The sequence below is a fragment of the Pongo pygmaeus genome, chromosome 7 (assembly GCF_028885625.2).
Source record: "Pongo pygmaeus isolate AG05252 chromosome 7, NHGRI_mPonPyg2-v2.0_pri, whole genome shotgun sequence".
NCBI lineage: Eukaryota > Metazoa > Chordata > Mammalia > Primates > Hominidae > Pongo > Pongo pygmaeus.
The window spans coordinates 60636978-60781156 of NC_072380.2; the positions used below are offsets into that span (position 1 = coordinate 60636978).

The window sequence follows — 144179 nt, forward strand, 5'->3', positions numbered from 1 at the left end:
TGTAATTGAATCGGCAAAGCTCTATGTCTGTTTTCATTCACTAAATGACATGTCTTTTCACATTTGTGGTTCCAACATGAGCACTATCTAATGGATTGGTGATCATTTTTTATGACACAGCTTCCGAGTATAATTTAATGAGAAAGTATCAAAAAATATTTTTCCCTCTGTTTTTTTTCTCTTAACAATTTGGACAAATCACTTAACTGCTCCAGCATTTGATTCCTCACTGGAATACACAAATGTTGAAATACTTGGACTGCACAATCTCTTGCAAATCTGTATAATTTATTCCAGGTTATCTTGTGTATTCTCATTAACGGCTGGCCTAGAAAACAAAGAAATCACATAGCATACCACTCTTTCATAGCTACTTACACTTGTATTCTTTGCTGAAGTTGTTCTTTCTTGGTCCAAAGGGCATTAATATTAAAATGAAGGTCTTTATCTAACAATTGTGCTGAGAAACATTAATAAAAATAATTAACATGTTTCCCCCTTTGCAGTTTAATGTGAAATACTTCCTTGACTCAGCCAAGCCTGTATTAGGGGAAATGGTAATAAGAAACGTGTTAGGATTTTCTAAACTCTAGTTCGAGACAAATGTGACTTTAGAGCTATGAGTTTTTCAAGTTTTTTTTCCCACTTATTTAAAAATTTTATTATATGTTGTATATTTCCCTATTTTAATGAACCAAATTGAAATGATAAAATTTTACACTCCCTTTGTTGCTCTTATAGTAATTTACTTCTTCCTACATTGCAGTCCTTAAGTTGTATTTTTAAAATTTAAAATTTATTGAACAATTGTAGATTCACATGCAGTTGTATGAAATAATACAGAGCAATTACCTATACAGTGTGCCCATCTTCCCCAACGGTAAAATTTTACAAAACTATATAAACAATTCTGAGGTCAATGTATTATGCTTGTTCCAAAGGCAAGAGGGCTCTCCTCTTTCCAGATTCTCTCTTGCCAACTAGCTGGCCTAACGTCTATACCTCATCTTAATTAAATTCATAAAGTCACTCCCTGTTACCTTATATTATAATCTCCGCTGTTCTTGTGGGCACCCTTAGTCTTGAGCTTCTCCATATTCTGTTGCAAATGAAGTGAGTTCCACTGGGAAAAGATGAGGAGATATCTGTTTTATGGCTTGCTTCTCCTTCCAGACAAAACATTGAATCAGAGATCTGTAGCTGGGAGCAGGGACAATGGCAAGCTTCTCTCAGAGTAACACCATCACTACAGGAAATGAACACTCAGTCAAGGATGTTGCAGAAGCCTTAGGTCCTCTCAGTTTGCATCTCCTGACATGAAACCAGAATGTCACAAGCCAGGGCAAGGTCATTCAGGGATCCAGTATCCTCAGTATACCGCAATCAGGGTAACACCTCTGTTCCCCATGTGAGAGCTGAGTAGAAGAACACAGCCTCTACCTTTGACTTCACTCACCCAGGAGTACTCAACAGGCAGCTAGAGGCAGAGCAGAATGCGGAAATGCTGAAATCCTGCTCTTACCTGGGAGTTAGTCTTCTGTCCAGGACCAGGGGAAAGAGGGAGCCCTGTGTTCTTGGCTGCAGCAGTCTCGAGTGGTCTCTGCCTTGCTGAGCCAAAAGAAGGAGGGAAAGAGCAATCTTGGTTCAAGTGCCACACATTTCTAGCTTTCTTAACCAGCTTTCATAGATTTTCTTGAATATATGTTTGTTTGTTTTTGTCATTTGCTCTTTTCCCTTGGACAGAGGCATTAAATGGTTATTTTAAATTATTTTTCTCCACTTTCACTGAGGAGCACGTCAGTGGAGCTCTTGATGCTGCCAGGCTGTATCTCCCCCTTAATGTGTTTTATAAAAATATTTTATTGATCAAATATAAATTCAGCCTTAGAATACTGGGAGAAAAGAAATGTATGGTACAGATATTGGGGCAGAAAGTCAGGAAAAGTCAATGCTGTGTGATTGAAAAATAATGTGTTAAGTTTTTTTTTTTTTTTAACCCTTCCTTAACTTCTAACAGATTTTTGCACATTTAATCATTTAAAATATTTCTAGAAAGCATAATAACAAATCTGGAAGTTTTCCAAAGTTATAAACAGGAGAACAGAATAGCAAGATGGCACAGAGTCCATCTACAATTAAAATGTACTTAAGTCTACTTAACTGCATTCTCCACAAGCTATTCTTTCTGAAATAGTAAGTCAAACTACAGAGGCATCAGGAGCTTCTTAGCCATATTGGAGCCATTTTTTATAAAGGACTCAATCTTTATTATTATTGTTCATAGCCAGGGAAGTGACTATGGGGTACACACTTTTTATGCCTCCATGAAATAAAGGTGTGAGGGCCAAGAGGTCCCAGGAAGGGTTGGAAAGAAAGAGTAATGAAAGGACACTACAGGTCACCATTTTAGAATGGAGCCTGGAACGCTGCTGGGATGAAGTAGCCTGGAGCTCCTTCCTCCCAGAGATCTGCATTTTTGCCTCTGTCTGCATTTTTAACTCTGCAGTTCATGTGCTCATTGCTAAAATATAGATATACATTTGATTTTTATACATTTATCTAGTATTCTGCCATTAAGTATAACATTAGCTATAGGGTTTTTGGTTTTCTTTTTTTTTTAAGATTCCTCTTATAAAGTTAGGATGATCGCCTCTATTCCTACTTTATGGGAGTTTTTTTAAACATGAATGGTGTTAAATTTGATAAAATATTTTCTCATCATCAATTAATTTGATTATGATGTTTCTTCTTAGTTGTTGGTATCTTGGATTACATTGATTAATTTTAAATTATAGAACCAGCCTTGTATAATTAGAATAAACCCTTTTGTTCATTGGTATATAATTATTTTTTATATATTGATAAATCAAACTTGTCGATATTTTGTTGAGATTTTGTATTTCAGTTTGTGAGGAACATTTGCTTTCTTTTTCCACACTGTTTTGCCTGATTTGGTATCTGGGTAACACAAACTTTAAGAAACAAATTGAGAAATGTTTTCCCCTCCTCTATTTTCTGCAAGAGATTGTGTAGAGTTTGTGTCAATTCTTCTTTAATGTTTGGTTGAAATCTCCAGGTAAAATATCTGGAAATGGCAGTTTCCTCTTTAGAAGCTGTTAATTTATGAATTAAATTTCTTTAATAGGTTTAGAGCTAGTCAAATTACCTATTTCATATTGGGTGAGTTGTGGCAGTTTGTATTTTTCTGGAAATCAATGTATTCCATTTCAGTTATTAAATTTATCTGTGTAGAGTTCTGTGTTGTATTTCCTTATTATACTTTAGATATCTGCAATGTCTGTTGTGATATTCCCTCCTTCATTGCTGATGTTGGTAATTCATATATTCTGTCTTTTCTTTTTTGTTAGTCTTGTTAAAGGTTGATCTATTTTACAGATTTTTTTTCAAAAAGAGCTTTTTGTTTCATTTGCTTTTTAAATAGATCTATCCATTTCAATTTAATTAATTGTTGCTCTTATTTTTATTATCTCTTTTCTTTTCTGCTTTGAGTTTGTTTTGCTTTTCCTTTTCTATGTTCTTGAAGTGAGAGCTTAAATTATTGATTTGAGACTTTTCTACTTATGTAAACGTTTTGTGCTATATATATATATATATATATATATATATATATATATATATTTTTTTTTTTTTGTATTTTGAGACACAGTCTTGCTCTGTGGCCCAGGCTGGCATGCAATGGTGCGATCTTGGCTCACTGCAACCTCCGCCTCCCAGGTTCAAGCAATTCTCCCACCTCAGACTCCTGAGTAGCTGGGATTCCAGGCACCCGCCTTCATGCCTGGTTAAGTTTTGTATTTTTTTAGAGATGAGGTTTCACCATGTTAACCAGGCTGGTCTTGAACTCCTGACCTCTGGTGATCTACCCACCTAAGCCTCCCAAAGAGCTGGGATTACAGGCGTAAGCCACCGTGGCCAGCCAGTGATATACATTTTTATCTCTTCCAATCTTTTGCTATTTTCTACAGAATTTGATGTACTGTATTTTCTTTCTTTTTTTTTTTTAAATTATACATTAAGTTCTGGAATACATGTGCAGAACGTGCAGGTTTGTTACATAGGCATACATATGCCATGGTGGCTGGTGGTTTGCTGCACCCATCAACCCGTCATCTACGTTGGGTATTTCTCCTAATGCTATCCTTCCCCTTCCCCCTCAACCCCTGACAGGCCCCAGTGGGTGTTGTTCCCTTCCCTGTGTCCATGTGTTCTCATTGTTCAACTTCCACTTATGAGTGAGAACATGCGGTGTTTGGTTTTCTGTTCCTGTGTTAGTTTGCTGAGAATGACAGTTTCCAGCTTCATCCATGTCCCTGCAAAGGACATGAACTCTTCCTTTTTTATGCCTGCATGGTAATCCATGGTGTATATGTGCCACATTTTTTTATCCAGTCTATTATTGATGGACATTTGGGCTGGTTCCAAGTCTTTGCTATTGTGAATAGTGCTTCAATAAACATACATGTGCATGTGTCTTTATAGTAGAATGATTTATAATCCTTTGGGTATATACCCAGTAATGGGATTGCTGGGTCAAATGGTATTTCTGGTTCTAGATCCTTGAGGAATCGCCACAGTGTCTTCCACAATGGTTGAACTAATTTACATTCCCAACAACAGTGTAAAAGCGTTGCTATTTCTCCACATCCTCTCCAGCATACGTTATTTCCTGACTTTTTAATGACTGCCATTCTAACTGGTGTGACAATGGTATCTCATTCTGATTTTGATTTGCATTTCTTGGATGACCAGTGATGATGATCTTTTTTTCATGTGTTTGTTGGCCGCATAATGTCTTCTTTTGAGAAGTGTCTATTCATATCCTTCACCCACTTTTTGATGGGGTTGTTTCTTTTCTTGTAAATTTGCTTAAGTTCCTTGTAGATTCTGGATATTAGCCCTTTGCCAGATGGATAGATTGCAAAAATTTTCTCCATTCTGTAGGTTGCCTGTTCACTCTGATGATAGTGATGATAGTTTCTTTTATTATTATTATTATTATACTTTAAGTTTCAGGGTACATGGGCACAACGTGCAGGTTTGTTACATATGTATACATGTGCCATGTTGGTGTGCTGCACCCATTAACTCGCCATTTAGCATTAGGTATATCTCCTAATGCTATCCCTCCCCCCTCCCCCCACCCCACAACAGTCCCTGGTGTGTGATGTTCCCCCTCCTGTGTCCATGTGTTCTCATTGTTCAATTCCCACCTATGAGTGAGAACATGCGGTGTTTGGTATTTTGTCCTTGCGATAGTTTGCTGAGAATGATGGTTTCCAGCTTCATCCATGTCCCTACACAGGACATGAATTCATCCTTTTTTATGTTTGCATAGTATTCCATGGTGTATATGTGCAACATTTTCTTAATCCAGTCTATCATTGTTGGACATTTGGGTTGGTTCCAAGTCTTTGCTATTGTGAATAGTGCCGCAATAAACATACGTGTGCATGTGTCTTTATAGCAGCATGATTTATAATCCTTTGGGTATATACCCAGTAATGGGATGGCTGGGTCAAATGGTATTTCTAGTTCTAGATGCCTGAGGAATCGCCACACTGACTTCCACAATGGTTGAACTAGTTTACAGTCCCACCAACAGTGTAAAAGTGTTCCTATTTCTCCACATCCTCTCCAGCACCTGTTGTTTCCTGACTTTTTAATGACTGCCATTCTAATTGGTGTAGATGGTATCTCATTGTGGTCTTGATTTGCATTTCTCTGATGGCCAGTGATGATGAGCATTGTTTCATGTGTTTTTTGGCTGCATAAATGTCTTCTTTTGAGAAGTGTCTGTTCATATCCTTCACCCACTTTTTGATGGGGTTGTTTGTTTTTTTCTTGTAAATTTGTTTGAGTTCATTAGGATTCTGGATATTAGCCCTTTGTCAGATGAGTAGGTTGCAAAAATTTTCTCCCATTCTGTAGGTTGCCTGTTCACTCTGATGGTGGTTTCTTTTGCTGTGCAGAAGTTCTTTAGTTTAATTAGATCTCATTTGTCAATTTTGGCTTTTGTGGTCATTGCTTTTGGTGTTTTAAACATGAAAACCTTGCCCATGCCTATGTCCTGAATAGTATTGCCTAGGTTTTCTTCTAGGGTTTTTATGGTTTTAGGTCTAACATGTAAGTCTTTAATCCATCTTGAATTAATTTTTGTATGAGGTGTAAGGAAGGGATCCAGTTTCAGCTTTCTACATATGGCTAGCCAGTTTTCCCAGCACCATTTATTAAATAGGGAATCCTTTCCCCATTCCTTGTTTTTGTCAAGTTTGTCAAAGATCAGATAGTTGTAGATATGCAGCATTATTTCTGAGGGCTCTGTTCTGTTCCATTGGTCGATAATCTCTGTTTTGGTACCAGTACCATGCTGTTTTGGTTACTGTAGCCTTGTAGTATAGTTTGAAGTCAGGTAGCATGATGCCTCCAGCTTTGTTCTTTTGGCTTAGGATTGACTTGGCAATGCAGGCTCTTTTTTGGCTCCATATGAAATTTAGAGTAGTTTTTTTTCCAATTCTGTGAAGAAAGTCATTGGTAGCTTGATGGGGATGGCATTGAATCTATAAATTACCTTGGGCAGTATGGCCATTTTCACGATATTGATTCTTCCTACCCATGAGCATGGAATGTTCTTCCATTTGTTTGTATCCTCTTTTATTTCATTGAGCAGTGGTTTGTAGTCCTCCTTGAAGAGGTCCTTCACATCCCTTGTAAGTTGGATTCCTAGGTATTTTATTCTCTTTGTAGCAATTGTGAATGGGAGTTCACTCATGATTTGGCTCTCTGTTTGTCTGTTATTGGTGTATAAGAATGCTTGTGATTTTTGCACATTGATTTTGTATCCTGAGACTTTGCTGAAGTTGCTTATCAGCTCAAGGAGATTTTGGGCTGAGACAATGGGGTTTTCTAGATATACAATCATGTCATCTGCAAATAGGGATAATTTGACTTCCTCTTTTCCTAACTGAATGCCTTTTATTTCCTTCTCCTGCATGATTGCCCTGGCCAGAACCTCCAACACTATGTCGAATAGGAGTGGTGAGAGAGGGCATCCCTGTCTTGTGCCAGTTTTCAAAGGGAATGCTTACAGTTTTTGTCCATTCAGTATCATATTGGCTGTGGGTTTGTTATAGATAGCTCTTATTATTTTGAGATATGTCCCATCAATACCTAATTTATTGAGAGTTTTTAGCATGAAGGTGGTTGAATTTTGTCAAAGGCCTTTTCTGCATCTATTGAGATAATCATGTGGTTTGTGTCTTTGGTTCTGTTTATATGCTGGATTACATTTATTGATTTGCGTATGTTGAACCGGCCTTTCATCCCAGGGATGAAGCCCACTTGATCATGGTGGATAATCTTTTTGATGTGCTGCTGGATTCAGTTTGCCAGTATTTTATTGAGGATTTTTGCATCAATGTTCATCAAGAATATTGGTCTAAAATTCTCTTTTTTTTGTTGTGCCTCTGCCAGGCTTTGGTATCAGGATGATGCTGGCCTCATAAATAAAATGAATTAGGGAGGATTCCCTCTTTTTCTGTTGATTGGAATAGTTTCAGAAGGAATGGTACCAACTCCTCCTTGTACCTCTGGTAGAATTCGGCTGTGAATCCATCTGGTCCTGGACTCTTTTTGGTTGGTAAGCTATTAATTATTGCCTCAATTTCAGCTCCTGTTATTGGTCTATTCAGAGATTCAACTTCTTCCTGGTTTAGTCTTGGGAGGATGTATGTGTTGAGGAATTTGTCCATTTCTTCTAGATTTTCTAGTTTATTTGCATAGAAGTGTTTATAGTATTCTCTGATGGTAGTTTGTATTTCTGTGGGATTGGTGGTGATATCCCCTTTATCATTTTTTATTGCATCTATTTGATTCTTCTCTCTTTTCTTCTTTATTAGTCTTGCTAGTGGTCTATCAATTTTGTTGATCTTTTCAAAAAACCAGCTCCTGGATTCATTGATTTTTTGAAGGTTTTTTTGTGTCTCTATTTCCTTCAGTTCTGCTCTGATCTTAGTTATTACTTGCCTTCTGCTAGCTTTTGAATGTGTTTGCTCTTGCTTCTCTAGTTCTTTTAATTGTGATGTTAGGGTCTTTCCTGCTTTCTCTTGTGAGCATTTAGTGCTATAAATTTCCCTCTACACACTGCTTTGAATATGTGCCAGAGATTCTGGTATGTTGTGTGTTTGTTCTCATTGGTTTGAAAGAACATCTTTATTTCTGCCTTCATTTTATTACATACCCAGTAGTCATTCAGGAGCAGGTTGTTCAGTTTCCATGTAGTTGAGTGGTTTTGAGTGAGTTTCTTAATCCTGAGTTCTAGTTTGATTGCACTGTAGTCTGAGAGACAGTTTGTTATAATTTCTGTTCTTTTACATTTGCTGAGGAATGCTTTACTTCCAACTGTGTGGTTGATTTTGGAATAGGTGTGGTGTGGTGCTGAAAAGAATGTATATTCTGTTGATATGGAGTGGAGAGTTCTGTAGATGTCTGTTAGGTCCACTTGGTGCAGAGCTGAGTTCAATTCCTGGATATCCTTGTTAACTTTCTGTCTCGTTGATCTGTCTAATGTTTACAGTGGAGTGTGAAAGTCTCCCATTATTATTGTGTGGAGTCTAAGTCTCTTTGTAGGTCACTAAGGACTTGCTTTATGAATCTGGGTGCTCCTGTATTGGGTGGATATATATTTAGGATAGTTAGTTCTTCTTGTTGAATTGATCCCTTTACCATTATGAAGATGGCTGAATAGGAACAGCTCCAGTCTACAGCTCCCAGCGTGAGTGAAGCAGAAGATGGGTGATTTCTGCATTTCCAACTGAGGTACCAGGTTCATCTCACTGGGGAGTGCCAGACAGTGGGAGAAGGACAGTGGGTACAGTGCACCGTGTGTGAGCCAAAGCAGGGCAAGGCATCACCTCACCTGGGAAGTACAAGGGGTCAGGGAATTCCCTTTCCTAGTCAAAGAAAAGGGTGACAGATGGCACTTGGAAAATTGGGTCACTCCCACCCTAATACTGTGCTTTTCCAACAGGCTTAACAAATGGCACGCCAAGAGATTATATCCCGCACCTGGCTTGGACAGTCCTATGCCCACGGAGCCTTGCTCATTGCTAGCACAGCAGTCTGAGATCAAACTACAAGGTAGCAGCAAGGATGGGGGAGGGGCACCCACCATTGCTCAGGCTTGAGTAGGTAAACAAAGCGGCTGGGAAGCTTGAACTGGGTAGAGCCCACCGCAGCTCAAGGAGGCCTGCCTGCCTCTTTAGGCTCCACCTCTGGGGGCAGGGCACAGACAAACAAAAGACAGCAATAACCTCTGCAGACTTAAATGTCCCCATCTGACAGCTTTGAAGAAAGTAGTGGTTCTCCCAGCACAGGGCTGGAGATCTGAGAACAGGCAGACTGCCTCCTCAAGTGGGTCCCTGACCTCTGAGTAGCCTAACTGGGAGGCACCCCCCAGTAGGGGTGGACTGACACCTCACACGGCCAGGTACTCCTCTGAGACAAAACTTCCAGAGGAGCAATCAGGAAGCAACATTTGCAGTTCACCAATATCCGCTGTTCTGCAGCCACTGCTGCTGATACCCAGGCAAACAGGGTCTGTAGTGTACCTCCAGTAAACTCCAACAGACCTGCAGCTGAGGGTCCTGACTGTTAGAAGGAAAACTAACAAACAGAAAGGACATCCACACCAAAACGCCATCTGTACGTCATCAACATCAAAGACCAAAAGTAGATAAAACCACAAAGGTGGTGAAAAAACAGAACTGAAAAACTGAAAATTGTAAAAATCAGAGCACCTCTCCTCCTCCAAAGGAACACAGCTCCTCACCAACAATGGAACAAAGCTGGTCAGAGAACGACTTTGACGAGTTGAGAGGAGAAGGCGTCAGATGATCAAACGTCTCAGAGCTAAAGGAAGAAGTTCAAAACCATTGCAAAGAAGTTAAAAACCTTGAAAAAAGATTAGACAAATGGCTAATTAGAATAACCAATGTAGAGAAGGCCTTAAATGACCTGATGGAGCTGAAAACCATGGCAGAAGAACTACGTGACAAATACACAAGCTTAAGTAGCCGATTCGATCAGCTGGAAGAAAGGATATCAGAGATTGAAGATCAAATGAATGAAATGAAGTGAGAAGTTTAGAGAAAAAGGAATAAAAAGAAATGAGCAAACCCTCCAAGGAATATAGGACTATGTGAAAAGACCAAATCTACGTCTAATTGGTGTACCTGAAAGTGACAGGGAGAATGGAACCAAGTTGGAAAACACTCTGCAGGATATTATCCAGGAGAACTTCCCCAATCTAGCAAGGCAGGCCAACATTCAAATTCAGGAAATACAGAGAACGTCACAAAGATACTCGTCAAGAAGAGCAACTCCAAGACACATAATTGTCAGATTCACCAAAGTTGAAATGATGGAAAAAATGTTAAGGGCAGCCAGAGAGAAAGATCAGGTTACCCACAAGGGGAAGCCCATCAGTCTGACAGCTGATCTCTCAGCAGAAACTCTACAAGCCAGAAGAGAATGGGGCCAATATTCAACATTTCTTAAAGAAAAGAATTTTCAACCCAGAATTTCATATCCAGCCAAACTAAGCTTCATAAGTGAAGGAGAAATAAAATCCTTTACAGACAACCAAATGCTGAGAGATTTTGTCACCACCAGGCTTGCCCTAAAAGAGCCCCTGAGGGAAGCACTAAACATGGAAAGGAACAACCAGTAGCAGCCACTGCAAAAACATGCCAAATTGTAAAGACCATCAAGGCTAGGAAGAAACTGCATCAACTAATGAGCAAAATAACCAGCTAACATCATAATGACAGGATCAAATTCACACATAACAATACTAACCTTAAATGTAAATGGGCTAAATGCCCCAATTAAAAGGCACAGACTGGCAAATTGGATAAAGAGTCAAGATCCATCAGTGTGCTGTATTCAGGAAACCCATCTCACATGCAGAAACACACATAGGCTCAAAATAAAGGGATGGAGGAAGATCTACCAAGCAAATGGAAAACAAAAAAAGGCAGGGGTTGCAATCCTAGTCTCTGATAAAACAGACTTTAAACCAACAAAGATCAAAAGAGACAAAGAAGGCCATTACATAATGATAGTTTCTTTTGCTGTGCAGAGCTCTTTAATTAGATCCTTATTTGTCAATTTTGGGTTTTGTTGCAATTGCTTTTGGTGTTTTAGTCATAAAGTCTTTGCCCATGCCTATGTCCTGAATGGTATATTGCCTAGGTTTTCTTCTAGGGTTTTTATGGTTTTAGGTTTTACGTTTAAGTCTTTAATCCATCTTGAGTTAATTTTTGTATAAGGTGTCAGGAAGGGGTCCGGTTTCAGTTTTCTCAATATGTCCAGCCAGTTTCCCAGCACCATTTATTAAATAGGGAATCCTTTCCCCATTGTTTGTTTTTGTCAGGTTTGTCAAAGATCAGATGGATGTAGATGTGTGGTGTTATTTCTGAGGCCTCTGTTGTCTTCCATTGATCTGTATATCTGTTTTGGTACCAGTAGCATTCTGTTTTGGTTACTGTAGCCTTGTAGTATAGTTTGAAGTCAGGTAGCATGATGCCTCCAGCTTTGTTCTTTTTGCTTAAGATTGTCTTGGGTATACAGGCTCTTTTTTGGTTCTATGTGAAATTTAAAGTAGTTTTCTTCTATCTCTGTGAAGAAAGTCAATGGTAGCTTGATGGAGATAGCACTGAATCTTTAAATTACATTGGGCAGTATGGCCATTTTCATGATATTGATTCTTCCTATCTATGAGCATGGAATGTTTTTCCATTTGTTTGTGTCCTCTCTTATTTCCTTGAACAGTGGTTCATAGTTCTCCTCGAAGAGGTCCTTCGCATCCCTTGTAAATTGTATTCCTAGATATTTTATTCTTTTTGTAGCCATTGTGAATGGGAGTTCACTCATGATTAGGCTATCTTGTCTATTATTGGTGCATAGGAATGCTTGTGATTTTTGCACATTGATTTTGTATCTTGAGACTTTGCTGAAGTTGCTTATCAGCTTAAGGAGATTTTAGGCTGAGATGATGGGGTTTTCCAAATATACAATCATGTCATCTGCAAACAGAGACAATTTGACTTTCTCTCTCCCTATTTGAATACCCTTTATTTCTTTCTCTTGCCTGATTAACCTGGCCAGAACTTTCAATACTATGTTGAATAGGAGTGGCAAAAGAGGGCATCCTTGTCTTGTGCTGCTTTTCAAAGAGAATGCTTCCAGCTTTTGCCCATTCAGTATGATATTGGCTATGGATTTGTCATAAATAGCCCTTATTACTTTGAGATATGTTCCATCAATACCTAGTTTATTGAGACGTTTTAGCATGAAGGGGTGTTTAATTTTATCAAAGGCCTTTTCTTCATTTATTGAGATAACGTGTGTTTTTTGTCATTGGTTCTGTTTATGGAATCAATTATCTTTATTGATTTGCATATGTTGAACTAGCCTTGCATCCCAGGTATGAAACTGACTTGATCATGATGGATAAGCTTTTTAACATGCTGCTGGACTCAGTTTTCCAGTATTTTGTTGAGGATTTTTGCATGGATGTTCATCAGGAATATTGGCCTGAAATTTTCTTTTTTTGTTGTGTCTCTGCCATGCTTTGGTATCAGGATGATGCTGGCCTCATAAAATGAGTTAGGGAGGATTCCTAACTATTCCTTTTTCTATTGTTTTGAATAGTTTCAGAAAGAATGGTACCAGCTCTTCTTTGTACCTCTGGTAGAATTTTGCTGTGAATCCACCTGGTCCTGGCCTTTTTTTGGTTGGTAGACTATTAATTACTGCCCCAATTTCAGAACTTGTTATTGAACTACTCAGGGATTTGATTTCTTCCTGGTTTAGTCTTGGGAGGGTGTATGTATCCAGGAATTTATCCATTTCTTCTAAATTTTGTAGTTTGTTTGCCTAGAGGTGTTTATAGTATTCTCTGGTGATAGTTTGTGTTTCTGTGGGATCAGTGGTGATATCCCCTTTATCATTTTTTATTGTGTCTATTTGATTCTTCTTTCTTTTCTTCTTTATTTGTCTGGTTAGTGGTCTATGTATTTTGTTAATCTTTTCAAAATGCCAGCCTGTGGATTCACTGATTTTTTTGAAGGGTTTTTTATGTCTCTATCTCCTTCAGTTCTGCTCTGATCTTAGTTTATTTCTTGTCTTCTGCTAGTTTTTGAATATGTTTGCTCTTGCTTCTCTAGTTCTTTTAATTGTGATGTTAGGGTGTTGATTTTAGATCTTTTCCACTTTCTCGTGTTGGCATTTAGTGCTATAAGTTTTCCTCTAAACACTGCTTTAGCTGTGTCTGAGAGATTCTGGTACATTGTATCTTTGTTCTCATTGGCTTCAAATAACTTCTTGATTTCTGCCTTAATTTCATTATTTACCCAGTAATCATTCAGGAGCAAGTTGTTTAGTTTCCATGTAGTTGTGCAGTTTTGAGTGAATTTCTCAATCCTGCATTCTAATTTGATTGCACTGTGGTCTGACAGACTGTTTGTTATGATTCCATTCTTTTGCGTTTGCTGAGGAGTGTTTTACTTCCAATTATGTGGTCAATTTTAGAATAAGTGTGGTGTGGTGCTAAGAATAATGTATATGCTGTTGATTTGGGGTGGAGAGTTTTGTATATGTCTATTAGGTCCGCTTGTTCCAGAGCTGAGTTCAAGTCCTGGATATCCTTGTTAATTTTCTATCTTGTTGATCTGTCTAATATTGACAGTGGGGTGCTAAAGTCTCCTGGTATTATTGTGTGGAAGACCTCTTTGTAGGTCTCTAAGAACTTGCTTTATGAATCTGGGTGCTCCTGTATTGGGTGCATATATATTTAGGATAGTTAGCTCTTCTTATTGAATTGATCCCTTCACCATTATGTAATGGCCTTCTTTGTCTCTTTTAATCTTTGTTGGTTTAAAGTCTGTTTTATCAGAGGCTAGGATTGCAACACCTGCTTTTATTTTTTTGCTTTCCATTTGCTTGGTAGATCTTCCTCCATCCCTTTATTTTGAGCCTATGTTTGTCTCTGCACATGAGATGGATCTCCCAAATATAGCACACTGATGGGTATTGACTCTTTATCCAATTTGCCAGTCTGTGTCTTTTAATTGGGGCATTTAGCCCACTTACGTTTAAGGTTAATATTGTTATGTGTGAATTTTATCTTGTCATTATGATGTTAGCTGGTTATTTTGCCCGTTAGTTGATGCAGTTTCTTCATAGGTCTTTATAATCTGGTATGTTTTTGCAGTGGATGGTACCTATTTTTCCTTTTCTTGTTTAGTGTTTCCTTTGGGTGCTCTCATAAGGCAGACCTGGTGGTGAGAAAATCTCTCAGCATATGCAGCATAGGCTTGTCTGTAAAGGATTTTATTTCTCCTTCGCTTATGAAGCTTAGTTTGGCTGGATATGAAATTCTGGATTGAAAATTATTTTCTTTAATAATGTTGAATATTAACCCCCAATCTCTTCTTGCTTGTAGGGTTTCTGCAGAGAGATCTGTTCTTTGTCTGATGGGCTTCCTTTTGTGGGTAACCCAACCTTTCTCTCTGGCTGCACTTTACATTTTTTCCTGCCTTTCAACCATGATGAATCTGACAATTACGTGTCTTGTGGTTGCTCTTCTCAAGGAGTATCTTTGTGGTGTTCCCTGTATTTCCTGAATTTGAATGTTGGCCTGTCTTGCTAGGTTGGGGAGATTCTCCTGGATAATATCCTGAAGAGTGTTTTCCAACTTGGTTCTATATACTGTATTTTCATTTTCTTCACTTTAACTCATTTTTAGTTTTGCCTGAGACCTTGCTTAGATTATTTAGAAGTGTATTGGTTAGTTTCCATCTTGTTGGGGACTTTCCTGTTATGTTTCTTTTATTAACTTCTAGTCATTTTTATTCACTAAATAAGAGAGTGTACTCTGTGTTATTAAGTTGTTTTAAATTTGCTGAGGATTATTCTTTATAGTTTCTGTAAATTACTGAGAGATTTTTGAAATAATTTGACTTTTGTTTATTTCTCCTTTGAGTTTATCAATTTTTGTTTCACATATTTTGCAGCTCTGTTGTTTGGTTCACACACATTTAGGATTGCAATGTATTTTTCGTGGATTGCCCCTCTCTCTGTCTTTGATAATTTTTCTGGCTTTGCAGTCTATGTGATTTGACATAACCACTCCTGCTTTCTTTTGACTGCAGTTTACAGGTGTACATTTTCATAATTTTACTTTTAACAACTGTATTGATATATTTGAAGTAAATTTTGTGTAGACAGTTTATGTTTGTTCATATGTTTTAAGATGCTGTGCCTCTCTGTAATTTAGTTGGTGTATTAAGACCATTTACTTTTATTGTAATTATGGCTATGTGGTATCTTAAGACTACTCTTTATTTCTTGTTTTCTCTTTGTTCTATTTTTTGTTTTCGTTTCATTTTTTCTACCTTGCTATGGGTTACTTGAACATTTATTATAATTCAATTTCAATTCACCCATAGTTTTTTTGGGTGTATCTCTTTTTATAGCTTTTTAGTGTTTACTATAGAAATTATATTACATTTATATAACTTATTGAAGTCTACTGTTGTCAGCATTTTCAAAGTTTGAATTAAGTATAGAAATGACACCTATCTATCCCTTTACATGCCCCCATTTAAAATATAATTGTTTTACATATTTCTTCTAAGAACATTTAGAAACACTTCACAGTGTTACAGATTTTTTCAACTTTCTACCATAATTTTGGGAACTCAGTAAGAGAAGGGGGGAATGCATTGTATTTATCCATTTGATTACAATTTTCAGTTTTCTTTCTTCCTTCCTGATATTCCAATATTCCCTCTTTATTATTACCTTTTGTTTAAAGAACTTCTTCAGCAATTTTTAAGGGTGTGTCCCCTGGTGACACGTTCTGTCATCTGAGAACGTCTTCATTTCCCCTTCACTCCTGAAAAAAGATATTAATATATTGCTCAAAGAATTCTGGGTGGATAGTTCATTTCTTTTAGCACTTAAAAATGCACCACTTCCTTTTGGTCTCTATCATTTATAATAAGAAATCTGTTGTCATTAGAATTGCTTTCTTTTTTCAGTAAGATGTTTCTGTAGCTATTTTCAAGATATTTTCTGTTAATTAATGTGTCTTGGTCAGGCATCATGGCTCATTCCTGTAATCCCAGCACTTTGGGAGGCCTAGGTGGGTGGATCACCAGAGGTCAGGAGTTTCAGACTAGCCTGGCCAATATGGTGAAAGCCCATCTCTATTCAACATACAAAAATTAGCCAGGTGTGGTGGCATGTGCCTTGTAATCCCAACTACTCGGGAGGCTGAGGCAGGATAATTGCTTGAATCCAGGAGACAGAGGTTGCAGTGAGCTGAGATGGCACCACTGCACTCCAGCCTGGGCAACAGAGTGAGACTCTGTCTCAAAAATAAAAATAAAATAAAACAAAATAAAATAAAATAAAATAAAAAAGTATCTTGATGTGAATACTTCATTTGAGATTTGTTTGAAAATCTTGTTTGGGATTTGTTCAGCTTTTTGAATCTATTCATGTCTTTTGACAAATTTGGGAAGTTTTAGCTATTATTTATTAGAGTACTTTTCCAGTCCTGCTCTCTTTCTCTTCATCTTTTTAACTTCAATGATTGATGTCAAATATTAGAATTTTTGTTGTTTTCCACAGGTCTCTGAGAGTTCCTTTTTTTTTTCAGGCTATTTTCTCACTCTTGCTTATATTGGATAATTTCTGCTCTATCTCCAAATTCACTGGTTCTCTCCTCCTTTGCTTTCATTTGCTGTTTTTGAGAATTTTGGTCATTGTAAATTTTAGTTCTAGAATTTCAATTTAGCCCTTCAAAATATCTTCTATCTTTTCTGAAACTTTCTCCTGTTTTTTTGCTAAGCCTTTCTATTTTTTTTTATTTTCAACTGTGTTTGCAATTGCTCATCAAATAATTTTTATCATGATACTTTAAAATCCTTGTCAGATAATCCTAACATCTCTGTTATCTCAGTACTGGTGTTACCAGAAAGGGGTCTGGATCCAGACTCCAAGAGAGGGTTCTTGGACCTCATGCAAAAAGAATTTGGGATGAGTCCATAGAGTAAAGTGAAAGCAAATTTATTAAGAAAGTAAAGGAATAAAGAATGGCTGGCTACTCCACTGACAGAACAGCAGCATGGGATGTTTGACTGAATATACTTATAGTTATTTCTTGATTATATGGTTAACAAGGGGTGGATTATTCATGAGTTTTCCAGGAAAGGGGTGGGCGCTTCCTGGAACTGAGGGTTCCTTCCCTTTTTAGACCATACAGGGTAACTTCCTGACATTGTTGTGGCATTCATTAACTGTCAGGGCACTGGTGGCAGTGTCTTTTAGCATGCTAATGCTTTATAATTAGCGTATAGTGAGCAGTGAGGATGACCAGAGGTCACTTTCATCACCATCTTGGTTTTGGCTTCTTTACCACGTCCTTTTTTTATCAGCAAGGTCTTTGTGGCCTGTATCTTGACCTGTATCTTGTGCTGACCTCCTATCTTATCCTATGACTAAGAATGCCTAACATCTTGGGAATGCAGCCCAGTAGGTCTCAGCCTCATTTTACTCAGTCCTTATTCAAGATGGAGTTGCTCTGGTTCAAATGCCTCTGACACTGGCATGTATTAATTTTCTTTTTCTATTCTGGTTGAAATTTTCCTGGTTCTTGATATGATGAGTGATTTTCAACTGAAACTTGGAAATTTGGGTACTACGCATCTTATGTAAATCTTGTCTTTTACCTAGCTTTCTCTGAGAGATATCTCTGGTAAGGGAGGGGGCTGCTGTCCCATTACTGTCAGGTGGGTGTAGATTTCCAAGTTTTCCACTTAACCTTCATTGACATTCAATATAGGGGTCTCCTTATTTCTGCTCTTTGGAGGGAGTTTTGGCAGCCCATGAAGCTTCTACTGATACTACCCTGGCTGGGAGAAGCAGGAGTATCTATTACTCCTCTCCATGTGCCTTCCACAGACACCACAGGGAGTGTGTGTTACCCCTGGGCAGTGATTAAAATCTTCACTCTCACATAGATCTCTTCTGATAGCACTCAACCAGATGGGAGAGGAACACCCTTGCTGTTGGATGTGGATAGGTTAATACTTTTTCTATGGTATCTGGATGAAGTAGAGTGGTTACTGTCTAAAACTCTTCTGTCTGGCTCTTGTTGTTTGACATGAGGAGAAGGCTTTCCTTGGGTTTAGAAAAAAATCTGATTTTCTGGCTTCTTCCACTCCGATTCTGAAATATATGAGGCAAAAGAAAAACCTAAAAACTCACCATCATGTTTTTCCCTTTATTGGGACTTAATGAAAAGTTGGGTTGCTTCCTTAATGGCCAGGGCATGAAAAAGAAATGTATGGTTAAATAAGATTATAGGAACCATTGATATGCTTATTGCTCAATCTTCAGGTTTATTTTCCAGATGATAGACTCAGCTAATTCCTCAATTTGGCCACAGTGGTCTTTTCCAGCAGATTTGTGATCAAAGCACTACATATTTTTTTCTAGACTCTGTAAGCTACCCTACGAATAGTCCTGTTTGCATGGGATGAGCAATGCACAAGGGTCGGGGGGTGGTGCCAACTACTCTAAAGACCCTCAAAACCCTTGTCTTGTCCCTATATCTAATAATCTTTTCAAACTTTCCTATTCTCATATTACACACCCAGAAGCATTTCCCGCATCTCTTTCCCCTTCAATCATTCATTTTTATATTCAACAAAGCTGAATAGAATATTTACTACATGGGAGGCATATAACAACTGGAAAAACACCAGTAAAGAAGACACAGGAAGTTCACATTCTGAGTCTAGTGTAATTGTTTCAGAGAGCTTTACAATGCAGTGCTGCCTTTTCTTTCCTGCAGGAGGTATTGAGAACAAGCAGGTGAAGTTGTTTTTTTTTTTTTTTTGAGATGGAGTCTCGCTCTGTCACCCAGGCTGGAGTAAAGTGGTGTGATCTCGGCTTCACTGTAACCTCCACCTCTCGGGTTCAAGTGATTCTCCTGCCTCAGCACCCCAAGCAACTGGGATTACAGGCGTGTTCCACCATGCCCGGCTAATTTTTGTGTTTTTAGTAGAGATGGGGTTTCATCATGTTGGCTAGGTTGGTCTTGAACTCCTGACTTCAAGTGATACACCCACCCAGGCTTCTCAAAGTGCTAAGATTACAGGCATGAGCCACCATGCCCGGCCTGAAGAATTTGTTTTTCTTAACGCTCATTTGATGAAATATGGCACTGATACCATTACATGTACTTGGTCTCATTTGTGCCTTAAGTCTCCATTCCTCCCCCTTTTCACCTTAGAAATCAAAGCACACATTAAAACTAACAGATAGGAGTACAAAAAAAATCCCTAGGCTTGACGTCATCCCATCCAATTTCACAGTAGGCAGTAAAAGAAATGGTAAAATTGGAAAACTCTGATTCAGTAAATTTCTGCAATTTCTTTCAGCATTTTAGACAGACTGGAGATCAAGGGGCCAAAGATATATGCAAAGATACATTCTGGTAATGTAGCAGAGCTGCTGGCCTCTGGAAACATGAACATTCTGGGAAAATCAGCGTAAAAGAGAATTACATTTTAACTTGCTATTTTTATTTACATAAATGTAGATTCACATGCAGCTATAAGAAATAATAGGAAGATTTATCAAATTTCCCTAGTGGTAACATGTTACAAAACTATGGCATACTGTCACAAACAGAATATTGACATTGATACAATTGAACAACTTTATTAAAATTTCTCACTTTACTTGTATTTGTTTGTATGTGTGTGTAGAAGCAATACAATTTTATCACATACATAATTTCTGTGTTCACCACCCTAATCAAGATGCTAAGCTATTGTTCGGTGTCAAGGTAATGCCAAGTAATACTGAATAATATTCAGTTATACCAGGGTATTAACATCAAATCACCAGAGCTAACCATACCCTATAATTTTATCATTTCAAAATATTATATAAGTGGAATTGTAGAGTATACACGTTTTGGGATTAGATTTTTTCACTCTGGATAATTTCCTGGAGATTTGTCCAAGTTGTTTAGTGTATCAGAATTCAGTCCTTTTAATATTGTTCAGTAGTATTCAACAGTATGAGTGTACGATAGTGACTGTTGGTACTCAGGTAATGCCATATTTGTGATTAGATTTCACATTCATATATTATTGGCTGCCCTAAAACAGACTGTATGTCATTTGATTCTTGCAGCAATGTTTCAAGGTGTGTGCTGTCATCTGATGGTTGCAGACACTGAGGATCAGTGGGTTGAAATGTCTGGTGGGGATCGCACAGCTGAATTGGGTCTGAGCTGCGGCTCACACTCTCAGGTTTAGAATCCATGTGGCCTCCTTTAGTACACTACAGAACAGAGTTGGAAATCCAAGGGTGACATTCAGGGTGCTGTGCTTCCTCAACTAGGTAGGGCCCCACATCTCATGATAGCAGGGGTGTGTGTGTGTGTGTGACAGAGAGAGAGAGAGAGAGAGAGAGAGACAGAGAGACAGAGAGGGAGAGGGAGAGAGAAAAAATGAGAGAGAGAGAGAGAAAATGAGAGAGATAGAGAGAGAGATATAGAGAAAGAGACAGAGACAGAGGAACAGAGACAAAGAAAAGCAGTTAGAGACTCTGATTTTCAATGTCCTCAGCATATAATATTTGCTATGCACTTTTTAACTTTAGTCTTCAATGAAAATCTCATATCTAGTATTTTCTACAAATATGGACACCAGTAATTTGATACACACTCAGGCAGATATCTCTAGGTAATTTGTTTATCCAAATGATGCCTAATTTCATGACACTCATTTCTCAACTATATTGCTATGCCACATTTAATTGACTGCCCTGCCATTCACATATGAAATTTAAAGTAAAATTAATGTGCGTGACATATTTATGTTCCAGTATGGCAGCATAGGTATGCAGGAAATTTGTAGGCACTGAGAAATTGATATGTGACCTGGAGACCTTATAAATCAAAAATAGCATTAATCACTTATCAAGCTTTGACATAACGAAGACAGACACCTTCCTATCATTAGGTAGGAAGAAGGAAGGGGCTGTCTAGGTCACTAAGGGATGTGAGTTGCATCCTTATTATCTGCAGGAGACCTCTGTGTTACCATTAGAATCACATCATTGTTATCAGTAGGACACCATCTTTGTTATCTGTGGGATCCCATCCTTACTATCTGTGGGATCATATCCTCGCTATCTGTGGGATCCTATCTTCACCATCTGTGAGATCACAACCTTGTAATCTATCTGTAGGATCATGCTACTGTTATCTGAAGATCACATCCTTGTTATCTGTAGGATTACGTCTTTGTATCTGTAGCATCAGATCTTTATCTTTGGGATCACATTGTTGTTATCTTTAGGGTCACATCTTCATTATCAGTAGGATAACATCATCTTTGTTATCTGTAGGATCACATTCTTGGAGACATTATTTTATGCTAGCACCAGAGCCATTGGAACAAGTGCATATTAAATTACCTCTATTGACAATGAATCAGGAATTTATAAGCAATTTTTTTCTTTTAGTTTGTGAACTTGGAGGGAAGGAGAAAGGCAGAATGGTAATTGAGAAAGAAAAGTGGGGTTGAGAGGAAGCTTGCCTTTTGGAGCAGAACAGTGGTCATTTCAGACCTGAACACCAGACTGGGAGACATGACCTGATTCTCCCGCACCTCTGGGCAGTTTTTGATACAGTTGATGGCTCTTCTGTTTTGAATTGTAATGCTACCTTTTACTTTGCTTTCTAATATATTCTCTATAAAGAGTTTACCCTAACAGAAACGATGGAGTTAGCGAAGTGTGAATTCCTCTTCCATTTCTTGGAAAAAGGTTCCACCTCGGGTGAAGTCTCCACCCCTTTCCAGCCTCCTGCCCCTTTCCTCACCTGGATTCTGGGCCCTGCTCCACAAGGCTGCAGCCAGGTGACTGGCTTGTTAAATGAATAAGCCACACACTGAAAGTATATACATAGACAATTATGGTTAAATGTGTTCAACTTTTCAAATAACTTGTTGCTACTTTAAATAATTGATTAGTAATGATTGATCAAAACATGTTAGGGAGATAGCTGGTTTAGGTCGTAATGTGAATAAACAAAATCCCGAATGCTATCCTGAGTGTTGAAATCCCGGAAGATTAATATCCCTAAATATCAAAATCCTTAGTCTAAATACATGAAGTCTAAAATCTCAAAAATCATAACAATAGGATAGTTGCATCGTGTTAGGTGTAACTATTACCATGTTATTGTCTTTATGCAAAAGAAAATGGATTTCAGTGGAATCTCCAAACCATAATGACAAATTTGGAATGAGGTGTGATCAAGTCTTCCAAAATTGAATTTCAAGGTGTTATCAATAAATTTTTTTTCTGCTTAGCCCAATTCATTTGGCAAAAAAATTCAGATGAGAAGGCTGGCTATGTGATATGGCAATGATAAAAAACTTCTGTCTAAAATGCATAATTTTGGCCAGGCTCAGTGGCTCACACCTGTTATCCTGTTATCCCAGCACTTTAGAAGGCCAAGGTGGGAGGATCGCTTGAGGCTAGGAATTTGAGGCTGCAGTAAGCCATGATCACGCCACTGCACTCTAGCTTGGGTGACAGAGTGAGACCCTGTCTCAATTAAAAAAATAAAAGTGTCATTTGCCTGCATTGGCATTCCCTCTAGCTGATGACATTCCAGAAGGTTTTAATGAATTAAAGCTGCATCTGCCTGAAGAAACCAGTGAGGAACATTACTGACTGGCTTGGAAATAATTATATACTCAGTAGTAGGATAACAAGACACTTAGGCAACAGTGTTGTTGTTTGATCACCAGTTTGCTTCCACCAAATCTTTGGTCTGTATGTGAATGCACACAGAAGGGATTTCTGTGTACCCAAATCAACATAGAAGTATGGCAGAGAAGAAGGGAGAATTTAATAGGAAATCATGTTTGCATATATCAAATCAAAGAAATTCAAAAAGAGCAGCACCATGTATATAGTGAATGCAAACATATCCTCCAAGGAAAACCATGTCCTAAAAGAAAAAAAGCACCTCCCCATTGTGATGCAAGACTTCAACATAGAGTTGATAATTGTAAAAGTCAGTCAACTCTTATGGACTCTCTTTGTACAATGGCCCATAATCTATCCTTGTAATACACTTTTTCACATGTTGAAACTTTTTATTTAAAGTATTTTTAGTGTTTTTCTTCTGTTTCTTAGTTTTTTTCATTGTTTTTCATTATCAGAATTATTTTTTACAATTTGCTATGATACGTATTTCATCCTCATATCACTTCCAACACTGGAGGTACAAATTATATAAAGACTTAGAGAGTTCTAATTTGTTTTATGGATTTTGTTTTGCAAACTGGACTCCATGAAAGGGCATTATCACAATGTTGCTTTTGTGTGTAAGCATTTTGTGTGCATGCACATAAAAATGTGAAGACTTTTTCAATAAAGAATGTCCTTTGTGTCCCTCTGCATTTGTGAAAGAAAATTTCTTGAGATCACGGCTCTTTAGGGGGACAAACTTCATATGTGGTGGTAACCCATCTCTGTTTTTTTTTTTTGTTGTTGTTGTTGTTTGTTTTTCTTTTTGTTTTGTTTTACCTATTTTATTGACAAATTATAATTGTATATATTTATGGTTTACAAGGTAGACATACATGGATTTGAATTCTAACCTCATTGCCATCTTGGACAAAATGCCTCAGTTATCATCAAGCCTCAGTTTTTAATATATAAGATGGAGATGCCAATATCTACTTCATAGGATTGAAAATGAAATACTGCAGCATGAATTGGGTGCTTCTCAAATATTAAAGGCCATGTGAATTATTGGAGGGTCTTGTAAAATGAAGAATCTGATTCAGCAGGTGTGGGGTAGGGCTGGAGTGGGAGATCCTGCAGCTGTGGCTGGACCTAGGGTGGCACGGTGGGTGGGCAGCATGGGGTGAAGTTGCCCAGGGCCTGTCTAGGGTAGGCACCCAGGACATGCTTGCCACCATGTTACCTGCCATGGAGAGCTCCCTACCTGCTCCAGAGTGATCTGGGGCAAAGTGCATCACCTCTGGAGTCTTAGATAGACTACTCATTTGTAGGATGAGAGCCAGCATTTATTAATTACATACATCTTCATGATGGTGGTTCACTGCACTTATCAACTCATCATCTAGGTTTTAAACCCCACATGCATTAGCTATTTGTCGTAATGCTCTCCCTCCCCTTGCCCCTCACTCCCTAACTGGCCCCAGTGTGTGTTGTTCCCCTCCCTGTGTCCATGTGTTCAACTCCCACTTATGAGTGAGAACATGTGGTGTTTGGTTTTCTGTTCCTATGTTAGTTTACTGAGAATGATGGCTTCCAGATTCATCCATGTTCCTGCAAAGGACATGATCTCATTCCGTTTTATAGTTGCATAGTATTCCATGGTGTATATGAGCCACATTTCCTTTATCCAGTCTATCGTTGATGGGCATTTGGGTTGGTTCTATGTCTTTTTCTATTGTAAATAGTGCTGCAATAAACATACATGTGCATGTGTCTTTAGAGTAGAATGATTTATATTCTTTTGGGTATATTCCCAGTAAGGCAATTGCTGGGTCAAATGGTATTTCTAGTTCTAGATCTTTGAGGAATTGCCACACTGTCTTTCACAATGGTTGAACTAATTTACATTCCCACCAACAGTGTAAAAGCATTCCTATTTCTCCGCAGCCTCGTCAGCATCCATTGTTTCTTGACTTTTTAATAATCACCATTCTGATTGGTATGAGTTGGTACCTCATTGTGGTTTTCATTTGCACTTCTCTAATAATCAATGATGTTGAGCCTTTTTTCATATGATTGTTGGCTATATAAATGTCTTCTTTTGAGAAATGTCTGTTCATATCCTTTGCCCACTTATTGATAGGGTTGTTAGTTTTTTTCTTGTAAATTTGTTTAAGTTCCTTGTAGATTCTGGATATTAGACTTTTGTCAGACGGGTAGATTGCAAAAATTTTCTCCCATTCTGTAGGTTGCCTGTTCACTCTGATGATAGTTTCTTTTGCTGTGCAGAAGCTCTTTGGTTTAATCAGATCCCTTCAGTCAATTTTGGCTTTTGTTGCCATTGCTTTTGGCATTTTCATCATGAAGTCTTTGCCCATGCCTGTGTACTGAATGGTATTGCTTAGGTTTTCTTCCAGGGTTTTTATGGTTTTGGGTTTTACATTTAAGTCTTTAATCTATCTTGAGTTAATTTTTGTAAAAGGTGTAAGGAAGGGGTCCAGTTTCAGTTTTCTGAATGTGGTTAGTCAGTTTTCCCAGCACTGTTTATTAAATTAAATAGGGAATCCTTTCCCCGTTGCTTGTTTTTGTCAGGTTTGTCGAAGATCAGATGGATGTAGATGTGTGGTGTTATTTCTGAGGCCTCTGTTCTGTTCCATTGGTCTATATGTCTATTTTGATACCAGTACCATGCTGTTTTGGTCACTGCAGACTTGTAGCATAGCTTGAAGTCAGGCAGTGTGATGCCTCCAGCCATGTTCTTTTTGCTTAGGATTGTCTTGGCTATATGGACTGTTTTTTGGTTCCATATGAAGTTTAAAGTAGTTTTTTTTTTCTAATTCTGTGAAGAATGTCAATGGCACTTTGATGGGAATAGCATTGAATCTTTAAATTACATTGGGCAGTATGGCCATTTTCATGATATTGATTCTTCCTATCCATAAGCATGGAATGTTTTTCCCTTTGTTTGTGTCCTCTCTTATTTCCTTGAGCAGTGGTTTGTAGTTCCCTTTGAAGAGGTCCTTCACATCCCTTGTTAGCTGTATTTCTAGGTATTCATTGTCTTTGTAGCAATCGTGAATGGGAGTTCATTCATGATTTGGCTCTCTGCTTGTCTATTGGTGTATAGGAATGCTTGTGATTTTTGCACATTGATTTTGTATCTTGAGACTTTGCTAAAGTTGCTTATCAGCTTAAGGAATTTTTGGGCTGAGACAATGGGGTTTTCTAAATACAGAATAATGTCACCTGCAAACAGAGACAATTTGACTTCCTCTCTTCCTGTTTGAATACCCTTTATTTCTTTCTCTTGCCTGATCTCCCTGGCCAGAACTTCCAATACTATGTTGAATAGGAGAGGTGAGAGATGGCATCCTTGTCTTGTGCTGGTTTTCAAGGGGAATGTTTCTAGCTTTTGCCCATTCAGTATGACATTGGCTGCAGGTTTGTTATAAATGGCCCCTATTGTTTTGAGATATGTTCCATTAATATCTAGTTTATTGAGAGTTTTTTTTAACATGATGATACGTTGAATTTTATCTAAAGCCTTTCTGCATCAATTGAGTTGATCATGTGGTTTTTGCCATTTGTTCTTTTTATGTCATGGATGATGTTATTGATTTGCATATGTTGAACCAGCCTTGCATCCCAGGGATGAAGCCTACTTCATCATGGTGGGTAAGTTTTTGATGTGCTGCTGGATTTGGTTTGCCAGTATTTTATTGAGGACTTTTGCATGGATGTTCGTCAGGGTTAATGGTCTGAAATTTTCTTTTTCTGTGTGTCCCTGCCAGGTTTTGGTATCAGGATGATGCTGGCTTCATAAAACAAGTTAGGGAGGAGTCTGTCCTTTTCAATTACTTGGAATAGTTTCAGAAGGAATTGTACAAGCTCCTCTTTGTATCTCTGGTATAATTCAGCTATGAATCCATCTGGTCCTGGGCTTTTTTTGGTTGGTAGGCCATTAATTACTGCCTCAATTTCAGAACTTATTGGTCTATTCAGGGATTTGACTTCTACCTGGTTTAGTCTTGGGAGGGTGTATGTGTCCAGGAATTTATCCATTTCTTCTAAATTTTCTAGTTTATTTGTGTAGAAGTCTTTATAGTATTTTCTGATGGTAGTTTGTATTTCTGTGGAGTCAGTGGTGATATCCCTTTTATCATTTTTTATTGTGTCTATTTGATTCTTCTCTCTTTTCTTCCTTATTAGTCTAGCTAGTGGTCTATCTATTTTGTTAATTTTCTTAAAAAAAACCAGCTCCTGGATTCATTAATTATTTTGGAGGGTTTTCCATGTCTCTATCTCCATCAATTCTGCTCTAATCTTAATTACTTCTTGTCTTCTGCTAAATTTTGGATTAGTTCACTTTTGCTTCTCTCACTCTTTTAATTGCGATGTTAGGGCATCAATTTGAGATCTTCCTAGCTTTCTGATGTGGGCATTTAGCACTATACATTTCCCTCTTGACACTGCTTTAGCTGTGTCCCAGAGATTCTGGTACATTGTCTCTTTGTTCTCATTGGTTTCAAATAAGTTCTTGATTTCTGCCTTAATTTCATTATTTACCCAGGAATCATTCAGGAGTAGGTTGTTCAATTTCCATGTAGTTGTGCAGTTTTTCAGTGAGTTTCTTAATGCTGAGTTGTAATTTGATTGCACTGTGGTCTGAGAGACTGTTTGTTATGACTTCAGTTCTTTTGCACTTGCTGAGGATTGTTTTACTTCCAATTATGTGGTGTACTTTAGAATAAGTGCCATGCAGCCCTGAGAAGAATGTATATTCTGTTGATTTGGGGTGGAGAGTTCTGTAGATGTCAATTAGGTCCACCTGATTCAGAGCTGAGTTCAAGTTCTGAATATCCTTGTTAATTTTCTGTCTCATTAATCTTTCTAATATAGGCAATGGGGTGTTAAAGTCTCCCAGTATTATTGTGTGGAAGTCTAAGTCTCTTTGTAGGTCTCTGACAACTTGCTTTATGAATCTGGGTGCTCCTGTATTGGGTGCATATATATTTAGGATAGTTAACTTTTCTTGTTGCATTGATCCCTTTACCATTACGTAATGCCCTTCTTTGATCTTTGTTGGTTTAAAGTCTGTTTTGTTAGAGACTAGTATTACAACCTCTGGTTTGCTTTTTTTTTTTTTTTTGCTTTCTAATTGCTTGTTAAATTTCCTCTATCCCTTTATTTTGAGCCTATGTGTGTCTTTGCATGTGAGATGTATCTCCTGAATACAGCACACTGATGGGTTTTGACTCTATCCAGTTTGCCAGTCTGTGTCTTTATTTTATTTTATTTTATTTTATTTTGAGACAGAGTCTTGCTCTTGTTGCTTAGGCGGGAGGCAGTCTACATCATTTGATTGTGACATTTAGCCCATTTACATTTAAGGTATATGAATTTGATCCATCATCATGATGCTAGCTGGTTATTTTGCACAATTGTTGAACAGTTTCTTCACAATGTTTTTTGCCTTTATATTTTTGTGTGTTTTTGCAGTGGCTGGTACTGGTTTTTCCTTTCCATATTTAGTGCTTCCTTCAGGAGCTCTTGCAAGGGAGGCCTGGTGGTGATGAAATCTCTCAGCATTTGCTTGTCTGGAAACTATTTTATTTCCCTTTGCTTCTGATTCTTAGTTTGCCTGGATATGAAATTCTAGGTTGAAAATTCTTTTCTGTAAGAATATTGAATATAAGTCCCCATTCTCTTCTTGCTTGTAGGGTTTCTGCTGAGAGATCGACTGTTAGTGTGATGGGCTTCCCTCTGTAGGTAATCTGGCCTTTTTTCTGGCTGCCCTTAATATTTTTTCCTTCATTTTGACCTTGGAGAATCTGATGATTATGTGTCTTGGGGTTGTCTTCTTGTGGAATATGTTAGTGGTGTTCTCTGTATTTCCTAAATTTGAATGTTGACCTATCTTGCTAGATTGGGGATGTTGTCCTGGATAATATCCTAAAGTGTGTTTTCTAACTTGGTTCCATTCGCCTGGTACTCCAATAAATCGTATGTTTAGTCTTTTTACATATTCCCATATTTCTCAGAGGTTTTGTTCATTCCTTTTTAATTCTTTTTTTCTCTAATTTTGCCTGAATGCCTTATTTCAGCAAGATGGCCTTCAAACTCTGATATACTTTCTTCTGCTTGATCTATGTGGCTATTGATACTTCTGTGTGCTTCACGATGTTCTCGTGCTGTATTTCCCAGCTCCATCAGATTAGTTATGTTCCTCTCTAAATTGGTTATTCTAGTTAGCACCTCCTATAACCTTTTATCAAGGTTCTTAGCTTCTTTGCATTGGGTTAGAACATGCTGCTTTAACTTAGCAGAGTTTGTTATTACCCACCTTCTGAAGCCTACCTCTGTCAATTCATCCATTTCATCCTCCGTCCATTTTTGTGCCCTTGCTGGAGAGGTGTAGAAATCACTTGGTGGAGAAGAGGCACTCTGGTCTTTTAGGTTTTCAGCGTTTGTTGTTGTTGTTGTTGTTGTTGATTCTTTCTCATCTTCATGAGTTGGTCTAGTATTGATCTTTGAGGATACTGACCCTTGGATGGGCTTTGCAGGGACTTTTTTTTGTTGATGCTGTTGTTGTTGCTTTCTGTTTGTTTTTGTTGCAATTGTCAGGTCCCTCTTCTGTAGGGCTGCTGCAGTTTGCTGGGGGTTCATTTCAGGCCCTATTTATCTGGTTAGGTCCTGTGCCTGGAGATGTCACTTGAGGATGCTGGAAAACAGCAAATATGGGTGCCTGCTCCTTCCTCTGGGATCTCTGACCTCGAGGGGCACTGACCTGATGCCAGTAGGAACGGTCCTGTATAGGGTGTCTGACAACCCCTGTTGGAGGGTTTCACCCAGTTGGGTGGCACAGGGAGCAGGACCTGTTTAACAAAGCACTTTGTCCCTTGGTGGAGGCGGATGTGCTTTGCTGGGGGGAAACATACTTGTCTGCACTGCCCAGATTCCTCAGACCTAGCAGGAGTAAAGACTAAGTGTGCTGATTCATAGAGACTGTGGCCATCCCTCTCCCTAAGGGCTCAGGTCCAGGGAGATCAGAATTCTGTCCCTGAGCCCCTGGCTGGAGTTCTTGGAGTTCTTGCAGGGAGGCCCCACCCAGTGAGGAGGGATGGGGTCAAGGTTAGGCCTGAAGAGACACTCTGTCTGCAGTCTGACACAGCCGGTGTGTTGAGCTGTGGGGGATAACTCTTGGAACCAAGCCGTCCAGCCTGCCCGGCTCCAGCAAGGGAAAAGCACAGCCTGGAGCTATAGAGATGGCTGCCACTCTATCCCTGCCCTGGGAGCTTAGTGTGTTACTCAACCATCAGTCCCATTTTTGGCTGTTGCCCCTCCCCTAAGGAGCTCAAACAACTTAGACTACAGGCAGCTGCAGCTGTGGTGTTGGTCACCCCTCCTTCTGGGAGCTGGGTAGGCTTAAGGAGATTCTAGCTTAGTGGCTGTTGAGGATCTGTGCAGCTCCGGGGTTGGGACCCTAGGCCCTGGTGGCATGGGCGCACCAGTTGGATCTTCTGATCCGTGGGTTGCAATTTCATGAAAAAATCATGTTTACCAAGGCTGGGTAGCACGCTTACTCAGCACCTCTCTTGGCTGGGGGTGGGCACTTGCCTGCCCCGTGTGGTTCTCAGGTGGTCCCCAGCACCACACTGCTCTTCCTTTCTCTCCATGGGTCATGCCAGCTGCCTAGTCAGTTCTGATGACAGAACCTGTATTCCTCAGTTGCCGGTGCAGGATTCACATGCTGTTATGGTTCTTTTTGATGGGAGCCTGCAATTACCACTTATTTTAGTTGGCCATCTCCGCCCCAGCCCCATCTCTGTTTTTGATTGATCTTGTCAAAAGACTTAGGTTGTCCATTAAGGTATTTCTAATGACTTCAGTTATACAGCTGAGTGCACGCAATTACCCACCATAGTGCTATGTGTTTATACATTTCACTTTTGACTGATTTCTTTATGACCACAGTTCATCTGATTATAACTGTTACACCCATGTGACTGTCATTAGTATTCTTGAGTGTTTAAGTTTGCAAAAATATGTATATTATTGCCTATTTTTTGTGTAAAGTGGCCTATGAAGTGTTCTCTCATTTTTATGTGTGTCAAGCAAATCTCCTTTTACAAATGCGATTAAATATTTTTATAGGATTTTTAAAATTATTTTTTCCAGAATTATATTTTTGGGATTTCAACACTCAGGATTATGGCATTGGAGATTTTGTCTTTTGGGATTATGATCAGCTCCCATTCCGTAAAGATTCTGCTCATATGTGTAGAGCATTCATTAGAAACTTATCTCTAGAAAGAATTATAGGTATTGTCTAATTAATTTGTGCCATTAGTCTGCTCAGGCTGTGTGTTAGGCTGTTCTCATGTTGCTGTAAAGAAATACCTGAAGCTGGATAACTTATAAAGAAAACAGTTTTAATTGGCTCATGGTTCTGCAGGCTACACAGGAAGTGTGGTAGCAGCATCTGCTTCTGGTGAGGCCTCAGAGAGGTTACAGTAATGGAGGAAGGTGCAAGGGGAGCTGGCATCTCATGTGGTGAGAGAGGGGGCAAGGGGCAGGGAGGTGCCACACACTTTAAAAAACCAGATCTCGGAGAACTCACTATGGCAAAGACAGCACCAAGCCATGAGGGATCTGCCCCCACAATCCAATCACCTCCCGCCACGCTCCACCTCCAACATTGGGGATCACAATTCAACATGACATTTGGAGGGAACAAATATCTAAGCCATATCAGGATGCCATAACAGAATACCACAGATTAGGTGACTTAAACAACAACAAAATATTTTCTCACTGTTCTGGAGGCAGGAAGTCCAAGACCAAGGTGCTGGCAGGACACGTTTCCTCGGGGGCCTCACTCATTGGCTTGAGGACAGCTGCCCCTGCTGCCTCTACACAAATTGTCCCTCCGCCCCAGTGGCTGATCTCCTTCCGTGGCTCCTCCCCACCTTCTTAATCCATAAGCTTTGCATTGCCTTTGCGCTTTGTCCTTGCTTGGTTCTCCCCTGTATTGCATCTATACCTACTCCAAAAGAGACACATCCAGTCTCATTGCTTGAAATGCCCCCTACCTTACATTTTTATCTCCACCCTGAAGCTCTCCCCTGATTTCTGGATTGCTTTATACAGTTGTATTATTGATATTTGCATTGAATATTCTTCAGACATTGAGAACTTAACTGGCCTGTCCACACCTGATTACCTGACACTGTTCCTCAAGCCTCCCTTTCCCATGCTTTTCTCCATCCCAATTCAAGCAACTATCTGTGTTGATTGGGATTATTGCAACTGTCCTCTAACTGCCCTTGCTTCCTCCAGCCAGAGTAGTCCTAGTAAAATGGTATATATATGTATATATGTGTGTATATATATATATATTTAGGGTATTAACTCACATGATCACAAGGTCCCACAATAGGCCGTCCACAAGCTGAGGAGCAAGGAAGCCAGTCTGAGTCCCAAACCTGAAAAACCTGGAGTCCGATGTTTGAGGGCAGGAAGCATCCAGCACAGGAGAAAGATGTAGGCTGGGAGGCTAAGCCCATCTAGTCTTTTTACTTTCTTCATCCTGCTTTTTATTCTGGCTGCACTGGCAGCTGATTAGATTGTGCCCACCCAGATTAAGGGGGGCTGTCTGTCTTTTTCCCAGTCCACTGACTCATATGTGAATCTCCTTTGGCAACACCCTTACAGACATACCCAGGAACAGTACTTTGCATCCTTCAATCCAATCAAGTTGACACTCAGTATTTTTTTTTTTTAATTTATGAAGTATTTATTGATGATTCTTGGGTGTTTCTCGGAGAGGGGATATGGCAGGGTCATAGGATAATAGTGGAGAGAAGGTCAGGAGATAAACACATGAACAAAGGTCTCTGGTTTTCCTAGGCAGAGGTCCCTGCGGCCTTCTGCAGTGTTTGTGCCCCTGGGTACTTGAGATTAGGGAATGGTGATGACTCTTAAAGAGCATGCTGCCTTCAAGCATCTGTTTATCAAAGCACATCTTGCACCGCCCTTAATCCATTTAACCCTGAGTTGACACAGCATATGTTTCAGAGAGCATGGGGCTGGGGGAAAGGCCATAGATCAACAGCATCCCAAGGCAGAAGAATTTCTCCTAGTCAGAACAAAATGGAGTCTCCTATGCCCACCTCTTTCTACACAGACACAGCAACAATCTGATCTCTCCTTCCTTTCCCCACACTTCCCCCCTCTTCTTTTCAACAAAACCACCATCGTCCTCATGGCCCGCTCCCGATGGTCGCTGTCTCTTCGGAGCTGTTGGGTACACCTCCCAGACAGGGCAGCCGGGCAGAGGCGCTCCTCACCTCCCAGACAGGGCGGCCGGGCAGAGGCGCTCCTCGCTTCCCAGACGGGGCCGCCCGGGCAGAGGCACTCCTCGCTTCCCAGACGGGGCCGCCCGGGCAGAGGCGCTCCTCACTTCCCAGGCGGGGCCGCCCAGGCAGAGGCGCTCCTCACTTCCTCCCAGACCAGGTGGCAGCCAGGCAGAGGCGCTCCTCACCTCCCAGATGGGGCGGCCGGGCAGAGGCGCTCCTCACTTCCCAGACGGGGCGGCCGAGCAGAGGCACTCCTCACTTCCCAGAGGGGGCGGCCGGGCAGAGGTGCTCCTCACTTCCCAGACCGGGCGGCCAGGCAGAGGTGCTCCTCACTTCCCAGATGGGGCAGCCGGGCAGAGACGCTCCTCACTTCCTCCCAGACGGGGTGGCGGCCAGGCAGAGGCGCTCCTCACCTCCCAGACAGGGCGGCCGGGCAGAGGCGCTCCTCATTTCCCAGACTGGGCGGCCGGGCAGAGGCGCTCCTCACTTCCCAGACTGGGCGGCCGGGCAGAGGCGCTCCTCACCTCCTAGACGGGGTGGCCAGGCAGAGGCGCTCCTCACTTCCCAGACGGTGTGGCGGCTGGGCAGAGGCGCTCCTCCCTTCCCAGATGGGGCAGCCAGGCAGAGGCGCTCCTCACTTCCTCCCAGACGGGGTGGCGGCCAGGCAGAGGTGCTCCTCACTTCCCAGAGGGGGCAGCCAGGCAGAGGTGCTCCTCATCTCCCAGATGGGGCAGCCGGGCAGAGGTGCTCCTCACTTCCCATACGGGGTGGCAGCCGGGCAGAGGTGCTCCTCACCTCCCAGACGGGGCGGCCGGGCAGAGGCGCTCCTCACCTCCTAGATGGAGTGGCCAGGCAGAGGCGCTCCTCACTTCCCATATGGGGTGGCGGCCAGGCAGAGGCGCTCCTCACTTCCCAGATGGGGCAGCCGGGCAGAGGCGCTCCTCACTTCCTCCCAGACGGGGCGGCCAGGCAGAGGTGCTCCTCATCTCCCAGACTGGGTGGCCGGACAGAGGTGCTCCTCATCTCCCAGACAGGGCAGCCGGGCAGAGGTGCTCCTCACTTCCTCCCAGATGGAGTGACAGCCGGGCAGAGGCACTCCTCACCTCCCAGACGGAGTGGTCAGGCAGAGGCGCTCCTCACTTCCCATATGGGTTGGCAGCCGAGCAGAGGCGCTCCTCACTTCCCAGATGGGGCAGCCGGGCAGAGGCGCTCCTCACTTCCTCCCAGACGGGGTGGCGGCCAGGCAGAGGCACTCCTCACCTCCCAGACGGGGCGGCCGGGCAGAGGTGCTCCTCATCTCCCAGATGGGGCAGCCGGGCATAGGTGCTCCTCACTTCCTCCCAGATGGGGTGGCAGCCGGGCAGAGGTGCTCCTCACTTCCCAGACGGGGCGGCCGGGCAGAGGCGCTCCTCACTTCCCATACAGGGTGGCGGCCGGGCAGAGGCGCTCCTCACTTCCTCCCAGACGGGGTGGCGGCCAGGCAGAGGCGCTCCTCACTTCCCAGATGGGGTGGCCAGGCAGAGGCGCTCCTCACTTCCCAGACGGGGTGGCCAGGCATAGGCACTCCTCACCTCCCAGACGGGGCGGCCGGGCAGAGGCGCTCCTCACTTCCCATACGGGGTGGCAGCCGGGCAGAGGCGCTCCTCACTTCCCAGATGGGGCAGCCGGGCAGAGGCGCTCCTCACTTCCTCCCAGACGGGGTGGCGGCCGGGCAGAGGCGCTCCTCACTTCCCAGACGGGGCGGCCAGGCAGAGGTGCTCCTCACTTCCTCCCAGACGGGGTGGCGGCCGGGCAGAGGCTCTCCTCACCTCCCAGACGGGGTGGCCGGGCAGAGGCGCTCCTCCCTTCCCAGACGGAGTGGCCAGGCAGAGGCTCTCCTCACCTCCCAGAGTGGGCGGCCAGGCAGAGGCGCTCCTCACTTCCCAGAGTGGGCGGCCAGGCCGAGGCGCTCCTCACTTCCCATAGGGGGTGGCAGCCGGGTAGAGGCGCTCCTCACTTCCCAGATGGGGCAACCGGGCAGAGGCGCTCCTCACTTCCTCCCAGACAGGGTGGCGGCCAGGCAGAGGTGCTCCTCACCTCCCAGACGGGGCGGCCGGGCAGAGGTGCTCCTCATCTCCCAGACAGGGCAGCCGGGCAGAGGGGCTCCTCACTTCCTCCCAGACGGGGTGGCAGCCGGGTAGAGGCGCTCCTCACTTCCCAGATGGGGCAACCGGGCAGAGGCGCTCCTCACTTCCTCCCAGACAGGGTGGCGGCCAGGCAGAGGTGCTCCTCACCTCCCAGACGGGGCGGCCGGGCAGAGGTGCTCCTCATCTCCCAGACGGGGCAGCCGGGCAGAGGCGCTCCTCACTTCCTCCCAGACGGGGTGGCAGCCGGGCAGAGGAGCTCCTCACATCCCAGACGATGGGCGGCCGGGCAGAGGCGCTCCTCACTTCCCAGATAGGGCGGCCGGGCAAAGGGGATCCTCACATCCCAGATGATGGGCGGCCAGGCAGAGATGCTCCTCACTTCCTAGACGGGGTGGCGGCAGGGCAGAGGCTGTAATCTTAGCACTTTAAGATGCCAAGGCAGGAGGCTGGTAGGTGGAGGTTGCAGCAAGCCGAGATCACACCACTGCACTCCAGCCTGAGCACCATTGAGCATTGAGTTAGCGAGACTCCGTCTGCAATCCCAGCACCTCGGGAGGCCGAGGCAGGCAGATCACTCGAGGCCAGGAGCTGGAGACCAGCCCGGTCAACACGGTGAAACCCCGTCTCCACCAAAAACACAAAAACCATTCAGGCGTGGCGGCGCGCGCCTGCAATCCCAGGCACTCGGCAGGCCAAGGCAGGAGAGTCACAGGAGCCCGAGGCAGGGAGGTTGCAGCGAGCCGAGATCATGGCACTACAGTCCAGCTTCGATAACAGCGGGAGACCGAAAAAAGAAGGAGAGGGAGACCGAAGAAAGGGGAGGGAGAGGGAGAGGGAGAGGGAGAGGGAGAGCGACACTCAGTATTAACCATCACAAACACCCATGCACTTCTGTGAGCAGCAGGACCCCCTGCCATGTGCCCGAACCTGTTCTCCAAGCCTCCCCACACTTCCCTGTCTTTCCTCTCTGCACGCTCTGCTCCACTCACTGACCTGCTGTTCCTCTAGCCTCAGGGCTCTTGCACAAGCTATTCCTTCTGGGAATGTCTAGGAATTCTCTTCCCTTCCCATGTGCACACAGCTGGTCCACACAGACGAGTTTTTGCCTTCTGATCTCTTTGGTTGTGTGCCTCTCCCTAAGAACTTCTTTGGCCCTTCAAGGACATGACTTCTGCTTCTTAATTTCCCCTCAGCATTTGTCCACACATTCCTATCATGCATACCATATAATAACCCACCAACTTTATGCATTTCTTCACATTTCGACAGCTCTGGAATCAGAATGCTCTAATAATCCATAGCATTTTAGCTAATGTGTTATTATTTAATGTTTTTCTTTCTTTGTTGCACCTTAAAAGATAACATCTTAGCTTTAATGAAACAGAGGATTTGTGTATCTTGGTATCAGTCTTTGTCTTTGAGAGAGAAGGATTATTGTCATTTTGTCTTCTGTTTTATTCCTAACAGTCAATGTAAGGCTTGATAATCAATGAATCAGTACTAATCATAGAAGATGGGTTTTTGAGCAATGGTCCTCTCATCTTAGGAAGCTTTATCAAGGGGAGAGAGAACTGAATTACAGTGACAACCAGAAGGCTTTTCAGTGTTCTAGGTGAAAACTTATTAAGGCTCATGTCCTCCAACTTATGTGGAAGAAATGATAAAAGGGAGGGGACACAAATTTGAAAAAGTAGAATCAACTGTACCTTGCTCCTCCAGGTGCCAAGGAAATGAGGCAATGCAAGATCCCAAAGATGGCTGAGATTTAAGCTGGGGGAAGATGACGGCTTTCCTTCAGGAGCCGGGGGATTGTAGAAGGAGAATATTTTTTGAGAAGAAAGACAAATATGTTGATTTTAGTTAAAACTGATTTAATTTCCTAGCTAAATACTGTATTTAAGACAGTAATACTCAAAGGATGGAATGTAAGCTTTGTAATAAAAATACACATGGGGAAAATCAGGCTGTAGTTGGCAATTTACAGCAAAGTGTCAAAAATGAAAAAGTGATACTACCATCTTAGTCAGGGATGTGTGGGTTGCAAAGAATGGAAATGCATCTGAGCTAGTCTGGGTGGAAAAGAAATTTGTTAAAGGACAGAAGGATGCCCAATAGAAAAGAAAGACCATCAAAGCTTTTGGAAAGGAAATCAGTGGAGTGGCACTAAAGACTGTGGATTTAGAAACCAGAATGCCCCTGTCCAGCTGCCTGTACTGCCTGGCTCCTGCCTCCTGCCTCCTGCTTCTCTCAATTCATGTCAGTTCCACCCCATGCACTCCCTACCACATTTCTCTCTCTCCGTGAGCTGTTTTCAACAAATTGCACTCTGCATCTTGGGTTAAGTAACAATTTAACACACCCCAGTTGCTCCCTTTTACTCTCAATTATACATTTGTTGGAGAGAGAATTGAGTTGGGCCATGGGTAATCAGGTGTTCATCTTGGCCATCAGCTTCAGCAGCAAGAGTGGGTTCAAAGAGTGCATCACAATGGGGGAGGTAGGCCCTTCTCCCAGAGTGCATGCACCACCACACCCTAGGAACCCATATTGGTGTGTGTGCATCGCAGCCACACATGCTTGATAGTAAAATTCAAACACTGCTTTTGATGTGAGTCCCTTCCATGCCTGGCCCTCCGTCCACTTAGGGAGACAGAGCCCAGGCCCTGGTTCCTGTGCTCACACCTTGCACTGTGTACAGAGGGACACCTGGTTCTGCACTTTGAGACTAATCTCTCTACAGTTTTTGGAAATATGTTCATAGCAGTAGATATAGTACCCACAGAACTTCCCTTTTTCATAGCTGCATAGAATTCAGTTTTCTGTCGTTTTCACTATTTATTGATTTATTTTGCTGCACGCATGTGATTACATTAGTCCTGTAATTTTCTGGACTTAGAACTGCTGTAGAAAAGAGGCTATGCATTTAAGTATTCTGTGGTTATCATGCTACCCTCCTAAGGGAATGTGCACGAGATAATGTATTCTGTCTACCTTGTTGTTAATATTCTGTAATATCAAACTTTTAGAGCTTTGCTAATACAGATTTTAAAAAATGATTTAAAAGATTTCAATGTTTTTAATGAGAAATGAGCTTACTTTATTTTTAAACACTGCTATCCTTTTGTTAGTAATGATTGAATGAACTGATATTTCCTTAGCATATAGAATATAATAAGTCATAAATATTATAAATATAAACACATAGTAAGTTAGCTAAAATTGTTTGTAATTGGTATTCTTTATGTGATACAGAAATTTATTTTTACAGTTGTGTTCAATTTATCAAAATTTTATTTTATGACCTCTGGATTTTATGTTTTTCTTAGAAAAGACTACAATATAATCAATGCTTTTATTTAAATTATTTAATATTATAATTGTTTAAAGTGTTATAGCCTATATGCATTAATATTTAAATTACCTGTTACTAAAAGTTTCCACCCAATAAAATATTTAATTCTTTTGAAATATAAATTTGAATTAACATTAGTAGCCTAGCTATAGGAAACTAGTTAATTAAGTACAAAAAAACCTCCCAAATTGTTCACCTTCTCAAAAGTTTGATGAAATATTTAATTATTTCAAAGGTCTTAGTCTCTTTAAATATTTTTTTAAGACTGTGGGATCTAATACTCGCCCCTCCCATCTCCTCTCTCCTATTCTCCCTCCTTCCTTCCTTCATCTTTATCTTTGCTAGGCATAGACATAAAAAACATATTTTTATTGATAATATTCTTATCAATAAGGATAAGAAAAGGATAAGGATAATGAAAAGGAAAAGGCTATTTATTCATTTTCATCTTTATTTTCTCACACTCATTTCTCCTCAATTTAATAAAATCTTCAAGTAGTGACTTGTTTTTAATTGAGCATTTCAAAGAATATATCTGGAAAATTTAAATGTTGGCAATGGAACACAGAGACTTAAACATATTTTATAAAATGTGTGCTATTCAAATTAAGTAGCTTATAGTGAAATTCAACATATTATAATATGCCACAAATTGCTAAAATCAAGCAATCATTCATTTCACAATTAACTGGGAATGCCATAATTTAACATAAGCTGGTTTAAACACACACAGAGTCCCTTTAGGATGATTTAAGTATATATAATATCTCCCAGGGAGCATTAAATCTTTTTACTTAAGATTTGAATAGCTTTTTGTCTCTTCTGTGTCAGATAAATGCTTTTCAGTTGAAAGTTTTTTTAAATTTAGATATAAGCTTTGTTTAATAAATCACTTTCAGTTTTCAGGAAATAAAACCAAGAAAAATAAATGTTTTTATTGTTAGTTACAAAGGCTATCATGTAACTATTTTTTGTTTAAAGGTTCCACTGAAGTTTTGTGTATTTATTTACTTATTCTAACAAAAAGATTATAGGTACCTAATGTTTGAAGTATTTTGGGGGAGGAAATTCTTTTGCATTTTTTTCTTCTTGCAGCAATGAGAGGTGAAGCCACTGGGCTTCTGGGTCGGGTGGTGGGGACTTGGAGAACTTTTCTGTCTAGCTAAAGGATTGTAAACACACCAATCAGCATGCAGTAAAAATGCACCAATCAGTACTCTTTAAAGTGGACCAATCAGAGCTCTGTAAAATGGACCAATCAGCAGGATGTGGGTGGGGCCAAGTAAGGGAATAAAAGCTTGCCCCGGGAGCACATAGCGGGAACCCAGTCAGGTCGCCTTCCCTGGCCTGGGAGATTTGTTTTTTTGCTTTTCATAATGAATCTTGCTGCTGTTTACTCTTTGGGTCTGCACTACCTTTGTGAGCTGTAACACTCACTGCGAGGGTCTGCGGCTTCACTCCTGAAATCAGCGAGATCACAAACCAACTGGGAGGAACAGGCAACTGGACCGCGTGCCACCTTTAAGAGCTGTAACACTCACTGCCGGGGTCTGCGGCTTCATTCATGAAATCAGCGAGACCACGAACCCACAGGGAAGAACAAACAACTCTGGAGCACCACCTTTAAGGGGTGAACACTCCCTGGGAAGGTCTGCTGCTTCACTCCTGAAATCAGTCAGACCACGAATCCACCGGAAGGAAGAAACTCCGGACACATCTGAACATCTTAAGGAACAATCTCTGCACACACGGTCTTTAAGAACTGTAACTCACTGCGAGTGTCCGAGGCTTTATTCTTGAAGTCGGCGAGACCAAGAATCCACCGGAAGGAACCAATTCCAGACACAGCAAGAAATTTGAGTTATTTAATTCTTCAGAGAAATGATTATGACCACCAACGAAAAGTGAGTGGAGACTCAGCCAAACATAGTGTGTAATAAATCACCTAGGCTCTAAACTACTTCTCACAGCGTAAGTCAGTATCCCCCCACATCCCCCGCTCCACTGGATGTTAAAATACATTTTCACAGCTTCTTTTTAATACGCACCCAGAATCTTACCATAGAGGTGGAGAGGGTGCATTTTGCATAAGCACACACTTGCTGTGAAGCACGTTGGGGTTTGAGAGCCAGCGTTTCAGATTCATGCTCTCTGGAACGTCACATTCACATGGAGGGCACCTGGAAAGTGGCCCACTGCATGCAGAAAGGAAGGATCGGTTTCTACATTTATGTCCATTTTTACATTATTATTCTTAAGGTTTTGGTTTTGCATGCATTTAATAATACATACAACAGACTTGAGCAAGTACATTTATGAAGAATTTGATATATATTTGGAGTGTGCACTCAACACATTTTCAGAGTTCACTTTAGAGATCACTGAAGATTAATTTTAGTGTGATCCCAGCTTAAATTATTGGAGGTTTAGATTGGAAGTAACTGGATAATTACCTTACAGTAATAGCTCATTTTGCATACACAGTCTAAATAAAAGCAGTAAACATTGAATTCTGTTTCATCCTGGGGTTAAAGTAGTAAGATCACTCACTATATTACCTCTGGGTAACTTCAATTTTCTTTGAAGTTTTAGTACAATGTTATAACTACTGGATCCAAAGAGCAAAATTTTTAAAGATACTGTACCTCCTTTTCAATGGAACCTGAATATCTCTGCATGACAGCTTTGTAACTTGGATACAGTCATCTCCAGGGGTTATTGGTGATAACTTGGGTTTCTGATTTAGAAATTATCAATGACACTGTTATCAACCTGCTCTCCTTTCATGAAGGAATCTAAAAATATAAAGCAGCCACAGAAATTACAATATACTTGGAAACCTTGTGCAACTAGGAAACTCTCACAATGCTATAAAATTTAGGGGTAGACAAACTTAACTGCTGCTTGATCAGATGTCAGCAACCGGCTATTTGTCGAACAATGACTTTTAAACCAGAATGACAGAAATTCCCTTTCATTCCATCCTTAGGGGCGTTCTGTCAGCTCCAGAGCTTCCCGTTTTGCATACACGGGGAGCCTTTCTCTAGCTTCTGTCCTTCCTGTTTTGTGATTTGTACATGGATAAAGATCTCTCTCGATCATGCTCTGGCAAAGCATCCTTACCTTGTTAAGAGTGTATGTAGAATCCCTTTCATAGTTTAAATGGGATTTCTGCAGCAATAGGCAGCCTGGCTCAGCAGAGAGCCTGGAGAGATTGGAGTTATGAGGTATTCATTTAAGTCTCATCTATACTATGCTGATGTCTGTTATTTGTTGTGATAGGTCATTGCAGTGTGACCAGCTTTCAGAAAATGATGCACTCTTGCTAAAAGGCACCTTTGAGCAACATTGTTGAGCTGGATATTTGTGCAACCCTAGTGGGAGGTAATCTGGCAATATATATCACAATTGTAAATACATATTCCTTTTATCTTAGGAGTAATGTTTGCTGGTTCTGTGGTGTACATACGCCCACCAGAGATGGCTTCAGGCTTCCCACAGGACAACATTGATGGCGGAGCTGGGAGGAGATGGTTCAAAGGACACATCTCACTCTGGGTCTTTGAGCTCAGCTCCCCTTTCTGGAAATGACAACGTTAGGGTAAGGTGATTCCCCAGTTTCTTTTTACCATCAGCACGTCTCCCCAAGCTTAGGAATAATATTCAAAATATTTGGCAACTCTTGTGGCACAGGTATTGGCCAATCAGAATGGTCCCTGGTTATAAATCCCTGGGCTCCTTGTGGAGGGCCCTGCTGAAGGTCAGCCCCACCAGCCCCTATGGAAGGCCCACTGCACTGTGGTCGGTGTCTCAGGTCTTTCCTGGAATAGTTTGGGGCATATACTAATACTAAAATACTAACATATTATTTTCCTTCGATTGTTTCAACAGATGATGGCATATTACACACCCTCTACAAGATCTTGGTTTTTATCTACTTAATATATTTTGCCTGCCATTCTATTGTTCCACATGAGTGCCAACATATGTTCCTTTCTTGTCTTACCTTTATTTATTTACAGTTACACAGTATTTTCAGTATTCTCTGGCTTGATCGTAATTTATTTAAATAGTGCTGTATTGATGAACACAAGTAGATTTCAATTTGCTACTTATTTGAAGTGCTGAAGTGAAGACATTTGGACATATATTGATTCATATTTGTGATGAATAATCTAAAAGTGTATGTGGGTTAAATACCCAGAAGTAGGATTACTGGGGCAAAAGGAATATTCATTTGCAATTAGGATATATATTGCCAGACTTTCTTCCACAAGGGTTACAAAAATATCCAGCCCACCAATGATGATCAAAGATGCGTCTTACCAACAGAGTACATCATCAGACTTCAGACTGCAAATTTGGTGAATCAGAGACAGTATTTCAGTGTGTCATTAGCTAGAAATATACTAGTTGAGATTGAAACTTCTTTTGTTTAAGACACATTTGCGTTTCCTGCTCTCTGAACTCTGTTTTCATCTCCCTTTTTTTTAAAAAAAATTCTTCCCACTGAATTCTTGATCGTTTTCTAACTAAACTGCTGTATATTGAGGATGTTAGTATTTTGTGATTGAATTGCAAATATATTTTTCCTAGCTTGTCGTGTGCCTTTTGTCATGTGCCTTTTTTTTTTTTTTTTTTTTTTTTGATGGAGTCTCACTCTATAGCCCAAGCTGGAGTGCAGTGGCGCAAAGTGTGTGTGTGTGTGTTTTTTTTTTTGAGACAGGGTTTTGTTCTATCACCGGGGCTGGAGTGCAGTTGCGTGATCTCAGGTAACTACAGCTTTGACCTGCCTGGGCTCAAGTGATCTTCCCACCTCAGCCTCCTGAGGAGCTGGGACTACAGATGTGAGCCACTGTGCCTGACATCTTTTGTTTGTCTTTGGTGTTTTATGCTGTGCAAAGTTACGATTTGATTTAATACAGTTTTCAATGTTTTTCCTTTTATGGCTTTGCATTTTGAGGCAGCGTTAGAAAGACCTTTCCCACTCTGGGGTTATAAATAATTCTCTTTCTTTATTGAAAGATATTGAAAGATGATTATTGTCCCAGGACTATATATTTCTCTCCAGGTCTGTGAGACTGGCTGGACATTTATATCTATTGTATGGCATTGTCATTTGTGAAAGCCTGGGAGAAGAGGAGGCTGCAAATCATGAGTTCAAATTACAAATACGGTAAGTAGAATGAATGTATGTGGCAGTAGATAATGGTAATGTTAGTAATAACCCCAAGACTAAAAGTCAAAAAATTATGTGCGTGGTTGTTCTTATTCTATGCCAGATAATGCCCTGAACACTTTACATGGCTTATCTAATTAAATTCTCAAGTAGCCTCATTGTTATTACTCTTTACAAATAAGAACACTGAGGATTAGACAGGCTAAGTCTAAGATCACATCGCTGTTAAGTGTTGACCGAGTAAGATCCAGGTCTGCCTGGCTTCAGCGGCATTACTCCTGGCCGGGCTCCCACAGTCTCACGTAACAGTGAAGCTTCTTCCTTATCTGACTGGTCCTGTGAGGTCTGGGGATTCCCAGGAGAGGCAGAATGTGCAGTAGGCAGGGCTGGTTGTAGGGAGTGGGGTGAAGGTGCAAGATGCTACCCGTTGTAGAGAGAAAGAGAAAATTGGGAGATTGTGGAAGTTTGGCGGGACACTTGATCTCTGGACAATGTGTAGACTAGCTTCTGCATTTTGGAGATAGCACACTGATACTGGAGATAGGAGAAAGTGTTTTAGGTTTATGTCAACTAGCTTTGGGAACATGGAATGAGAGTTCTAAATTTTTCTTTCTCCCCTCCCTCCCTCCCTCCCTTCCTTCTTTCCTTCCTTCCTTTCTTCCTTCCTTCCTTTCTAAATGGTATCCTATGAATATATTTTATTCCCAGAGACAATTCAACAACACTGGATAAAACATCAATTCCAATTGAGAATTCTAAAAAATTAAGTAAAGATCAAAAATAGAGAGGGAGAGCGAGAGCGAGCCTATTTGCACATAAAAGTGCCAAGTGCAAGTTGCTTATTTGCAATCACAACCGCAAAGGCCCCATAAGCCAAGAGCTAATTATATCAATTATTAAGATGAGCCAAGGTCTTGTAAAGAATCAAGTTAGGAATAGGGGTGCTCCCCTCTGACTATGAGGCTGATCTGTATGGAGTGCTATTGTTCACCTTTATAAGGTATCCAAAGCTCAATCCCTATCAAAACAGTTTCTTTAAGAGTGGTAGAGTATATAGACAAGATATTCAACATTGTTAAATACATGAAAACCACAGATGTTCCTCAACTTACAATGGGGAGCCAAAAATTTCTGTGTCTCAGTTGAGACCATCTACATGTAGCTACAATAGTGCAAGATTGATGGACATTCAACAGAAACTGTACTACAAGTATGCATTATTTGAATGTATAAGAACCATTCTATTTTTCACTTTAAGTACAGTATTCAATAAGTTACATGAGATATTCAGCACTTTATTATAAAATAGGTTTGTATTAGATAATTTTGCCCACCTGTAGGCTAATGTAAGTGTTTTGAGCACGTTTAAAATAGGTGAGGCTAAGCTATGATGTTCAGTAGGTTAGATGTATTAAATCAGTTTTGACTTACGATATTTTCCATTTATAATGGTCTTGTTAGGATGTACTGCCATTATAAGTTGAGAAACATCTGTACGTGTTTCTATCCTGCTATGTATGTAACTGAATCAATCAGGAATAAATATTAATGATAAGGAACAAGAATTCAGTTACATGTTTTTGTTCATTCTAAAGAGCATTACAATGCCAAATTTCCATATATGATGATGGATATGTGTAAATTCATGTCCAACATTCTCAATTGTAAATAAAAGTATATTTTATGTTTAAAATCTTTGATAGAGAGTTATTTCTTAATTATGAAAATTGAGGAGAAATATCAAAGAAAAAAATAGACCCTAAGTGACAGCATATGTTAAAGAAAAAAGCAAAACCGTGGGATCAGATGCAGTCATTGATTATACTAATACACCATTTTAGTTTAATGCCCTAAGGTCTTCTGAAAATTAACCAACTCTGTCCATTTTAGTGATAACTATATCTCTTTAAGTATGACATAGAGCAGGGTGGTAAACAGAAAGGAAGTATAAGGAAGGTTCAAGATGAAGGCAGCCTATGAAAACCTAGGTACAATTAATACGTTTAAAAACCTCGTTCTCAACATCTCTTTAACTCCCCCTTCCTTGTAGTTAAACCCTTACTTTTAAAATAATATTATAAAGGTCTCAACTCAGTTGAAGTTGGTTGAAATACACTGAAACAACACTGGATTTTTTCTGTACTGTTTAGTGAGTTCAGTAAAATCTAACTCTGTAACTGACTGCAAAGGAACATTTTATCCCTGGAAAATAAATTATTAAAACATTGACAAAGTTGATTTGGAATAAAAACTATCAAAGGAAACTCAGCCCTGAATAGCTTTTCCTAAAGTTCCATGGATTTTTATGAACCCTAAAGGCGAAGTACTCAATGGTAGTTTTTTTTTTTAAGCAGTTAACTATAAAAGGCCTTTACCCTTTTTATCTAAACATTGTATGCACATGTGACTCTTTTTAGATTGAGAATACGATATCTGCCAAATAACATTGATTTATGATTATTTTTATGTGCTTATACTTTTTAATCATGTGAGAAATAAAAAGTATATTTACAAACCAAAAAATGCAATAATGCTGCCTTTTATGTTTACCTATGCAGTTCATTTTACCAGAAATCTTTATATCTTTGTTCTTGGGGTCACTGTCAATTGTTTTTATATTTCTGAAGGACTCACTTTAGCATTTCTTGTAGGAAAGGTCTATTGGCAAATAAATCACTCAGCTTTTGTTTATCTGGGGTTGTCTTAATTTTACCTCTATTTTTGAAGGATAGTTTCATGAGATAAAGAATTCACGATTGACAGTTTCTTCTTTTGGCACTCTTAACATGTCGTCTTACTTCCTTCTAGCTGCCATGGTTTGTGTTGAGAAATTTGTTGTTGATCTTACTGGGAATACTTTGTACATGAAGGACTGCTTTTCTCTTGCTGCTTTCAAAATTCTTTTTGTCTTTGGCTCTTTACAGCTTGATTACAATGTGTCTTAACTTTATTTTCTGAATTATATATTGTGAATATATTATAGTGTGACTCTCTTGGTTTTATAATAGTTGGAGTTTGTTGAGTTTATGTTTTTCACGAAATTTGTGAGGAACTGGTTATTATTTCCTCAAATATTTTTTCTGTTCTTTTCTTTCTTATTCTTCTAAGACTCCAATAATGCATATGTCAATTTGCTTGATAATGTCCCTCAGATCACTTAGGCTGTGTTCACTTTTCTTTATTCTTTATGCTCTTTACACTGGATAATTTCAATTGTTCTATATTCAATTGCTTATTCTTTCTTCTGTTTGCTCAATTCTGTGGTTGAAGCCCTCTAGTAATTTTAAAATTTTAGTTATTGCATACTTCAGCTCCAGGTTCCCTTTACTAATTTCTGCCTCTTTACTGATAGACTTCTTTTGACCATAAATTATTTTCTTGATTCTCTTTAGCTCTTTGAGAATATTTAAGGAAATCAATTTGTAGTCTTTGCCTAGTAAGTCTGATATCTGTGCTTCCTCAATGATAGTTTCCATCAATTTATTTATTTATTGGAAATTGGCCAAAATTTCCTGTTTCTTGAATGCCTTCTGATCTTTTATTGATATCCAGAGATTTGAATATTATAATGTGGTAACTGATAATTATATTTTCCCTTTTCTCCAGTGTTTCTGTTTTTTTATTGTAGATTTCTATGGTTGTCTATTTGTTTAATCACTTTCTCCAAACTATTTTTTCAAAAACTGTATTCCTTGTCATGTGTGGTTACATAAAGTCTCTGTTTCTTAGCTTGCTTTTAGCTAGTGTTTTGACAAAAATTTTTATTCTTGAGTTCCTTTTTTATTATACTTTTTTTTAGTTGCCATTAAAGTTTGACTATTATCCAGAGCTCTGACAAAGTTGTTTTGGCAATTCCTGCTTTTAAAAAAAGGTTCTATGATGGATGTGAATTTGAAGTTGCATATTTTGCCATTTTGCTCTAGTAAAGTATCTTAATCAAAGAGGAACTGACCTTAAGTCAGAAGAAGGCACTGGAGAATAATGTTTCTCAGAACTTTAATAAATCTGGCCATTGGTCTCTGATATGGTTTGGCTATGTCCCCACCCAAATCTCATCTTGAATTTTAACTCCTACAATTCCCACATGCTGTGGGAGGAACCCAGTAGGAGGTGATTGAATTATGGGGATGGGCCTTTCCTGCACTGTTCTTGTGCTAGTAATGAGTCTTACAAGATCTGATAGTTTTAAAAACAGGTGTTTCCCTACACAAGCTCTCTCTCTCTCTTTTTGCCTGCCGCTATCTATGTAAGATGTGACTTGCACCTCCTTGCCTTCCACCGTGATTGTGAGGCCTCCCCAGCCATATGGAACTGTAAGTCCATTAAACCTCTTTTTTTCCCAGTCTTAGGTGTGGTATGTCTTTACCAGCAGCATGAAAATGGATTAATACAGTCTGTTACAATTTGGAACCCTAAGGTACATTCTTAAGAGAGCATGCTTCTAAAATTCACCAGTCAGAATGCTCCAGGATCATTTAGAAGATTTGGCATGAGGTGTAGTATAGTTAAGAAAGCAGCAGATAGACAGTAACTGGACCTCTGCTTGTGTCACCCTGCGCATGTTACTTCTCTAGGCCTTGGTATTCTCATCTGTAAATAAGAAATTAAGACAATAGGAGAATTCATTTAGATCTTTTAATCTATGATTATATTTCTGGGTTCCAGAATCTAATTTAATATACAACTTTTCAGCCTGCCTTAAAATGGACCTGAAGTCACTTGTTAGTTAGTTATTTAGATATCGATAAATGACAATTTACTGAATAGCATATAATACACAGTTTGTTCTTATTATGTATGTTAGCTATGATCTGTTAAGTCACCAAAAATACTGAATTACCAAATAGTGAATCATCATTTCTAGGGGAAATACCCTCTAAACCATTGTTTTGGAGGGTCAGGCTCCTCTCAGCCTCTGGCCATAATTTCATCAACTGATCAATACATAAAATTGTTTTATTTGTGTTTTGGTTGAAAGATGCGGTATTTAATGTATATTGTTAATTCATTGACATTGAACTAACAGCCAGCAGCACTATAACTCGTGACTGAATGAAGCCTATCTAGCATACATATTTTTCCCAGAAGTCACATCACCACCTTCTTGTATTTAAGAACACTAGCCAGCACTTCAGCATTATGGTTGGTGTCATTTTAAACAGGAAAATTACCAAAATAAAAACCAAAAATGCAAAAGCAAGAACAAAACAATCTAAAGCATGGCACTTATTAGAATATAGACAGGACACTTTCACTAACCACTGCAACTATTGACTGGGGGGGTTACAAATAAATTTTAGTGAACAAGTTCATTCATGAATATGAAATTCATGAATAACCAACTTCAATATTCCACTGACAGCAGTAGACTGATCATCGAGACAGAGAATGAACAAAGCAGTTCTGGACTTGAATTTGACACTTGATTAATTGGAGCTAACAGACATCTACAGAATACTGTACCCAACAACCACAAAATATACTTTCTTCTCATCTGCATGTGAAACATGCTCTAAGATTGACCACCTGCTTGGTCTTAAAACAGGTCTTAAAATACAAAAAAAAAAAATGAAAATTATACCAAGCATCTTCTTAGATCACAGTGGAATGAAAATAGAAAGCATTAACAAGAGGAACTCTCAAAACCACATGAGTACATGGAAACTAAACAACTTGCATCTGAATGAATTTTGAGTAAATAACAAAATTAAGGCAGAAATAAAAAATTATTTGGAACAAGTGAAAATAAAGGCATAACATACCAAAATCTCTGGGATGTGGTAAAAGCAGTGTTAAGAGGAAAGTTTATAGTGCTAAACACCTACATCAAGACAATAGAAAGACATAAAATTAACAACCTAATGCTGTACCTGAATGAACTAGAAAATCAAGAACAAATCAAAGCCAAAGCTAGCAGAAGAAAAGAAATAACTAAAATGGGAGCACAATTAAATGAAATTGAGACCAAAACAACCACACAAAGGATCAATGAAACATCAACTTGTTCTTTGAAAGGATAAACAAGAGTAGATCCAAGTAAGCACAATAAAACATGGCAAAGGTGACATTACAACCAACTCCCCAGAAACAAAGATCCTCAGAGTCTATGAACGCCTCTCTGCATACAAACTAGAATATCTAGAGAAAACTGAAAAATTCCTAGAAGCACACAGCCTCTTGAGATTGAATCAGAAAGGAACAGGAATCTTGAACAAATCAATAACAAATAAGGAAACTGAATCAGTAATAAAAAACCTGCCAACAACCCCGAAAAGCCCTGAATCAGATGGTTTCGCAGCTGAATTGTACCAGACATGTAAAGAAGAGCTGGTACCAATCCTACGGAAACAATTCCAAAAAATTGACAAGGAGGGGCTCCTTCCTAACTCATTCTAAGAGTACAGTATCATCCTGATACTAAAATCTGGCAAAGACACAACAAGAAAAAAACTACAGACCAATATCTCTGATGTACATAGATGCAAAAATCCTCAACATAATTCTCAACAAAAACTAGTAAACTGAATCCAGCAGCACATCAAAAAGTGAATTAACCACAATCATTTGGGCTTTATTCCTGGGATGAAGGATGGTTCAACATATGCAAATCAATAAAAGTGATTACATATACAGAATTAAAAACAAACAAATGATATGATCATCTCAATAGACACAGGAAAAGCATAAAAACCAACATTCCTTTATGAGAAAAAACCTCAACAAACTAGGCACTGAAGGAAGATAACTCAAAATAAGAGGCAGCTATGACAGTCCCACAGCAAACATCATACTGAATGGGTTAAAGCTGGAAGCATTCCTCCTAAGAACTGAAAGAAGACAAGAATGTTCACTCACGCCGTGCCTATTCAACATAGCACTGGAAGTCTTAGCCAGAACAATCAGTCAAAGAAAAAAATAGACATCCAAATCGGAAAAGAGGAAGTCAAATTATCTCTCTTCACTGAAGATATGATTTTATACCTAGAAACCCTAAAGATTCTGCCGAATCTCGGGATACAAAGATTAGCTTACAAAAGTTAGTAGCATTTCCATACACCAATAACTAAGGTGAGAACCAAATCAAGAATGCAATCCCATGTATAATACACACACACACACACACACACACACACAAACAAAAACACAAAAACAAAAACAAAAACAAAAATTCAGTACCTAGAAATACATCTTACCAAGGGGTGAAAGATCTCTATGAGGAGAACTACAAAATTTCTGAAAGAAATTATGGATGACACAAAACATTCCATGCTCATGGTTTGGAAGACTCAGTATCATTAAAATGTCTATACTGTGCAAATAAATCTGTAGATTCAATGATATTCCTATAAAATTATCAATGTCATTTTGCACAGAATTAGAAAAATGTATTCTAAAATTTATTTGGAACCAAAGAATAGCCACAACAGCCAAGACAACCCTAAGCAAAAAGAAAAAAATCAGAGGCGTCACATTACCCTACTTCAAACTATATTACAAGGCTACAGTAACCAAAACAGCATGGTACTGACACAAAAATAGACACATAGACCAATGGAACAGGATAGAGATCCTTGAAATAATGCTGCACACCTACACCCAACTGATTTTCAGCAAAACTGAAAAAAACAAACCATAGGAAAAGGATACTCTATTTAATAAATGGTGCTGGAAAAACTGGCTAGCCATATGCAGAAAAATGAAACGACCCTTATGTATCTCTATATACAAAAATTCACTCAAGATGGATTAAAGATTTGAACATAAGATCTCAAACTATAAAAATCCTGGATGAGGCTGGGCGTGGTGGCTCACATCTGTAATCCCAGCACTTTAAGAGGGTAGTCAAGGTTCTTAGATGCAAATAACAGAAACCAACTAAGGTTGACTTTAACAATTAGCTTTTACTGTGTAACAAACCACTTCAAAAGATAATGCCACAAAACAAGAACCAGTGATGTAGTTCATGACTCAGTGGGCTGGAAATTTCTGCTGGACTCATTTTATTGTTGTTTTTAATCTGTGAGACAGCAGTCAGCTATCATATGTAGAATGCCTCAGCTGGGATTTCTTACCTCTGGATGACAAGGTTGTTCACTGTCCAACAGAGTTGCCAAGGCGCATTCATGTTGTGGCTGAAAAGATTTCCAAGATACTTAGTGGAGAGCTTGTAAGTCTTCTTGTGACTCTGTCTTGGGAGTAGAAATTACTAAATTCCTGACACTTTCTTTTGGTCTAAGCAAATCAGAAGGATAAGATTTAAGGGATAGGGAAATAGATTCCACTTCATGCTGGGAAAAGCTACATATTCACATAGCAAGGACATAGATGCACTGAGGTGAATAATCGATCACATGGGCTAAGCAAAAGAAAGGTAGGTCACAACATGACTCAGTAGTTTAGAGAATGAATTAGAGATTTGACAGGATATAAGGTGGGTTGAGTAGCCAAAATTACAACTAAAAGCACACCACAGAATTAGTCCAGTGCCATCATCACTGCTGGTGACCCCTGGATGCTGCAGCCACCTACCTCTACTGATGCTGTGGGTCAATGTCAAGTGCCACCCATGAAACAGGATATTACTGTTACCCTGATGCCACAACCCCTTGGAATGGATGCTTCACTGGTTTTGCCCTGGTGATGCACTTTTGCTAAATAGGCCATTTGCCTATGCCCAAGGTGCAAGGGGAGTGGGGAAAATGATTCTCTGGCCCTTTGGGCTTCCGGATGAGGAAAAGTTGCTACATCCCAAGGAGACCATAAGGTGGGGAAGTTGCCAAAAATATTAAAAAGCTTAAGGTTCTGGATGAAAGAAAAAAAAATGTGAAATAGCCAACACGTGTTATCTCAGGACAAGTAGAAAGGGACTGAAGAGTCTAGAACTTAAAATGTCCTGTCCAAAAACTTGTTTGTTTTCTCCTTGGAGCACAGCTGGGTGTCATCAGGGCTCACAGTGTATTTTAGGGATGACAATTTGAAATCCAGTTAGGCATAGTGGAGTGAAATCCCAGCATTGGAGTTTCCTAGCCAAACCAAGTTTCACCATGTGGTCACACAATTGAGCCCCCTGGTTTGCAGGATGGTTCTTTGTGAGGTCTCCCTGTTACTCTGCACCTTATACAGGCAGATGAAGAAGTCGCACAACACAAGGCAGACAATGAAGAATGTGTGTGTTCGCTGTGGCAGGAGCTCAGTGTGGGTGTGGCGTGTGAGCACACAAAGCAGGCACATTGGAGTTCAGGTCATCTACAGGTTGCGAGGCCGAGGGACTCACCACTTCCTGCCTCTGTGTCCCATAAAATGGTGACAGCTAGAAGGCACCTACCTACTAGCTTTAAAGCTCATAACTTGTGAGCATTAAAAATATGTGAGCTGTGCTTATACAGTAGCAATCAGTGAATGTTCATATTAGTCCTGTTATCCCTGGAGAATCACTTATTTATGTGGGTAAAGACATCAGAGAAGAAATCACAAGTCCAGGGGGCATATAAAACTTCAGCTAAGGCTACTTCTAAACTAATGAGGAAAGTGCATGCTTTTATTATTATATGAAGAATGTTATTTTCTTTGTGAAGGTATTACATTTCTTTGTAGAAAAGAAAGCTTTTAATGGTGTTTACATTTCTATGGCAACAGTAGCATCAAGGGAGTGGGCCGGTTTTCCAATTCTATCCCACCTTCATAAGTGATTTTTCTTCGTTCCATATGGTTATCACCACAGTAGTTCTCCTTATCTGAGGTTTCACTTTCCAAGGTTTTAGTTATCTGTGGCCAATTGTGTTCCAAAAATATAAAATAGGAACTTCCAGAAATAAACAATTTATAAGTTTTAAATTGTGAGCCATTCTGACTAGTGCAAAGAAAACTCGAGCCATCTTACTCCATCCCACCTGGATGTGAATCCTCCCCTTGTTCAGTGTCTCCACACTGTCTATGACACCCGCTGTGACTCACTTCATAGTGGTCTTGGTTATCAGATCAACTGTTGCGGAATCACAGTGCTTGTGTTCAAGTCACCCTTTTTTACTCAATGGCCCCAATGCTCAAGAGTAGTGATTTCAGTAGCAATTTGAGTAGCTCAAGCATAGCAATTTGGATATGCCAAAGAGAAGCCATAAAGTGCTTCCATTTAGTGAAAAGGTGAAAGTTCTTGACATAAGAATTTTTTTTTAAAGTATATTGAGGATGCTAAGATCCAGGGTAAGAATGAATTTTCAATCTATAAAATTGTGAAGAAGGAAAAAAATTCATGCATAGTACTGTATAGAGAGGGCTCAGTGCTATTCATGATTACAGGCATCACCGGGGATCTTGGGACATATCCTGCTTGGATAAGGGGGACACTGTAACTGTGCTCTCACTGTGAGCCAGGAAGCAGGTCAGACTCTTTACATGAAGCACATTATTGTCCTTATTATTGATCTCTCCAGCTTGGTGATCTGAGAACTGAAGTGCAGAAGGTTAATAACTTGCCTAATATTAAACAGCTAAGTGGCGGACCCAGGATTCAAACCCAGAGTCTGACTGCAGAGACTCAGTTTTTGGCTGCCCTCACTCTTGAAGCCAGAGTCTCATCTCAGAGCCCAAGATCACCCCAGAGGACCCTGGCCCTAAACTGCTGTTGGCCAACAGCATGTACCCCAGCCCATCTACACAGAGTCTGAGGGAGTCCAGTGCAGGCCAGTGTCTGTCCTAATTGCAGTGTTAGAATATCTAGGTCAACTGCTCTCAAAATAGATGTGTCATTGGGCTGCCCCTTTGTCTGCTGTTTACTTCTTCTAAGCACATTCTTCCTGGAAGTCGGTTGCTGTGGAAAATGGGCATAGTGCTTTCTACCTTGGATCCTCAGCTAAGTGGCTAAAAACAGAGGTTGTTTGCAGAAACCCAATACTCTGTTAATGCAAGGACTTCAGAGGGGTGAGCTTGGTTATATGTTCAATCAAGGGAAGAGCATTTGTTTGTTTTAAGTAGATTAGTAAAGGGAAGTTATTCTAGCCTAAATCTTGTGGAATAAGTTGTTAGGTTCCAGAAACACTGTAATTAGGCCCAAGGTCACACTTAAGTCCCTGTCCACTCTTCCCAACTAAGGAAGCTGATGAGCACAAAAGACAAGCACCTCATGATCTCCAAAAAAATCTAAAATCTAAAAATATCAAGCTCATAGTAGCAGAGAGTAGAATGGTGGTTGCCAGAAGCCAGGGGGTGGGGGAATGGGGAGATGTTGGTCAAAGGATACAAAATTTCAGCTGGACAGGAGGAATAATTTCGGATCTATTGTACAACATGGTGACCATAATCATGATGTATTGTGTACTTGAAAATTGCTAAGCAAGTAGATTTTGTGTTCTCATCACAAAAAAGGATAAGTATGTTAATTAGCCTGATTTAGCCATTCCACAATGTACACATATTTCAAAACATCATGCTGTACACCATAAATATATAGAATTTTGGTAAATTTAATAAATAAATTTTTTAAATGAAGCTGATGATTACAGCTGGTCTTTGCTCAAAGCATCGGCATATTAAAATTTTAATCACAAAATTACTTTAAAAATGTGTGTGTGTGTGTGTGTGTGTGTGAAAAATAACCTAAGTGGACAGATTATTTGTGTCATTTTAAATACTCAGTCTTGTTGAGAACTAATGTTGAACCAATCTTAGGTAGTTTTAAAATCACTCATCACTGATTTGGAAACGGAGTAGTAGCCCTTTCAGGAGCCCCTGTGTTCTGTTAAAGGATTTAAGAACGAGGCATCAGAAGCACCCATCACTTGAACACAGTGAAGTCAGTGCAGTGCTCAGCTTTCAGGCTGTGCTGGGGATTCCCAGGGGGTTTTAATTTTTTAATTTTTTTTTTTGAATTTAACATGTTTTTTATTTTTTAATGTGGCTACTAGAAAATTTTAAGTTACTATGTGGCTCATGTTATATTTCTGTTTTTTTTAAATTTTTTAATTTTTTCTCTTTTTTTGTTATTATACTTTAAGTTTTAGGGTACATGTGCACAATATGCAGGTTAGTTACATATGTATACATGTGCCATGCTGGTGTGCTGCACCCATTAACTCGCCATTTAGCCTTAGGTATATCTCCTAATGCTATCCCTCCCCCCTCCCCCCACCCCACAACAGTCCCCAGGGTGTGATGTTCCCCTTCCTGTGTCCATGTGTTCTCATTGTTCAATTTCCATCTATGAGTGAGAACATGCGGTGTTTGGTTTTTTGTCCTTGCGATAGTTTACTGAGAATGATGATTTCCAATTTCATCCATGTCCCTACAAAGGACATTAACTCATCATTTTTTATGGCTGCATAGTATTCCATGGTATATATGTGCCACATTTTCTTAATCCAGTCTATCATTGTTGGACATTTGGGTTGGTTCCAAGTCTTTGCTATTGTGAATAGTGCCGCAATAAACATACGTGTGCATGTGTTTTTATAGCAGCATGATTTATAGTCCTTTGGGTATATACCCAGTAATGGGATGGCTGGGTCAAATGGTATTTCTAGTTCTAGATCCCTGAGGAATCGCCACACATAACTTCCACAATGGTTGAACTAATTTACAGTCCCACCAACAGTGTAAAAGTGTTCCTATTTCTCCACATCCTCTCCAGCACCTGTTGTTTCCTGACTTTTTAATGAATGCCATTCTAACTGGTATGAGATGGTATCTCATTGTGGTTTTGATTTGCATTTCTCTGATGGCCAGTGATGATGAGCATTTTTTCATGTGTCTTTTGGCTGCATAAATGTCCCAGGGGGCTTTTAACCCAGCAGGCCAGTTGGGGAGGTGCCTGCCTGGGGGAGATGAGCTTTAGTAGTTAGGCAGGAGTGATCAGGCAGGATCATGTGATGGGCCATTTTTTGTAGGTCAAAAATCAACAGTTTTGCATAGTTCAACCTAATCATTAACATAGTAATATCTGGACAGAGGACAGAATAGGAGCAGGCAAATGTCTTATTGTCCCTTTCCCATGGTCTGAGCTCAGGATGTGCTTCAGGGTCCTTGGGCTCCACAGAAGCTCACTCCTCTGTCCCCCACAGCCTGTGACTAAAGATGTGGGGTGACTCCTCCTCTGCAAGGGACAGGCTTTTGTTCCTTGTTGAGCTACAATAGCAGTGAGTCTTTCTTCCCTTGTCACAGGTGTGGGCCCCGTGTGGCAATAGTAGGAAGAGGAAAGGGAAAACCCCATTAAACGATGGTTGGGAACTCATCCAATGTCAAGAGCAGATGCTGGTGAACTCACGCGGTAGGCATTGCATAATGTGTCTACACACACGAACTGTAAGCCTGAGGAGGAGGGCTTCTCACAGGAGGCTAACAGATCTCAGACCTTGTTGGCGGTATGATTATGGCTTTAGGTTGCCATTGATATTTGAATAATTTTAATTTCCAGCTTTTACATAGTAACTGCCCCCACGACTGATTGCTTTGTATTTTGTGAACTCGATTCATGTGTTATCTCTCCCAAAGACCTGCAACTTCCCGAGAGCTTGGGGACTGTTATATTTCCTTGCACCCCCAGCACCTACAGAAGGAGAAGGGAAATGAGGGAAATGACAATCCAGTGCTAGCACCAGCTATACAGTCTATAAACATTGCTCTCTGTTTAAGTCCTTATGTAGATCCTTGGGAGTGGGTAATGTTATGATCTTAGATAAATGGGATTCAGAGATGGGGGAACTGTGCCTAACATCACAGGTGATAGAGTCCGGATTCAAATCCAGGTCTGCCTGGCTCCAGAGCAGCTGCTGGTTCTCTATCCCATGCTGCCTCCGGTGCAACGACTGCTGTGCAGAAGATGCTTATGAAATGTTTGTTGGTCATGTGACTCAAACTTTCCTTGGAACTGCTTCCAGTTGCACCTGCACAATGATATTTGATACTTGTCATGTGCACACAATATCTTGAGTGTAAATATATTGCAAAATGTGCCATCTTTTTACAGTTAGTTCATGGTAAACATTAGGATAAGATGCATAGTCAAGTTAATGAACACTGTGCTGGCCCAGATGGAAAGAAAAGGGGATATTTGAGCTCTGAAAACTGCATTGTCAAAAGCTTTTCTTAGCTTATTAATTTTTCAAATCTGATGAAGTATTCTTAGTGCATCTGGATACAACAAAGGCCACTGATGTTACTGATGGGAAGTATGATTTGTCAACAGCTCTTCCAGTAGCTGTGCTATGATGGGGACCTCTTCTGGGGGATGTTTGTGAGGAGGAGGTGGGTTTCATTCAGAATCACCAGCCAACCATGTCCTTTTGACAGGTTAAGCCTGTCTTCCTTCTGAGACTGATGGAACAGATGTCACCCTCTTATGTGAGATCCCCGCTTGCACTCAGAGGGGAGTGACTCCCTCACACTCCCTGAAGGGTCAGGCCTAGGAAAACCCAGGTGAAAGGCTCAAGGCTGACCAGTGGGAAGAGCTGGCTGCCCATTGAAAGCCAGCCTTCAAAACCATCACTGTCACTCTGCACAAAAGACCTTTGCATTTGACAGTCATCTCTACTGACCACTGTATTTCCTAGATTCAAAGGCAAATAAAACCAACTCTGGCCTTCCTTCTGCACTCAAAAGGAAGTCCTGAAGGGGAATCTAAGGCAGCCAGGACAATGAGAATGGGTGCCCTCCTGCCATGCAGCTCTCTCTGCAGGGCATGGGAGAGGGATGCAGTGCAGTGGGTACAGAGATGAGAGCAGCTTCCAGCCATGGGCAGAGAGTCTTTCTTGGGCCCACAGGCACATAGCTGACAACAGAGATCTATGCATACACAGTATTTTAAGGTTGAACTTACTTGGAACATTTCTTTTTTATGCTTCCACGTCTGTGTTAATAATTATATCTTTTTATTTTCAGGTTTATTTTCTTTAGTATGCTGAAACATAGTTTCACTATTAGGTAGATTTTATTGCCCTGGGCAATACAAATATTTTTAACTAAAAGTTTCTTGATATTTTCAGAACCATTTCTGGTTGGAATCTTTCCTTGGTCTCCCAACATCTCTGAATTTGGAACTATACTGTGAATTTCCAAATACATCTCCATGTCCATCTCATTTGCATGGGTATGAATAAGTGAGGCTACTTGGAAAGAGAACTAGACATTTGGGGATAAAAAGGCCACCTTTCGACTATGTTTTCCAATTTGATCATGATGGATGAGCCATTCATCTGTCTCAGTGTCTGGCTAAATTTGGATCGTGGTCAAGGGAAAAGCATTACAGCCATCATCCTCCCTTGGCTTAGATAAAGCCACCTGGAAATGCAACGTGACTGAATGCGGAGAGCTCTCTAGGGTTCTCTGTGTCTACGTGTGTGTGTGCATGCATGTGTCTTAATGTAAGTAACAGGAATATTAAGAAAACAATACCTTTCTCTCTACAATATTTTTGTTATATACATCTTTCTAATATCTTTCAGATAATAAAATGGCCATGCAGCAGAAAAACAATAAACAGTTGGTGTTAAATGAAGTTGCAGCTTGATCACTAACTACACTTCGTTTTCTAGAAAGTTGTCAATTTAAGTTGCATTTAATTCATTTTACTGAAGTGTAAAACTGCCTAACTAAAGCATTCAATGGCTTAGCGACTAAGCAACATCATGCAAACATTTAGAATGATCAGCAAGGCACAGGCACATGTAAGAAACAGAGAAAAGCATTAATATCCTAGAATCTACATCTTCGTGTAACATAATATTCAGAAATGATCAGCTTCATGTCTTCTAGTCATGTATTTGAAGTGAAGCCTATCGACCAGTGGGTGCATCATTCCATGAATTGGGATTTTTAAATGACTTCCATTAATAGAATGTGGTCCACCCGACAGTGGTTGTAAAATGTGTAACCATGTTGCCCCAAGCTACTGCCTTTGGGAGAACTGCAGTTACACGAGATGATAAGCACCAAGGCAAACATTTTCAAACTGGACCCTATGCAAGAGGTGGTCAATATGGAGAAAGGGATGGAGGTGTTGGCCTACAGGCTCCTGTGCTGTTGGTCATGGATAGCCCGCTACCCATACAAACATACACTATCCTGGCAGCCCTTGGTTCTCTCAGCCTGTGCATGGGCCGGAGTGGGCTCCACTACCACCCCTCACAGTGAGAGATGCATGCCGGAGCTGAGGTGGAGTGCTGTCAGTCAGCTCCTGGCCTGAGGGAGGGGTGCTAGTGGCCTCTAGGGCATGGAGGCCAGGGCTGCTACTGAACATCCTACAATGGGCAGGGCCTCCCCACGTCACAGCTGTAGTGCTCAGGTGGAGACCCCTGGGAATGCATTTGTTAGAGTGGGTCACCAGAACCACGCTGGAGGCAAGAGTGTGTAGGGAGACCAGGTGTCAGCACAAGGAGGCATCCATTAGAAAGTCCACACACACACCACACTGTGGACGCATGGCCGAGAGCGTGGATCCTGGCAGAAAACAGCCCCTTTTCAGAAAAGGGTTTGAAGAAGGCTGCATCCCTCGTTGGTATTATAGATATACTGAAATGAAAGGTAACATTTAGGTATGAGAGACTGGGAAGCCCAGCGAGGATCGAAGGGCTGAAAGGAAGAATGGTGTCCCAATAAGAGTGTACGAGCTGGGAGGGGCCGCAGCAGCCCCTCCCCAGACGCCAACGACTCTCCGGCCAGGCAGGAACATTCCATCAGATACACTGGGTGGGGCTGATTTTGGAGGAGGAACGGAAGTTCTACCAGGAGTCGCTGTACTGTATTCACGGCTCTTGTATATGATTTATGCTGGCATTATCTAAACTGAGAAGCGGACAATCCTTCATTCAAAGGCGAGCTCCCTCTATTTTGTGTTGCCGTGCATGGAGTCCTAAGGCCGTGTCTACATGTGCACCCCACAGGTGCTGCCAGTAGAGTCCCAACGGAGGTGAGCGGCTCATTTCAGCTAGGGTGAGTTCCACGTTATTTGACTGTGCCAACCGATGAGCTCATCTCCCAGTTTTAAGGAATTACTTGAAGAGAGCAGTTGAGATCTTTTAAAAGGTGAAGCACAATTATTTCAAACTCACAGTGTTTCTCGAACCATAATTTTACTGGCCATTTTCTATTCAAATTAGAACAACAAATCCTTTGAGTTGCACATGAAGTGATTTCACAATAGCACCTTCTCTGTGGGGTCTAGTCTTCCTCATTAAAAAGCTAAGGTTAGAGGAGTTCCTCCTGCAGATCTTTTTTCCCTGCAAAGTTCTCATGTCTTTACCCCTCTTGTCCACCACAAATGAGGCTTCTGTGGGTGGAGATGGGGCAGTATTTCTAGGACTGTGCTTCCTCCCACAATTGAAGCATTGAGGGAGGGACTGTCTGGAACAGTCGCAGAGGCCTGGAGAGGTCTCCTCTGCAAGGAAGCCCCTGGGCGGGGCTCCTCCTGGCAGGAGTTTGAGGTGCACAGAACTGCCTGCCTCCTGGGCAGATGTGGTTCCCCAAAGGTGGTGTATGCTAGAGTCGAAGCTTTTCAGACTCTTTCGGAGGGCTGCAGAGTGTGGAGAATGTGGAACAGGTGGCTGAGAGAACCGCCCACAGCCAGAGCCAAAAGAGCATCTCCTCTGGAACTGGAAAAGCAGAGGGCTTCAGAGAGACTGCTGTTAGCAGCTGGGGATTAGAATCAGGGAAGAAAGCCAGAGGAAAGATGGTTGAGTGGCAGGTGTACGGATGAGGGACTTTGACGTTTCTGTGTTCCCAGAGGAGTGTACGGTGCCAGCCTGTTTTTCTCCAAGCCCCCAAGACATACTAATGCGACCATCACGCCTCAAGTACCTGGGGTGCTGGTGACATTGTTCCTCTGGTGACCCTTCCACATGTGTTAACAAAGAGATTTCTAGGACATCTGAGTCTAAGGAAAACAAAAGAAAGAACCTGCCGATATGGGTTAGGGCAGTGATAAGAGCAGAGCTAAGTGTTGGCTCTGAGTACAGCATGCATTTCTGCTTGAGTTTCCCCAAGCCAAGTGCCTAGAGAACCAGGCTGTGCTTCAGGATGGGAAAGCCATATTTTAAAAAGTACCTAAAAGCTCAAACTGTGGTTTTGCTGCAGTTGTTCGAGGTGACTGGCCATCAGCAGCAGAGGTGATCCTGGCTTGGCAGCGGTAGACAGAGGCAGTGTCCTGGGTGTCTGACGCTAGGATGCGCCGTGTGCACCGCTCCTGCACACTGCTTGGCAGGGAGGGTGAGGAGGCCTGGACAGGACAGATTTTCTTTTGTATCAGTAGCAACAGAAGCTGCCACCTCAGTTCACCAAATTAGGAAAAACAGACATTTGGCAGGGATGGTATAGTCCAGAGAAGCAGGTGCAGCACTCCTGGGGACTCCAGAATATTTAGGAAGAATATGAAAGGATGTGGATTTCCAGCAGCATCAGCCACTGCCAGCTGAATTGGGTCTTATTTTACCCACAGGCCATGGGGCTGGTTTGGGGGCCCAGCACCCCCGTATCGTCACAGCTCTCCTCAGTTTCCCAGTATGGGTGCAGCATTGATGGCAAGCAACAGCAAGTAGGGGGTTTAACTCTGGACCCAGGTCTGCAAGTGAATGGCAGGAAGGTGCAGAGGGGATATTTACAGATCATCAGCACCAAGTTACAATATATAAGATCAGGTAGACAGCAGGGAAGAGCCATTGGTTTAGTAGTGTATGTGAAGACTGATATAAAATTGGTACTTGTTTGCTTAACTATAAAATTGACACATTTTATAAACTATAACTTCAGGAAGCATAATGCAAAATGACAAATGTCAGACCACTTAAATTGGTCATTGTCTTTAATTTATAGAAATAGTATTTTTTTATTATGGAGTGATGAAATGGACTTCCTCTCACTTTTCAACTTTAGAAATCATTATCTTCTGAAAGGATAATATAGAAATAATCTGAGGTCCTGGATGTGTTTTCACCATAGCACAAAATAACGAGAAATGGTTTGTGAATTACTTTATGTAATTCAGATTATAAAGTTATGTTTCCCCTGAAATCTGTGATTGAATCTGTATTTCCTCAGACATTGTAAGTATATTCTAAAGGGGTAACTCTTAAAAACACAATACATTTACTAATTACTAATCACTGACAATATTTATGTAGATCTAAAAAATTCACACTTTTTAATATTGTTGTTATAATTTTTGATGTTGCTAAAGGTTTTTAAGGAGTATTAATGTGAAACACACGTCTCTTTCTTTTTTAACTTTAGGAATACAAAGTGCAGCATATCTATTTTAATTTTAATCTTAATTCTAGATTCAGGAGGTACATGTGCAGTTTTGTTACAAGGGCATATTGCGTGATGCTGAGGTTTGGGCTTCTTTCCATCACCCAGATGGTGAACATAGAACCTAATAGATAAGTTTCCAGCCCTTGCCCCCTTTTTCCCTCCCACTTCTGGTAGTCCCCAATGTCTATTGTTCCCATCTTTGTGTCTATGTGTACCCTATATTTAGCTCCCACTTGTAAATGAGAACATGTGGTATTTCATTTTCTGTTCGTTTGTTAATCCACTTAGGATAATGGGCTACAGCTGCATCCATATTGCTACAAAGGACCTGATTTCATTCTTTTTTATGGCTGCATGGTATTCCATGGTGTAGGTGTACCACATTTTCTCTACCCAATATACCATTGATTGGTATTTAGGTTGATTCCATGTCTTTGCTACTGTGAATAGTTCTGTGATAATATATGAATGCAGGTTTCTTGTTGGTAGAATGATTTCTTTTCCTTTGGGTATATACTCAGTAATGAGATTGCTGGGTCGACTGGAGTTCAATTTTTAATTCTTGAGGAATCTCCAAATTGCTTTCCACAGTGGTTGAACTAATTTGTATTCTCACTAACAGTGTGTAAGCATTCCCTTCAACATAGCCTTGCCAACAGCTATTATTATTGTCTTGTTAATAATAGCCATTCTGACTGGTATGAGATGGTATCTCATTGTGGTTTTGATTTGCATTTCTCTGATGATGAGTGATGTTGAGCACTTTTTCATATGTTTGTTGGATAGTTGTTTGACTTCTTTTGAGAAGTGTATGTTCATGCCCTTTGCCCACTTTTTAATGGGGTTATTTTTCTCTTGTTGATTTGTTTAGGTTTACTATAGACTCTGGATATTAGTCCTTTGTTGGATGCATAGTTTGCAAATATTTTGTCCTATTCTGTAGATTTTCTGTTTAGTCTGTTGATAGTTTCTTTTGCTGTGCAGAAGCTCTTTAGTTTAATTAGACCCCAGTTGTCAATTTTTGTTTTTGATGCAATTGCTTTTTAGGAATTCGTCATAAATTCTTCCTCACAGCCAATGTCCAGAATGATATTTCTTGGATTTTCTTCCAGGATTTTTATAGTTTGAAGTCCTGCATTTACACTGTTAATACATCTTGAGTAAATTTTTGTATCTGGGTGAGAGATAAGGGTCCAGTTTCATTTTTCTGCGTATGGTTAGCCAGTTTTCTCAGCACCATTTATTGAATTGGGAGTTGTTTCCCCATTGTTTATTTTTGTCAACTGTGTTAAAGATCAGTTGGTTGCAGGTGTATGGGTTTATTTCTGAGTTCTCTATTCTGTTCAATGGTTCTATGTTTCTGCTTTTGTTACCAGTACCATGTTGTTTTTATTAGTATAGCCTTTTAGTATAGTTTGAAATTGGATAATACAATACCTTCAGCTTTATTCTTTTTGCTTAGGATTGCTTTGGCTATTCAGGCTCTTTTTTGGTTCCATATGAAGTTTAGTTTTTTCTGATTCTGTGAAAAATGATGTGGTAGTTTAACAGAAATAGCATTGAACCTGCAGATTGCTTTGGGCAGTATGGACATTTTAATGATATTGATTTTTCTAATCCATGAGCATGAAGCTTTTCCACTTCTTTGTGTCACTATGATTTCTTTCAGCAGTGTTTTGCAGTTCTCCTTATAGAGATCCTTCACCTCTTTGGTTAGATGTATTCCTATGTATTTTATTTTTTGTTGCCATTATAAATGGGGTTACTTTCTTGATTTGCCTCTCTGTTTGAAACTTTTTGGTGAATAGAAATGACGCTGATTGTTGTACATTGATTTTATATCCCGAAACTTCACTGAAGTTGTTCATCAGTTCTGGGAGCCTCTTGGCAGAATCTTTAGGATTTTCTAGGTATAAAATCACACATCAATAAAGAGGGATAATTTGATTTCCTCTTTTCTAATTTGGATCTTTTTTACTTCTTCCCTTTTTCTGATTCCTCTGGCTAGGACTTCTAATACTATATTGAATAGGAGTGGTGAGAGTGGACATCCTTGTCTTGCTCCGGTTTCTGAAAGGAATGCTTCAAGCATTTGACCATTCAGTATGATGCTGGCTGTGGGTTTGTCACAGATGGCTCTTATTATTTTGAAGTATGTTCCTTCAATGTCTAGTTTGTGTGAGAGTTTTTATCATGAAGATTTGTTTGGATTTTATCAAAAGCCTTTTTTGGCATGTATTGAGATGATCATTTGGTTTTTGTTTTTAATTCTGTTAATGTAGTGAATCACATTTATTGATTTGTGTAGGCTGAACGAACTTTGCATCCCAAGAGTAAAGACTACTTGAGCGTGGTGAATTAACTTTTATGTGCTCCTGACTTTGGTTTGCTAGTATTTTGTTGAGGATATTTTTGTCTATGTTTCTCAGGGATATTGCCCTGTTGTTATCATGTGTCTTTGCCAGATTTTTGTATCAGGATGATACTGCTTTCATAGAATGAGGTAGGGAGGAATCTCTCCTTGTCGATTTTTTAGAATAGTTTCAGCAGGATTGATACCAGCTCTTCCTTTGTATATCTAGTAGAATTTGGTTATGAATCCATCTGGCCTTGGGCATCTTTTTGGTTATTGGTAGGTTTTTAAATTACTGATTCAATTTCCTTATTTGTTATTGGTCCATTTAGAGTTTCTGTTTCTTTATGGTTCAATCTTGGGAGGTTGTATGTTTCTAGGAATTTATCCATTTCCTCTAGATTTTCTAGTTTGTGCACACAGAGATGTTTGTAAAAGCCTCTGAAGATCTTCTATATTTCTGTGGGATCTACTGTAATGTCACCTTTATCTTCTTCATTGTGCTTATTTGGATCATCTCTCTTTTTTCTTTGTTAATCTATCTAGTGGTTCAGCAATCTTGTTTATTCTTTCAAGGAAGCAACTTTTTGTTTCACTGATCCTTTGTATGTTTTGGGGGGGTCTCAATTCATTCAGCATGGCTCTGATTTTAGTTATTTCTTTTCTTCTGATAGCTTTGGGATTAGTTTGTTTTTGTTTTTCTAGTTCCTTTAGGTGGATGTTAGATTGTTTATTCGAGATCTTTCTATCTTCTTGATGTAGGAATTTAGTGCTGAACTTTTGTTTTAACATTGCCTTTGCTGCATTCCATAGATTTTGGTATGTTGTGTCTCAGTTTGTATGTTTCTAAGAGTTTTTATTTCTTCCTAAATTTTATTATTCATCCAAACATCTTTCTGGAGCAAATAGTTTAATTTTCATGTATTTGTGTGGTTTTGATAGTTCCTCTTGGTATTGATTTCTGTTTTTATTCCAGAAAGTGCAATATTTCTTAGTTGAATCACACTTCGGCTAGCTTACAAGGCAACTAATCAATGAGGTAGGATTAGAAATGTGTTTGCTCAAAAGGGAGATTATATTACAAACCTAACATTTGAACGCTTCATCATAAACCTCATCTCATCACGTGATAAAACATTTGAAAGTGTAGTCACTGAAAAAATTCTAGAATACATCATAATACATAAAAGTACATGTTAAAAATTAATGTTTATGATAAAAATAATTTTTGATGGATTATACATCTAAACATGAATTTAAAGCTTTAAAATCTCTAGATGAAAAGGGAAGAAAATGTCTTTGCAACTGTGAAGTATGCAATGATTTCTTAGCAAGAACACAAAAGCACTAGATTTAAAATTTAAATAAGATTATTAATTGGTCTCTATCAAAATTAAAAATCTCAGCTCATCAGAAACATCATTAAGAAAATGAAAAGACTATGCACAGATGGAAGAAATTTATTCATATGGTAGAGAGGACATGTATTCAAAAATGAAGCCTCCTACAAAGCAATAAAGACAAACAACCTAGTAAAAAATGGGCAAAAAGCGTGAATAGACAATTCATAAAATATGGGAATGGGCAATAAGCACATGAAAAGATGCTCACCATTATCAGGATATATGAGGGAACTTCTTGGTGTGATGAAAATACTCTATATCTTGATTGGAATGGTGGTTACACAGGTATATATATATTTATCAAAACTCATCCAACTATACATGTAAGTTCTGTGCATTTCACTGTATATAAATTTCAACTCAATAAAAAGTAATGACATTTCTAAACAACAAAAACTATTGATATGCATTATTTCAACTTTTCCCAAGTATATCTATTAAACTATGAAAAAGGTTGAAAACACAATTGGTATATTCTTGAGCTCAGGTTTTATTGAAATAGGAGGTGTCTAAAATACCCTCAGGAGGGACTGGAAGAAGACTGTATTAGTTCGTTTTCATGCTGCTGATAAAGACATACCCGAAACTGGGACCAAAAAGAGGTTTAATTGGACTTACAGTTCCACATGTCTGGGGAGGCCTCAGAATCATGGCGGGAGGCGAAGGCACTTCTTACATGGTGGCAGCAAGAGAAAAATGAGGAAGAAGCAAAAGCGGAACCCCCTGATAAAACCGTCAGATCTCATGAGACTTATTCACTATCATGAGAATAGCATGGGAAAGATCAGCTCCCATGATTCAGTTACCTCTACCTGGGTCCCTTCCACAACATGTGGGAATTCTTGGAGATATAATTCAATTTGAGATCTGGTGGGGACACAACAAAACCATATCAAAGACTAACACCCGTTAAGCGTCTATGCACCAAGCACTGTGGTAGAAATTTTACAAACATTGTTATATGTAGTATCTACAACAACCTAGTGGAGTTTGTTTAATTATCCTCCCTCTGTAGATAAGAAATCTGAGTTATGGAGATGAAGTAAATTGCTAAAGGCTACACAGTGAAAAAGAGGGAGAAGCAGAATTCAACCTCAGATTGGCCTGCTTCAGAATCTCTCTTCTTTCTACTATCATGCCCCAACTCATCAATATTTGCAGAAAGTCTGTGTCCCAGAAGAAACTGGTTTATGTAGGAAAAAAGTATATGTATACATATATGCATGTGTGTGTATGTGTGTGTGTATATACACACACACACATACATATGTGGATTTACTTCTGCCTCTGCCACCCCTGAAACAGCATGACTAATCCTCCTCTTCCTTTTTCTCCTCAGTCTACTCAATGTGAAGAAGATGAAGACCTTTATGATGATTCACTTCTGCTTAAGGCTTAGTAAATATATTTTCTCTTCCTTATGATTTCCTAATAATATTTGCTTTTTTCTAGCTTATTTTATTGTAAGAATACAAGATACAATACATATAATGTACAAAAATATTTGTTAATTGATTATTTATGTTATTGGTAGACCTTCTGTTCAACAGTAAGATATTAGTAGTTAAATTTTGGGGGAGTCAAAGTTGTATGTGGATTTTCGGTTGCTCAGGGGCTGATATTTCACATTGTTAACCTTCACATTGTTCAAGGGTGAACTATATGTGTGTGAATGTGTGTGTGTGTTTGTGCATGTGTGTGTGTGTATACTCTTACAGGGCTTTCTTTTCTTTCTTCTTGATCACAGTGGGAGGAAATTAAAGATATATCCATCTGTTTTTAATGCACAAATTTGAAGCCAGGTTTAAAAAGTCTGGGAAAGATTAAGACAAGAAAATTTGAAACAGCATTATTACTCAAAGGCATACTTCACATATGTGTCAATATGTTCTCTTAGTTGTCTCCCTTCTAATTTTCTAGGGCAGGCTCACTTTGCCCAATATGTTCTTTAAATTTTTTGTTGGTGCTCTTCAAAGCTCTATTTTCTCTGTGTGCTTTTAATTCTGGCTGAGGCCAGTCTCCAGTCGCTGTTGAGCTCCATGATGCTTCAGAAACCTCAAGCTCAATATGTTTGAAACTGAACTCATAGAGTTTTCCTAAAATGTGCACATTTCTTTGTATTTTCTACTAAGAGAATGACACTATTGTTTCATCCTTGGCTGTGGATCAGTTGGTTTCTGGGCTCTATGATTTTACTTTGTTAAGTAGTGTTCATTTTATATTTTCCTCCTGCTCTTCTCCCTTGCTACAGTCTTATTGAAAGCCATCACCATGCCTTTCCTAGACTCCCCATCAGAGTCAACAACGGTGCCTTCCCTACTGTACATCAAAGGTTTCTGCACTGAGGCAGTCGCAAGGTCCTCCTTCTTGCCCCCTTTGTCTCACTTTGCACCTTGGACACCACACTTACAATAATTTCTGCTACTGCACTACCTGCTCAGGCCGCATTTCCTGCGCTGGCTCTCATTCTTCTGCCTGACTTCTAATGTTAGGTTGATATGCCCTGGTCTCAGCCTTCTGTGTTCTTTGCTGATCTCTATGTACTATACCATCAGGTAATCCCATTTAGACTTTCAGTTTTAAATATGATATTACATTGGTAATTTCCAGGACTTATATCTATGAATAATGAAGTAATATCTGTGAATAATAAATGCAGGTCTTGCATGTCCATCTACAGCTCTGGCCTCTGTACTGAGCCTCAGGTGACTGTTTCATCTCCATTTGATTGTTTAATAAGGCATTTCAGATTTGACTGTCCAAAGTAAAACCCTTGGTCTAGATCCCATGGCATACAAGAAAGACACTAGATGCAATTTGTTGTCAGTCTCTCCTTTATCAGTTGCCTAGGTGGAAAATCTAGTAGCCACTCTTGTTTTTTAAACATACTTTCTTCCCAATGCTAAAAATGGTATTTTGTCAGTTCTGTAGCCAAGTTACAAAATTTGATCCCTACCACTACATTTGTTCAATCTTTTGTTATCGCTCTCATGGAGAACTGCAATAACTTCCTAATTCTACTTGCTTGCACTTTTGATAACTTCAGAGTCCTTATTCCACAGAACAGCTAGAAACATCTTTTAACCATGAAAACCAGATTGTCATGATTCTGTTGAAAACTCATGCATAGCTTCCCCTCATGCTCAAAATAAAACCCAATCCGTATCCCTACTGCCTCTACAAGTAGGAGTTGTTCTCTACTCACCTCTCTGAGCACATTTTCTATCAGCCTCCTCCCTCTCCCTGTCTCACTTGCTCAGCTGAATTAATGGCATTTTCTTCTGTTTCCAAGCATTTAGAGCATCCTTCCTTGCTGTTCTTGTTGTTTGGAACTTTCCTCACATTGATATTATGTTTGAATTTGGTCCTTCTTACAGGCTCTGCCCAAATGGGCCCTCCTCAGAGATGCTGTTTCTTAGGACTCTATCTAAAGTAGCAGTCTTCCAACACTCTTTCTCCTTGGTTTATTTTATTTGTAGCATATTTCTTTACTGGAAGTTATATTATAATTTGTTAGTTTACTTGAGTTCAATTAGATAAAAAACTTTGTCTTGTTAACCTTCTGTATTCACATCATAATAAGCCCTGGTGTGTAGTATACACACACAAAAAGTCTTTGAATGAATCAATGGATTGATGAGTTACTACTATCTGTGCAGTGAGCCTGCCAGATATCCAACGGGCATTGAGAATTTACAGAGTGTATTGGCTTTCACCCTGCTGATAGAGCAATATCCATAAAAACTAATATCTGTAAATGATAAACACCAGATATATATTCAAAAACGCACTAATCATTTCAATCCCTAACTTTCCATTTTGTGATAGATAGAAATATGACAATCAGTTATCCTTTGGTATTTTTTAAGTCCACAAAATTCTTGGAAATAAAAATAGCAGTAGTGTGTGCCATACAGTTACCACTCATATAAATAGCTGTTACTTTGAACCATACCTTGCAAAATTTTTCACCTTAGTGTGTCATTTGATGATGCACAGATACCCCATTTCTAGATTAGAAAATAAACTCCCCAGTTTTGTTGCTGGACTTGAAATCACTTGGTGATTATTGTTGCAAACTTGATATTCAAACTTTGTGTTCTTTCCTTAATTTTTTGAAAGCTTGTGACGTACGTGCAAGTTATGGAGCCCTTAGTATTGTACTCTAAAATGACAGGCTAAAAAAGGCTTGCCAATATATGCATTGTTTTAGCGAATGCAAATTACTGTGGCTCTTGAAACAATTACAAAGTGTTTCATTTTATGATTTCAGTTTTTGATGAAATATTTATCAACATTTTTATTAGTCTGAATGAAGGGTCGTGAATTTTGGACAATGAGCTAACCCTTTCTCTTCCTCCTGATAAACCATAAGCACTTTATCTCTTGTATGAAAAATTCAATTAATTAAATGTTAAAACAAACTATTTCAGCATATTCTCATTAGATATGAAGGAGCGAAATTTTTTATATTTACTTTTTAAATGAATTAAAGATTATATTTTGCAAAATAATATGAATGAGTTTGCGGCCTCTGTATGCATTGATAGCATAAAGCACTGCAAAAAGGGTGTGCTATTTCCATGAGCAATTCTACATAAAATCTCAGATCAAAGATATTTTAGTGATAACTTCAATGATACTTCACAAAAGGCCTACACTTACCAAAAATGCTGCTACAAAGTCAAACTGTATTTTAATGGTCAAGGGAAGTTAGTTTTAATGAAGTTCACTGAAAGAAGCCCTTCAAGTCCCCTAATATGATTACATACACTGATGACTCAACTCCAATAGACATGTCTCCATAGGGTTTTGCTAAAAATGGCTGAACACAGTTCCTTATCTTTCACAGATGTCTAATGTACAATCAGAGATTAACTGAAAAGTAAAGGAGAACAGTAATTGGGTTAAATTGGTAACAAGTGGTATAATGCATAAAATAATTTACAGCTTCCTACATATAACATTTTGAAGAGCACTTAAATTTTAATAGCACTATTATTATAAGAAAAAATAAAGGCATAGTGGAGACAAATGCTGTTTTCCTTACCCCAGCACATTTAGACAAAATCCAGACTTGAAGGAACACCTCCTGCATTTTATTAGCCCTCATCAACAAAAGTAAGTGAAAATTATCCATTGTGGAATTAAGCACAAGGAAATTTGTCTTGGTTTATGTGAGTAGCTCAAAGCAAAGTTAGACCTATAACCTCTGATTCCCAACTTTCAATCCTAATCTCGAGGTTACATTTCTTCCCCATTCTATGAAATAAAAGTCTTACTAAAAAGATTAACAGTTTATAATTAAATGGTATAATATGCACCATATATTACAATATGCAGTTCTGGAATTTGTTGTTCCATTTCTGTGTTTAGGCATTCTGCTGCTACTGGAGGGCCCTCTGTTGGAATATGTGAGGGATGGAGACAGTGAAAGAATCCCAAGCGGGAAACTGAATCAATGCATGTGCCGTTTTGGAAACCAAAAATTAAAAGATCAGCTTGCTGGAGGTATTAATCAATCTTGCTGTGCATATTAAATGTGCATTCAAAGAAAAATGTGTTTTAATTACAGTTTAAATGCATTCTGAATGTTAATATGACAAGGATTGAAGCACTTTATTTTGCTTAGCTCAATATTTTACAGTTAGCACATTGCTTGCAATGCAGTATTTAAAAAGTTACTTCAGCTAAAAGTTTTATAATTTCATCAAGAAAGGAGGAGCCAGATAAGAAAGACAACTGGTTTCTTTATTTAATAAAGAGCCTTAAAGAAGTCTTAACCTCAAAAGTCTCCATTTTCTAGAAATTTGCTTAATTTGCTTGATGCTTGGCTGTCATTGTGCATCTCCTCAGAGTGCTGAGCGCCACCTCCACCCACTTTGATGCCGTGCTAAGGTTCTTCTTTCTGGCTGCCTGTTAATAAAATTATCTCCACCCACTGGATTATAAATATCCTAATGGCAGGGATATGTGCATCCCCACTAGTGCTTGGAATAGCATATTGCACAGTCGGAGTGGTCTGTAACTGTTGACTGAACAACTTCTGTTCTGGCTGGCTTTCTTAGAAATGGACACGTTCCCTGAGAACAGTGTCTGTGGCACCCCACTTTAGTTTGAATGGAAACAGTGCAGACAGCAGAGGCTTTATATTCTGTCTCAGCTCTTTGATTCTAACACCTGCTCTGTAATGTTAAATGCTATCCTATTTCCAGACCCACCAAGGTCCACATACATTCTGTGTGATGTGGTGTGGTGTGGTGTGGTATGGGGTTGGGTGTGGAGGGTAGCATGTAACAGCGGTAAAGCACAATACTTAAGGCCTTAAATTAAGGAGAGATAACGCTAGAGTGATCTTGGTCATGGTAGGGAATGAGGTAGCCAGGGGAGCAAGGCTTAGTCTAGAAATACTAAAACCTCAAAATGCTTATACACATTCACCAATAATTAGAAATGAGTGTGGATTCATGGAAGAACACTAAATCGTACATTTCAGTTCAGTGTTATAGATGCAAAGGTAGAAGACTGACTCATTTTGAGGCAATTCTGTTTTTGGCAAATATTTTAGCAATATTTTCTCTAGATGGCAAGCAAAACTATTGTTCTGCAAACACTTACTTTGTAATTACCTAAAATTCCATACCTCTTTGCATGTTTTTGTGATTGAGTGTATATGCGTGAATATATATAGTAATAATACTTTAGAAAATTGTCTATAATTAACATAACATTAATTGATTGTGTCTTTCTGGACTTAACTATACAGAAATTACCTTCAACTACTGATCTTGTTACATAACACTATCTTATTATGTTATAATATGTTTGTAATACCAGAGAGTTTTCTGTAGTTTCTGGCAACAGCTTGAGAAAATTTAGCCAAGGTAATGTTTTATTTTGTTGTCTTTTTTTTCTTTCATGTGATGAAACTTATAAAGATATTTTTCCCTCCCTGGAGTGAAGTTCAAAATCCATTTTGGGCTTTGGACCATCTGATAAAAGTTAATACTGCACTTCAACTGAAAGTTTAGTAGTGTTTATTTCCATAAGAGGGAAGAAATAGAAGGGAAATGAAAGAACACTGTAGTTGAACATTATATCTTCAATTAGGCATAGAGTGAAGAGTACAGTAAAATAAATACTACTGCTAAAACTATTCTTTTTTGTATGTGTAGGTCTCAGATTTCAAAATTTTATTTTAAATAAATAATATATAATTTAATGCTTTCAACATGTTAGGTGGATTTGGGCTCTTTGATAATTATCCCTATGTTATTAAAAATTCATCTCCTGTCTCTACCTCTGAAGCTTATTGCATCTCTATTTTTTGTTTGTTTGTTTGTTTATTTTTGAGACACAGTTTCGGTCTTGTTGCCCAGGCTGGAGTGTAATGGCGCGATCTCAGCTCACCTCAACCTCCACCTCCTGGGTTTAAGTGATTCTCCTGCCTCAGCCTCCCGAGTAGCTGGGATTACAGGCATGCGGTACCACACCTGGCTAATGTTGTATTTTTAGTAGAGACAGGGTTTGTCCATGTTGGTTAGGCTGGTCTCGAACTCCTGACCTCAGGTGATCTGCCCACCTTGGCCTCCCAACGTGCTGGGATTACAGCTGTGAGCCACCGCGCCCAGCCCATCTCTGTTTTTAATTCTGACTAGGAAATTGTTTTATATAAGTTTAGTTAAAGGATCAGCAGAAAAAAATGACTGTGTGAAATTTTATATCAGAAAATATGGATATTACCTTCAAAAATTGCAATGCATCCATTCATGGGTAAATAAAAATGAATCAAAACTGATGTAATGGAAGATATTTTATAAAATGGGTAATTCATGTTCAAAAATAAACTTTTTTTCCCTTAGCATACATTTTGTGTTTGAAATCTTACTTATAACTGGTAAATTGTCTAAGTGATATTATGATGTAATTGATGAAGAAAGGTGATTTGAACAGGTGATGCTCGAGGACTGTCTCCCTCGTGGCTCAGTAAACTCCCCCTACATAGACCTCAGGGAGCCCAGCAAGAGGCAGAAACTCTCCTAGCAGTAGGGCTGGGCTGTTGGAGCTGATCCCCTTCAGTTGGCTGGCAGTGTGGACCCTGTCATGGGTGACAGGTGGGGACCCATAGTCTTTGGCAAGCTCAAGCAGGATGGCATGGGCTATACCGTGTCCCTCAAAACTCAGATGTTGATGTCTTAACCTTATAATAGGACTGGATTTGAAGATAGGGTTTTAAAGAGGTAATTACATTGAAATGAGCTTATTAGGGTGGGCCCTAATTCAATACAACTGGGGTCCTCATAAGAAGAGGGAATTTGGACACAGATACCCACAGAGAGAAGACTATGAGCCACGGAGAGAGGCTGTAGAAGAAACCAACCCTGTGGACACCTTCATCTAGGACTTCTCCTTCCAGAACTGTAGGAAATAAATGTCTCTTGTTTAAGTCACCCGCAGTTGGCCATATTTTATTACAGTGGCCTTAGCAAATGAACACACAGGGCAATTGTCCAAATGCCCACAGATGGTAACTAGAATGGTGCGATGGTGGAATAGGCTGCTCTAGTGTTTGCACCATCTCTGGAGTTTGAGAGTGTCTGGGGAAACAGCAATTAGAGGGCTGTGGGACGAGCTGACTGGTGCTGGGTGTTGCCAGTTCATTGGAGAAGATCTGCCAGAGGAGAGTGGGGAATATTGATGTAAGGAGAAAGTCAGATGGGTCCTTGGCAGCAGGTAAAGGGACTTGTGGCTAAATGGTAAAAAAGCTGAGGGGTGAGCTTAATTATGAGAAGCTCAGAGTCTGCTTAATTATGAGAAGCTCAGAGTCTGCTTCTCCAAGGGGAGGGCCCCTCCAGGAAGAAACCAGACACTGAGATTTGTGACGGGGACATTTCAGTCAATGCACTAAAATTTTTTGAATCACAAGATTGTCCCAAACCTTCTACAACTACAGAAATGGCCAACTCCTTCCTTTTAAAATCAGGGATCTTTCCTTGCTTAAAATGATGCACCGTATGTCCTTGCTGGATCTACACCTATGTTCTAACCTGACCATTGGACAAATAACCTGCATGAGTTACAACATTAGCTAACTAAGGAGTGCTGGCCTGCTAAGGTAGGAAAGGGCCTCTACCCTAAAGGAGCAGCAGGGCTCAGCTAACATGCACACGGGCAAATGCAAACAGAACTGGTTCCTTATGGAGCTGGCTCAAGGAGTGTCAGACATAAAGTTGGTTAAGGGAGAATTTTTTGATAAGGTTGATTTTTCCACCATATAGCATCTAACATCCTGGCAAGGGCACCATGTGAAACCGATATGTTGTGAGGATAATTCTTGGAAGTAACAATAGCCCATACAAAGTGAAATAGAAATTCCTGAATTACTACAGAAGGTGGTTGAAGAAAGGGTAAAAAAACAGAACCTCAGAGTAATGTGCATGCTGGAGTGGGTGTCCTACTTAAGCTGGCTGAGTTTCACAGGGAACACTGTTTTCCTAAAATGAAAAGGAGCACATTGGAGAGAGGAGCACCAGTTTCACTGAGAAAATCAGTGAGGCCATTTTCTATTTTTCAGGACTTAGGTGCTGTTATAGAGTAGGAACCCCTACTTACAACGGGAATGACAAGATCCCCCAAGAGGGGTCAGGCGGTAGTACTTAATCATCAGAAGCTGGTGAGTGCAATTGTCATGAGTGATAAGGTCAGAATAGCAGCACAGGATGCCCTGCACACAGGGAGATGACTTAGAGACATGGTGTTCCCAGGGCCAAGACCTACCAGCGGTCTCAAGAGCATTGCTTCATTTGTACAATAAAAATACAGCCAAGGATTTTGAGGGAAGCTGGATCAATAAATATTCATGATCTCTGGCCTGGTTTCTGGATCTTATTAGACACTTCTCAGACCCAGAACTTACGGAGTGAAGGAGGGCTGGGTTTCCATGAGTAGGGATCCTGTAACACCATGGGAAGTGCATCTGAAAATCATTACCCTAGTTCTTCCATGAAGGGATCTAAGGGATGTTCATGCACTGTGTAATTGAAGTACATGACATTTTGAGGACTTCTCAAACAAAAGAACTATGTTGAAATAGATTCTCAGGGGTCAGAAATGTCATCATGACATGCTTGTTAGGGCAGTATGTATAGGAGCCCTGACCCAGGTCTGGTTTACTCTTACTCTATCCACTGGTCGTAATGGCCAGTTCCCTGGTCTGCAAATGTAAAATTCACATGGGCACAATCCGTGGCTGGCAGAACAATCATTTTGGTCACTGCCCTGTGATGCAGGAGTGATGTAGTAGGCAAGGCTTGGTGCCAGCTTCCAGAACTTCTCCCTGTCCTTCCACCTGCCCCATGTCATAGCCAAGATAGTAAATGTTTTAAAAATTGCATCCTGGGAGAAATGGCTGATACTGATGCTACTTTTAAAGATACAAAGAATGAGCTGGGCGTGGTGTCTCATGCCTGTAGTCCCAGCACTTTGGGAGGCTGTGGCAGGTGGATCTCCTGAGCCCAGGATTTCGAGACCAGCCTGGGCAACATGTTAAAACCCTGTCTCTACAAAAAAATACAAAAATTAGCTAGGCATGGTGGTGTGCACCTGTAGTCCCCTACTTGTGGGGCTGAGGCAAGAAGATCACTTGAGCCCAGGAGGTGGAGGTTGCAGTGAGCAGAAATGGCACCAGTGGACTCCAGCCTAGGTGTCAGAGTGAGACCCTGAAAAAGAAAAAGTATATATAAAAAATGCATGAGTGGTGGCCGCCGTTTAATTTAACTACCAGGCCCCTACAAAAACCAGCTGGATCCAGTAGATAATGGTAGACTTCCAAAGATTCCCTGGTTGGGGGGAGGTCCGGAGAAAACCAGGTGCCACAAGCTTCTAGGTTTTCCTTCCCAGTGGTGTCACATAGGACACACTGAATTCTTCCAGTGAAGATGTGTGACATGTACAAAATGCTACCCATTAGGAAAGTGCACCTGAGCCTCAGAGCCTAAGGTTTTTATGGAGGGTCGGTCATGCAGGCATAGGGCACTTGCCTGACTTTCTTCTGTTACTGAAGCGCTAGATCTCCATAGAACACATATTGCTCTGAACTATCCAGACAATTGGTACCATGTGGCTCAACACCTCAGGAATGCAAAAAACATTCCAGAGGCTCATTCCCCGGTACAGCCAAGGGTGAGCCATATGAACAGGACTTTCTTGGAACTGCACCTTTCCCACACATGCACCCACAGCTTACAAAAGATGTGTGACCAGTGGTACAGAAAGTTCAAAGATGAAGATATGGTTCAGTCCTCTGGGTAAACCATTTGTCTCAGAAGAGGTGCTGGTCAGGAAACACAGGCTGGAGAGGGTGGGAGTCACTGTGACCTCAAGTCCTCTGCAGTGACAGGAATTAAACTTCATCCCACTTACCTTCCTTGTATAAGTTTTCCCACAAAAAGAACCGATCTGAGCCCCGGAGGAGATGCTCCTCAGGGATGAACTTACTATTCAAAGCCAGTGGATTCAAGCAATGCAAAGGCAGGATGTGGGGCCTGGCAGTGCCGCCCAGGTTCCCCTCCAGGACAAGCCCACCGAGGCCCACTCACTGCAGTCCAGCGTCTCTCACTGCTCAGCCCTGCTTTCCTTACTCTCTTTCAGCATTTTCCCAATAAAAGTCTTTAATAAAACTGTGGGCAAATTTGTCTGTCTTCCAGGGAACAGAGCCTGAGTTCCTACAGTCAGATAATCAGATGCATTCTGCATTTCATAGACGAGGATCTGAGGCATATCAAAATAAGCAGCTTCCTCATATTGAGAATGAGGATTTGTGGGGAAATGGGAGTAATATAGATTGGGGGAAAATGGTGTTTAAATTTCGATCTGACATGAAAAGCAATCAAAATTTTAAAAAAAGAATTTGATAATTCTTTGCTCTTACTGATACTATGGAATGTCTGCTAGACAATAAAGTGTGTTCATGTTCCCAAACTGTTTCATAGGCTTCCAAATTATCAGTATATTGACCATTACACAGAGTAATTATCCAGCTCACTGGGTGTAGGATTTGCAAGCCAGAAACACAGACATGGCTTGAGCCAGTTATGTTCATTTAGATACCTTACCACAGGAAGGAGGAAGTGTGACAGTATTGAAAAACAAAACAACAACAACAACAAAAAAAACCAGTGCAGCTCAGAGAATCCTAAAGGGAGAACACACTGAGAAAAGGTCTTTGCATCAGGAAGGGGAACTCACCTCCCCGCAGTGTGTGAGTTAACACTGAGGCTGAGGTGGAAAGATCTTGTTGCTACTAGTAGATTCAACTACCGGAGACATCACTCAGCTGCTCTATGGCTTTCTAGATGGTGTCAAGGATGCCTATGGAGGAAACCTCAAGAATCCAGACCAGTGCTTGGTAATAATTGATCAAAAAGTGTTTTTATAGTAAGATTACTATTTGGCAGCCAGGCAGGAGGGATGCAGGGCAGAGGAGAGAAGACGAAAACTGAGATTAATTTGGTTTTTAGTGTTTGCATATTTGCATGATGGGCAACTGACTCATTATTCCATCCAATAGTAATACAGATATGAATCAGGAAATCATTTAACTTAATTTTCTTATGCTTTAAGGGACTCAGGAAAAAGGGCAAAAGAGAAATACTTGTAAGTTGCGTAAACAATGTAAGTTAGGGCATGTGGTGGGAATGAGGCTGCCACATTCAATGGAAGGAAATGACTGGGACTGCTTAGCAGAGCAAAAGATTTGTGTTAGGATCAGGGACAATAAAACATTCAGGTGACGTCAGCCTTTGCTCCTTGGCAGCCCAGCATCTGAATACCTATTCTATTTTGGGGGAACCTAACACTCTGTGCCACTGACGTCCGAGTTGATTTTAATGGTCAGAGTGCAAGCTAATCTCTTATAACAATAAGAACATGATACGGCCTAGAAAGAGAATTTTATTTCATTCTCTGGTACTAGCCCTGAGGTGGGAAAGCTATTCTCAAAATGTGGCTTCTTCCAAGATGGTTTCAGTTAGTAACATTTTCCAACCAGTAAGCCAAAAAGAAGTCCACACCAAGTGGCTTGGTCTCTAAGGAGATGATCTTGAAGATAAACAACACACTTCTCACAGTTCACTGGCCCAGACATATTCCCTGTTGCAAGGGAGGCTGAGAAGTTGGTTGCCTAGTTGGGTGGATGATGCCCAATAAATGTTAAAAATGAAAGAAGAGAATAGATACTGAAAGACAGCAGTTTTTGCTACAAGGATACATATTTTCTCCATATCCATGAAGCTAGAGGAAATTGCCTGGCCTAGGGTTAGCCACTAAGTTCAGCCCGCTGGGGGCTCTGTGTTGGTGGCTTCATCATAGGTGACAGCAGGACCCTCGCCATTTTCTGCCTGTGGTGTGACTTGGGCAAGTGCTTCTCTGCTTAAATGTACTTGGTTCTTGTCATTTTCTAAGCCTGGTTTTTTCCTGAGTGACTCCCAGAAGTGCAATAGCTCTCAGGACAGAGTTTACAATATCACGTAATATGGGTTGAAAAACAGGATTTATTGGGAAAGCATATGAGCCAGGGGTCAGTAAGAGAGGGCACTCTGAGCCCCAGTCTCTCATCCCCCAAGAAGAAGGAGGGCAATAATTTTCTGGAGAACATACTGTAATATTATATTGTTTTGTGCTGCCTTCTTCTAGATAAGAACAACTTTCTCAGCGGATCACTAAACAGCCAGGGTGTAAGGAGGCAGATTTGGGGTGCCCACTGGATTTAGGATGCTACTTTTTAGAGGCTGTCTAGAAGATCCAGCAGCCCGGCCCTTGAGATGTGTGGCTGTGGCAACTTTAGCTCCAGTGCCATGGGAAGCGGTTTGGGTGCACCTCCTCCCGTGTCCTGGCTCCGGCAATTCATGTACCTGATGACCCCGTATAAGCTCCCAGGATCTTTTCTGGAGAATCCTGCTCGTGAGAGCACACTACTCTCTGCTTCCTAATGATTTTATGAACTGACCACCAATCTCCCACTACATTGTTTCCTGATTCTAGATGAGACTGGTTTCTGTTGTGTAAAATCATGACAATTAACGGATAGACTACAGACAATTCAGAGAAATATAAAATTTAAACAAACAATTGAATTATATGTATTGAAACTGAAATGAATTTCAAATGAAGTTTGATATTATTATTTCCTTTTTCATGTATCACTTGTGGAGGCCCAGAGATAGTCAATAACTAGTTTTTGGCAACCTTTTCCACAACAATTATGAAATGAAACAGTGTTTTAATGCAGATTGCCATGTGTTTATAGAGTACGTGCTACACATATTCATTTGCAGCATTAGTTATTAGGAGTGACTATGCTGTGCTTAATATAGCACATTTATTGGCCTGAATATCATGACACACTTAAAATTCTTGACATCTTATATGGACAATCAGATATTTTATAACCGCAGATTGGAATAAGATCTGGACACTTTAAGTCGTCCAAGACAGTCAGATATTGATCCTCTCATACTGCACACATGGCCAGTGGTCTGTGACAACACAGGGTCATGGTGAATTATCAGCAAGTTTTAGTCATTGTTCTTGCCATGGATTTCCACGCTCCAGAAAACAGCAATCTGATATCTATTTACTACTGCATCCAATGTCAATAAATTTAGAAAGGGTAATAGCATCTTACATGTGATAAACAGATCATCTCTCAGAAGGGTTGCAGTTGACTAATTAGAATTTAATCTTTCTGAATCCTTTTTCAACCATTTAAGAGGCTGATATCTCAGTAGGGCACATCTTACAACTTGTCTGAACAGGAGTGTGCAGAGGACAGCTCCATTTTCCTTGCTGGTTTTCAGCATGTCATTGGAATTAGACAGCCACTCTCTTCTTGTCATTATCAAATAAAAATGTTACCACCCTCAACTCTAGGACAAAAGACTCGCTGAGCATGTGATTGTGATTAATTTTAGTACTTGGATATTTAAAAAAAAACTTGAATCAGCAATCAGGTAAAAATTACTCTAATTATGTCAGTTATAGCATTTAAATCTAAGCTCTGTTGTGACATTTTAATTATTAACCAAGGATGTAATCCTTATTACCAGGCAAAGAAGGGATGCATTGGTTTTATTACATTTTTAGAACCTAAACTACCATATCTGTCAGGTTTTGTGCTGGGCATTGCTGAAGCTGAAATGAATAGAGGTACTTCCATCTTTGACCTGCTCACAATTTAATATGTGAGAGAAGTAAATAACTTAACAAAATGTGAGTAGTGTTATGATTCAAAGACACAAAAACTAGGGTCAGGTGAGAGTGGTACCTGAACACCGTGATGCCACTAGCCAGGAGAGGTGGGATGGCCTAGTGGGTGGGAGAGTACAGAGGACAGAGAGAACACTCGAAATGAGCCTGCAAACTGAGAGCCAAAACTTCTGAAGAAATCTCCTGCTAAGAAAGCCAGCCAACAGAGTCACAACTGTGACAGCATGCACGTGGAATGATGCTAATTTCATAGAGGGTTTCAACCAAGACTTCACAGTAACCATGTTAAAGATGGTCAGAGAAACAAATGAAAGAATTATGAAAAACAGGACAGAAATAAAGCAACAAAATTTAAATAGGTAAATACATATACATACATATGTATGTGTTTGTGTGTGTGTATATATACACACAAGCTAAATTTTAGGTGGGACATAGTTAAAAAGAGAAGTAGTAAATTGGAAGAAACACTGTGGTACTCACTCAAAATGCAGTACAGACAATAAAGGATGAATTAACTAAATTTACATTTATATTAAGGTTTTAAAAGTATACACATGCATATATGTGGCTGAGACATAAAAATTATGTAGGAAGATCTCAACCTCTAAAGTTCAAATTGTGAGTAATTCCAATACATATTAGTGGGCTAAACTCAAATATTTCAAAAAACAGATATCATTAGGAAAAAATACAGTTAAAGGATACTTATAAGTGATTGTTGAAACAAAGAGAACAGCAAGTTGAAAATTAAGGGATACAAAAAGATATACTTTATGATTACTCAGAGAAAAAGCTGGTACTACAATATTAATATTAGACTAATTAAACAAACAGCACAAAGGTAAAACGTTAGTAATGATGAAAGACAAAGGCAGATATCCACTCAGACAATATTATAATCGTGATTATTGTGTGCCCCTATCCCAAAACTTCAAAATTCATGAAACAAACATCGATATAATTAGATGATGTACTCATACAGGAAACTGGTAGATCAAGCAGTAACACTTTGGTAAGTATAAGAATTATTTACTTAAAACTTTAAGTAAGGCAATCTAGCAGACACATGTAAAATAATGGCAGTATACAGCAAATAAATAATGTTTATTATTCTCAAGTGCATAGAAAGCCACTTCCACAGACTACTTCAAAAATGAGTAAAAATCAGAAATTATCTCATGACAAGGCAGAAGATTTAGAAATCATCAATTGAAAGATAGCACTTAGTCAGAAAATAATAGCTGCTGGCGCGGTTGCCGGGAAAAAGGAACGCTTATACGCTGTTGGTGGGAGTGTAAATTAGTTCAATCATCGTGGAAAACAGTGTGACAATTCCTTAAAGACCTAAAAACAGAATGATCATTTGACTCAGCAACCCCATTACTGGATATATGCCCAAAGGAATATAAATTGTATCATAAAGACGCCTGTAATCCTAGCACTTTGGGAGGCCGAGGCGAGCAGATCACAAGGTCAGGAGATGGAGACCATCCTGGCTAACACGGTGAAACCCCATCTCTACTAAAAATACAAAAATTAGCCAGGGGTGGTAGCGCGTGCCTGTAGTCCCAGCTACTCGGGAGGCTGAGGCAGGAGAATGGCGTGAACCTGGGAGGCGGAGCTTGCAGTGAGCCCAGATCGCGCCACTACACTCCAGCCTGGGCGACAGAGTGAGACTCCGTCTCAGGAAAAAAAAAAAAAAAAAGGAAAAAAAAAGGGCAAAGCAATCTATCTGAGATATGTTACTAAAATCAGATTAAAACTTAGCTTTTGTATCAGTAAATGGTATTGATACAATGTCATAAATATCCTCTTATTACCCATGATTTCCATTTGTCTCTTGTCATTCCTGCTAGAATTTCTAACTCACTGTCCATCTGTCCATCAAGTCCCACTGACTCTGTCCCACTTCCAGGAAGACTTCAATGTCCCTTAGAGTGCTTTCTTGCTCCGCTTTGACCGTGGGACTCTGCCTTGCCTCACTGAAACTGTGGGCAGGTATGTTCAGTCTCCCCAGCCAGATAGCAGGCTGCTTGTGCATCCCACACGTGCCCAGCGTGGTGCTGCAGGTGGAGTGTGTGATTGTATCTAAGGCTGAGGAGACACTTGTGTATCGCCTCCCTCTCTGTAGTCACCAGCAGTTGTGATATTAAAGAGACTGAGTCCAAAAGAGCATTGGGCCAAGTCCTTCCCTGCTGACTGCAGGCGAACTTGGCAGGCTGCTGTGTTCTGAGGACCATTGGCCGGCTGGCGGGCAGACGTGCAGAGAGTCCTTGTTTGCCGCCTCTGACTGGCTGTGTGCCCACCTCACTCCGAGTCACCCACAGCTCAGGTTCCAGCCAGCCTGGGGCTTCTAAATATAAGGTGTGCTCAGGGGCCCCCCATCACGGACCTACCTCTGGCCCTGCGTGGGTGGTGCAGCCTCTCTTCAATCACTAAGAACTGGTTCTTTCAAAGCATGTATTTTCTGAAGAAACTTTAGAACCACGTTTATTTTAAAAGAACGAATTGGAGAAAACAAATAGGTGAGTGACTACCTCATGGCTGAGTTAACACTTCTCTGACCTTTAGGTCTGTTTTAGACGGAGTAAGTTCTGTGCATTGTGTATAGTTGGATGTATAGTTTTTCTTTCTTTTTCACCTAAATGTACTACTTAATTGCATCTTTTTATTGCAGTATATTTGGTTGAACTTTTGTGTAAACATTTAAATTCCTTTTATCATATATTTACTACATGGTAAATGATAATACTTTGTAACAGTCACGTGGAAAAAAGAAAAGGAAACTCCCTGTTATTCATATCAATGTCTCTTTTCTCTGTCTCTGTTTCAGATTGATGCTCACAGCTTCTTGAGTGCTTTCGCACGGGTAAAGCCATGGCATCCGTACCTTCCATTGGTTGCCTTCTAGCCAGAAATCAGTATTATCGAAGTAAGTTGCATCATCATAGAGACATCCCTAGATAATATGATTTGAGGTGATGTTTGTGGGATATTGTTAACACAGGTATCATGTTACCTTCAGAACTTAAGGGAGAAAAGTAACTATTGGTGACAATGAAGAAAGCAGGAGGCCTCAGGGACTTCTCTGATTCAGTGCTGACAGGCACTTCTTTGTTCTAGCTATGCTGTATCGATGAAGCCATTGACACTTAAAAATCAGTGAACATCGGCTTATGTTTCATTATTACATTTTAATTTTATGTACCTTGCATTCTGTAAGATTCACTAAAAACTGATGATTTTACATAAATAAAGTATTATTCAGCTCCTTAGAAAAGAAAAGATAGCATGACTTTTCTTCAAAAATTTTCTAATTTCCATCTTCTGCTATGGATAATAGGCTAACTTCTATCTGGCCAGTTTTATTTTTATTAATCTATCCATCTGTTCATATTCATAGCCAAATAGAAAATTGTAGCTTCTTAGAGAAGATTGAGAAATTTCATAAAATAAAATAAGCATTTCAGAACCAAATTAGTAGTTATTAAAAGTATCTATGGCAACAACACATAGAAAACTCTTCTTTCAAGGGTTGTTTGTAGTATAAGTGTTAGAGACAACTACTGATTTATTCATTTTACAAAAGTTTATGCTCATTTACTTGGTGTTATTTATCCACAGGAGTTGCTTTTATATTCTGATCTTATAAGAGACATAGGTTTTAAATACAAGCCTAATAAGACAAAATGTTTGTTCTTTCAAAATAATTCCTTAATTTCTAGATTTGATGACTTCTGTAGAACTTTAAATATATACATATGTAATATTTCTAATGTAGTACAACAATATTTATTCTTGGTCTTGTTCTTTCTTAGTTTTTGAAACTGAAAACATTTATAATATATTTTAAATTCAACATTCATATCCAAGGAGAGGGTGAGTTTCCTGCCTTGGAAATGAGTATATCTTATCAGTAGAACATAGTATTTTTTAATATAGCAGCTTTCTATTGATTGGTAATTTGATCAGTTTTTCAATTCATGAATTCACAAGCCAGGAATAAATGATTTCAAACCATGCTACTTGACAGTTCGTATATAATTGATGAGAATTTGCTTGTCTGGTTGCCAGTTATTTATTTGTTTAATATCATTTGTTTCCTACAGAGTCCAGTGTTTCTTCAGTTAGTTCTTTAACTGGCTCTGATTCTGTTAACTTCATAGATGATGACAAACCACAGCAAGGTACTTAGTTATTTCTTTCAGTGTCATCCTTATTATTTCTTTTTATTTTTAATCTCAAATTTGTTTGATAAGGAGTAACATGAATTTTATTTGATAGGGTTGCCTGAAGTGGCAGAATCCACCTGGTGGTTTAAATCCTTTTTCCATTCTGAACCTGTGCTTTCAAATGTGAGAATAAAAGATCTGTCTGCTACTGGGTGAGTTTTAGCCTTCTCTGGTAAGGGCAGTTCTTACTTAGTGAATGAAATAATGCATGTGGTATGTGTTATGCTACTCACTTAGGGTACACAGTTGTCTCTTGAGAGCAGTGAGCCTTGCCTATGAAGCGCACCTGAGGGATGAGGGTGGCACTAACACAGCTCCCTCCTTGCAGGTCGCTGTCAGGAAGATCATAGCACCCTTTCCAGTTCAATCACTCAAGAGTGGCGGAGAAGTCATATGCCAAACTGTGTCATTGTTTGGCAGGAGATGGACTGAGAATCAGAGGAAAGGGTCTAAATTTGTTTTGCTCATACCTTCAGGAAAAGAATAACCATTGTCTAGTTGTTGTCTTAGATAACCTTAGGATAACACTGCTGATTTTGATTAGCTTCTGTGTGGTGCAAATTACTAGACAGGTTGAATTGGGAGTTTGTGTGCAGTTGTTTTCAGACATTTTGAACTCAAACACACGGACTAGCACAGTTGTTATTTAATATATTTAAACTACTTATTTTGGATTTTAGACATTTGAATACCTAGTAACTAAATGGAATAGAAAGAATCTATAATAAAGGGATTCATAGATGCCAATGTTGACATATAGTGATTTTGATGAATTTTCCATCTAAGACAAATTTAGAATCATTATTTAAAATTAGAATCATTATTTAAAATATTTTAAAAAGCCAATGCAAGCTAATTGTTGGAAAGATGTTTTCTTGACACTCTCTATCAAGTTTATTCATTTGAATTATCTGGAGAGTGTTTCATTTATTTATCCCCTCCTCTCTGACTACTATAAAGTCAACCCAGATTACAGATGAGCACTTTGTAGCTGATCATCTTTGCACTGCCATTTGATGAACATGTTGGTAACGGTTGCCTGCCTTATGTAGCATGAACAGTTGATTCTGACAATCAAGATCCTCTACCTGCTGCAGTGGTCCGTATATGAACGACTCCCCTTCAGCGCCCCAGCTATTCCAGGACTCTTCTCCATTGTAAGAAGACAAAAATGTGTCTGAGATCTAATTTATGAGGCAAGATCACAGCAGCCACTGATATAACAAAAGTTTAGGCATTTTTCTCAACACAAAGACTATTGCTGCAAGTGGTACTTGCTACCTGGTGCATCTTTGAAAAGTGTGCCTTTAGAAACAAGACACCCTTTTAAAGTAATGTGTCTTCAAATGTTGTGATTTACATAAAGTAGCTCTTTCATTACTTATATCATTTTTATTAAAAAAACTTAAGTTAGACTCTTTTTATGTCTGTTGAGTGATTTATTTATTATGCCTTAAAACTGATGTGTCAATGTTTCACATAATAGTTTAAGGGGCATTGAATTCAGAATTTTAGAAAAGAATTGTAAAAATTCAATTTTTTTAAAATAATGAAGGTTGGAAATAGCATATGTATTGTTAAGTACATTACCTGCTAAATAGATTACCATAGAGCTAATCAATTGGTCATTGTACAGACTTTAAAATTCTTAACTTTAAATAATATTTAATAACATGGAAAATTATATTATGGCATTAAAAATTAGCATAATACACCATATATGGTACAATCGTAGTTGTATTAAAAAGTTACATATGCATAAAGATAGACTGGAAGGAACTATACCGAAATGCTGACAGGGCTATTTCTGGAGATGGGATTATGGGCGTTTTTCATTCTCTTTTTAATATATTTTTCTGTATCTGCAAATTTTTCCAATATGACAAGTATTGTGTATAATTAAAAAATAATAAATGTTAATATAAAAAGGCACTGAAATTTTCTGCATAAGTATATTCCCTACATTGAGTAGAACAGCTCTCTCTTCTTTGAATATTGGGTAGATAATACTTAATAAGTTTTAATCGATAAGTTTCTGTATATTGCTTGCAAGTAGTTTTCAGTGTAAGATGTAAGGCTTAGATATCAGGGATGCTCACTCACTTAGAGGTAGACATCACTACAGTCATGGGGCCAATGCTGACTTAAAAATCCAGTGGAGCACACATAACCCTTAGTAGGATGGTCTTCCTACCCAACTACATAACCATGACAGAGCATCCAGGCTGGCCACTGGCAGTGACAGACATTGCAGACAGATCATTTACCTGTTCCGAATGGGAAAGGCATTTCTTCAAGCTTGCGTCCCCTTATCACGTAGCTGTTAATGAAAGGACTCAAACATCCCTTTGATCCACATCACTGTCTACATGTGATGGTTTTCCTGGTGGCTGCCAGCATGAACACATTTTCTCTATTTCTAGAAGTGGATTAAATTTTAGGAGTGTATATATATTTACTTGATTTTGGTCCAAATTAAATCATAGTAATTAAAAATGGAGTTTTTTAAGTGAGAGAAAAATATTATGAAACAAAATGGTAAACTGTGGAAAGGTTCTGTTTCTACTTTAATATCATCAGCAAATTCTTTTTTTCTTAACTACTTGATATATGTATGAACAGATTGCTTGTTTAGGTTACTTGATGAATTTTGCAAAATAGGTTAGCAAGTTGGCATTTATTTTGTTTACTCAGAAAAATACCATTTGTTAAATTACGTTATTTGGGAGGGCTTATGTATTTGTAAAAATTACAGCTTTTATATTAGTTTAGACTAGTGTTGCTCTTTCTGAAAGTTATTCCTATTTAAAGTAATGGAATTTTACATAAAATTTTAAGTCAAACAAAACTATGAACATATATAGTAATTAAATATTTTAGAGTGGTTACACACACATATGTGAAGATAGATAGATGAAATAGATAGGTAGATAAATATGTTAAAAAAATAGAAGAAATCTTTCCAGAAAGTAACATTAAATTGAACTCACAAAATGATTTAAAAATGGAAAGAATTTCTGCATACTATCCCAGAGTTTCTACAAAATTAAAATAATAGAAATAAATAAAAGGAACAAAATATCTTCTGGTTAATTCTAGATAATCTAGAATTCTCAATGTATCAGAAGACATTTTTGCACTGCCTTTAAAAAGTATGTCACAAATAGATCTCAGCATAATTGTGCTTTATTTTAGAGAAAATATCTCCTGTCTGGCTCTGTTGCTTGTTGGGTAGACAATCAATAGTGAAGGCCAAGTGTGTTGGGGAGGTGACATCAATCCAGATGACTTGCAATGTGCTGTGAGCATTCTAATCTGATATTATGAAATGTTATTTGACTGGACTTGGATGTCTGTATTAAATGCAGTAAGATTTTGATAATTTAGGCTCAGGTTCTATAAACTGTGTGTTGGTATTCTGCTATTTTTTTTGATATATGGTTTTGATCTCAGGTTTCAAGTTACTGATTTTATATTCTTTACAGATAAAACCACCAACAGCCCATCCCTCAATTCTCACTACCGTAAAAGTTCTTGAGTTGGTGTTTAGGCCTTCTTGGTGCTTCACACAATATGTAGAATTTAAAGTTGTAGAAAACAAAACTGCAGGCTTCCATTTAGCTATTAAAGAAGGATGATAAACAAAATTATTTTAAAGAGTGAAAGTAATTGGCCAGGTTGAATTGAATAGGGCTAAAACTCTAACTCACAGAAATTCAAGAAGTGTAGCAAGTCATAATTTATTCAAGCTCCCTATAAAATCTTCTAACCTAACATGTCAAAGCGAAGTTCATGATCTCTATACCCCACCATATCTCCTTGTAGTATCTTTGCTTTCAGATAATGATGGCAGTATTAATCAACTCAAGTAGCAAGTTGTCCTGTTTTCTTTCGTATCCAACCTAACATCAAGTCCTTTCAATTTTATGTCTTTAATGTTTCTGGGGTCTACCTACTTACTTTCTTTCCCAAGTGCACTACCTGAATTCAAATGTCCATCGTTTGTCCCTGGGGTACTGCCATGACCTCCTAAGTGGTCCACTTACACTATTTTTATCTCTCTCCAGTCAACTGTCCTCTACAGAATAACCATAACCATCTTTAGAATTTACAACCTGATTATACTCCCTTGTGAACATTCACACACAGACACACACACACACCCTCCCACATTTGCACACACAGAAGACTCAATCGCTCCTAATAAATTAGGGGTAAAGTCACAGCTCACCAATCCCAGCTCTGGTCCAGCCCCTGGTGACCCCTATGATCCATCCCTGCAGCCTGCTCCCCACAGCTTCCTGTGCTTCAGCTGCATCTGCCTTCCTGCAGTCCCTTATGTACATCATTTTCCCTGTTGCCTCAGGGTCTTTTCATTTCCCTCAGCTTAGAATCTCCTCACTTAATGTCTACTTATCTTTGAAACCTTAGCTCTAAAGTTACTTCCACTGAGAAACTTTCCGACTTCCCTGACTCAATTAGATTTTCCATTATCCACTCAGCTAGTGCATGTCGCTCTCCTTCCCAGCACTGATCACAGATATAATTTTACAATTGTTTGTGTAGTTATTTGATTAATATAGGTTTCATCCATTACACTATAAACTACAAGAAGTTAAGATCAAGGGTCATGTCTGCTTTCCTGAACATTGTGTACCCAGCCTCTGACAGGCAATAAGTATTTGCAGAGGAATGGCAATAGTTCTTTAGCCAGGATTGGTCACAACCTCAAGAAGCATTACTTTTCAGTGGGAAGGAGGAAACACTAAATCAATAAAGAAATGAAGAAAATGTTTTCTAATAGTGATACGTGCTGTAAAGGAAATGAAGTGTTTTGTGGGAGAGTGACGAGATAGGGTGGAGGTAGAGGGAGGGCAACTTTGATTGGTGAAGTTAGGAAAGGACTCAGTGAGAAGCTGGCTTTGGGGTGGAGTCCTGAAGAAGGAGAAGTGACCAGTTTTGTGAGAAGTACTCTGGGCAGAGAAAATAGCCAGTGGGGCTTGCTACGCTCTGCATTGTGTATATAGTCTCTTGTTACACTGCTGTCAAGAGGCAATGGCTTTGGAAGAACTTTGCATTTTCCATGTGGAGGTCAAATTGTCAACAGCTTTTGTTTCCAACTACACCCACACTGAGAAATGGCAGGGTATGGGGACTATGCCCTTTCTTCTTCAAGTCTCTCAGGGTGATCTATAAATTGTCCCCAATAACACTGCACCGTAGCATGCATAAAAGTAATCCAACTCCAGTGGGGCATGCCCTCAGGTGTCTCCAGTCCTTGAAATAATTCTCTAAACTAACAAGGTAAGTTCTACCCTATCACTTCCTTTCTACCCCTCACACCAAGTGGGTAAGTGCATTGCTATTAAAGATTTGCCTCTAGTTTCTTTTGACAAACTATATTTCTAGAAAAATTTTATATCAAAGGACTAGAAAAAAGGGAGAGCTACACTGTCACCTTCCTTACACAATAATGTAGAAAGAATGTATTTCAGTTCCGGGGTCTGAAAAGTTTTCTCCATTATAGTCAAATCACTTGGTTCTCAAAAGGCTAAGAAAAAAGCTTATGATGTGTTTCTAATACATCTTCAAACAACTTTTACTCAACTTTTAAATACCTTTTAATTAAATTCATTATAACCAAATATTTATTTCATTTATTCAGAAAAAAACATTTCTGTTATAGTTTTATCTGACTAAGAGGGTTAGACCATACAAGTTTTGCTTCATTATTTTTAGTTAGGTGTATTGGAGTTTGCTTGCCTCCAAATTATAAACCCCAAATATATTGAATCCTTTGCATTCTAGTAATTATTTGATTAACAGCCAACTGAAATTTAAGCTTAATGAATATTTTATCCTTTTCTCATGCTTAGCAGAGGTTTCTGAATTAATGAAAGAAGTTATTGGAGCGATGATTTGTATGTCAATACACTACAAAGGTTAGTGTTTTAAAATTCTTTTTCAGGGAAGAATGACTAACATTTTATTTTCAAATAAACTACCTTTGAAAATATTTGTTCAATCTTAAGAAGCATATTTAGAGAGCTGTTTATCTTCAGATTTCAAGCTAAATTTCACCATGAAAAAGGAAGACAGATAAAACTCGTAAACTCATCATTTTACTTTGTTCTTTTTTATCCTAGATGGATTTCACATATCCACTTATCTTCTGTTAACTGCTGATACAGCTTAATATTCTGGAAGAAGACTGTATTGTTTTCTCTCTATTGTGCAAAAGACATCCTTTTACCTTGATATGTTTGACTGGTGTTCATGGCAATCCCTGAGTTAGGAGCATATTTGAGTCTGTTTGATGGTGAATGTAAGATCTCAATTGGTCCTCAATTCTGGACTCTACAGGAGTAAGGGTTTTGAATTGAAAGTGAGTTAGGCCTCATTTAAAGGAGCAGTGTAGGACTGGAATAAGAAATGGGATCTGTGGAGGTGAATTAATTACTCTTACACATATTTAAAAGTTTAACAAATCTGTAACTGGCCTATTAATTCCAAATCAATGAACAAGTATTTTCTTTCTGGAAACATTTTTTAAACACTATTCCATACGCTTTCCTTTTCCAAAATTCTAGAACATGTTAAATTTCAGAGAGTCAAATCACTCTCCAGCTAATCATTCTAATTAGTTATTCATAGCATTTGGGTGAAGCATACCTCATATTTCTTCAAATAGCAATAATGACTTCTCTAATGTTAAATAGTTAAAACATGGTAAGGCAGCGAGAAAGGTTAGAAGTGTGTTACAACAGTGTAAAACTCCATAAGCACCTTGTTTTCTCTCCAAACAAGCAGCAATTTATTTTGGCAAATCTGCAGCCTTTAAATTCTCACAATTTGATGTGTCTAAGACTCGTGTGGGGAGTTTGAGAAAGTGCAGATGGCAGGGCTCCCTCTCCAGAAATCCCGCACCCATAGTCCTGACCTGAGGGCTAGGAATCTCATTCTTCAATAAGGGCTTCTGGAGATTTGTTTCTGGTACAGAGAGTAACATTTCTTTACACTGCCTATGGGCAAAACTGCCACTGTCCCTCTGCCCAAAGTCTGGGAACAAGCTGCTTCTGTTAAGCTATGGTGGTAATTTTGGTGTGAAAAAACCACAATGACCTGGGAGAGCAAGTGAGTGATTCTGGAAACAAAAATCATGTAAAATAGTGAGGTTATTTCAAATCAGGAAGGGTTAGAAGTTAAATATACATAAGCAATCAAGTTCAAAAATTGTAGGAAAAGTTGGAGTTCAGAAAGATTATCAAGTTTTGTAGGTAGTTTTCTTTCACATCCTTAAATGTTAATAATTACAGATAGCTGCTAATTTTAAATTAAAATGTCCTTTTTATTTTTTTAGGTCATAATTCATTCATGACTTCCATTAGAGATAAATGCAATCTTAAAAATGATATTTTTTTCAATTTATCTCCATTCATATAAAATGTATATTGTGTTTCTGCTTACCTGATAATAACATATATTTTCTTCTGTCATTCCGTAGTGTTATCATGGCTTTGAAAATGAACACAGAAGGCCTAGGAAACACATTCAAAAATAGAATAATATGGGCCATCACGTGTCTCACACTTATAATCCCAGTATGCTGGGAGGTGGAGGTGGGAGGATCACTGTAGCTGAGGAGTTTGAGATGAGACCAGCCTGGGCAACATAGAGAAACGTCATCTCTGTAAAAAATACAAAAAAGAAATTAGCCAGGTTTGGTGGCACCTGTGGTCCCAACTACTTGGGAGGGTGAGGCCAGGTGTAGAGGCTGCAGTGAGCTAGATAACACCACTGCACTTTAGTTCAGCCTGGCTGACAAAGCAAGACCCTATCTCGAAAGAAGGAAGGGAAGGGAAGGGGAGGGGAGGGGAGGGGAGAAGAAAGAAAGAAAGAAAAAGAAAGAAAGGAAGGAAGGAAGGGAGGGAAAAGAAAAGAAAGAAAAAGAGAGAGAAGGAAGGGAGGAAAGGGAAGCATTACATGATTGGAGAAAGATGTGTGTTGATGTCCCAGGGGGCTGTCTGTTTTATTTATGCAATGATGATTTCTTGCCTATCTCCCATGTGCCAGATTCTCAGCTGGATTCCAGTCTCATCATACTCTCATTTCACAGGAGTGTCAGGAGAGAACATTCCACCTGGGACTCCAGGGAAGTCAGGTAATCTCACTTGTTCTCCTGTAAAGAAAGAGGCAGCGGAGGAGGCGGGGGGTACAAGGGGGCGGTGGTGGTGGTGAAAGTCTACTAAATGCCTGCTAAAGAAGTTTGCGTGTTATAGAAAGGTAGAAGGGAAGAACTAGTATGCTGAAGTTAACAATTGCTGCTGTGGCTTTAAACTTTAAGAAAATTCAACAGCAGAAATATTTAAAGCAGCCTTAAAGAATGAATAAGGAAAAGCTTATATATTTGTGATCTTTATTACTGCACATATCGTCCTAATACATTTTATATTTTAAGAACAAACAATCTTTTTTATAAAGAATTTGGATTGTTTTGCATTCCTCCAGATAGTAAAATGTCTAAATCACACACACCAAACTCATCTAAGGGCTTCTAAAAATGGAATCAGCTTTAGCAGCAGTTTTGGGAAGTGATCTGTAAAACATTTGCTTTTTATTTTGGAAAGTGTTCACAAAAAGCTCACACAAATTAATAACAATCACCATTATTTACTTTGTTATTTCAATGAGTAATTGTTGCAGTGTACTCTAGTCCACACTATATTATAATCACAAGCTCCATTCAGTCTTATTTTTAATAAAAGTTTTTAAATTATCGAAAACTATAATGTTTGTAGAATTTCAAAGTGACTCATTCATACTAAGCATTCTACACATGAAAGATCCTGTTTTTATTAGTCAAGTTAAGATTATGTGCTGGGCCAGGCGTAGTGGCTCACGTCTGTAATCCTAGCACTTTGGGAGGCTGAAGCGGGTGGATCACTTGAGGTCAGGAGTTCAAGACCAGCCTGGCCAATATGGTGAAACCCCATCTCTACTAAAAATACAAAAATTAGCCAGGTGTAGTGGCATGCGCTTGTAATACCAGTTACTCAGGAGGCTGATGGAGGAGAATCGCTTGAACCCAGGAGGCAGAGGTTGCAGTAAGCTGAGATTGCACACCACTGCACTGCAGCCTAGGTGTCTCAAAAAAAAAAAAAAAAAAAAAAAAAAAAAAAGAAAAGAAAAGATTCTGTGTTGGCCTGGAATCCCCTGACTGCTTGTGAGGAATTAGAAGGTCCCTTCACTGGGTCAGGGATGAGAAGGATAAGAGTGTGTGTGTCTCTAGGTGAGCAATGACAACACGTGATATTAGAATGAAGTTTCCTCCTAACTGGAACGCATGATCAAGGACTGACTGGTTATTCTTAAATGTGTACAAGTATACTACAATACTAAGTGTATAACACTGTTCTAGGCACCTAGGATACATCAGGGGATGAAACAGGATTCTTGCCTGTCAGGAGCTTCTAAGAATTCGAAAGTGTGGCACACTTTATAAAGCAGTCACAGCTTTTTGTAAAATAATAATTTATGTAGAATAAGTACTATGTGCATATAGTATACATTTCAACTGAAACAAAAAAGAATAGTTTAAAAAGCATGTCTCTCCTTCTGTTTTAACTCCCCAAATCCAGTTCCTAGTCTCTGAAGCAACAATTGTTTTAAGATTTTCATGTGTACTTGAAAGAATATTTTAGACACTTTACAAAATTATTTGGTTGGTGCACAAGTCATTGCAGTTTTTGCCATTAAAAGTAATGACTTGTGCGCCAACATAATACAAAAGATAGTCACTGGGAGGATATGGAGAAACTGGGTCACTGGTTTATTGCTGGTCAGAGTGTAAAATTTTACAGACACTTTGGAAAATGGTTTGTCAGTTTCCTATAAAACTAAACATGCAATTACCTTAAGACTCAGCAACTGCAATGGAGCATCTATTCTAGAAAAATGAAAAGTCAGGTTCACACAAAAAAACACATACACCAATGCTCTTAGCAGGTTTATTCATAATAGCCTAGTTGGAAATATATCGTTCAATGAGTAAATGATTAGATAAACTGGGATACATATAGTCTGATGGAATGCTACTCAGCAATAGGAAGGAATGAACTATTGATACATACGACAACATGGATGAATGCCCAGGAAATCACAAGTGAAAAACCCAATCGCAAAAGGTTACATAATGTATGACTCCATTTGTATGTAATTCTCAAAATGACAAATTATAGAGATGGAATCAGATTAGTGGTCACCGGTGGCTGGGGTGCTAGGTGAGGGTTGTGGGTGTGACTATGGGGGTGGCTGGAAGCAGGTCTTTGTGGAGATGGAATAGTCTTGTGTTCCTGATGGTGAAGGCTGGTTAGTGAATCTACACATGCTGTAAATGACAGAGCTATAAACACGCATTTCACCAATATCAGATCCCTTCCTTTGATATTGATCTACAATTATGTAAGATGTAACCATTAAGGGAAACCGAGTGAAGGATGTGTAGAGCTCCTCCACATGATCTTTATAACTTTGTGTTGAAGCCATATCTATTTCAAAGGAGAAGTCGCCAACATGTCATTTCGTGGCCATTCCACCTTTAGAGACTTCCCCTTTCAGCAATTTAGGGCTACAGAAAGAAACAGCCATGGCATCTGCACATAACAAAGAGGTTAATTCAAACCCAACTTAAGGCCAGGCTTCAACCCTGTAAAGCAACCAGTGCCACAATGAATGCCCTAACCCTGAAAACACTCATTTGAGGCTCTCTGGAGAAAACAGAAATAGGGTAGGGTAGAGAGGGACTACCCTGAAGTACCCTCCAAAAAAGGAGGGAAGGAAGGAAGGAAGAAAAAAAAAATCCTGAGTACAGGAAGGGAAACAAAAATTGAAACAGAGGCCCACAGTTTGATCCAATTGGAAAACTAAAATTTATCTACATTTTAGCGTAATGTTTTAAGCAAAAATTCTGATACAAGGTCTCGTATTGACTCCTGCACCTCTCTCTAGGATAGGTTCTGAATTCCTGGTGATCCTACTAAATTTAAACAAAGTACCCCCTATAATTTTAGGGGAGCTCTTGAACATAAAGAGATTACAAACAGATATGCCTCACCTTAAGTATTGAAATTTCCCGATGCTCAAAACACCCATTTCCTTAAAATATCCCATAGTGGGCATGGGTGCTCTCATACAATGAGTAATAAATTAAAATTAAATGAAGTCTTTGCCACTTACAAATTATCATTAAAAAAAAGAGACTCCATGGACCTTACTCCCAGTAACACCCTTATTCCCAGGGACTTCAAGGATTAAAACCCATGACACAAGATGTATCAAATGAGAGGGTGATTATTCTTATGGCTTCTCCATTTAATAGCTCAATTTGGTCTGCTCTTAATCCTGGAAAGAATAAATGGTGCCTGATTACTGCACTCTTAATTCTGTGGTTCCACCCACTAAGCACCACCTCCATACACAAAATATTATTGAAATAGAGAAGTTGGTTAATATTTTGCTATGCTGGATTTGGTCATTATCTTCTGCTCAGTGCCTCTTTTGTCAGCCTTTCAGCTGCAGTTTGCCTTCACCTCTAAAGGGACATGATAACCTTTGCTACATAATGCATGGGGTACTCCAGCAGCCTTGTCACCACACACAGCCTTTGCAGGTCAATCCTATTTGCATCTACCTTTCTCCAGAAGCACAGGTATGACACTATATTATAACATCCCCGTCTAAGGAGATTCATATGACACACTCATTCAGAGCACACAAATACAAAGGAGCTCATAAAAAGGGTGGGTCATTGCCCCACACATAGTGCAAGACCCTCCCCCCCATCTTGGATACATTCTCGAAAATTATTTGGTAAGCCAAGGGCTGCTCAATCCCTGACACTGTCAAGAAACAGCTGCATCAATAAACTCTCAGCACCCCCAATCTCTTTTAGGCATTTGGGTTCTGGAGGGAACATATTCCTCATTCACAAATTTTACATAAGCCCATGTATGCTGTCACTTGCAAATCAGCCCACATTAAATGGAGCCTCCTCCAACAAAAGATTCTAGAATCTGTCCAAATTGGAATCCAACAGGCCCTTCTATTCATGCCCCTTACCTCTGAAACTCCTTCACAGTAGGGGACTTAGCAACCTCCTCCCATGCCTGTCTGCTTTCCTATTACAGAGGCAGTGCCTCTCTCTGATTTCTGCCTTCTCTGTCCTATAAACGTGATTTTAATGAGTTATCCTAATTAGGTCAGGCCCACCTGAGATAATCTCTCTTGATTAACTTGAAGTCAACTGATTAGGGACCTTTATTACATTGACAGAATACCTCCACTTTTGCCATATAAGGTAAGATAACCACAGGAGTGATAACCCATAATCTTTGTCTTATTTTATTGTTTAGAAGCAAATTACATATGTCTTCCACACTTAAGGGGGTGGTATTATACAGTGGTGTGGGTCATTGGGGTCTTCTTTATATTTTACTTTCTATACATCTATGAATTGGATTTACTCAATTATTAATTATTTTTGGCTTTCTCTAAGCTTTTATTTTTAATTAGTTTTATCTGCCACAAATTAGGAGGTGAATTACAGTCTCCTACAACTAATATTTTCTGTTTTTCCTTATTTTCCATGTAGTTATTGCTGTTAGAATATTGATTCTATGCTCTTCTCACATAAATAATCACAACTGTTAAATCTGTGTTGTGGATTATAATGTTTATTATTGTAAAGTGCCCTTCTCTGTAACAGGTGTTCATTTATTTATTTATAATCCTGAATTCAATAATTTGCCTTATTAAGGTTATGATATCCATATTTTTGTTTGTGTTTTCATTTGCCTGGAATGTTTTCTGTGCAAACTTTTTGAATTACTTTATTTACATGAATATTGCTTGTCTGCAACCTTATATTCAATTTTATTTTCAATTCCAATTTTTCATTTTTTCTTTTAATATACAAAGTTAGTTCATTTATCTTTATGTAATGAATAGTAGATATGTCTGGTACTATTTCCTCTCTCATATGTTCTGTTGTGAATTTTATTTTTAGACCTTTCAAATATATTTTACATACATCTGGCTTTCTGGATTTCCTTCTCAAAAAAATGTTCATATACTACTACTTGCTCTAATGGTTATCTAAGATAACATTAACTTTAAAAAATATCTTTAAGCCTCTTTAGATAATATCTATATATTGTCTATGCTATACAATTATGGAATTACAAATATTCCTTAGCCCAAATCCTGTTCTGAAATAAAATTATTTAGGATTTTCCAAAACAACAGTGCTTACACTATGTATTACGCATCAACATGGAATTAACCACACTGATATTACTATAGCAAAAGGCATGGTTATTCACACAGTGCAAAAAGATGTACTTCTCCTTTGTACAATGCTTTCTTCTTTAATCTCTACCAACATATTAACTGATTGTATTACTTTACTTTTTAAATTTTTACACCTTGAAATATATTTCCTCCATATAGCTAACAACTTCTAATTATATTTGTCAACCAGATTTTTTTTAAAAAATTGAGAAAATCAGAGATGGAGATGTACATAAACTCCCACATTTTTCCCCATCCCCTTCCAACTTTAGAAAATTTATATTATTTTTACATCATCAGGGTTTACAGTTTTTTACATTTTTTTCTGTAAACAAAATCTCATATTTATTTTAAACTTTAGTCATTTCATGTACTCAATGCCCAGTGCTGAAATTTTGCTGCAATAATTTTGTTTACTAATTGGTTTACTGAGATTCATCCTCTAATAGTTTCCTAAAGAATCACTTACAAAGACAGTGCTCCCTGGACACCCACATGCCTATTTGTTCTTTAATGTTGAGTTTGTGCCAGCGTTATTGTTTGGGTAGAAATTCTTGGGCCATTCTGACCCTCCCTGACGACTTAGTGGGCCCAAGGTAGTCTGGAATTGCGTGATATATAAATTGCTGAATCCTGCTTATTAATAGGGAATTTTATATTTTATACAACTGTTCAAGTTATTATTTTTTCCATACATTTATTAGAATATCTTAGAATTATTTACTTTGTGTCATTTTCCCCTCTCTCATATTCGGTGTTTCTTTGAAATGTAAAGATTGAAAAACTCTTTTTGTCTGAAAGTTTTTCTTTACTGGCTTATGCAAATGATATTTTTCTGTTTCATTGTTCTGATTGTTTCCTTGCACACACTGATTATGCGTATGGTTGAGTTCCATTTTTTCTGCATATTTTTAAATTTTTTCATAATCCTATTAAACATTGAAATATGATTTGTATACCATAAAGGAGACTTTTTTAAACTATACAAGAAATCAGTTATTTTTAATATATTCACAAGTAGTGTAACCATCACTGCTAATTCAATTCTAATTAATTCCAATTTATTACCCCCAAAAGAAATCCCATTCTCATTAGAACTTGCCCTTCAGGCGGGGCACAGTGGCTCACGCCTGTAATCCCAGCACTTTGAGAAGCTGAGGTGGGCTGATCACGAGGTCAAGAGACCGAGACCATCCTGGCCAACATGGTGAAACCCCATCTCTACTGAAAATACAAAAATTAGCCAGGCGTGGTGGTGATTGCCTGCAGTCCTAGCTACTGGGGAGGCTGAGGCAGGAGAATCGCTTGAACCCGGTTGGCAGAGGTTGCAGTGAGCCAAGATCGCGTCACTGCACTACAGCCTGGAGACGGAGTGAGACTCTGTATCAAGAAAAAAAAAGAACTTGCCTTTCATTACACTCTCTTCCCAGACCCTGGCAACCACAAATTTACTTTCTGTCTCTATGTATTTGTTCATTCTGTATATTTCATATGCGTTGAATTCTACTTTATATGGTCTTTTGTGCCTTGCTTCTTTTACTTGCATTTTTATAAAGGTTCATCCATGTTGTCAGACGTATCAATAATTTAATCCTCTTTATGGCTGAATATTATTCTATTTATTGATTTACTACAATTGTTTCATTCATCAGTTAATGAACATGAGTTTTTTCCTACCTTTTGGCTATTGAGAATAAAACTGCTTCAAACATATATGTATAAGTATTTGTGTGAGCTCAGAGTGAAATTACTGGGTCATATAGTAACTCTCCTATTTAACTTTTTAAAAACTGACAAAATGTTTTCCAAAGAACTGCTTCATTTACAATCCCACAGGAAATGTGAGTCTTTCAATGTTTTTCCACCTCCTTGCCAACACTTGTTATTGTCCATCTTTTTTTTATAGCCATCCTAGTGAATGTAAGGTGGCATCAAATTGTAGTTTGGATTTACGTTTCCCTAGTGATTAATGTAGAGCATTTTTTAAAGATGCTTATTAGACATTTGTATATTATTTTTGCAGAAATGTCTATTTAGATTCTTTTTCTTTTATAATTGGGTTATTTGTTTTTTTATTTTCTAGCTTTAAGTATCTTATATGTATTCTGGTTACTAAACCCTTATCAGAGATATGATTTGCAAATATATTTTCTCATTTGGTGTGTTGTCTTTTTACTTTGTTAATAACCTCCTTTGAAGCATAAAATGTTTTATTTCAATAAAGCCCAACTTATCCTTTTTTTTTGGTCGCTTGTGCTTATGGTGTCATACCTAAGAAACCATTGCCTAATGAACATATATACCTGTGGTTCTTTTAAAAGTTTAGTGCTTCTGTGGCAGAAGGGTGGTGATGACCACTGTATAAGGTCATTGCCAACACACCATAACAAAAAAACAGGCTAACAAGAGAAAAACAAATGCATTATGTGCATATGTGTTCATGGCAGTCATGCAAAACAAGAAGTCAAAGAGGAGCCAAGATGATTGAGGCTTAAATGACCTCTCCATAGGGGAGAGGAAAATGGGAGAATGAATAGGTCAGACAATGGTCAGTAAATAATTCTCCCAGCTTATTATGTAGTTAAAGTTCCCCAGGTAATCTCCGAGAACCTCCCTCAAAAGAATAAATGAAGTCTGTCTGGTATGATGAGGACTCCCAGTGTCTTCTCTTCTGGGGTTAGTCTTTCTTGGTTATTTGATGAGATTCCTAGAGAAGGAGTCTTAAGACAATTGCATTTCTTTTGGAATTAAGCTTTCTTACATAAGGAAATTCCAGAGAGTTCCTCCTGGTGCTTTGGAAAAGAGGATCAGAGACACAGGGAAGCAGGCAAAAGGTTAGAGACAGACCTCGCTTCTGAGACTTATTTCTGAGGCCTTTTCATATTCAAAGCATGCAACATGCCAAAGCATCATATTTTGGGGAATCGGTTTCTGCAGCCCCAACATTGTCTTCTAAAGTCTAAACTCTGTATATGCATGTGGTATTCCCAATTTTATATATATCAAACTTATCAAAACTTTCCAGAGCCTCTATTGACCTCTTTTTTTCCACCAGCTTTCCTTTTCAGGGTTTCCCTATTGTTTCTTGGGTGGCCACGATATTAGACAATTCCATGTAATATTTTTTCTTTTTTTAATGAAATACCTACAAAGAAATGACTGTTTATACTGGGTGAGCTTCCTCTGGGCAAGCTCTGTGTCAGATCAAATAAAAATAGCCTTGAGAGTCAGGTGCTCCAGAGAACCACCCAACAATTTGAATAATGGCAATTTTTTTAGAAATTGAGCTTTGTGGCCTCAGTGGCTCATGCCTGTTAATCCCAGCACTTTAGGAGGCCGAAGCAGGCAGATCACGAGGTCAGGAGATCGAGGCCATCCTGGCTAACATGGTGAAAACCCGTCTCTACTAAAAATACAAAAAATTAGCTGGGCATGGTGGTGGGCGCCTGTAGTCCCAGCTACTCAAGAGGCTGAGGCAGGAGAATGGCGTGAACCCGGGAGGCGGAGCTTGCAGTGAGCTGAGATGGTGCCACTGCACTCCAGCCTGGGCAACAGAGCAAGACTCCATCTCAAAAAAAAAAAAAGAAAGAAATTGAGCTTTGTAGGAGTTCAAACCCTGTTCTGTCATCTCCAGTGACAGCCAGGCCACTAGTTTTCACCATGATGGTAAACTGACTGTTTTCAAGGCCACTGTGGAACTAAAGAGAGGACTATGAGAATGGAAGTTAATATGCCACACAACTCAATGTTCTTACCAGTATTCAATCATTTTTTTAAATAAATATTCTGGATTGTTGTAAAACTTTGATTAATTTCTGAAGTTCTGAAGAATTTATTCTGACAGTTTTTGCAGTATTCTCATTGCTTCTATGAAGGAGAGTATTTTTGGAGGTCTTTAATCTGTCATTTACACTAACACCATGGAGGAGATCAAAATATGCCACCCCAAAATATACCTCTTTGGCATAAGGACTATTTTGAGCTGATTATTTTGAGAAACTGCTGACACCGGAGAAACTCTGAAAATAGAGTAGAAGTTACCCTTTTGTCAAGGAAATGTAAATCCATGAAGGAAATTTTTGTTCGTAAGTGTGCTCCCTCTCTGTAAGAGGGAGAGAAGAATGGCTGTAAATCACCAGCACTTACCAGGAGAGAAGGCACTGACTTAACTCTGCAAGCACTAAGCTTTTCCTGGCATCTCTGCATGGGTAGTGCTCCCCACAGGCTTCTCTCTTTGTTTCTGTGGATGATGGCATATAAGCCATCTCACAACCACCTCTTTCAGAACCACTAACTTCCTGGGTATTTCCCATGAAGAAAGAACATGCAATATCCATGTTAATAAACTTCTATTTGTTTTTCTCTTGCTAACTTACCTTTTGTTACAGGGGCCTGTTCCAACTAATAATTCAGAATGTGAAAATAAAAATTTGTTTTGCCTTCCCTACAATCACTTCCCCGGAATGGAAAGAAACATATTCATTTTCATTTCATTTTTCTTGTTTTTCTCATTCCTCCATTCCATGTTTCTTGCTGTTTTCATGATTTTACTCTCCTTTAAGCTGTAACTACTGGTCTTGATTATCATAATTATTTTAATTTTTCTTTCTCTTGTGTTGATGTTTCATCTCTTTTGTTAAATATTTATAGCACATTCAGTTCTTTTATTTGTGCTTTTTGATTCTGTTTTATGGGGGTCATATTTTCTCTTTAAAAAAATCATTGTCAATATATTTGGTAAAATTTCCATCTGCTCTTTGGTAATTTTGTAATTTTGTTGTTTGCATACTCTTGGCCTGCAGTTTGTTCATCAAAGCTCCTTCTTAGAGAATATTTCAAATAGTCTATGCTTGCTCTTTTTAATATTCTTAATCAATTTTAAATAAAGTTATTTCTAAATAAGCTTCTTTTTCCAAAGAGTCTTGCATGAGTGAGCTGGAGTTGTGTGTTCTGGGTGACCAGGGTTCTTCATTAGCCAGGTGTAGTGTATGCATGTGTGTTTTTTAAGCCGTATTATCCCAGTGCAACTCAAAATCGTCACTGCAGAGTTGTTTGCAGGATGAAGTATCTATTCTCTACCTATGTTTTACAAACATGTTGTTCCTTAAAAATATGGCTTTTCTGTGTGTTTTTAAAACTTTTTTGTCTTCTCTACTTTTTGCAGCTCTATGTTAAATGGGAACCAGGGAAGTGCTCCTAACCAGCCTCGCATCTGTTACTACTATTTGTAACCCAAAAACAAATTTCAACCTCCCCCGTACCCACCCCCACCCCCCGCTGCTCCCTGTGCCCCACAACCATCTGAATGGATTCCCTTCTTGGCCAGGGCACTCTAAAATTTAACCTGAAAGACTGGTTCAGGCCATGACAGGAAACCTCATTATTCCCCTCCAGCATTAACATTAACACAGACTTTAAATCTGATAGGAAACATTTACAATCTATTTTCTTGGAAGCCTGCTACCTGGAGGCTTCATCTGCATGACAAAACCTTGGTCACAACCACTTACCTTAACGCAGACATTCCTTTCTGCTGATAACAACTCTTTCAACCAATTGCCAATCAGAATATGTTTAAATCTACCTATGACCTGGAAGCTCCCCAGCTTCGAGTTGTCCCACCATTCCAGATGGAACCAGTGTAAATCTTACATGTATTGATTGATGTCTTATGTCTCCCTAAAATGTATGAAAGCCAGCTGTACCCTGACCACCTTGGGCACATGTCATCAGGACCTCCTGAGGCTGTGTCTTGGGTGGGTCCTTAACCTTGGCAAAATAAACTTTCAAAATTGACTGAGTCTTGTTTCAGATATTTTCAGTTCACATATTAAAGGAAAGAATGATAACTTTAAGCCTCATTTCCTATGCTTTGGGGTGACCTACTCACTTTATCTGAAACCCACAACTATACATATCTTCTCTGAAGGTTTTCATACACTTTTATTTTGTCTTCAGTGTTTTTTTCCCTTGTCTGTCTTCCCTCATTTTTTGTGGCCCTTGTTTTAAAAATTATTTTAATTTCAATGGAGATTGATTATTCAGTTCTGTTTTATATTCTATGGGTTATCTTAGATTAATTCTAGGAAAAGTAATGTTAAGTTGTGACTTTATATTGCCATATAAAAACTGGCACATCGAGTTTTTGCATGTATTAACTTCATATAAAACTAAAGAAGGAATAATTAATTTCAGTTTTTGCAATAAACATACACAATATTATCATACTAGAATGTGTGCTTTCTATTTTATTCATCACAGGATTAATTTAAATTATTTGCTTAAAATATATTTCTAGGTCCCTGGGGACCAATAATAATTATTTAAATATCATCTTTTCTGGGCTAGAGCTTAAGCCTGTAACTGAACATCAGGTCACTTACATGAAGATGAAACATACATGTAAGCCTAGGCTGCAATTTGGCTTTGGAGCTATAAAGTTAGATTGCATGGGTTGAAATCTTACCTTTAACACTATCTCAGTGACTTTTAGCAATTTACTAAACTTTAAATATCACTTTTCTAATCTTTAAGATAAGAATAGTTTTTTTTTAAAAAGTATGCCTTGGGTTTATTTCAATGATGTAATAGAGTATGTCCATAAAGCTTTAACACATAGAACATGGCATGCAATATAATAGATGCTTAATGCCTATTAGCTGTTGTTAATTAGCACTTTAATATATGCAGAACATACATAAGAGTGCATGCTTAAGAAGTGAATTTAACTAGCCAAGGAGACTTTTAGCTATGGAGGTTTCCACTTAAAAAAAATGCTGGTCAAAGGGTAAAGTTTCAGTTAGACAGGAGGAATACATTATTGAGATCTATTGCATAGTACAATGACTATAGTTCATAATAATGTATTGTTCAACTAAAAATTTCTGAGAGTAAATTTCAAAAGTTCTCACCATAAATATTGATAAGTATGTCAGGTGGGGGATGTTAATTAGCTTGATTTCTGTAGAAAGTAGAAAATTTCCTCTTCAAAGTGCATCTTTGTTTAAAATTAAATTGATAGACACCAGGAATAATAGCTCCTTACTCCAAAGCCTCCTATCAACTTAGTTCTTACACTTTAGCCCAGTTAGTTGCTTTGGCTTAGTCAGGCATGTCTGGACAGGCACAGGAAAGTCTTAGCTCATAGCTTATGCCCCTTCCTTATTTGGAAATGTTATTGCTTCCTTAAACCTTTCATAAGCAACTTTATTTTCTTCTTTGTTCTCCCTTGCACTTACCTATTTAGGAAAGTTTTAGGTTATTATCAAATCGAGTATCAGTTTAAGACTGTGAGGTCCAGCTCCAGCCAATGGATCCAGGATACAGCAGTAAGGATGACCCAAATGCATAAGGGATAAATATGTCTGCTTTTCCTTTGTTCAGGTGTGCTCTTGCCATTGTTCCATCTGTGAGGGTCACCCTTTCTGCAGAAAGTAAAGATTGCCTTGCTGAGAGATCCTTTGTCTCTGTGCTGACTTTTCTTCGCAGAACTGATGATCTGTTTCTAACAAATTTTGGTGGCAATCCAAACAGGGATACATTCTCCTCTGGGGGTGGTCTCTAGTCCTCTCTCATGAGGAGGTGCCCTGCTGCCTCTTGCGGTGGCCTCAGAGGTAAGGAATTGAGTCCTACCCAGTGTGACAAATAAACCCTGACTCTCAGCAACACGGAAAGAAACTAGCCTGCAACCTGGAGTAAAGGATCTTCACATACTGCGGCAACGACTCTGTGCACAGACCAAGGAAGGAGAAGCCGCGGCAGCCAGTAAAGTACTTCCATGGTGGTCAGATCCTGGAGGGCTGAATGTGTGTGTGCATGAATGATCACAGACAACCCTGCTTGCGGTATTGTTTTGTGGATGGTGACAAGTCCTACTGCTGGATGGAGTGAGTGGGTCCTCTCTGTGATTCTGTAGCTACCTCATATGGCTTAGGGCGGATCTTGCTGTGGGATTTATACTGGCATGCCAATGCTGACAGGGGCCTACTTCTCCCTTGGGGGGGCAGCCAAAGAGGACAACACGTGTGGGAAGTGTGCAAGGGACCTTCAGAGGGGGAAAGGGAGGAAACAGGTCAACCTCCTGGGACAGGCAAAGCAAGACATTCCTGGTTTAAGGGGTTGAGCCTTCCAGGGCAGGCAAGCAAGACATCCCTGGTTTGTGAGGTTCAACCTTCCACAAATTTCAGGAGATTGAACCTTCTGCAAATTTCAGGAGATTGAACCTGACCAGTACCCAATATGGGAAACGTTTCTAGTAAAACAAGGACAGGGAGTAAAGTTGACTCAGGGAGAGGTGAAGGTGATCAGATTCCTTCTGATAGTCCTTTAGGGTGTATGTTAACATATTGGAAGGATAATGAAAGGACTAAGCATAAGAAAAAGCAACAAATGATAAAATATTGTTGTTTCACTTGGACCAGGAACTGATCCTCAAGCCTGCAGTTGTCTGGCCAAAATTTGGGTCGGATAAGGATTGGGTCTGTCAACTCTTAACAATGTATGTCAACAACAAAAACCCTGTCTCCCAAGAAGAAATAAATTATGCTCTCTGTTGGCAACAGGGGCCAGTTCTCCTTTACCCATTAAGAGAAGGAGGAAAACAATCAGAGATCAGAATAAAGTCAGGAGCAGTCTCACCTGATGAGAGTGAAGTTTTTATCCACAAGCAACCCCCATGCAAGTGGGACCACTTGGACCATCTTCCCTCATTTCTGTCGCCACCCGTGAAGCTCCTAGCTCCTGCCGGCACTGAGCCTGCTCCTGCTGCCCTTGCCCCTACTGTTCCTGCAGCACAGCCCCCATCCCTCCCTCCCCCTTCCCAAGTGGTGGCCCTGGAACCTGACCCAGATTTTCCTAGCCTCCTGTATAATCCAGGTTCTTGGGAGTTAGCACCTCAAAAGCCTGATCATTGCCAGCCTGAAAGTTCCTCTTCAAATAAAGGGCTCCAGCAGCAGGTAGAACAATGTAAAAAGGATATTCAAAATTTTCCATTCCCCTCCTCTAAGGAATCAGCTTCAGCTTCAAAGCTTTTTCCTCTAAAGGAGCTGCTTCAGGGAGGAGGCGCAATTGGCTTCCTAAATGCTCCTTTAACTGCTTCCGAGGTCCGTAGCCTAAAGACAGAACTTAAGCCATTATTAGACAACCCTGATGGGATAGCAGAACAGATTGATTAGTTTTTAAGCCCTCAGTTATACACTTGGACCTAGTTAGTGTCCATTGTAGGTATTCTTTTTTCAATGGAAGAATGGAACATGATCTGCAGAGCTACGATGGCAGCCTGGGAGCATGACCATCCTCCAGGCCAGGATGCCCCAGTGGCTGATACTAAGTTTCCAGCTCAAGACCTGCAGTGGGACAATAATATTGCAGCCCACCCAAATAACATGAGAGATGTAAAGGAAATGATTGTTCACGGAATTTGAGAGTCAGCACCCCAACCTCAAAATCTCTCTAAAGCTTTTGATAAACAACAGGAAAAGATGAGGGGCCCATGAAGTTTCTAAATAGATTAAGAGATCAAATGAGAAAATATGCAGATTTAGATCCAGAAAGCCCCTTGGGCAAGGGATGTTAAAGCTGCACTTTGTTATCGATAGCTTGCCAGATACTGCAAGGAAGTTGCAAAAGCTAGAAAACTGGAAGAACCTGTCAATAGAAGAGCTTTTAGGAGAAGCCCAGAAAGTATATGTAGGGAGGGCTGAAGAAAGGCAAAGGCAGAAAGCAAAATCTTTTGGCAAATTTCACTGGGGCAAATGATGCCAGGGGGCGAATTTAGACCCGTGCCAGCACAGTTTTCCAAAGGCAGTGAGAGAGGAAGGCCCCGGAATTCTGGAATGCAAAAGGAGAGGAGGCAGGGTCAGTATTTCAAAGGAGAAAGTCAAAGGAAGTGGAAAAGTTGTGAATGTGAGAGGAAGGAAGACAGACAGAGACAAACAGGTCCTGGGCTAAGGAGAGGAGAGCAGGATAGATGTTACAAATGTGGAAAAACAGGCCATTTCAAGAGAGAATGTCCTGAATTGAGGAGTGCAGAGGAAGATTTTCCACTCATGCCTACTTTTGAAGAAGAATAGGGAGGATCAGGGGCTCTCTTTTCTATTTCGAGTCCCACCAGGAGCCCTTGATATATTTAGAGGTGGGACCCAACCATGAGTTAATCACCTTTTGAATTGACTCCAGAGCTGCATATTTGTCTATTTGTTTTACCCCAGCTGATTTAACTTGTTCTCCAAAATAATTGCTAGTCTTTGGGGTGAAAGGAGGAGGATTTAAAGTAAAGATTTTAGAAAACACAGAGGTGAATTATAAAGATTGGTCAACTTGTATTCAATTTTTATTAATTCCTGAAGCAGAAACAAATTTATTAGGGAGAGATTTAATGCAAAAATTAGGCATAGAGTCTGCAATTTGGCCCAACAAGTTTCCAACTTCTCTAAATTTGCTGACTATGGCAGATGAAAAGTACATTCATCCTGATGTTTGGTCCAAGGAGGGAAATTGAGGGAAGTTACAAATTCCCCCAATACAAATCAAATTAAAGATTCCAGGGGAGATAATAAGGAGGAAGCAGTACCCTATCTCTTTAGAAGGACGGGTGGGGTTGAAACCTGTGATTGGAGGGCTTATCAAGGATGGGCTTCTCAAACCCTGTATATCTCCATATAGCACTCTCATTTTACCAGTCAAGAAATCAGATGGGTCATATTGATTAGTACAAGACCTTAGAGCTATTAATGAAATAATCCAAGCCACTTATCCTATTATGCCTAACCCATACACTATTCTTAGTAAGATTCACTACAGTCATCAGTGGTTCACCATCATAGTTTTAAAAGATACTTTCTGGGCATGACCTTTGGCAAAGACAGCCGTGACATATTTGCTTTTGAATGGGAAGGTCCTCATATAGGACAGAAACAACAATATAGATGGACAGTTTTGCCCTAGGGATTTACAGACTCACTAAATCTTTTTAGTCATGCTTTAGAGAAAATAGAGAAGGCTGCTGTTCCAAAGCAACTGAGTCTACTTCAATACGTGGATAATATTCTTATATCTGGGGAAGACACAGAAAAAAGTAACTGAATTTTCTAGATACATTCTAAATCACTTACATTCTGAGAGGTTGTGAGTTTCAAAAGGAAAACTTCAATTTGTAGAACCTGAAGTTAGATACTTAAGTCACTTAATCAGTGCAGGCAAAAGAAGAATAGAACCCGAATGGGTTGAAGGAATTGTGTTTTTGCCATTGTCTTGGACAAACAAGAACTTAGAAAATTTCTAGGGTTAATTGGATACTGTCATCTATGGATTGATTCATATGCATTGAGGAGTAAGTTGTTATATGAAAAATTAACTAAAAGAGTGCCCGATCTACTTATATGGTCCTCTGAATAGGTTGATCAAGTTAATGAGTTAAAAGAGAGACTAATGTCTGCTCCATCTTAGCTTTACCTTCCTTAGAAAAACCATTCCATCTTTTTGTTAATGTAAACAATGGAGTAGTTTTAGGAGTGCTTACTCAGGAATGTGGTGGTTACCGGCAGCCAATGGCCTTCGTGTCTAAAGTTTTAGATCCTGTCACCTGTGGATGGCTTCAGTGCATTCAATCCATTGCAGCCATAGCAATATTAGTAGAAGAAAGCAGGAAGCTAACCTTTGGAGGATAACTGACAGTCAGTACACCTCATCAAGTCAGAGCCATCCTGAACCAGAAAGCAGGAAGATTGCTCACTGACTCTAGAATTTTAAAATATGAAGCTATACTATTAGGAAAAGATGATTTAACCATAACCACAGATAATTCACTTAACCCAGCAGATTTCTTGACAGGAAACCCATTGCTAAAAATGGAACACCTATGTCTGGATTTAATTGACTATCATACAAAGGTACAGCCAGACTTAGTAGAAACTCCCTTTAAAATGGGGAGACATTTATTTACAGGTGGATCCTCCTGGGTATTTGATGGAACATGACATAATAGGTATGCAGTAATTTAGGGGGAAACTCTCGAAGAAATAGAATCAGGAAGATTACCTAATAGTTGGTCTGCTCAGGCTTGTGAATTATGTGCTCTTGGTCAGTCTTTGAAATATTTAGGAACCAAATAGGAACCATCTATACTGACTCTACGTATGCCTTTGGAGTATCCCATACATTTGGGAAACTTCAGCTGAACGAGGCCTCATTAACAATAGAGGTCAGGATCTTGTTCATGAAACATTGATAACCTGCATTCTAAATAATCTCCAATTGCCAGAGGAAATAGCTATTGTCCATGCTCCTGGACATCAACATGATTTCTCGTTTGAAAGCTGAGGGAATAATCTTGCAGATCAAGTAGCCAAGAAGGCTGCAGTCTCTAAGACACCCATTTTCCATTTGAATCCTTATCTTCCTCCTTCCACTATAGTTCCTATTTTCTCTCAGGCTGAGAAAGAAAAATTAGTGGAAATTGGAGCTCAGGAGAATTCAGAAGGAAGATGGATACTCCAAGATCAAAGGGAAATGTTATCCAAGCCCCTTATGAGGGAGGTCTTATCTTATCTGCATTAAGGGACTCATTGGGGCCCCCAAGCTCTGTGTGATGCGGTTTTCAGAGTTTATAGGTGCATTGGAATTTATACCTTAGCTAAACAAGTCACAGATAGTTGTTTGATATGGAAGAAAACAAATAAACAGGCCCTAAGAAAATTACCTCTTGAAGGAAGGACTCCAGGGCCAAGACCATTCCAAAGTGTCCAAATAGATTACACTGAAATGCCCCCAATTGGCCGTCTAAAATATTTATTAGTAATAGTAGATCATTTCACACACTGGGTAGAAGCTCTTCCTCTCTCAAAGGCAACTGTTAGTAATGTGGTAAAGGCATTAATTGAGCATATTATACCTAGATTTGGAATAATAGAAAATATTGTTTCAGGCAACAGGACCGATTTCACTGCACATATTATTAAGAAATTAGCCGAAGTGTTAGACATAAAATGGGACTTTCATATTCCCTGGCACCCCTCCTCCTCTGGAAGAGTAGAAAAGATGAACCAAACTCTTAAAAACCTTTTAACTAAATTATTTTGGAAACATGGTTGCCATGGACCAAATGTCTTTCCATTGAGTTATTAAGGATTAGGACTGCTCCCTGGAAAGATATTGGCTTATCCCCATATGAAATGTTGTATGGATTACCTTACCTGCATTCCTCAGCTAATGTTCACACATTTGAAACCAAGGATCAATTTCTTAGAAATTATATATTTGGTCTCTTTTTCACCTTCTCTTCCCTTAAAACAAAAGGTCTTTTAGCACAGGCGCTGCCCTTGGAGTTCCCAGTACATCAGCAACAGCCTGGAGATCACATTCTCATCAAAGGGTGGAAAGAAGGGAAACTCGAGCCACCCTGGGAAGAACCTACCTTGTGCTGCTAACCACTGAGACTGCTGTTTGCACAGTGGAAAGGGGATGGACACATCACACCAAGTCAAGCAAGCGCCATTATCATGAGAATCATGGGCCATTATTCCCGGATCAAGTCCTACCAAATTAAAGCTAAAAAAAGATTAGTCTATCTATCTTTTTCTTTTCTTTCCTTCCTTCTAACTACCCCCATCTTGTCATCAATGTAACCAAATCAGATTCACCACAGGTTATAACATTTGACGCTTGCCTTTTTATACCTTGTGGAGGTTTGCAAAGCCAGAGACAACTCTCTACTTCGGGAAAATACCTCTGCCCCTCCACGGAGGCCACTGCCACCCCTGCAGCTTGCTTCTGGTGGGGGTACCAAGATACCCCAAATTGGAATTTATATGGTCAGTGGGCAGATGTCATCTGGACTACTAGAGATTGAGGCTGGACCTCTGAGGAGAGATGTGCTGACTTAAAGCCATCTCCACCTTACTGAAGAGATTGCCTCCCTACCCCAAAATTGTCAATTTCACCAGTGTAACCCAGTGCTTATATCCATTACCATTCCTACCACTAGCAACTCCAACCCCACTTAAGAGCATTTCTGTGGTTTAGGAACAGAGGCCACTGGAAATGATCCTATAGGCTTACTTAAGATGCACTTTGTTCTCCCTCTTCCACCTCCTACAAGCACCCCTTTCCCAAACCTACAAAATCAGACTCTGAGTCACCTCATGACAAATGACAAAACCAAAGTCTCAGCAGAAGAAAAAGGAAACTGAAGGCAAACCATAGCCATTGAAACTGGGTATAAAGATATAAATGCCTGATTACAGTGAATTAAATATTCCATTTGCAATTTAAACAAAAATGACTGTTAAGCTTGTGCACATGGTAAGTCAGAGGCCCAAGTTGTCCCCTTTGCACTAGGATGATCCTCAAATCAAGCAGACATGGAATGCATGGTAGCTCTTTTTCAAGATTCCACTGCCTGGAATAACAAATTGCATCAAGCTCTTTCTCTGCTATTTCCTGAGGTTCAACACCCTGCGGGTCAGCCCCTGAGGGCCATCCAGCCTCCATCTTCCAAGACCAATTTTACCTCATGTCACCAACGACAAGGTGAATAAGTTGGCATTTCTTGGAGACTTAACAGGATGCAGTGAAGTCAGGCACTTCCAACAGCTGAGCCATCAGTCTGCACTTATTCATCCCCGAGTGTATGTGTGGTGGTATTGTGTCCGGAATTGGTGGGTTCTTGGTCTCACTGACTTCAAGAATGAAGCCGCGGACACTCGCAGTGAGTGTTACAGCTCATAAAGGTGGTGTGTCCAGAGTTTGTTCCTTCTGATGTTTGGGTGTGTTCTCAGTTTCTTCATTCTGGTGGGTTCGTTGTCTCGCTGATTGAGAAATGAAGCTGCAGACCTTTGTGGTGAGTGTTACAGCTCATAAAAGCAGTGTGGACCCAAAGAGTGAGCAGCAGTCAGAGTTACTGCAAAGAGCGAAAGAACAAATCCTCCACAGTGTAGAACGGGACCCGAGTGGGTTGCCACTGCTGGCTCAGTCAGCCTGCTTTTATTCTGTTATCTGGCCCCACCCACATCCTGCTGATTGGTCCATTTTACAGAGAGCTGATTGGTCTGTTTTACAGAGAGCTGATTGGTCCGTTTTGACAGGGTGCTGATTGGTGTGTTTACAATCCCTGAGCTAGACACAAAAGTTCTCCACCTCCCCACTAGATTAGCTAGATACCTAGTGTAGATTGGTGTATTTACAAACCCTGAGCTAGACACAGAGTGCTGATTGGTGCATTCACAATCCCTTAGATAGACATAAAGATTCTCCAAGTCCTCACCAGATTAGCTAGATACAGAGTGTTGATTGATGCATCCACAAATCCTGAGCTAGATGCAGGGTGCTGATTGATGTGTTTACAATCCCTTAGCTAGACATAAAGGTTCTCCAAGTCCCCACTAGACTCAGGAGCCCAGCCGGCTTCACCCAGTGGATCTCACACCAGGGCCGCAGGCGGAGCTGCATGTGAGATCCAGTCTCATGCCGTGCACCTGCACTCCTCAGCCCTTGGGCAGTAGATGGGACTGGGCGCCATGGAGCAGGAGGCGTCACTCGTCAGGGAGGCTCAGGCCATGCAGGAGCCCATGGCCTGGGGTTGCGGGAGGCTCAGGCATGGGGCGCTGCAGGTCCCGAGCCCTGCCCCACGGGGAGGCAGCTAAGGCCCCGTGAGAAATCGAGTGCAGTGCCGGTGGACTGGCACTGCTGGGGGACCTGGTGCACCCTCTGCAGCTGCTGGCATGGGTGCTAAGCCCCTCACTGCCCTGGGCCGGCGGGGCCGGCTGGCCGCTCTGAGTGCGAGGCCCGCCAAGCCCATGCCCACCTGGAACTCTAGCTGGCCTGCAAGCGCCATGTGCAGCCCTGGTTCCTGCCCGTGCCTCTCCCTCTACACCTCCCCGCAGGCTGAGGGAGCCGGCTCTGGCCTCTGCCATCCCAGGAAAGGGCTCCCACAGTGCAGCGGCAGGTTGAAGTGCTCCTCAAGCATGGCCAGAGTGGGCACCGAGGCTGAGGAGGTGCCGAGAGCGAGTGAGGGCTGTGAGGGCTGCCAGCAGGCTGTCGCCTCTCAGTATTATGGAGGACCTTTACTGGACATTCTTCCAAATAATTAAAGCAGTACTTATGCTGTAGTTCAATCGGCTATCCCTTTTAACCTGGCATTTCATCAACCAGAAAAAGAAAAAAAAAAACTAGCCTCAATTCTTACCTCTTTAACAATTATAATAAGTATACTACTTCTTCTTAGGTGTTATGTAGTACCATAAATCCAGGAGTTAACAAAAACAACTAAATCAAGACATGTTAAGCAAGTTTGAAGAGGAACTATAAAGTAAAAGAGGAGGGAACTGTAGAGCATAGAAAAGTTCCTCTTCAAAGCTAGTCTTGGTTTAAAAATAAAATAATAGACACTAGGAATAATAGCTCCTTATTCTAAAGCCTCCTATCAACTCTCAGTTTTTACACTTTAGCCCAGTTATTTGCTGTGTCTTACTCAGGCATGTCTGGACAGGCCCAGGAAAGTCTTAGCTCATAGCTTATGCCCCTTCTTTATTTGGAAATGTTATTGCTTCCTTAAACCTTTCATAAGCAACTTCCTTTTCTTCTTTGTTCTTCCTTGCACTTACCTATTTAGGAAAGTTTTAGGTTATTAGCAAATCGGGTATCAGTTTAAGACTGTGAAGTCCAGCTCCAGATGAAGGATCCAGGACACAGCAGTAATGATGACCCAAGTGCGTAAGGGATAAAAATGTTTGCTTTTCCTTTGTTCAGGTGTGCTCTCACCATTGTTCCATCTGCGAGGGGCAACCTTTCTGCAGAAAGTAAATGTTGCCTTGCTGAGAGATCCTTTGTCTCTGTGCTGACTTTTCTTCATGGCACCAATCATCTGTTTCCAACAATTTCATTATTTTATAATGTATACATATTAAAATCTCATGTTGTACCCCATAAGTAAATACAATTATTATTAGTCAAATAAAAATTTTTATAAAAGGAGAATAATGACAGTAAAAAATTTCTATTTTTAGAAAAAATAATGTTAATGTTTGAAGGAAACGAGTGATTTATTTACAGAGGGATTTCCAATATATTCTTTGAACTTTGCAATCCAATGAGATATACAGATCAGACTGAATAACAATAAATCTCTCAATTTTTTCTATGCAAATATAATGGAGTGATGACTTCTACTAACATCAAAATGAAATTGGAGCCGGTTAGCAAAGTGGAGGACATTCTTTCTGGAGGCAGAGAGAGCAAGATCTAGATTTTTGCCAGTTGCTATCTGTGTGATCTTTAGCATTACCTAACATCTATGAATTCCACATATTACATTATAATAGTAACAATACTGTCTCATCCTATAAGGGTGTTCTAGAGGTTAATTCAGATAATTATTTGTTATTTTTCCTTACTCTTCTTTTGAGTTTTGCACTACTAATGCTTTCAAAGCAAGCATTTTTATGTAGGTTTTTTTCTGACCTTTATGACTAGGAGAGCCATAGCTAAAATAATTCATAGTTAAATAGGTCATGCCAGGGAAAGTTAGAAGGTTCAGAATTTCTTTAAATATTAGTAATCTAGACTACACTTCCTGAGGACCAGGTCTAGTTCATTTTTTTATATAAACATCTAGTAGATGTTACCAAACTGATCTTGGTCCTCCCTGCCTGGCACAGCCAAAGCAAACACTGATATTGGAATTGCAGGCAGAGAAAGTGAAGAATTTATTGTAAGGCACCAAGCAAGGAGAATCAGGGAGCTGATGCTTAAGACCCAAACCCCCTGATGGCCTAAAGGCAAGGGTTTTTAAAGGCAGAGAATCAGAAGTTTCAGGCAAAGGCACGCATGGAGGGTATGCATTGGATTGTCATAAAAAGGTGGGAGATCTCAAGGTGGGGTCCAGAGGTCATAAATAGATTGAAAGATTTCTGATTTGTGATTGATTAAGCTTTGTCTAAAAACCTGGGGTCAGCAGAAAGGAATGCTGAGCTCTGGCCTGTGGGCATGACTTTCTCCCAGTCCCTCAGGAAGAAATTTAGAACAAAGGGTAGTGGTCTGAGTTCAGTCCTCAGTTCCCCTGCATCTGGGGTCTACTTGCCAGCAGGCAGGATTTTCCACTTCATGGAGGTTGGGTTTCTGCAAAACAACTCAGGGACATATGTTAAGATGTTATCTTTAGTTTCCATGGGAAATCAAATATTTTGAGCCTCTGATTTCCTTGGTTATTATTTTAAGATACTATTACCTTCTTGCTTATTTACTCCTCAAGACTAGATAAGCGTCTGGAACTTCCTTTGAAGGAATTTAAGATTTTCCTTTCCCTTATTTCCATGTTTGGAGGGCCCAGCAGGCTCCTAAGAGGCATCCCTCATCCCTGCTCCATCTCATAGAGAGCTTGGTGGTGCTCTCTAAATGTCTGTTGAATTGATAGATTTGCTTGTCAGGCCAAGGTTAGCTCAAGACTGTGACTAGGTAGTTCAAGTTTGTCCAACCCACAGTGTGTGGGCCACATGCAGCCCAGGCTTTGAATGGGCCAACACAAATTTGTAAACTTTCTTAAAATATTATGAACTTTTTTTTTTTTTTTGCTCATCAGCTATTGTTAGTGTTAGTATATTTTATGTGTGGCCCATGACAATTCTTCCAATGTGGCACAGGGAAGCCAAGAGATTGGACACTCCTGGGGTAGATGAAACTGAACTCCATGAGTTCTTCTATGAAGATGCTGATTCCAGGAGTGGGTGTTTGGTGTAACTGTTACCAAAAGTGTTTTTGGGGGGTATAAGTGTTGGGTACTACTGTATGGAGAGGGCTAAGAAAAAAAGAGGAATCTCTTGTCTTCATTTTCTGGGGCTGTCTTAGCAAATCAACACAAACTTGATGGCTTAAAATGACAAAAATTTATTCTCTTCTGGCTCTAGAGATGAGAAGTCCAACATTAGGCTAAGGTCAAGGTGTCTGCAGGACTGGCTTCCTTCTGGAGGTCATAGTGAAGAATTAGTTTCCTTGGCTTTCAGAGTTTTAGGGACTGCCCGCCCACCTTCCATGTCTTCTCCATCTTCAAACTCAGCCACAAATGTTGAGTCTCATGATGGGTCATTCTGATCCTTCTTCTATTCCTTTTCCTCTTTGAAGGACCATTGCTTGCAATTACATTTGAACCACCTGAATACTATCGGATAAATTTCCCATCTCTACGTTTTTAACTTAACCACATCTGCAAAGTCCCTTTTTCGAAATTTAAGATAACATATTCTGGGGTTACAGAGATTAGGATGTGGACATTGATGGGGTGACATTATTCTGCTCACCACAAAGGCCTTCCACCAAAGATGAATTATGTAAGAATACAGCCTGGGTACAAGGCAGGTCATTTTCCTGCTCAGCAACAGGCAAGGCAAGCTGCCATCCCCATGCTTCTGGCAGGCCTCAATTATTAATTCTCGTTTCCACCAGCACAGCACTGAAAGCTCTGACTCTCCTCATAGGCTTAAGGATCCATGCTTGTGGCACCTGTCACATTCCAATGTGTTTCTTCCTTTTGCTCCAGATTTAGCAAATGGCTAATGCTTAAAGCAAATTTATTTAAAACAATTGAAAGCGATTGTCACCTTGCCATACTTGTCAGGAATATATACATTGAAAAGAAAGGGTTGGGCACAGAGGTGCTTGAGAAAAGAACTTCATTTTAGGGCAGATTCCTCTGGTCACAGTCTGCCTTCCTGTAAATAGATGTCTCCTGCTAAGCTCAGGGTGGCTTGTCCACTGCATAAGTGCTCTCTCCCCATTGAAAACTGCACGTTGAAGCCCATGTCTGTGAGCTGTGCTTCTATGTCCTCCTTCTCAGGCTCCCAGTTCCCATTAAGGTTAGAGACACAAGGAACTCATACTTCTGAGTGTTCAAACAGGCAGGAAGTAAGCACTTTCAGGATTGCTTTGAGGAGCCTGAGACCTAGCATTAGCCTCTCTGCAAAAGAAGCTAACCAGAAGCACAGATTTAAAGTAAGGAGTTTTGTTTTTTTCTCTGCATCTGCCATAGGCTTTTTTAACCTCCCTTCTACTCTTGTGTCATTTTTGCATGCACGTACACTTAAATGCATTTCACTCCCTGGCCTAACCCTGGGTCAGCACAGATCCACTCACACACACATTCTCCTTCACTTTTAAAGGCAATGCTTACAAAGTATTTATTCCTTTTGCTTTACATTGTAAAAAATAACACCAGGGGCAAATCCTTATTGAATGTAGCATTTTTTTCCCCTTAGTCGTAGGATAAACGCCAAGAATTTAAGAACATTGGAGTTTTAGTTAGACTAGGTTTCAAATAGTAAATTCGATTTTTGTTAGTTTATTTAGCAACAGACGATAAAGGAGCCAAGAGAAAGCCAGACTATCTCTACAAGCATTAACCAATACTGTTCCATCAAAGCCTTTTTGGTTCATTCAAAGACAACCTGGCTTACTCTGATGCATTGCTCCTTTTTGTCAAAGCAAGTTAACAATCCAAGGCCCAGTCATCTGAAGTGAGTTTAGTGTTTTGTAAATGAAGTCAACATACAGTTGGGAGTACTCATTATGACCAGATAGTTTTGGATAGGATCAAATAGTAATTTATTATAATCTGTTTTAATATGAACCAGTCTTAAAATATTTAAAAGGATAGTGTCATTTTTGCAATCCTTCCCTCCCCCAGTATAATTTATTTCCCTTTCTGTGATAACCTCAGAATTACATTCCTCCTTATATTTGTGCCTTCTTTTATTTCTGGTGAGAATTGCTTTCATATAGACTTCCCCTTCCAGACAACTGTAAACCAAAAGTAAAATTCTAAGCCACCACAACTGACTGAACAGACTCCCTCTGGGCTAAAGAGACCCCAGAGAAAACTGAATTCCTGAGCATGACAGGAAGGGAGGTTGGACACACCTCCTGATCTCCCTCCCTTTTGGGGCTTAGGCACAATTGACCAGCATTAACATTAGCATAGAGATCATGAAACTGACCAAATATTCTTTGTGGCAATAAGATACAAAATTCCAACCAGACTCTGGTATACCATCACACGACAGATAGCAGACCCTGAAGGGAATCAAGGCATTTTTGCCCCCAAATATATTTTTTTGGCATTTTTAGAAATGGCTGCCACAGGGCCAGCAGACTGAAATGGCCCTGCCAAGCTGTCTGTTCTGGGAGAAATTTGCATCTGTAGAGAATCTCCATTAATGCAGCCATACTTTCCCTTTCTAGGCCTTTCTGGGATCTACGAGAGATTAACTGAGTGCCCGACACCTTTTTAAGGCCTTAAAAGAGATGTTTACCATCTTTTCTTTCTGAGGGTTGATACCTATGAGGCTTCAGCTACACAACGAAAAAGTTGACCTCCACAGCCTCCTTACCTTAAGTCAAGCATTTATTTCTAATGACTTCAAGTCTTTAGTCAAAGCTTAACTTTTTCAACCAATTGCCAGTCAGAAAAGCTTTGAATTTGCCTATGACCTGTAAGCCCCCACTTGAAGATGTCTCACCTCTTTAGGCTGAACCAATGTACACCTCCCATGTATTGATTTATGATTTTACCCATAATTCCTGTTTCCCTAAAATGTATAAAAATAACTATAAATTGACCACCTGGGACACACTTTTTCAGGACCTCTTGAGACTCTACCATGGGCCATGGTCATTCATATTGGTTTAGAATAAACCTCTTTAAATATTTTACAGAGTTTAGTTTTTCCATTAATACAACCCATATTCTGGGTGAAATGTTCACTTTAAACATTACAACTTTGGCTCTCTGCCCCTTTTTCAGAAGAAAATTGTTATTTACATGCCAGTGTTATTACATTTGTCAGTAAGATTCCCAAAAAGGCATTTGTTCTTCAGTTGCTTTGAATCAACTGCCATTAGAGAGAACATAAAGTCTATACACTGGACATGGTGAAAATAATAATAATAAACTTGTGTTCATGTTTGAAGAGGTATTTTATTAGTAAAACAACAGGGTAGAAAGATAAATCATAATCCATAGGCAAGTTAAATTGGATGACCTAATTTAATGGCAATTTTAGTAATCTCAGGTGCTAATAAAAACACACATATTCTGATGTGACTAAAGATAATATTTATTTCTGGAAAAATGGAAAGCAACTTTATTCTGTGGGAGGTTATTCTGTGATTCATTTTAAAACTTTTTTTCTATCTTAATATAAAAACATCCTTCAATTGTTTACACCTCTTCTCTTACCCAACAGCAGGAATGCTATTGATTTGAGACATTTTTGAACAATTCTTATTTCTTATGTAGAGGATGATAAGGATAGCCATCCCAGAATAACAAAATAACAAGTTAATCAGAGGAGCAGCTGAAGTGCAGGGCACCAAAAGTGAGTTCCTACCTGGTGTTGAGGAGGACCATGAAGACATTGTCACTATTGCTTGCAAATGTGGTGCGGTGGCTCATGCCTGTAATCCCTGCACTTTGGGAGGCTAAGGCAGGTGGATCACCTGAGGTCAGGAGTTCGGGACCAGCCTGGCCAACATGGTGAAACCTTGTCTGTACTAAAAATACAAAAATTAGCCGGGCATGGTGGCAGCCACCTGTAATCTCAGCTACTGGAGAGGCTGAGGCAGTAGAATTGCTGGAACCCAGGAGGCAGAGGTTGCAGTGAGCCGAGATTGCATCATTGCACTCCAGCCCGGGCAACAACAGGGAGACTCTGTCTCAAAACGAAAACAAAAACAAACAAACAAACAAAAAGAATGACCCTGGCTTGTCTCACAAAAGCAGAAAAAAATTTGTGTGAGAATGCTCATTTCTAGCTAATAATGTTCATCCTATTCAAGTTGTTTTTTTTTTTTTTTTTTCCTAGGGATGAAATTGCATATCCTTGTGGTTTTTACTTGTGTTTCTGAGAGAGAAGAAAGGAAGAAACTTGTCAGGCGGTTAGGGTGGGTCCTTGACTGAATTCTTTCAAACAAATGAACAGCCTGAAAAATCAAGCTGCAGGCACAGATAAGGGAATTTACACAGGAGGGCTTGCCTAGGACATGCCCACAGCTGCACAGATAAGAAAGGCTACATAGGTGACTTGTCCAGACATGCCCGCAATGGAAAATTCCATCCCCTAACACATGTGCCGTAAAGGGAACAAAACAATATGGAGTAACTCAAGCTAAGGGCCCTCATGAGCACTAGGAGGATAGGGAAGAGCTACCAGTAATTCACACCTTATGCAAATGAGACACCCAGCCCTCACTGGTTTCTTAAAAAACTCTTTGCATTCATTTGTATAAATGGCAACCCATTCAGGCCCCCTTTCTGCTGTGGGAAGCTTTCTTCTTTTGCTTATTAAACTTTTGCTCCAAACTCATCCTTTCTGTCCATGCTCCTTAATTCTCTTGGTTGTGAGACAAAGAACTCCAGGTGACAGATATCTCACAACATGATACTGCTGCACTGTGGTGCCTTGGTGAGACTGTAACATTTCCTTACTCAGTAGTAATGCAGAGCATCTTCGTGTGCTTATCTCCTGTATTCATAGTCTATACACACACATGCAACATCAACAAATAATTATTCACATCTCATTTTTACTTCACAACATGCTATTGAATATCAAATTTTTGAACCAATTCTTTGCTGTTGAAAATTAGGATTTATCCAATATTTCACCCTCTAAGCAAAGCTGAAACAAATGTAGTTTTAGATACTTTTTCAACAATGAATATATTTCTAGGAGTGAAACTACCAGCGCAAAAGTTATGAATATTTTAAAGCCTTTTGATTTATGTTACCACATTGCCTTTGAGAAAATCTACATCAAATTGTACTTGCATCAGGAGTGGTGCATTTCATTAAAAAAGTCTTAAATTTTGCAAAACATCTATATTATTATGTATAGCACTATTCAACGAACTTAAATTTCCATTAGCTAGGACTCATTCTCCACTCTTTTGGCAGACAAATTATTTAACTATAAACATCTCCCTAAATTTATCAAAATATAATTTGCTTCACATAATTTATAGAGACCTCAATCTGTTAATGATGCCTATCCTCAGTACTGTCCCTTCAATATGACCTTAAAAGTTGTTTAATAAATTTGTTTTCTTTAATTTTAAAGTTTATATGTCTATTTTCTATTTTATTTCTTCAGTTTGAGATAACTTTTTCCCCCACAGGGATATTTACTTTTCTTTATTCTTTTCCAAGGCCAATTATGAATAGAATTATGTTTTAAACATCTATTTCCTCATATTGTATTTCCATACAATATGAGTATTCCCTCCACAGTCTAGACTATTATGGATATATTCTCCATCTGTACTTAGCTATTCCATGTTTGGATAGCTCTAATTATTTAATCAAATCTATGGTAATATAAATGTCCCCTGTATGTCTTTTTTATTATTTTTCCTAGTTTTATACTCATGAGAAATATAAAACATGTTTAATCATACTTTCCTTTGCAGCTCTTAAACTATTTACAATTTTAATTTTGCTTAAATTGTGTACCCATACTAAATATCTCTAATTTCTTTTTTCATTTCCCATATAAAGATATTGAACCCATCTATGTAGCTTGTCACCTCCTCAAGGAACACTCCAGTTTGCCTTTTAAAATCACAGTAAGAAATAAACTCATGCTCTCTGTGGCTTAACAAGGAGAGAATATACTGGACAATCACTTTCCTCTTTTACTTTTCAAGACAGCCAGCATCTTCTACAGCATTCCTTAAACAGATTAATAATTAATCAATAGCAAAACCTAAGAGTTGAATAATATGGGGCTTAAAATCAAATCTTTTTCTCTTTTCACTTTTTTGTGTCAGTAAAGTTGTGCTTCTTCAACTCTGTGGTGATTGTACTTTGATTATGTGCAGGAATTTAGCTATAAGTATTAAATATTATTTAGTCATATTCAATACATTTATGAAGCTACTGACATCAGTAAGTAAACAGATCCCATGAACCCAGTGTGGCAGAGATAGTGCTAAGAGAAATCTGGGCATAGCTTCTTTCCTCCACACATGTGTGTGGATTTGCTGAGGCTGGTTTGCTGTAAATATTTTCTGATAAAAGTTTAGACATGTGGGTGGGGTGGCTATTTCCTTAATATTAACAGTAATGTATGCTTTAATTATAGGAAGGATTAGAGAGAGAATAATATTTTGAGTGAGGTTATACTATTTTGAGTAACACTATTTTTAGCAGTGAGCCAACATGTCCTCTAGAACAAGTAGGAAAGCTGGATTAATTTCAAAATCATATAGCAAAGGCATCAGAGAGCTACAAAAACAAGGGCTAATGTATTAATGGCTTGAATACAACAAAAACAGAGGAAGGGCAAGTTTGCTCTCAGTGCTTGAGTGAGGACCTTCATCTTCTCCTGCCCTGCGACATTGGTGCTCCTATCTCTAGGGCCTTTGGACTTTGACCAGGATGTGCCTCTTGGACTTTCCTAGTTTAGGCTTTGTGAACTATGGCACCACCTTTCTTGCGTCTCCAGCTTGCAGATGGCAGATAGTGGGACTTTTCAGCTTCCATAATCATGAGAGCCAATTCCTATAATACATCTTTTTTCATATGTATAGATATCCTATTGATTCTGTTTCTTTGGAGAACTCTAATACATATGACAAACCAAAAAAGTGAAAGAATATATTCGTAATAAATATGTCAGACAAATACTAATATCCATACTATATAAAGAGGTCTTACAAATGGAAAAAGAGAAAACAATGTGGGAAAAACAGGGAGGAACACTTCACAATAGACGCATCTCAATAGCTAATGAATATTTTTAAAACTCACTCAGCTTCCTTAGTCAGCAGATTATGCAAATAAGACCGCATTGAATACTACTACATACCCACCAGAAAGTTAAACTTTAAAAGGACAGGAAATACTAAGCTTGAGGAGTACATAAAGTAAATGGAGCATTCAAACATTGCTGTTAGGACTGTTAGTTGATCTAGCCACTTTGAATGACTATTTGACAGTGTTTGCATACACTGGACGTAGTCATACACTGCGGCTCTGTACTGTTGTAATAGTCTGAAACTTCACATGTAACTCAAAATAGATAAATTAAGGTATATCTATATACTGTAATACAAAACAGCAATGAGAATGAACATACTATAGGTATGTGGTATGTTGTTGGTGAATCTTCTAAACATGATGTTAAATAAAAAATTACAAAAAACGAGAACACATACTATTAATATATGATTCCATTTACATACAGTTACAAAATAAAATGAGCAACACTAATTTATGAAGAGAGAGGTCAATAGTGGTTACCCTTGCAGGATCAAGTGTTCAGTACTAGGAAGGTACATAACTTGGGCTTATGGGATACTGCTTTTATTCTGTTTCTAAAACTGGGTGATAGATGCAATGAATTTGGAAATTAATTAAGCTGTGCACTTATAATTTTTGCACTTCATTGTGTGTATGCTATAAACCAATAAAATGTAAATTATTTCCACTGCGCAAGGAAAAGAGGGAAAAAAAGGACACGGTGATTTAACTTAAAACTAAACTTCTTAGATTCAGCATGACCATACTTGTTGGGCAAAGTCGCTAGTATGTTGGAAGCTCCTAATAGCAACTTTCAGAGCTCTGAAATGTTTTGCTGGGTTATGTGCTCCTAGTCCTGTGACCACCTCCATTCTTCTAGGATTCTGTGCTCATTTCTAAATGAATTGGAAACTTAATCTAACTTTCAATGTGTATGTAAAAGATGTGTTCTATTGCTAATTCTTGGAGCATCTGAAATGTTGCAGCAACTGTTTTGATGCTATCATCAAATGAATTAGCAAGCCCAGCTTTGCTTCCCCTGCAGATGTATTGAGCATTCTGTTTATGTTCATATCTCAGGCAAATATTAATCTGTAAGTCAGTGAGGGCCAAAGAAAGACCCATATAGCTCTTCACTAGTGACCTCATTAGGAATAATATAAATTCAATAATTTACTCTTGCAAATGTCTGTGCAACCAATCATTAATTTATTCAGTAGCAAGAAGATAAAATAGATTTTTAATAGATTTAATATTATCTTCCCTGTTCTATTTATGTGCAATCTCATTATGGAAGAAAGACTGAGCAGCATACCACTAAATGTTTATTTTTTAGGAAGGCTGATTTCCAGAATGTAAAATATAATATTTTGTATTCTCTTTTTTTGTGGCATGTAAAGCTTAGATAAAATACTTCCTAAGAACAGAATGTAGTGTTTTTATTACTCACTCTAAGGAATCTAGTACATAATAAGCCCTTGTGGAAATAACAAATAAGGTGCTATTTTCATTAATGATTTGTGCAGGACAGTTTTCCAGATGGCTCTGGACTTATCCACTTCTCTCTTCTGTCTCATTTGTAGTTCTCATGAATAATTTTATAATTCTCTGGAAATGCAATGTCTTGAGATAAGGCGGAGCTGGCCAGAACACCTGGGCTCTATTACAGTCTCTCCCTAGAAAATGTATATCTTTCAATGCTTTAGCCCAGCAGGTCATTTCACCCTGGGGTATCAAATCCAGGGCAAGTTGCCTTTTGGGGTTCCTCAGCTGTGGAGCAAGGGTGGCTGGTGTGTGCAGTCAAGTCTTCATCCACCTTGAGCAGCTTTCCTAAGGTAGAGGACCAGCTTGTCATGGATTCTAGGATTCCGTTGTCCCTCACTGACTATCTGTAAGTAATAAACCTACTGCATGTAACTTGTGCGCATGGGTTTTGTTTTCACTGGACTCAAGGGCAAGTCGGTAATCAGTGAATGTGGTTCACAATTTACAATGACATATTAAAATAACTTAAAAAAAAAGCCATGATTTCTAGGGGATTGGTTAGGTGGGTCCTCCACAGAAGCTCACAGTGAAGTGAAGAGATATTAATATTCACTAAGATGGGACATTGATTACTTCAGTGAGTCAATGATACTGAATATAATTCTGGTTTTGTTATTTTCTTAACTTACAAGATATTTTTGCCTTTTTTTGCTCTTAAATTGGATTTTTAAAGCTGAGAGAAAACTGTGAATCAAAGATTGACTGATTTCTCAAGACTCTACTTTCAGGTGATAGTCAAAGTAGGCCCAGAACCCAGATGTCCCTGTATTGTGCACATTGTACCATATTCTACCATCAGTGAGAGAGCAATTTTATTAAAATGGATCCGAATCAACCCAAGTACAGCACATGCATCACACTCGAATCTATTCTAAAATACTAAAAAACTCTGAAGAAGACCTTTCTCCCTAGTAAATGTAACAGTGAGATTTGGCAGGATTTCTCGGAATGTCTATTTTGGAACAAGTACTGTCTGAAATGTGATGAGGAAAATAAAAAATCCACCAAGAATCATTATCCACTGCACACTGTCAACTTATGCCTGGATACACACAGATAGCAGTGTAGTATCATTGTTCAAAAAGTGTAGGTTGACGCTGGAGCCACACTGCTTGTCTTTAAATTCTAGCTCTTCCTATCAATAGCTCTGAGATCTTGAGAATGTTACATACCCTCTTTGTCCTCAGTCTCTTTATCAATAAAAATTATTAACTTCATAGGATTGTTGTTAGGACAAGTCATCACATGAAAAGTTATTAGCATAGTACTTGGCTTGTGTTTTTAGTATCCCAGAGTAGGAAATTTTTTTTTTTTTGAGATGGAGTCTCGCTGTGTTGCCCATGGTGTAGTGCAGTGGTGCAATCTCAGTTCACTGCAGCCTCTGCATCCCGGGTTCAAGCAATTCTCCTGCCTCAACCTCCCAAGTAGCTGGGGTTACAGGTGTGTGCCACCACACCTGGCTAATTTTTGTATTTTTAGTTGAGACAAGGTTTCTCCATGTTGGCCAGGCTGCTCTCAAACTCCTGACCTGAAGTGATCCACCTACCTCGGTCCCCACAAAGTGCTGGGATTACAGGTTTTGTTTTTTAAAAAAATTAAGGGAAATTACCACTCAATTAAATACACCCCTTTTCACTGAAGTTTTGATGATTGTACACAACCATGTAACAACCTCCCAAAGCAGAAAGCAACCTACCATGCCATGGAAACTTACCTGTACCTCTTCCCAATCCCCTCCCCGAGTCTGGCAATGTGTTTTTAAATTTTGATCACATAGATTAGTCCCATTTGTTCTTTTATGTTTTCATGTATAACAACCTTACTGAGCTCTAATTTATATAACATAGAATTTACAGAAAGTATATAATTTAGTGGTTTTTAGTATGTTCATAAAATTGTTAAATGATCACCCTAGTTAATTTTAGAACATTTTTATCACCTCCCCCCAAAGAACCCCAACCCCATCAGCAGTCAATGCTTATTTCCAGCTGGCCACCCTCCCCGGCAGTAGGGAGCCACCAATCTACATTCTACATCAGTCTGTATTTTTGAGATAGATAGATCCAACTAATAATTATTAATGAATAGTGAATACTTGTTGGATTCAGTTTGCCTATCTTTTGTTTAGTACATTTGCATTTATATTCATATATAACATTTTCTTGAAATAATTTCTTATACTTTATGAACCTGGTTTGGATATGAAGTTTTTGCTAGTTTCTTAGAGTTGGGGATCATTTTCTTTTTTTTATTTGAAAAAGTCTGCTATGATTTGAATCATATTAATTATACATTAAAGGGAAACTTTGCATAATGCAGCCTAACTTGTCTTATTTTGGGGAAGATTTCTTACCTATTAGTTCACTTTTTAAAGTAGCTGTGATTATTTCTTAATTTTTTTCTTGATCTAATTTTAAAATATATTTATCTCAGAATCTATTATAACTTTTTTGCATAGATTTAACTAATTTGTTCATAATATTCTCCTATTTTCTTTTTAATGTCATTTGTATTTATATTAGCCTTCTAGGGCTGTGTATTAGTCTGTTCCCATGCTGCTGATAAAGACAATACCTGAGACTGGGTAATTTACAAAAGAAAGAGGTTTAAGGGACTCACAGTTCCACATGGCTGGGGAGTCCTCACAATCATGATGGATGGCAAAAGGCACTTCTTGTAAGAAGTGGTGGCAAGAGAGAATCAGAGAACCAAGTGAAAGGAGTTTCCCCTTATAAAACCATCAAATTTTGTGAGACTTATTCACTACCATGGGAACAGTATGGGGGAAACCTATACTTTTCAATTCAATCACCTCCCACAGGGTCCCTCCCATAACACATGGGAATTATGAGAGCTACAATTCAAGATGAGATGTGGGTGGGGACACAGCCAAACTATATCAGGCTGCCATAAGAAAATACCACAGACTGGGTGGCTTATACAATAGAAATTTATTTCTCACAGTTCCAGGGGCTGGAAGTTCAAGAACAAGGTGCCTGCAAGTTTGGTTTCTCCTGTGACCTCCCTTTGGTTTTCAGATGGGCCTTCTCACTCCATCCTCACATGACCATTTCTCTGTGTTTGTCTTCTCCTGGGGTTCCCTCTTCCTCTTCTAGAAATACCACCCTTAGGACTTCATTTAACCTTAATTCCTCTTTACAGGCTCTATCTCCAAATGCAGTCAGTTTGGAGTTTAGGCTTCCATGTATGAATTTGGGGGATCACAATTTAGTTCCTAACACCACCTATAGTAGCATCCTCTTGTAATTTCTGAGAGTGTTATTTGTGACCTTGTTTTAAATTTTCTGTTTTAGCATTTTTATTTTGAGATAATTTTACCTTTACATGCAATTGTAGGAAAAAATACAGATATTTCATGTATGGTTTACTCAATTTCCTCAATGATATTATCTTTATTGTATACTATATTTACATGAAAATGAATATAGTTTGCAAATAAATTATGGTGTGTGTAGATTTATATAGCTGGCTGTGTATACATAGCAATATCAAGGTACAATATTGACATTGATGTAATTTTTTAAGATTTCCTCAAAGTTGCTTGTTCTCATTTGTGTGTGTGTGTATTTAATTCTATGACATTTTATTACATGTGCAGTTAATGTATCCACAATTACAGTCAAGGTACTAAGCATTCCCAAAAGCCACATAGATCTCTCATGTTATCCTTTTAAAACCACATCTCCTTCCTCCCAGCCGTCTGTTACTTAACCTTTGAAGGTCAAGTATCTTTTCATTTCTGTAATTTTGTCATTCCAAGAATGTTATATAAATAAAATGGTATATTACTAAATTTTTGGACTTTTTTTTTACCAAGCATGATTTTCCAAAAAGTAATTTAAGTTTTTGACTATATGAATATTTGATATTTTTACTTGCTGATAGTATTTTATGATACGAATGTACCACAGTTTGTGAAACCGTTCGCCCATGGAAGGACATCCAAATTGTTACTGGTTTTTGACCATCGTGAATAAAGCTGCAATAAACCTTTGTGTGTAGAATTTTGAGTGGGTAGAAGTTTCACTTCTCTGGGATAAAGGATCAAGAATAAAATTGCTGGAGAGTATGATAATTACATGTTTAGTTTACAAAGAAACTGTTAAACTGTTTTGAGAGTCACTGTAATATTTTACATTTCTACCAGCAATGTACAAATGATTCAGTTTCTCCACCTTCTCATAAGCATTTATTGCTGTCTCTATTTTTTTCACTTTAGTCATTTTGATAAAATGTCTTGTGTTATTTTGCATTTCCCTAGTGGCTAATGAAGTTGAACATCTTTCATATGTTGTTCATGTCTTTTGCCAATTTTCTAATTGGATCATTTGCTTTTTGACTGATGGGTTTTCAGAGTTTTAAAAAATATATTTTAGATATAATTCCCTTGGCAGGTATGTGGTTTGCAAATATTTTCTCCTGGTCTGTAGCTTCTCTTTTCACCCTCTTAACGTAATGATTCACAAAGCAAATTTTAAAATTTTGATGAAGTTGAATTTATCAGGTTTTTTTTTGAATCATGCTTTTAGTATTAAGTCTCATATCTTAAAGATTTCTTCTATTTTTAAAGCTTTATAGTTTAATGTTTTATATTTAACTTTATTATCAATTTTGAGTTACTGTTTAAAATAAGATGTGAGATTTAAGTCAAGATTCACTTCTTAAATATGGATGTTTGATTATTTTGGCACCATTTGTTGAAAAGGCCATCTTTCTTCCATTGAATTGCTTTTTCCTCTTTGTTAAAAATCAGTTGAATGTGGGCCGGGCGCAATGGCTCATGCCTGTAATCCCAGCACTTTGGGAGGCAGAGGCGGGTGGATCACGAGGTCAAGAGATTGAGACCATCCTGGCCAATATGGTGAAACCACGTCTCTACTAAAAATACAAAAATTAGCCGAGCATGGTGGTAGGCGCCTGTGGTGCCAGCTACTCAGGAGATTGAGGCAGCAGAATCACTTGAACTCAGGAGGCAGAGGTTGCAGTGAGCCTAGATTGCGCCACTGCACTCCAGCCTAACTACAGAATGAGACTCCGTCTCAGAAAACAAAACAAAACAAAACAAATAGTTGAAAGTATTGTGTGGGTCTACTTCTACTTCTGGGTTCTATATTCTGTTCGATTGACTTATGCATTTTTCCCTCCACCAATGCCATACTGTCTTAATTATAATAATGGTTGTAGTAATTCCTTCCACCTCATTCTTTTAAGATTGTTTTAGCTAGTAGCAGGATTGTGGCTTTCCATATATCTTTTAGAGGAAGCTTCTTTAAGTATGCAAAAATACTTTTCTGGGATTTTTTTCTAGAAATTTCATTAAACCTGTAAATCAATTGTTGTAGATGTAGACATAGATATTACTATTTGAGATTTCTTTTTTATTTATTAGTTTGCCTAACTTTTTGAAAAATCAAATTTACACCTTTTATACAATAATCAACTTTTGGGATATGTTTACCCCATTATCCATATCTCACAGTTTTTTCCTGCATTTTAGGTACTTTTTGTCCTTACCTTCCAATTCTCTAGTTATTTCTTAAGCTCTGTGTGTTTGCTAACCCATCAAATGAGTTTTAAATGTAAATTATTATATCTTTCAGTTATAGGTATTATTTGCTATCCTCTTTTAAACATTTTTGGTCTTTGCTTTCTACTTCTTTAAACACATATATTTTGTGTTTGGAGTTAAAAAATTCCATTATCCAAAGATTTTGAACCTATCTTCTTCTTTCCATTATTGCTGTTGATACTTACATGCATTTCTCTTTGGTCCATTTTGTGATTTTTGTCTTTAAACTACTCATTTTATTTAGAATGTCTTTAAATGAAATCCACTGAAGCCTTTGTTGAAACTGGATTTTTCTACAAGAGATTTCAATTTTTTCTGCCCATTTTCTGGAGGCACTGCCTCCTGGGTACCTATTTAAATTATCTGTTTGATATTTTTTAAACTATATAGTGTGATTTTGGAAAGGCAAAATTGTGTGGATACTGCCTTAGATTTTCTTGTTTTTATTTTCCTCCTGTCTACGTCAATTATCAACATCAAGACAGTTAATTTTTTTTTACCCTCATATTTCTGACTGACATGTTTTTCATATATCCTTAAAATTAGTATATAATCCTTTGATCATCCAGCTTTTTAAGAGAATAGAATCTTTTAATTTCTTCAGTTTGCACAGATTTGGAAATTTATGTATACATATCTCTATCAGTAAACACTAATATTTTATACTTTTTCAGTTATATAAATATACTATCATTAAGTAACATTTCAAAACATAATTTGTACATTCATAATCAATTATAATTATTTACATTTCCATTATAAATTATCTTGGTTATTATAAATATTTTTGGTCTGAATCTTATTATATCATAAAAGTTCTTAATTTGAAATGTATCTAACATATAGTTCATTCAAAGACAGAAGAATGTCAGATCTGCTATTTTCTAGTTTGTACACTTGCATTATTAAAATTATCTTTGATCCACAGTTTTTTTTTGTAGGGCATTTTTAGCTACTTGTCTATTTTTTGACGTTAATTAAAACTAAATTAGAAAAATAGTCTATCTATAAACCTGTATAATCGGGCATGTGTAAACTCTAATTTCACATGATGTGCTGGAAAAGAATGAATCAATGGAAGTGACCCAGTCAACACTTCAGGAATGTGAGCTCCCCACTCTCCTTTCTGACTTACTATACTTGGCACAGGACCATTGGGGTCAAATAAAGGAACAAGTGTCAATATATAAATTAAATATTAGAAAAACTGACTTAAATTTTATATAGAACTAAATATAAATTTGGTACTTTTATTTATTTACTTTTTGGACTCCAACAGCTTACTTGTGAATTCATTGAGGTTTGTGGACCATACTTAGAGATAAGATGACTAGATTCCCTGCAGTTAAGCAGGTTGGGTGTTAAAAATATTACATGTCAGACATAAGGTCACAGGATAATGTGACCTTATAGGCTGGAAATGTTGGAAAATTAGCATAAAAGCCCTGGTTTTGAGGTCTACTCTCATTTATTATTTTAATATCTCAATATTTTTAATATTTTAAGTTAATTTTCTTGAATTTGCTAATTATTGTCACATTTCTAAGTAACATAATTGTATTACCTCCTTGAAATACAGAGATTTATTTAAGATGTTGAGATTAAAAGGAAAGGAATAATTTGATTAGTAGCCAGAGGGAGATATCTGGTCAAATGAGATTTGTTTGTGTAATTGCTTTAAAAAGGACAAGATGGGAATATGTGAAAATTGTGAAGAAAGAGGTTTCTAATTCAAAGAAACATTTTAAAAGCCTTTAAGATATTTCCAGTTGTGCAGCTTGAACTTTTCTTACTTGAATCCCATTTGAAATAAAAATTACCCACAATAAACAGTAAAATAAAATATATGTTTTCTCTAAATTGAGGCTGGATCAGGTACAACACAGTTCTTTTCTGAGGCTTTGTAGAATGGAATATACATATTGTATGATATTTTCCATACAGTTTTTTTAGTAAATATAAGTTAACCTAGGGGAACAATGTAAAAACTATTTGAAAAGTAGATTGGAACAGAAATCCAAGTCTACTTAACTGGTGTAGATATAAAGTATATCACGGAAATGTCAGAAGGGGAATGAGAAAAGCAATCGTTTGGAGTAGTGTATAAAGTAGAAATAAAATCTCTCCATAGTGACGGTCTTGGAACCAAGCTTGCCTTCAAATTCTAACATAAAATGAGGGTTTCTTATAGGGCAATGCAGACTCCATTTACACAATTTTCTACATTGTATAAGGCATTGATATCAAATTATTCACTGAAACCTGAGTGATGGAAGAAAGTACACATTATATAGTTAATGATTACTTAGCGACTGCACGGGAGAAAAGTAAATTTGAAGTAGTTAACCAAAAGAATATATGGCACATCTGAAAAATTCAAATAGGAAAACAACAGAAAAGGTGCCAATCGTTTTAATCATACAGCATAACAAGGAATTTAATATTTTATTTTCCTCAGCTATTATTAATAAATGATAAGCAAACTAAAGTGTTTCAGTTTAGTTTAGGATGTTTTCTCTACGTGAGTGTGGCACCAGAAATAATAATTATTTTTAAAGGAGGACATAGTTGCCTAGTAGTCAGCTAGACACAGAATTCTAACACATGTTCTTATTACTGTAAATGAAATTAAATGTATTGCTTATTTTAGAAGACTTTTTGAAAACATCGATTCAATATTGATAGGAAAGCATCATAAAAATTAACAGTAATTTCTGAGCCATTGCCTAGATCTCTTGTGCTGTTTATTAAATATTCTGTTGAGTCATTGTTACATGTCCATCTTCATGCTGAATTCAGGGAATACAGAGATGGATAAAGCACTGTATCTACATGGAAGGGTTTTGTATGTTCGCATACATGTAAGGGGTATAAGTGCAGGTTTTATAGTGGATATATTGCATATTGGTGAAGTTTGGGCTTTTAGTGTAACCATCACCTGAAAAGTGGATTTTGCATCTATTAAATAATTTCTCATCCCTTATATCCCACCCTGTCAAGTCTCCCATATCTATTATTCTACACTCTATGTCCATGTTTACATATTTTTTAGCTCCCACTTTTAAGTGAGATCATATGGTATAAGTGAGAAAATGGGGCTATTTTTGTTGTTGCTTAATTGAGTTCCTTGTAAATTCTGAATATTAGTCCTCTGTTGGATGCATAGTTTGCAAATATTTTCTCCCATTTTACAGGTTTTCTGTTGACTCTTGATTATTTATTTTACTGCATAGAAGCTTTTTAGTTAAATTAAGTCCCATTTGTCTATTTCTGTTTTTGTTGCTTGTGCCTTTGAAGTCTTAGTCATGAATTCTTTGCCTAGACCGCTGTCTGAAATAACTTTCTCTAGGTTTTCTTGTAGTCTTGTTATAGTTTCAGGTCTTACATTTATGTCTTCAATCCATCTTGAGTTGATTTTTGTATATGGTGAGAGATAGGGGTCCAGTTTCATTCTTCTGCATATGGATATCCAATTTCTCCAGCACCATTTGTTGGATGGTGTATGTATGTTTCCCTTATGTATGTTTTTGTAGACTTTGTCGAAGATCAGTTGGCTGTAGATATGTGGATTTATTTCTGTGTTGCCTAGTCTGTTCCACTGATCTTGTATAGAAGAGTTTAAAGTTGAATGAGAGACAAATGCATAAATAAATAAATGATATACTAACATAGCAACACATAAATTCTGTGAATGGTCATTGGAGAACATCACTATTTCCAAATTAATCAAAGTTACTTTTCTTCATAAAATTTCATCTTATTGTTTCCTTTAACATGAATATGGATTGCGTTATAACTTATATGTAATCAGAAGAAAGTCTGTAATCATGAAAATATTTGTCTACCATCTTTACTTTGTGCATCTCTATGGTACTTACAACCAACGTACTCTGGGTTTTCTTTGGCATTTTCTACTTATAACATGTTTCATTTGCATCTTTTATAAACATCACCTGTCTTCTAAATATACTGATTTTGCTTTTGTACTTTATTTTTATGCTTCATGTCCAAATGGCACAGAGACAAGAATACTCAATTAGTATACAGTATGTATTAGTGTACTTCCACATATATGCCATCCACATTCTATTATGCTTCTAGAAAATCTGCCAGCTTCATCTATAAATTCTATTCAGTTCTCTGAAGCACCGGAATCAATATTCTTTTCTTTAATTGTTTTCTGAGTTTGTGATTTTATGTGAACTTTTCAAAATAAATTACCAGTGCTGCATATCACTCATTTAAAAAAACAATAAATCAACTTCAAATGCAAGCACATGTCTGGGAGATTTAACAGCTTTAGAAATAATAAGAACTAATAATTTTTTTACTATTTTTTTGTTTCAAATCTCTGTACCATAATTTTACATTATATGGAAATCCTTTATTTGTAATAAACTTGGAATTTATCACAGTAGTTGTGTTTTTTTTTTTTTTTTTTTTTGAGACAGAGTCTCACTCTGTCACCCAGGCTGGAGTGTAGTGGTGCGATTGCAGCTCACTGCAACCTCCGCCTCCTGGTTTCAAGCAATTCTCCTGCCTAAGCCTCCTGAGTAGCTGGGACTACAGGCGTAAGCCACCACACCCAGCTAATTTTTGTATTTTTAGTAGAGACAGGATTTCACCATCTTGGCCAGGCTGATCTTGATCTCCTGACCTTGTGATCCACCTGCCTCAGCCTCCCAAACTTCTGGGATTACATGTATGAGCCACCGCACCCAGCCTGCATTGCGTTTTTTAATTCAAAACTGTGAACTTGTTTAGAGAACAGCCTTTAACATCATCATTGTGTTGCTAGTGTTAGCACACAGGTGCTTAATATTTCCTGAATGACTGAATGACAAGAAATGAATCAATATGATAGTAAAAACGTTTGCTCAACCAAATAGTGACAGTTTCTCATGCATGAGAATACGTTAACTTACTTACTGCAGTCCTGAAAACTTCTCCACATTGGTGGTGTGACTCTTCATCTGTGTTTGCAGCTTTGGTGTTGCCTGCTTCAATCTCCCTTAGGAGACATTCTGTTGCTAGATGGGTCTCACAGCTGACTGCCTCCAGCTGCTGTCACTGTGGAACCTGCCACGGAGTTCGAGGAGGCCATGTTCTTCTGGGATGTGTCCTGTTAATGACTGAGCACAGTGGGGCAGAGAGCTGTTCCATTTCCACCTGATGCAGGGCTCCTATAACAGACAAGCAAGGCTCTGGGGCTCCCACTGGCCTAGGCTGTCTCAGAGCTGCACTGTGCTACCTGATCCCTTCCTGCTTCTCCTCTTCTCAGGGGTCCAAATGGCCTCTTTCCCTGTTTCTGCTCCCCATACATCCTTTGGGCACTGAATCCCAACTTGGCACCTGATTCTCTGAGTTGCTGAATTGATAATGTATCTGGAAATATAATGCATGGGAAGCTGTGTCATTACAACAATAACTTACTTTTGTGGTACTTTATAATTTCCAAACTGAGTTTATTCAGAAGTGGGCTATCATATCTCAGGCCATTTCTTGTTAATTTGAACGGTAATATTTCAATCATTGCTGATTCACAGAACTTTAATAGCGTAGGGTGTCTAAGGACCATTTATTTTAAACCTCCCTGATTTACAGATGACGAAATTCGGAAGCTTAAAAGTAATTTGCTCAAGGGCAAATAACAAATTACAGACAAAATCAAACCACGTGAGAGCCCAGGGGCCCTTTCAGATATGATGTTGCCTATACAAAAATTTTAACCTCAGTTTAAGTAAAGCAATTATTAAAATAATTATGCAGTAAAGATCTAAATGTTATATTTGTTGAGTCATGCATTGAGCACTATAAAAAAGATACTTTGATTCTGTTCAACTTCAGTGACGATATATCGTAATAATTTTGAAAGTAATGAATTAATTTACATTAACTTAGAGAGATTTTAGGTGCACCAAAATATTGAGCAGAAAGTGAAGAGTTTTTATATTACTTTGCTAGAGCTGCCCCCACAGCCTGTGTGGCTTAAACAGTGGAAACTTATTATCTCACAACTCTGGCAGCTAAAGTCCAAGACCAAGGTGTCAGCGGGGATAGTTTCTTCTAATGGCTGTAAGAACCTCTCTTCCAGCTTCAGACAGTTTGCCTGTAATCTTTGATGTTCCTTGGCTTGTAACAGAATAACTCTAATCTTCACATTACATTCTCCATGTGAATCTATAGATGGAGTTGGGAAGAACTGACATCTTGGCAGCAGTGAGTCTTCTTATACTCCTGGATAGAAAAACATTGAGTATTTCTCCATTTACCAAATCTTTGACTTTGGCCATCACAGTTTTGTAGTTTTGTTTATGTAGAAGTGCCAGTTCAAATGATGTATCTTTAAATTAAAATTCCATTTTCTCATTATTGGCATATTGGAAATCAATTGACTTTTGTTTATTAACCTTTTATCCTTCAACCTTTGTGTAATCATTTATTAGTTCCAGAAATTTTTCTTGATTCTTTGGGATTTTCTACATAGAATTCAAATCATCTGTAAACTAAGGCAATGCATTTCTTCCTTCCCAATTTCTGTATGTTTTATTATCTTTTTTGGTCTCATTGTATTATGTAGAACTTCCAGTAAACTATTGAATACAAATGTTGTGAGGGGACATCCTTGTCTTGCTCCTGAGCTGAGAGGGGAAGCATCTAGCTTCTCACCATTAAGTGCAATGTTAGCTGTACATTTTTGGTTGATGTTTTTAATTAAGTTGAGGAAATTTCTCTTATTCCTAGTTTGCTGAAAGTTTTTATCATGAGTCCATGTTAAACTTTGTCAAATGCTTTTTCTGCATCTATTGATATGATCATATGAATTTTCTTGTTTATCCTATTGATGCATTGAATTATATTATTAATTTTCAAGTGTCAGATCAGCCTTGCATACCTGGAATAAATTTCAGTTGGTCATGACATATAATTCTTTTTATACATTGTTGGATTCAACTTGCTAATGTTTAGTTGAGTAATTTTGTATTTACATTCATGAGAGTTCTTGGTCCACAGTTTTCCTTTTTTGTAATGTCTTTGTCTGGTTTTGGCATTAGAGTACTGCCAGCCTCATAACATGAATTAAGATGTGTTTTCTCTGCTGTTATTTCCTGAGAAAGACTGTAAATAATTGGTATAATTTCTTCAGATGTTCAGTAGAATTCACCAGTGAACCCATCTGGACCTGATGCTTTCTGTTTTGGAAGGTTATTAGTATTTATTTAATATCGATTGGCCTATGTAGAATATCTACTTCTGATATTGTCTTTCAGAAACTGGATCATTTCATCTAAAGTATTCAATTTGTGAAGATAATAATGTGTTCATAATATTCACTTATTATCTGTTTAAAGTTCACAGGATCTGTAGTGATGGTTCTTCTTTCATTTCTGATATTAATACCTCGTGTCTTCTCTCTGTTTTTCTTAGTTAGCCTGGCTAGATATTTATCAATTTTATTGTTCTTTTCACAGAACCAGCTTTTACTTAGATTTAGAGGTAATCAGTTATCCATACAGTAAGATCAGGGCCCATTTTATATAATTTTTATTCTCACATATAAACACAGTATGAGCTTTTCTATGGTAAAAATAAACCAATAAAAACCTAAGACCTGAAATATAAACCCATGGAAATAGTTGCTGAATTCTAGGCAAATATGGCATGTCATAGGGAGGTAAATCTGAAAAGATATTTGGCACTGTCTGAATTAGAGAATTAATTTTTTTATGATAATCAAGTTAAAATGTACTGTTCAGAACAGAGCAATCCTCATATTCTTGGTTCTATTATTTGCCTCTACTATTTTTATATCTCAAATATTTCTATATGATTCTATTTTGGGCCAAATATTGAACAATGGCAGAGATAAATGTGGTTTTAAGGACTGAAAGGCTAATGGGGGTTAAAAATACTTTTCAGGATTAAACCTAAAATAATGTGATGCTCTGGGTTGATTCTAGATTGAAACATTATAGAGACAAAAACATAAAGAAAGTGTCCTTTGAATTGCTTTCAGTAGTAACAACTTGTTAGTAAAAAATTAATTATATAAAAAGGAAAAATGAGAAAGATTATATACTTGAGAAATCAAACACATCAAGTTAAAGTAATTTACACTCAATACTGAGAATGGTAGTAAAATTAGCTAAAATATATCACATTTTACTGGTTGACATCATAAGCACACAAATGCATTTTTAAAAAATCCGGTTTAATCAAGATGACTTCCTTGTTAAAGAGAGAATACAGAAAAGTCCCAAAAGTTATAACCTTGGGTGGAACATATAACTTATTTTGGATTTTAAAAATGGAACACATCCCAGTTTCCTTCCGCATGGGCTACCGCCTGCCTGTGCAAGCCTCCTTACCTGGGATTGCAAGAACTTCCCAACAGGCTTCTGCTCTCTGATCATGACTCTTTTCTAGATAAATCTTAAAAGATAGGGTCATCTTTTAAAATGCGTGAAAGGCCTAGTCCTCTCACTGCTTATTAAAATCTTCTGTGGCTCCCCATTGCTCATAGAGGAAAAGCTGACCTGCTGTGCCTTATTGGCCAAGCCCTTTGTTACTGGTCCTTTCTTGCCTAGTTGTCACCCAAATCTCTCTCTCTTGTTAACTTTTCTGTATAAAGTACAAAAATGAGATCACCTGATAAATTTTTGCTCAACAAATATGAATTAAAACTACAGAAGTAAACCAGAGACATTACAGATTTAAAGAGGGGAGATTATTACCTGAGAAGGCACATTCCAGCCAAATATCCTCTTTTGGAAAGAAAAAGAAGGAACATTTTTTTTTCCCTAAAACTTGGCTGCATTTACATTGACAAAATATTGGAAAATGGTATTGCATATATTAATATATGCAACGTATTTCTTTTGAGAATCATGATATCTAGTATTTTTAATAGCATTCCATGCCTACTTAACATTGTCTTAGAGTGGCTCTTTTGGAAGCCTATATCATGAATTGGTGGATTTTATGGATATTTGCTTATGATTTGAGAAGTTTAGTAAACCAGAATAATCCAAATTACAATTATATTACAATTATATTTCTTATTGTAAATGAAAGTGGGCAGCTTCATTTTCTGCAAAGTCGCTATAAACTGGTTAAGTTTTTTCAAGAGGTATATAATACATTCATCCTTTTGCTGACAAATTCAGTTTTTCAAAGGGAAAGTTGAAGAACCAGACCCTGGACTTGAATGAATACACAGAGATAAAAACCATGCCATGAAACACTTTTGGAAACATCATCTAAAATTTTTCAAGCTCTGGTTTTGTGCGTGTGTGTGTGTGTGCATGTGTCTGTGTGTGTGAGAGAGAGAGAGAGAGAGAGGAGAAGAGAAGAGAAACAAAGCCAGGCTGGCGTCACTCAGTGCGCACGAATCAGACATTTTTGGAAGCAACACAGGTAAAAATAGAAATGATGGTGTCATCAGATTATTGGCGAGCCTCCAAGTCTAGTCATATGACATAATTATGTCATCGGGAACTGCTGGATTTCAAAACCCTTGAGAAATTGAACATGATCAGTAGCTACTAAATAAAACTGATAGCTATTATATGAAATTGCACTGAGTTGTTAAACTGGTAAAATATTATGTGTTTATATACTCAATAAATTGTTTATTTCCTCTACTGGCATTCTAGATTCCATGGTCAGTAGTGGGGATATAGTTACTGAGAGGATGTGCTCAGAATCCCCTTGCCCTTGCAAAAGACTCTATCACAGTTTGAAGTTTTCTTGGAAAGTTTTCATCTCTTTTAGGCACTCTGCTCATTGTAGCCCAGCCAGGCCTGTTTTTCCTTGAAAATACCCTTGAAAGGGGCATGCTCTTTCATCAGAATTCTCATAAATTATCTTTCCTCTTTCTTTCTTTTTTCTACTTGCATTACCTTCTTCCTTCATGACTTGAGATTTTTGGTAATGATCTATTATATGACATACATTGTATTAGATTCTGAGATAGAGAAAATGATGAGACAGTCTTTCCCTTCCAGGAGCTCTTATTCCAAGTACCAATTACCAAGGTTAATAAACTAATACATGTGAGTGTTCCAAAGACAAATTCTAGCTTATCTTGTAAATTCTTCTACATGTGGTTTTACTTAAAAGAAGACAATGTAGAATGAGGAGTGAAGCAATTTTGTGACAATGTGCAAAAGATGCTACCTGAGAAAATGCTGTGTCATAAACGCCAGGGATGGGAATGTGTGGGTGTATTTGCTGTCTAACTATCTAGTCCCTCTGATCTTGATGTAATGAGATTCTACTCCTAATAAAACTGAGAGCAAGTGTCTTAGAAAAGTGTAACACTAATTATTCATTAACAAAGCTTTTACTTTAGGACTCTAATATGAGCTTGATGTTATTCTTCACTGGAAACTCTTCCTATTGTGAAAATGGTCTATGTAAAAATAATCAAAGGACATATATTTGTCTAATTGATAAGTGAGAAATTCAGGAAGTCTTTTGGGAAGAGTAAAAAAGAAACAACCCAAAACTTGGTTTATGTCTTAGGTCAGTTTCCCTAGAAATAGAGTTAGATTGGTAAAATATTTTCAAGTTATTTATTGGGCAAGTGTTCCCAAGAAAAGGGAAGCCAGATAGAACAGGAGAAAAAGTCTAGCAACAATGTGGGCCTGGGAGAGAATGCCATGGAGCCTAAACAAATGTCATGATAGAAAGTTAGACTGCCACACTCCGTAGAGTCTCTGAAAAGGCTAGCTTTGAAAATGAGAGTTACCAACTCTCCGCTGAGTTGTAGATCTCATACTATGTTTAAAATATAGATTTCTAGAGTGAACAGAGTTTTGTCAAGTCTAGGGTTTGTATCCCTTTGGATTCTATACTTTATATATGATTTTTAAAAGCATACCCACCTTCTAATGTAACTCATGCATCAGTACCTTCCTCACCTAATTAATGTCATTTTCTGTTTCTCTACTCCAGCTTCTTGGTCACCTACTTGCATTCTGCCTCTGTTTAGGGGTGACAGAGAAAATCATAACTCTTTATTGCCTCTTTCTTTAGCTTTCCCACTGCCATTAACATAAAAGCTGTGTAAGGCTAATTTTCACTGGGATCTTGGAGAAAATAGATAAATAAACAAAATAAAAATAAAATAAAAACAAAGCTAAAAACTGGATTTCTATAATAAATATTCCCATATTCCAAAGTAAAAGGAAAAAAAGTTAAGCTTTTCATTTTAGAGCCCATGTTGTCTCTCAATTTCAATCTTCCTTGCCCATTTAAAGGCTAGTCCTTCTTCTTTCTCTGAGAGAAACCATTCTTTAAATTATCCCCTTGTCCTCATTCCTCACAGCTCTTATCATAGGTCCCATCCCTCTGCTTGCACAGAGAACTTCACAAGATTAGATCCTCTGCACAGGCAGATTTTCAAAATTCTTTGGAACAAGGCAGTTGACATCCCAAGCAAGGTCACCTCGGGGTCTCTCTACACTCAGGGAGAGGGACAAGTTACCTGGCTTCTAGCAGGTAACTCTTGGAGGAAATGCATCTATTCACATACCAT

General features: G+C 38.9%; 1 protein-coding gene across 4 annotated transcripts; it reads left to right on the forward strand.

Annotated features, from left to right (window-relative positions):
* Positions 1–39995: 39995 nt before the first annotated feature.
* On the forward strand, positions 39996–88303 carry PPDPFL (pancreatic progenitor cell differentiation and proliferation factor like). Of its 4 annotated transcripts, none has more exons than XM_063669461.1 (5): positions 39996–40615; positions 42148–42312; positions 43783–43887; positions 68216–68274; positions 72253–72426. In XM_063669461.1, the coding sequence occupies exons 2-5, from the start codon at positions 42299–42301 to the stop codon at positions 72414–72416; spliced, it is 342 nt and encodes a 113-aa protein (XP_063525531.1). In that variant the 5' UTR covers positions 39996–40615; positions 42148–42298; the 3' UTR covers positions 72417–72426. The 4 variants fall into 4 exon arrangements, with proteins under 4 accessions (XP_063525531.1, XP_054355033.1, XP_054355032.1 ...); XM_054499058.1 differs by lacking the exons at positions 39996–40615; positions 42148–42312; positions 43783–43887; positions 68216–68274; positions 72253–72426 and adding exons at positions 84530–84668; positions 84977–85075; positions 86253–86330; positions 86428–86527; positions 86704–88303; XM_054499057.1 differs by lacking the exons at positions 39996–40615; positions 42148–42312; positions 43783–43887; positions 68216–68274; positions 72253–72426 and adding exons at positions 84530–84668; positions 84977–85075; positions 86253–86330; positions 86428–86527; positions 87345–88303.
* The last annotated feature ends 55876 nt before the right edge of the window (positions 88304–144179 follow it).

What these genes read in the sequence shown, in the direction of transcription:
- PPDPFL (XM_063669461.1), top strand. An exon ending in GAGTTCAAATTACAAATACG is followed by an intron (nt 43,888 to 68,215) that starts GTAAGTAGAATG and finishes TTTTCTCCTCAG; the next exon opens with TCTACTCAATGTGAAGAAGA. An exon ending in TCACTTCTGCTTAAGGCTTA is followed by an intron (nt 68,275 to 72,252) that starts GTAAATATATTT and finishes TTCTGTGTTTAG; the next exon opens with GCATTCTGCTGCTACTGGAG.